At 57.5% G+C, this 134,891-nt stretch overlaps 9 protein-coding genes across 29 annotated transcripts in view; 5 read left to right on the top strand and 4 right to left on the bottom strand.

Moving 5' to 3' along the window:
• The window catches only part of DEDD2 (death effector domain containing 2), a 16,285-nt gene extending 11,727 nt beyond the window's left edge, over positions 1-4,558 (bottom strand). Inside the window, exons 1-3 of the mRNA XM_082608127.1 lie at positions 4,453-4,558; positions 3,474-3,840; positions 1,755-1,877 (exon numbers count right to left, since the gene is read on the bottom strand). Of these exons, the coding sequence (XP_082464253.1) occupies positions 1,755-1,877; positions 3,474-3,801 (451 nt within the window). The 5' untranslated portion in view covers positions 3,802-3,840; positions 4,453-4,558. The remainder of the gene's footprint in view (positions 1-1,754; positions 1,878-3,473; positions 3,841-4,452) is intronic.
• A 1,654-nt stretch (positions 4,559-6,212) lies between these two features.
• Positions 6,213-10,958, top strand: ZNF526 (zinc finger protein 526). Of its 2 annotated transcripts, none has more exons than XM_082608049.1 (3): positions 6,213-6,296; positions 8,093-8,193; positions 8,283-10,958. In XM_082608049.1, the coding sequence occupies exon 3, from the start codon at positions 8,300-8,302 to the stop codon at positions 10,328-10,330; it is 2,031 nt and encodes a 676-aa protein (XP_082464175.1). In that variant the 5' UTR covers positions 6,213-6,296; positions 8,093-8,193; positions 8,283-8,299; the 3' UTR covers positions 10,331-10,958. The 2 variants fall into 2 exon arrangements, with proteins under 2 accessions (XP_082464175.1, XP_082464176.1); XM_082608050.1 differs by lacking the exon at positions 6,213-6,296 and adding an exon at positions 6,407-7,534.
• A 2,398-nt stretch (positions 10,959-13,356) lies between these two features.
• GSK3A (glycogen synthase kinase 3 alpha) lies at positions 13,357-23,423 on the bottom strand. Its single transcript, XM_082607788.1, has 11 exons — positions 22,502-23,423; positions 20,533-20,720; positions 19,124-19,207; positions 18,844-18,954; positions 17,086-17,216; positions 16,881-16,987; positions 15,829-15,926; positions 15,655-15,750; positions 15,080-15,266; positions 14,643-14,735; positions 13,357-14,057 (listed from the first exon to the last, which is right to left on the bottom strand). Exons 1-11 carry the CDS (start codon positions 22,782-22,784, stop codon positions 13,984-13,986), a joined length of 1,452 nt encoding a protein of 483 aa, XP_082463914.1. The 5' UTR covers positions 22,785-23,423; the 3' UTR covers positions 13,357-13,983.
• A 3,857-nt stretch (positions 23,424-27,280) lies between these two features.
• ERF (ETS2 repressor factor) lies at positions 27,281-34,873 on the bottom strand. The gene is made up of 4 exons (XM_082606415.1): positions 34,715-34,873; positions 30,054-30,288; positions 29,562-29,677; positions 27,281-29,455 (listed from the first exon to the last, which is right to left on the bottom strand). The coding sequence occupies exons 1-4, from the start codon at positions 34,734-34,736 to the stop codon at positions 28,152-28,154; spliced, it is 1,677 nt and encodes a 558-aa protein (XP_082462541.1). The 5' UTR covers positions 34,737-34,873; the 3' UTR covers positions 27,281-28,151.
• Positions 34,874-44,165: 9,292 nt separating this feature from the next.
• CIC (capicua transcriptional repressor) lies at positions 44,166-71,007 on the top strand. 12 transcript variants are annotated; one of them, XM_082608039.1, is made up of 21 exons: positions 44,880-45,011; positions 47,378-50,173; positions 62,021-62,170; positions 62,258-62,492; positions 62,577-62,706; positions 62,802-62,984; positions 63,065-63,230; positions 64,050-64,252; positions 64,348-64,573; positions 65,031-65,134; positions 65,413-66,640; positions 66,731-66,918; positions 67,317-67,438; positions 67,536-67,702; positions 67,804-68,094; positions 68,191-68,513; positions 68,730-69,031; positions 69,130-69,281; positions 69,359-69,490; positions 69,789-69,920; positions 70,008-71,007. In XM_082608039.1, the coding sequence occupies exons 2-21, from the start codon at positions 47,389-47,391 to the stop codon at positions 70,373-70,375; spliced, it is 7,587 nt and encodes a 2,528-aa protein (XP_082464165.1). In that variant the 5' UTR covers positions 44,880-45,011; positions 47,378-47,388; the 3' UTR covers positions 70,376-71,007. The 12 variants fall into 12 exon arrangements, with proteins under 12 accessions (XP_082464166.1, XP_082464165.1, XP_082464168.1 ...); XM_082608042.1 differs by having other exon boundaries at positions 69,127-69,281; XM_082608046.1 differs by having other exon boundaries at positions 68,188-68,513; positions 68,778-69,031.
• An 853-nt stretch (positions 71,008-71,860) lies between these two features.
• On the bottom strand, positions 71,861-74,457 carry PAFAH1B3 (platelet activating factor acetylhydrolase 1b catalytic subunit 3). Of its 2 annotated transcripts, XM_082607120.1 has the most exons (5): positions 73,951-74,451; positions 73,660-73,749; positions 72,860-72,976; positions 72,659-72,781; positions 71,861-72,195 (listed from the first exon to the last, which is right to left on the bottom strand). In XM_082607120.1, the coding sequence occupies exons 1-5, from the start codon at positions 74,026-74,028 to the stop codon at positions 71,905-71,907; spliced, it is 699 nt and encodes a 232-aa protein (XP_082463246.1). In that variant the 5' UTR covers positions 74,029-74,451; the 3' UTR covers positions 71,861-71,904. The 2 variants fall into 2 exon arrangements, with proteins under 2 accessions (XP_082463246.1, XP_082463247.1); XM_082607121.1 differs by lacking the exon at positions 72,659-72,781 and having other exon boundaries at positions 73,951-74,457.
• Positions 74,458-77,090: 2,633 nt separating this feature from the next.
• Positions 77,091-78,268, top strand: PRR19 (proline rich 19; the record flags this gene model as incomplete). Its single annotated transcript, XM_082606764.1, has 2 exons — positions 77,091-77,709; positions 77,796-78,268. The coding sequence occupies 2 exons, from the start codon at positions 77,091-77,093 to the stop codon at positions 78,266-78,268; spliced, it is 1,092 nt and encodes a 363-aa protein (XP_082462890.1).
• Positions 78,269-80,376: 2,108 nt separating this feature from the next.
• Positions 80,377-88,759, top strand: TMEM145 (transmembrane protein 145). Of its 6 annotated transcripts, none has more exons than XM_082606741.1 (15): positions 80,377-80,550; positions 81,317-81,391; positions 81,517-81,594; positions 81,677-81,763; positions 81,856-81,957; positions 82,060-82,144; positions 82,251-82,322; positions 82,437-82,505; positions 82,833-82,913; positions 83,000-83,078; positions 83,228-83,321; positions 84,071-84,088; positions 85,116-85,236; positions 87,289-87,495; positions 87,969-88,759. In XM_082606741.1, exons 1-15 carry the CDS (start codon positions 80,428-80,430, stop codon positions 88,349-88,351), a joined length of 1,674 nt encoding a protein of 557 aa, XP_082462867.1. In that variant the 5' UTR covers positions 80,377-80,427; the 3' UTR covers positions 88,352-88,759. The 6 variants fall into 6 exon arrangements, with proteins under 6 accessions (XP_082462867.1, XP_082462869.1, XP_082462866.1 ...); XM_082606743.1 differs by having other exon boundaries at positions 84,071-84,243; positions 88,440-88,759; XM_082606740.1 differs by having other exon boundaries at positions 84,071-84,243; positions 87,969-88,347.
• A 450-nt stretch (positions 88,760-89,209) lies between these two features.
• Positions 89,210-131,077, top strand: MEGF8 (multiple EGF like domains 8). 3 transcript variants are annotated; one of them, XM_082607085.1, is made up of 41 exons: positions 89,210-90,107; positions 95,260-95,423; positions 95,665-95,781; positions 96,715-96,895; positions 96,977-97,065; positions 97,667-98,082; positions 98,544-98,689; positions 98,818-98,940; positions 101,051-101,205; positions 101,542-101,661; positions 102,023-102,167; positions 102,250-102,413; positions 105,797-105,997; positions 106,387-106,587; positions 107,031-107,267; positions 108,124-108,242; positions 108,332-108,463; positions 108,553-108,666; positions 109,170-109,418; positions 109,919-110,118; positions 110,441-110,651; positions 110,749-110,998; positions 111,510-111,642; positions 113,129-113,376; positions 113,467-113,577; positions 113,736-113,854; positions 114,228-114,435; positions 114,967-115,147; positions 115,709-115,872; positions 116,631-116,775; positions 117,792-118,023; positions 119,187-119,310; positions 119,452-119,665; positions 119,820-120,034; positions 124,746-124,953; positions 125,148-125,307; positions 125,716-125,908; positions 126,369-126,539; positions 126,708-126,838; positions 127,338-127,470; positions 129,688-131,077. In XM_082607085.1, exons 1-41 carry the CDS (start codon positions 89,921-89,923, stop codon positions 130,954-130,956), a joined length of 8,280 nt encoding a protein of 2,759 aa, XP_082463211.1. In that variant the 5' UTR covers positions 89,210-89,920; the 3' UTR covers positions 130,957-131,077. The 3 variants fall into 3 exon arrangements, with proteins under 3 accessions (XP_082463211.1, XP_082463210.1, XP_082463212.1); XM_082607084.1 differs by having other exon boundaries at positions 95,665-95,871; XM_082607086.1 differs by lacking the exons at positions 110,441-110,651; positions 110,749-110,998; positions 111,510-111,642 and having other exon boundaries at positions 95,665-95,871.
• The last annotated feature ends 3,814 nt before the right edge of the window (positions 131,078-134,891 follow it).

Raw genomic sequence — 134,891 nt, 5'->3', positions numbered from 1 at the left:
AGTGAATCTAGGACATCTTGCAGTCCATCTTGCAGTCCTACAAAGCAGGAAGCACCCAAAGAATGATGGAGACACATCAAAAGGACACAGGACCTAGCCAATTTGAACGTCAGGAAGAATAACTAATTGATTATAACAGTAAATAAATAAGAATACATGAGTCTATGGTGACACCCCTCACTAAGTAAAAAGAGAGAAGGAGGGATGGAGGGAAAGAGAAAAGTAAAACTCCTCTTGAGAAAATGCCAGCTAATAGACATAGGAAAGAATTAGAAAACCACCATTTCATGAACACCAATATAATAACTGGTTCAGACAGAGATCACCAATGGCTGCTAAACCCACCGGGGATGCTGTTGGGGAACACGACGTGCCAAAGTGTCATCCCATAGATTATTTACTAACCACAAGGGGAAAAAATATCTCTGTACGAAGGACAAATACAACAGACACCACCTTAACCAAGTGATCAAACTTGCTCACTCACAACAGGAAAACCAGGCCTCCTGATGTGCTCTAATGTGAAGACACGGCATCAACCAAGCATTCCAGCCAAAAACACGTAACCTGAATCTAACCAACTCTCCAAACCCGATTCCCAAACTACAGGGGACAGATGGATAAGTTAAATGATACCATCAGGAAATTATCAGACATATCTGGAAACAATCAGGACACTGTACAAAACAAGTGGCCTGGTCAATGTCACGGGGGAAAAAAGAAAAAGGTCCATACCACCCCATGGGGGTGGGGGTGGGGGTTCCATAGTAAGAGGTGAAGGAGACTAATAACTGAATGTACAGCAACACAACTGTGAGTGGATCCTGAAAGTGCAGACAATATTGAGAAGGTCTGAAAATGGACCATTAGGATATTAGAGAATCAGTACTTATGTCCTTTCTTAGGTAAGACAGTAGTCTTGAAGTGGTATCAGACAATCTTCTGATTCTCAGGAGATGCCTGCCATTTAGGGGTAAAGTGTCCTGATGCCTATAATTTACTTTCAAAGAGTTTAACAAAAAAAAAAACAGAATTAGGGACTTCCCTGGTGGTCCAGTGGTTGAGAATCCACCTTCCAATGCAGGGGACACAGGTCCGATCCCTGGTCGGGGAACTAAAATCTCACATGCCACGGGGCAATTGAGCCCGCAAGTGCCACAACTAGAGAGAAGCCTGCACACTGCAACAAAAAATCCCAAGTGCCGAAACTAAGACCCGACGCAGCCAAAAACAAACAAACAAATAAATATTAAAAAAAAAAAAGAATTACATATACGTGCACATAAAGCAAAACTGGCAAAATGTTAAAATTACTGAGTCTAGGTGGAAGATACAAACACATTCACTGTACTAATCTTTCAACTTCTCAGTATATTTGAAATACGTTTGAATGATTAAAAACTTGGGGGAGGGGAGGAGAGTGGATAAATTAATTGCCATGGCAATTAAACAAAACCAATTAGAAACCCAACATGAATAAATCTCAGAAACATGTCCAACAAAGACAGCCATGTGAAGAATGACACCCATGATGTGGTGCCATTTAAATGACATATAAAACCACAAGAAACAATTCCGTAAGTTGTTTCCGGACACGTGCTTTTGCAACAACACACACACGCACAAACACAAAGCAAAAATGAGACAGAATCACCCCACGGGCTCCTTCCTTGATGGGTCAGGATGGGGTAGGTTCATCAGGGTTCAGAAGGGAGAGAGAGAGACTGCTGGCATGCCCACAGGGTTGGGCTCACCTGTCTCCCACTGACCCTGCTCAGCATTTGAAGAACTCCTTGACTGCTGACTGCGACGGCAGCCGCCCTCCGTCCTCTTTGAAGAAGAGCTGGACGTGCCATAGCTGGAGCGTTCTGGAGACACTGTGGGGAGAGAAGAATGGAAAGAAGTATTCAAAGCCTGCGACTTCTCCCAGGCCCAGCCTCCAATTCCCACCCCCTCACCCCCACCCCAGAAGAAAGCCTGCCCCACAGGGTGCCTGAGTTCCCCAGAACTCAAAGCCCAGATACCCACTCCCTCTCAAACACCTGCAGCCCAGTAATTGTTCGGTGCCTCCTGGGGTAAAAGACTCATCACCTTCTGGGGCCACCCAATCCATGTCTACAGCAGCTCCAACTGTCAGTTATCCTGTAAGCTGAGTTATGGTCAGGATTCCTGCAATGCTGCCTGCCCCCATCCGTCAATTGCCCCCGGCTCTCCCTGAGGCCCCGAAGAGTAAGCAGGCCTCTGCAGGGTCCCCAAATCTTCTCTTCCACAGCCTGACCTCCAGACATATTTTTCCAAAAATGCTGTCAGTTCTGCACAAGGGATGCCTTTCTCCTGGTTACCCAAATCCCATGGGCTTACCCTGGGCAGGGAAGCTCACAAAACCCCTCCCTGAACTAGCCACAGCACCTCCAGTAATCCCGCCAAGCGCTCAAAAGCTCAAAGCCTATGCACACAAGGGGCTCTTCACCTTCTCAGGACTGCTGTCCTATAGGAGCACTTCCCTTACAAGGATTAAGGGCACCAACTCTGGAGACAAACCAGCAAGGTTTAAATCCTAGCTCCCACTTTCTAGCTGTGTTATCTGCAAGCTCCTATGCGACATGGTTTCTCACCTACCTCTCTGCCCTTACTCTGACCTCTGCTCCTGCCACACTGGCCTCTGATAATGCCAAACTCAGTCCTACCTCAGGACTTAAAAGCTTGTCTTCTCCTCTGCCTGGAATTTCCTACTCTGAGATCTATGCACCAGGGTGGCAGTGCAGCCTCAGTTCAAATGCCACCTTCTCAGAAAGGTCTTGACTGGTTATGGAATCTTAAGGGGGCCTCCTTTCACTCTGAAGCATTCCACTCCCTACTTTCTCTCTCTGCTCCATTACTCTGTTTCAGTCCTTCCATAACCACATCTAAAAGTAAATCGTTCAAATAAAGTCATCTTCATATACAGAATAAAAAAAAGTAAATCGTTCATCTGTCTTATAGTCTTGATACTCCTCTCAAATGTTTGTTCCTCATGGAACACTTCGTCAGTCCCATCAAGCTGTATCTCCTGTTCCCTATTCCCCAGGCACACAGGATTCAGCTGTTATATGTGGGCAATCTGCCTAACTTCTCCAACCTACTGCTTTCCCCGTACAGCGGGGACGGTGACAGGACTTCCTCTTAGGATTACCGGGAGGATATAGGGTGACAGTACATATGAAGAAGGGCTTACTGCTGTGCCCAGCAAGAAGTAAGCCCTCTGTAAACAAACGCTACAAACATCACTATTGATGTAGCCAAATTCCACAAGCTCACCCCTCCCAATGCCATGCCTCCTCCCTCTTGTGTTTCTCATTGATACCCTGGGAGGAGGAAAGAGTGAGATGGGACACGTACTGAGATGGCACTCTCCATATCAGACACCGTGGAGGCCCAGCGAAAGCAAGGCCCTCTCCCCACCGGAAGTCTGTCACCCTCCCATTCCACCATACCTGGCCAGCGCCTCTTGCGCGCCAGGTGTGGCAGCAAGTCGTGACGGGACAGCACGCGCAGGAGTTGCCCCAGCAGCCGCAAGTTGCTCTCGTCGCACTGCCCACGGCGCTCCAGCTCCAGCAGCAGCTCCAGGCCGCTGCGGGCGCGGGCCAGGCCGCCGGCGGCGCCGGGGGCCTCGTCCAGCAGGAAGGCTAGCAGCTCCAACTCGCACTCGGTCAGTTGCCCGCCCACCACCTCGAACATACGGTGAAGCGACAGCATCCCGTAGTAGTCCAGGCACTCATCCTCTTCCCAGCTCGGGGCCGGGGTCGACCCGGACAGCGCCATACCCGGGGGAGGGGGGCGGAATAAGCTCAGAACCAGGGCCTAGAACACACACAGCGGGGAGGGAGCAGTGGTCAGCGACGCGGAGACCCGGACCTCACCCCCGCCAGTGCCTCTCCCGCTCCGCGTGCCGCCGGGCAGGGCCACCCTCACGTCCCAGCCGTTTTAGCCTCCCCCTTCTCCCTCAAGAGAATGGTATCGCCCGAGGTCCCCTAGTAACAGGTCCAGACGCCAGACCCCGCTTGTCCTCCGACCAGTCGGGCAGGCCCAGCCCGAATGCCCCTCCCCAGGTGGTATGTTCCGAACAAGCCTCCCACCCGACTCAGTGACTCGGTCCGAACAAGCCTGGGGGCCCAACGCGGGGCACCCCGCCAATTGCCCTTTGACTATGGGTACTACTGTCCAGACATGTTCCTTGGCTGCGTCCAGTGGTACTGTCCGATCAGCCCCACAGCTCTACCTAAGTGGTACAGTCCGAAAGTGACCCTCTGCCCCCTACAATGGGACCGACCAAAGCAGCCCTTCGCTCCACACAGGTGGCGCTGTGCAAATCCGACCCCCTCGCCCTGTAAGGGTGGTACCGCCCTCTCCCCAGCACCCAGCTGGTCCGGTCTACCCGCCACCAGTAGCTTGTAGGCCTCTCCACATCCTCACCGAATTCCGGCGCCTCACGACTCCTGGGCGACGGCCGCAGCCACTTGTTTTGTATCTTTCTGGCACCTTCTCTATTATTACGCCTGCGTCACCTCGCTCCTCCTCCTTCCCCCAACTCGCGCAGGTGCGACCGCCACGCCCCTTAGGCGCAAGCGCAGAGAGAGGCTTCCAAGCCCCTCCCTCCGGGCCCGCCCCCAACCGTAACGTCCGGCCGCCCTGTACTGCGCCTGCGCAGAGCGAGAGCGGTTCCGCGTCTGGGTTGGATCTGGTACCATTTTGCCGGGTCGCTTCTGCCGGTGACATAAGCTACAGGGTCTTTAGTGCCCTCACGACCTGTTGAAACTATTTATGTCACGGACTACAGCCCCCTCCTTATCACGACCTAGACGCCCACATTACCACTGCTCCCAGCTGCCCATGGCAAAGGACCACAATCACGACCGTACTGGCTCCGAGTAGCACCCAGGTCCCTTATGATCCGGACTTGGACTCCCCTCCGTTTGACTGCCCCTTACTTCTTTTGGCGACCTACATCCCATCTGTGCCATCTCATGATCTCGACTGCAATCCCTCCTCATCCAACAGAAATCCCCCATCTATAAGTTCCTTCCCCGATCAAGACCAAGACTCCCTCATCTCATCTTAGGAATCAATACCTCCTTCCTGATTACAATAGGCCCCTCCATCTCCACTGTGCACCTCCTGATGGCATCCATCAGGACTCCCCCATTACACTCAGACTCCCCCCTCAAGGAACTCTTAACGCCCCCCCCATAACCCCTTCCAATCTCTGCCCTCCAAGGTCACGGGGACTCCCAATAGCACCTCTTTAACCTGCACCTGCCAGTTTCACTCTGGCAAGAGCAGGTCTCTATCAGGAGATTTGGCATCGAGGCTGCATGTCTGAGCACCGCCACCCTGCCCCCACTTACGTGACTCAAGGTCAGGGCCCGCTCGTGCCTTGAGACAAGGCCCCTCCCCGGACCTGTTCCCACCCCCGGAATTACCACCCCTTGGGAAGCGGAAGGCCTGGGTCCTGCCTGGCACTTGCTCAGCACTAGCTCTGCTTGGGCTGAAGCAGTGACCTCCGAAGAGTCCCTTCCCCTCTCCCTGATAGCAGTTGTCACCTATTGAAACCCAATCCTGGGCCGGACACACAGTAGGCGCCCAATAAGTGAATATCATTAAATCAACCAAAGAGGGTGAGGGAAGGGAAAGCAATTTTACAAACAGGGAAGGACTATATATGTCCATGTTAGATGGGTTAAAGTGAGCATCCACGGTGTATCAGGCCCTGTGCTGACTGCTTTTACCTGTTTGATTTCATCCAATCCCCTCAACAGCCTTTGAGGTGGATGTGATTCAAGCCCATTTTACATAGGAGTAAAAGTGAGGACCAGAGAGGGGAAGTACCCCAAGTATGTTTGACTCCAAAGCTGTGCTCTCAGAGATGCTCTGTGTCTTTAGCTATGAAATGACAGTTCTGTCAAGGTCTCCCGCCACCCAGTCCACTCCATGATCCTTGCTTTCCAGGGATGTTCAGTTCTCTCCACTTAACTTTCAGACTTGGCGGAGGAGCGGCCCGGGAGAACTGCGCAGGCGCTTCTCCGAGCCCGGAGCCCCGCCCACAGGGCAGAGTTGTGTGCGTGGAGAAACTCGCCGAGCCCCGCCTAATCGTCCATACGCAGGCGCAGGAGCGCGTGCTCTCCGCTTTCGGCTCTGATTGGCCGCCGCAGGTAAGGGCAGCGCCCAATGGGAGGCGTGGATAGTGAGGGGGTCCCACACGCCTGGAGCAGAGGGTCTGTGTCAAGAGCGGCGGGGGCTGCAGGAGGCAAGAGAGACGGGTGAGGGCGCCGCGGGGCGGGCCGGGGAAGAGAGAGCTGGGCTTACGGAGAGGGCGGAGGGAGAACGAGGGGGACCCCGGGGGTCGAGGAGCTTTGGGGCCTGCGCTAGGGCGGGAGCGACGCGGAGTGGAAAGAGAGTGCTGTTTCCTCTGTGCCCTGGAGCGTTGATAGCGCGCCTGAGGTGTGCAGGTCCCTACGCTTGAGCTCGCCCGGCCCCCACCGTTTGCAGGGAACTCTCAGGTTGCGTAGTTGATAAGTCTGGTCAGAGAAAAGGGCTGTGTCTCAGGAAAGTTGAACTTCCAGGCCCCTGGTGGGCTCTTTCCTGGAAGGACTTCTGTTGGTCTGCTGTATAACAAAAACCCATCCTTCCCCCCACTAATTCACAGTCCAGGATTGGGAAATGGGGAATGCAGACTAGGAAAGTCCAAATATCAGGTCCTTCGGGCCAACTTCTAGACATTTACTGGGTGCCTACTTTGTGTAAGCCTCGCACCAGGCACTGGGCCTCGCTGGAGGGGAGTTCTCTGTTGGGAGTGGGGCTGTAAACGATGCAAAGCCGAACTGTCAGGCCCCTGGTTGACTGTTTGCAGGAAGGTCCGTTATTGAATGGCTTTTGTGTGGCAGGGCCCGAGCAACTCAAAAATTAGGGAGTTGGAAAGTTTAGCTCTTGGGCTTTTAGTGAATCATTTACTTAAGGAGCATTTACTGGAAAGCAGCTGATAGCCGGGCCCTGTGCTGGGCCTTGTTATTGTGGGAATTCACAGTCTAATAGGAGGGCTGGTCTGGTGGGGAAAGTGGAATGTGCACAAGGACAGTTAAACTCTCGGGGCCACACTTCCTGGAGGGAGCGTAATTCATTCACCAAATCTACTCAGTGCTTATTAGGGTGAGACCTCTCGGAGCTAAACATGAGCAACTTTTGTGTGCAGAGCTGTAAGCTGAACTCCACCTGCCCTCTGGCACTAACAGATGAGCTGAAGAAGAAATGGAGATGGTGGGGATTATATTTGGAAAATTACAGCTTAGGCCTGCATGGGTGGCAGTCATTTGCTGTAGGGACTCTGAGCCCCTGTTGTGTGAAGGGGCCTGTGCTGGGTTGAGCCCACACCTGTAGAGGGAGAGATGGGGCACGTAGAGGGAAGTTCACAAGTTAAAATCCCTGTCCTTGGTCAGTGGCTTTGTTGGTGACAGCGACCCCTACAATACATCGGACCTGCCCTGCTGGCAAGCTCAGTCTGGTGAGGGGCACAGACTCTATGCCAAGTTCATGATATCTGCTGTGATGGAGGTGGCACGGGATACCGTAAGAACCCCAAGGAGGAGGGAGTGGCCACCACCCTGTGGATGTAGAGTGTGCTAGAAAAGAAGAGAGAACTTCGTTGGCAGAAGGAATAGCAGCATCAAAGAAAGACTTAGGGTTCAAAAACAACGTTTCTGGAGAATTACAAGTAATGGTTCAATCTAAGCTTTACAAAGTACCAGGGACTTTGTGGTCAGTACTACTTTTAGTCCATTTCACAGATGAGAATGCAGTCTCTGAGAGATGAAGTAAGGGGTGGAGCTCAGATTCAAGCCAAGGGCAGTCTGGTCCAGAACCTATGCTCTTAAACACCTTGCTACACCTCTCTGTGTACAAGTAGGTAGAGGAAAGGTGCTGCACAGAGAGGAAACTGCACAGGCCAAGGCCAAGAGACCCCAAAAGACACATTCTGTTCTTGGAAAGGGTGTGACCAGCCCTCTGGGTAAGGAGGGTGGCATCAGAGGCCAGACTGAGAAGGGCTGTCTCTCTTCTGCAGATACCTGGCCGCCATGGGGTGCAGTTCAGCTGCAGGGTCACAGGCTCACTGAAGACTGAGATATAAATATTGGATCCAGACTTGCTGATGGTTAGAGGCTGGTGAGTGATGGGATGGGCAAGGGAACTCCTGAGACATCCCCCCTCCCCTTGAGTTCCTGGTCTCAATAGGCACCCCCTTCTTTCTCCAGGTACTGCCTTTCGCACAATGGCAGAGGTGGTGGCTGAGGCAGCTGAAGTGGCTGAGATGCCAACACGGATGTCACCAGGGGCGGTGGAGATGTCAACACCGACGTTAGGGGAGAAAATGGAGATGTTAACAGAGGTGACTGAGATGACACCTGGGGAGGCCCTTGCCTCATCCCTCTTCTTCCAGTTCATGTGCTCTGAATGTGGCAGCCTCTACAACACACTGGAAGAAGTCCTCTCACACCAGGAGCAGCATGTGCCCACTGTCACAGAGGAGGAGGCGCTGACCACCCAGGACACTGGCCTGGAGCCGGAGCTGGTGCCAGGCACTGAGGATGGGCCTTTCCAGTGCGGTGAGTGCAGCCAGCTCATCCTCTCCCCCAGTGAGCTCCTGGCCCACCAGGATGCCCACCTGCGGGAGTCTGCAAGCCAGATCCAGTACCAGTGTGGAGACTGCCAGGAGCTGTTTCCCTCGCCTGAGCTGTGGGTGGCTCATCGGAAGGCCCGGCACCTTTCTGCTGCTGCAGCAGCTAAACCTCCGGTGCCGCCGCCTCTGCCTCCCCTCCCCTCCCCACCTCCACCCCCGGCTCCACCCGAAGTCGAGATGGAGCCCTACGAGTGTCCTGAGTGCACTGCCCTGTGTACCACCCCCGAGGAGTTCTTGGAACACCAGGGCACCCACTTTGACTCCCTAGAGAAAGAAGAGCGCAACGGGCTGGAGGAGGAGGAGGAGGGTGAGGACGAAGAAGATGACGACGAAGAGACAGAGGCCGAGGAAGAGGCAGCAGCGGAGGTTGGTGGTGATGCTGAGGGAGCCGACAAGTCCGCAGCCGGCCGGGCCCAGGGCTGTGCGGATTGTCCTCAGCGCTGCACCTCAGCAGGGGCACGCCGGCGACACCGGCGGCCGTCCCGTGGCCCAGCGTCAGCGGCTCACCCCTTCCACTGCAGCCAGTGCCAGCGCAGCTTCAGCTCGGCAAACCGGCTTCTGGCGCACGGGCGGGCCCATGTTGGTGGCACGCACGAATGTACGACCTGCTCCAAGGTCTTCAAGAAAGCAGCCTCACTGGAGCAGCACCTGCGGCTGCACCGTGGCGAAGCCCGCTACCTCTGCGTGGACTGCGGCCGCGGCTTCAGCACAGAACTCACGTTGGTGGCCCACCGGCGGGCCCACACCGCCAACCCACTGCACCGCTGCCGCTGCGGCAAAACGTTCAGCAACATGACCAAGTTCCTCTACCACCGGCGCACTCACGCCGGCAAGAGCGGGGCACCTCCCGTGGCGGCGGCGGCGGTGGCGGCCGCCTCCCCGGCTCCTGCCGAGCCCACGCCCCCCCCGCCGCCCCCTGCCCCACCCGCCCAGCTGCCCTGCCCGCAGTGCTCCAAGTCCTTTGCCTCCGCCTCCCGGCTCTCCCGGCACCGGCGCGCGGTCCACGGGCCCCCTGAGCGGCGACACCGCTGTGGTGTCTGCGGCAAGGGCTTCAAGAAGCTGGTCCACGTGCGCAACCACCTGCGGACGCACACGGGCGAGAGGCCCTTCCAGTGCCATTCCTGTGGCAAGACTTTTGCTTCCCTGGCCAACCTCAGCCGCCACCAGCTGACCCACACGGGTGTGCGTCCCTACCAGTGCCTGGACTGTGGCAAGCGCTTCACGCAGAGCTCTAACCTGCAGCAGCACCGGAGGCTGCACCTGCGGCCAGTCGCCTTTGCCCGTGCGCCCCGCCTCCCCATCACCGGTCTCTACAACAAGAGCCCCTACTACTGCGGGACCTGCGGCCGCTGGTTCCGTGCCATGGCGGGCCTGCGACTGCATCAGCGGGTCCACGCCCAAGCTCGGACGATGACACTGCAGCCTCCCAGATCACCCCCTCCTGCCCCGCCCCCGCCCCCCGAGCCTCAGCAGACTATCATGTGCACCGAGCTCGGGGAGACCATTGCCATCATCGAGACGTCCCAGCCACTGGCACTTGTGGACACGCTGCAGCTGTGCCAGGCGGCACTGGGGGCCACTGAGGCGAGCGGGCTGTTGCAATTGGACACGGCCTTTGTGTGACACAGCTGAAGAGCAACAATAAAAGAGTTTGGTTGCAGAATCAAGTGTGGGCACCTCTGGGGAGAAAGGGGGCCACGCCCCGGCGAGCCACTCTGGCATCCACCGGGTGCCAGCATTCACCCTGGCCTCTTACCACTGACTCCTCAGAATGGCCCCACCAGGCGTCACCTTTCTCTGCCTGAGGGGACGCTGAAGGTCTGAGACACGATATGATGTGTCCCGGTCACCCCACTGCGTTGCAAAGCGGGGTTCTCCAAGGCTCTTTGCATCACCCTGGTGCCCAGCAACATCAGGTAACCTTTCCTGAGCCCCAACCGTGTGCCAGCTCTGTGCTGGGCCCTGTCGCATACCTCGTCACATCCTCTGCTTGTCCCCCCGGCCCTAGCCTTCTCTGGACTCTGGGCTCGCAGGATTTGGCTCTGCCTGGTGGAAGAAGGCACTTGACTTCTCTGGGCTTCCTTGATCTCACTTTTGACAACGTGGAGGGCAATCTATATGTACCCTGGTATTCAGCTGCAGGTGGGTGATGTTAGAAACCCAGGAATGAGTCAGACATGGGCTCTGCCCCAGGAGCCACGCAGTGTGGTAGGAGGAACACCCACAAATACAGATGGCCTTGCTCTCTGAATGTCTTGTTGAGTTATTCAGCCTGGGTGTCCTAAGGCCTCCCTCCCGTGTGCTGGGGGCCAGAGATAAATCAGGCCTCTGCCCTGCCCAGGTGGGGGCAGATGGATCTCAGCCCCAGGACCCTCAGGGCTGCAGCGGGGATGTGCAGGGACAGTAGGATCCCAGAGCAGAGAACAAACCTCCATGGAACAAACCTCCATGGTAGATCAGGAGTCAAGAGACTTCCTAGAGGAGTTAATCTTTGAAGAAAAAGTACAAATCTGCAAGTGGAAGACGAAGAAAATACTCCAGGCAGGCAGCACCGCAAGGAGGGTGAGTTCTCGGTATACTTGGAGGGCGTCCAGTTATTGACAGCTACAGTAACAGCAAACATTTGACGGCCCGGCCATGGCAGGCACTGCAGTTAGCATCGTACGTGTATAATGATCTCAGCAGGCCTGTGAGGTGATCTCAGTATTATCCCAAGTGAGAAGACAGGGACAGAGACTCGCCCAAGATCTCAGAGCTGGGCAGAGGTATTGGCCAAGATTTGAATCCATGTGGTCCTTTTAGCCCATATCTGTAACTGATACAGCTGTGGACTGACTGTGATCTGAAACCACTGCAGGGGGCACGGGCTCAGAGGAGGAGTCATGGTAACTGGAGGAAAAGTGAGCCATTGGGCTCCCCTGGTGGCGCAGTGGTTGGGAGTCCGCCTGCCGATGCAGGGGGCGCGGGTTCGTGCCCCGGTCCGGGAGGATCCCGCGTGCCGCGGAGCGGCTGGGCCCGTGAGCCACGGCCGCTGGGCCTGCGCGTCCAGAGCCTGTGCTCCGCGACGGGAGAGGCCGCGGCAGTGAGGGGCCCGCGTACCGCAAAAAAATAAACCAAAAACAAACAAACAAAACAGTGAGCCATTGTCACAGAGCAATTGGGGTTTAAGGAGCCTCAAAAGATAAAAAGTCTTGGCAACAGGAAGGAATCCCCAACCTTTTCAAAGGTTACCTGGGCTGACAATCCTTCCCTCTCCAAATGAAAGTAGATGATGTATGGCAGGTCCATCGGGAAGGCTTGTCTCAGGCCTCTGCAGACCAGGGTGTTCAGACAGGTGCAGCAGGACGTGGCTGCGGCTGAGCTGTCTGGGAGGGAGGCTGGGCAGAGGAGGGGCGACAAGCCAGGGAAGGAGGGAAGCCTAGACCTGGGAAGGCCTTGAAAGCCAGGCTAAGAAGTTGGGCAGTGTGGGGGATGCGATGGGGTGAGGGTCATAGGTGGGGTTAGGGCTCCCTGGCATCAGGGTGGGGCAGGGGAAACGAGGTGGTCCAGGAAGTAGAGGATGGGGCCAGACCTGGGCAGAAGCCATGGGGGTGGGAGGAGGGTGTAGGACACCCTCAGTGACCTCATGGCCCACTGGGTGTGAGCAGCCAGAAGGGGTCCCCAGGAGCCCGAGGTTAGCCCCTTGGTCCAGACCAGCCCTCCTTCTCTTACCCAGTCCACTTGCGCTGTGTGTTCATCTTACAAACAAGGTGACATCTGGATGGTGTTGAGCAGGGCGGGCCAGGGTTTGCTCTGGGCAGATGCCCCTGGGGCTTGCCTAAGCAGACAGCGGAGCCCAGATGCTACAGGAACAGTCCCTGAACACCCTCTGGGATATATTCAAAACTCTTCTCCCTTTTTCTTCACAAATGGAGTCCAGTGGAGGACACGTCAGTTGCTCCTGTCCAGGCTCCCTTTTACTTCTAGGGCCTCCTGCCCTTGCCTACCATTGGCACCATGTGGAGGAGATGCCATTTTCCTCTGCCCATGGCCCCACCACCTGGCCCCAGCATGTTTTCAAAGCAAGAGAAAAAGCCACACTCTGTGACAGCCTTCCCAGGGTTGTCACTTCCCAGCATCCCTAAAGAGGTGGGCCAGGTGGGGCCCTGCTTAAGACGGAAATGAAGGCCTGGGGAACTGCTAGGGTTTGGGGACAGCTCCTCTGCTGCCCCCATCCATGCCCACTAAGAGTCTCTACCAAGGTTGTCTTGGCCTGAGTGACCCACCCCCCTATCATCCTGTGTCCCCCTGAAGTGGCAGGTAGCTCAGGCTATGAGATAGGGAGCCCTTTGTTCAAACCTTGACTTGGCCACCTATACTCTGTGGCCTTGACCTATCTGATGGCCAGTTCTCTCACCAGTCACCTGGGAATGACAGTGCTTCCCTCCCTCAGTGGAAGCAGATGATGTGTGCTGCAGTGGATAAGCCAGAGCTAGCTCATCACATGTGCAGAGGAGGGCTGGAGCACAGGAAGCTTGGGCACCTGAGCCAGGGCCAGCCTGGGTTCATCCCACCCTGTTCCCCTGCCTGAGATGCAGCCCACTCCTGTCCCAGGAGAGCCCCCCAGGCACCTCCCTCACCTCTGTGAAAACAGGTGTCCAGACAGCAAGCAGGTTTTCATGCCAATAATTTATTGAACGGAGGTCTGTACACAGGCAAACCTTACTGTGGAAACTAAGACATCAGGAGCTCCCCCACTGCCCCTGCCCTCCAGGATGGGGAGAGGAGGGAGGAGGCCTTAGGGGCAGAGGACAGGAGCGGGGGACACAGCTGTTGGAGGGGAAAGGGCCAGTTTGGACGGTGCGAATCGACATTTTCTTTAAGAAAAAAATTATAACAATCTATTTACACCCGGGGGCCAGGGAAGGGAAGAGGAGGAGAAGGGCTGGTCTGGTTCTATTTACAAGGGATACAGGAGGGGAGGGGGGTTGGAGGAGGCGGAGACCTGGGGGGAGGGGAGGGAGCTGAGGGGGTAGGAGGTCCTCATGCCGCCCGCCCCCCTCCCCGCCAATCCCCGGTCCTTCCTTCTCTTCCCTCCCCACAACCAGTTAAAATCCTCTTAAAAAGCCCACCACAGGGGTGAGGCTGGTGAGGGAGGGACTGGAGGTGGGGATAGGGACTCATTTACCTCTGCCCTCTAGTCTAGGGGCCCGGTCAGGGCAGGAGCTTGACAGGCTATGGCCCCCCTTCCCAGCCCCACTGGGGGCTCCCAGATGGAAGGGTAGTTGGTGGCGCCCTCAGGAAGAGTTAGTGAGGGGAGCTGTGGCATCGGTCGACTGCCAGTCCGGGCCGGTCTGAGCCTCACTTAAAGCTGAGGGGGAAGGAAGGAGCAGACAGTTAGCCTTTGCCTTTTAGCCGCCCCCCACCCCCAAGAGCAGGAAGCTGGTGTGAGATGCTACATTAGAAATGGAAAGCTGTCACTTTAGGTCTAGGGTTGCAAACTCAAATGCCAAAGGGCCAGGTTGGTCATTGAGTGACTCACCAGAAAGCCAGGCCCCACAGAACAGGGGCAGCTGGAACTCAGCTCCAGCTGGTAATACTGCCCTGAGCAGAGGCAGGCCCACTGCTGCCCAGTCTTATTTTCTTCCCCAAGAGAAACAGGAAATCTGGATTTGCACATAAAATGGCCCCTGTTTTTTACTGTGAGCAACAAATTTAACTTTTTGTTTGTCTGTGCAGGCTAAACTTATGTCTTTGGTTTTCCAGTGTGCATTTAAACACAAATACAGGCAATAATGCCTCACAAAGGTGGCCATTCACATGTAAAATAGGCTTTCTGTCAGAATATCTACTATTTTGCAGGAAACGCAGGGATTGTGAGAACAGAGAACAGACCCATCCCCACCCCGGGCTGAGAAATGCAGCTTTAATGCTCAGAAGATGGCCCCCAACTTACCTTGTGAGGATGGGGTGAGGGAGGCAGTGCCCGCCGGGGACCTCAAGTGAGGAGGGATGAGAATGGCGTTGAGAGATGGTTGGATGGTGAGTTCTAGAGACAGGAATGGACATGCCTAGTCAGGGGACAGGGCACCTGGAGACCCAGTCGGGGTTAGAAAGGGGCACCAAACAGGGACCCAGCTCTGGGCAAGGCCAGTTGCCTGGGACACACGTAGCCACTGAACACTTTAAATGAAAAACTGGCAAGAGCCTAACACAGGAGATTGCAGAGCGCAGATGAAGTCGGTCTGGGTCTCCCGGAATCGGGGGCATTTCCTGAGCCCCAGGGGCTGCCTTGCAGCCCACCCTCAGCTCCCCACTCCTGTCTTCAACATCAAGCTCTTCACAATCTTTGGCTGCCCCTCCAACAACCCAGATCCCAGGCTGTGCCCTCACCGCCAGGACTGAAATTGAAGAGAGGGGGAAGCGGGCGGTTGTTGGGGAGCTGGGTTCCAGGACATCGCAGTTCATCAAAGAAGCTGTGGGCACAGGCTTCCAGCGGGGAGAGCCTCGAGGACGGTGTGTACTCCAGCAGGCTAGAGCAGAGTGCGATGGCCTCGGGTGGCGTTCGGGACTTGAACACCTTGTGGGGTGGAGGGGGCAGAGGTGACAAGGGTGAGACGCCCTGGGCCCTGGTATACTCCTGCCCACCTCCCACAAGCCCACTTTCCACATGAGGCAACTGAAGCCCGGCCTCTGAGGGGAGGTCAGTTTGTATCAGATGAGCGACCCGCTCAGGTCCCATGACTGTATGGGCCCTGCTGTGAGCGTGTTTCCCACCAGAAAAACGGGGCTCTTGCCTTTACTGTGGGTCCTCGACTCTTATTAGAGTATGGGAAATGCCATAAACTTTGAAATGTGATGAAAGTTACTGACCCACTACTGAGCCATGACTCTAGCCAGGTCCCCAGACCGGTTGGCCTCCAATGGGGACCTCAGCCACGCTGCCTGAGCCCCTAGCCCTGCCCCACCTTTGTCCAGGGGTGAGCTTTAATCTGGGGGAACTTGAACTCCGTGTAGTTGGGGTTCATCTCTCGAATCTGTTCCCGGGTTGGTGTTCCCAGCACCTGTAGGGAAAGGGAGGGGTCTGAGCCAAGGCCCTTAGTGCTTAGCCCAATCCCTGCCCACCCTGGCCCTGCCCTCACCTTGATGATCTCCACCAGCTGGTCTACCCCACTGTCCCCAGGGAAGATGGGCTGGCCCAGGAGGAGCTCGGCCAGTACGCAGCCAGCTGACCACACATCTGAAGAGGAACGGGGCAGGGTCAGAGCTACCATGCCCATCCCCTGGCATACATTTCTATCCTTCACGGTCATCCCGAGAGATGCCAGGAAGCCCCATTTTCTCGGCTCAGAGAGGAAGTGCCTTGCTCAAGGTCACACACAGCTCAGGAACATAGGAGCCTGACTTCGAACCTCCAAGTCTACCTGACTGCACTGTACTCTCCAACCTAGATGTTTCCATTGCCTCTCTCCACTCTGTGACCCCAATAAGCCTTTTCTCTGCCTCTAGCTTCAGAGGACAGATCAAGAGGCCAAGAGCAGGTACCTGTGTTCTTTGGGCCTCAGGAAGGTAAAGCATTAAGTGGGCTGCCTTACTCACTTCTGGCCTCTATCCTGCCCTTGGGAATAGCTATAGGCCGGTAGTCATCCCTCCCTGGTCTGAACCTTGACCGCCACAGCACAAGTTCACATCTAGGGACCGTGAAGTTTCCTCACACTGCTGATGACTGTTCTCTTCCAAACACTTTCACACCCTCTCCTGATGCCTGGAAGTCGGCGCTGTCATCCCCAACAACAGGGAAGGACACGGAGGCCCTGTGAGCAGGTCACACCCTCATGATGGCAAAGCCTTACCTCCCGGTTCCCCCAAGGTCACCGTCAGCCCCTCCCCCTGCCTGAGAAGAGAGGACTGACTGGGAGGTTCCAGAGCTGGTATGGACTCTGGAGTCAGGTCACCTTTCAAAGCCCAGCCCTGCTCAGTCCCAGCAGTGTGACTGCGGGCAGGTGGCCTCACCACTCTGAGCTTCAGACTGCTCCACTGTAACCTGCACAGACAACAGCGTCACCTTCCTAACGTGGAGGACTGGCTAAGGGAACAGACGTTAAGCTTTATCACCGAGCCCGGCAGACACACAGAAAGAACTCAAAAACCGCCATGACTGCTATTCCCACCCCCACCCTCCCTCAAATCTGACCGATGGATGAGGTGTAATCAGTGGCTCCGAAGATCAGCTCTGGGGCCCGGTAGTAGCGAGAACAGATGTAGGAGACGTTGGGCTCTCCTCGGACCAGCTGCTTTGCACTGTGGGAGGATATGCGTAGGCAGGAGTCAACACAAGCCAAGGGTCGGGATCCCTCCTCGCCCCTTCAGCCACCCAGCACAGCCCGGGTCAGGCCCACCTGCCAAAATCGCAGAGCTTGAGGACGGCGGTGTCGGGGTCCACCAGCAGGTTCTGGGGCTTGATGTCGCGGTGACACACACCCTGGGAGTGGATGTAGGCCAAGCTCCGGAAGAGCTGGTACATGTACACCTGGGGCAGGCAGGGGACAGCAGAACTCCAGCCCAGCTCTCCCCGCAGAGCACAGCCCTGCTCCACCATCTTGGCCTGAAAAGCCCTTCCACCCACTCTCCCTGACGTGAAAACAGTTTGCTGCCCCTTGGTTCTCAAACTTTAGCGAGCACCAGAATCACTTGGCGGCCTTGTTAAAACAGGGACTGCGGACTGCTGGGCCCCACTCTCAGAGTTTCTGATTCAGTAGTTCAGGATGAGGCATTTGCAACAAGCCCCCTAGTGCTGGTGCTGGTCCATACTTTGGAAACCATTGCTTCGAGCACACACTTCAGCAGAAGCCTGATGAATAAGACAGATACATCAGGAAGGCCTTCTTTCAAAGCAGGCTGGGGAGCCTCACCAGAACCACCGGCTACAGGAAAGGCTCAGCCTCCTCTGCCCACCAGTCACAAACACCCACGAGCCAGCCCCTCTCCAGCTGGATTTTCCTGCCACCCTCTTCCCTACTGACTAGGACGTAAGTGCCAAAAGAGCAGGGATCTTTGTGGTTCCATCCCTGCTGCGTCCCCCAGGGCCTAGACCAGTGCCTGGCACATAACATCTGCTCAGGGATGCTTCCCGGGCCCCCTCCTCCTCTGTTCCCAGTGCCCTCGGCCAGAGATGCCACTTCCTCGCCCTGTGCCTGGGCTCCTCCCAGAAGACTTCCTTGATCCTTCTCACTCCCTGAGCAGGCAGGGCCTCCTCTGTTCCCAGAATCCCCTGTGCTCCTTCCAGTATGGCAGTTGCTAGTGGTTTTACAGTTCTCTGTGATGACACCTGTCTACCCTGTTAAACTGAGAGCAAGGCCTGGGCCTCAGTCAGCTGGGCCTCTAGAACCGCTCAGTGCTGGCCCCGGAACACAGGCAGCCATTCAACAAACCACACCGCTGCCTCCCAGGAAGCGAGGTCCCACAGCTCCCACCACTGGGAGAGCCCCAGGGCTCACCTAGGCCTGAGGTACTTAAAGCCAGCGGGAGGAAAAACGGGGCGCCACGCAACCTCCGACAAACTTGCACCCAACCTCCGCCTCCCAATGCAGCTGGCTGCGCCAGCCTCGTTCTCCACAGCGTCCCTAGGCCCATTCACTCATCCATTCGTTCAAACACCTCCTTGCGGATAGTAACATACAGGGCACAGCGCCAAGCACTGGGGAATAAGCCTGCACAGGTGATGAATGAAGACTCATGCGTTCCTGGCTCTGTGGACACTAACCTTCCTGCAACCCTGCCTCCTTCCCATCACCCCTCTGCCAAGGCTCCAAAGGCCAAGACTCTGAGCTCATCATCTCCCCTCTGCATTCTAGGTCCCCAACTCGATTCTGAGCTCACTCCACCAACACTAACCGGTACCAATGGGCTCCCAGTATGGACCCAAGCAGCCTCCCCAGCCTGGTCAGCCTGCCTCCCTGATCGAGTCAGGCCTTGGGTTGGGCTGCCCTGCCTTTGGCGCGCTCCATCTCTGGGGGTATAGGGACAAGGGCAGGGAACGTGAGGCCTCCAGAGACCAATGTAAACTTGGAGATGAGGGAACCCACAGAGGCAGGAGTGTCTATCCGGAGCCCCTGGCTTTGTGGACCTGGGCCCCAGCAGCCTGCCTGCCTGCCTACCTTGACATAGATGATAGGGATGGTCAACTTGGCCTTGGTAAAATGGCGGGCCACCCGGTACACCGTCTCGGGCACATATTCCAGCACCAGATTTAGATAAAGCTCGTCTTTCTGCAGAGAGCAAAGGAGAGGTGTGGGGCATTGTGAGAAAAGAGCAAGGAACGGGGGGAGGGAAGGTTCGTGGGGAGTAACGGGGGAAGAGACCAGCAGTCATGAGGAAGGCAGGCAGGCAAACGGGTGGAGTCAAGGTGGAGGACCCCTCCACACGCTGAGGTCTCACCTTCTCCCCACTGGAGTAGAAGAAGTATCTCAGCCTCACGATGTTGCAGTGGTCCAGCTTGCGCATAATCTGCAGCTCTCGGTTCTCGGGGCAAAGGAAGGCAGCCTCAGAAAACCACCAGCTCTCCCTGCCTCCCCTCCCTAGCACCCCTCACCACAGCTCTACCCCCCCACTCCTGCCAACAGAGCCAAGCAGCTGCTCCCTGTGTCCCAGCTCCAAGGCCCCATGGCGCAGCCCCTAATTCCTCACCCCCAGCCCACTCCCCTCACACACAAGCTGTGGGCTAAACTCAGACCACTTCTATGTGCCTTCTGCAGCCTACTTTTTAAAGATGTTTGATTTTTTGCTGAGATTCACCAGTCAAATGACTTCACATATAATCTAAGTTTTCCAGCTTCTCTTTAAAAATCAGATGATGTGGCCACATGAGGCCCACCTCCCTGCCTGGCGCAAGCAACAACAGACAGGAAGTGGCCATCCAGTTCACCCTGGTCCCCACTCCTCCCCACTGCTTTCACTAGAGGCATCTGAGCCCTTGGACCCCGGCTTGGTTCCAGAGTCCCAGACTCCAGTCTTCCAACCCTTATCTTCCCAATGGGGATCCAGCCTCACCCTCTTCCCAGGAGACCCGGTCTCGGCATTCTTCTCTGTTCTCTATTCCCCTCAGGGCCTCAGAGCTCCCTATCCTCAGATCCCTCTCACTTCCGGGACTCAACTACAATCAAATTCTGAGCAGCACCCTGGAGCCTCCCCTGAGAGTCCTCACTGCCCGGGACCTAGGCTCTGACCTGGTTCCCTTCAGCCTAGTCTCAGTTCTCCTACATCCAGAGTAGCCTAGGATCCAAAGGGCCTGTACTAGCTCACAGGGCACCTCTGTATGAACGAAGAAAGGGTACTCCTTCCTCAGACAGGACAGAGCCCCAAAGCAAGGCACGTGCGGCACAGGCGGGACGTCTCCCTGCACCTGTCAGACCCTTAGGGCAGAGCTTGACCTTCGCAAACATACTCATTAGCCCCACCAGCTTCCTTTCTCCTCTGGGCAGGGGTGTAACTTAATGGTTACGGTGAAGGGCTTGGGAATCAGATTCTAGTCTTGACCTTGGGCAATTCTCTCATCTGAGTCTGTTTCCAGTTTCTGCTTACTTAGAATGGGAATAACAACAGTACCTACCCTCAGAGAATCTTTCCATAAGTTAAACTCACCTATAAAGCACTCACAGCAAAAGCCCAATAAAAGTCAGCCCTGGGCTCTCCTGGAATCCACATTCCCATCTTCCACACACCTCACTCCCTTCTCCTCTGGCCCAGGCTCAGACCCCCCGCGGAAGCCCAAGCCCAGCACTCTTGCTGGAGTTCTCTCACCAGTCACGTGCAGTCAAACCTCCCTGTCCCCGTTCCCCCCAGGCTACCTTGAACCTCTTGTCCTGGAGAACCTTCTTGATGGCCACCAGTTCCCTCGTGTCTGCCAGCCGTGCCTGGTACACGACCCCAAACGAGCCACTGCCAATCACTTTGATGTCTGTGTAAGCCACCTCCTGGGAGCGCTCTGGGCCTTGGCCTAGAGTGGCTACCACTGTGGTCACCTTCCCACTGTCACCTGGGGAGCAAAGGGAACACAAGATCTACTGACCTTTCCCCTCTGGCCACCACCCCATCGTGGGGCTGTGAGAGGGAGGGGAGTCACTATAGGAAGCTCATTGCGGGGGTTCTTTGTCCCTTCCCCAATCTTCAAAGATGGCTACTGGATGCCTCCCAGTGCCCTTTCCGCCCCTCTACCCTTCATGGAACCCCAAATCCTGACTCCTCCCATAGGGGAGGATACTGACACATAAAACCTCTTGCTGTTCAAGGGTTGGTGACCCCTAATTTCCGCTTCTAGTAAGCAGCAAGTCACTGGTCCCTCCTGATCTGAGGAGGCAGCAACCCTGCCAGATGTTGAATTCATCCACTATGAGCTAACTGCCTTCTGGTCTCTCCTCACTGGGGAAAGCCTGACCTAACCTCCTCTGCTTGAGAGCGGTAACCCTGAGCTAGTTCTACTGTAGGAAAGCACTAACCGTTCTCACAGCTCAGGGTATAGTGATCTCTTAAGTCCTCCCTAAGTGGAACTGGTAACTTCACCACTGGTTTCTGGTGACAGAAATGAATGACTCCTCCAGTAAGTGCTAGTGCCCTGACTCTCACGTTGGGGGGACAATTAGCTCTTACCCAAATACTTTGGGGCTAGAAAAAAGCACTGGCCTGACCTCATCTGTGAGGTCCAGAGCCCCAGACCCCATCCTGTGTGTAACTGGTCCCTAATGGACAAGCACTTAATAGTGAGCATGGTGAACCTGATCTCTATCATCAGGCGGCTATCCCAGCCTCAATGCTTTCAAGGAAAGCTATAATTCCCAACTCCATTCTATAAATGGCAACAAAATTTGGCGGCATTCTTGGGGGATAGTGATCCCTCTTCTTTGGGTAACTGATGAAAGGTTCCTCAAAGAAAAGGGGTCAGTGATGAATCAAATCCATTCTGAGGGGCCAGTGACACCATCTTTTGGAGGGAGATGATCCTACATAGCTATTTTTCCAGAGCCAGTGACATCATTCCTCAGAATAATGAAATAGGTATAACTTCACATCCCTATTCTATGGGGTGGAACTGGGACCCTCCCCTGCTCTCATTCCATTTCTGTGAAAGGAGACCCACTGACCCATCTTTTTTGAATACTGACTATGGACTTGGTCTGAAAACTATGCTGACTTCCAATCTATCCTCAAGAGGCAGCAATCATTAATTTCTACCATGGGGGTAACAATTCTACATATTACGGACAGGTAATGATAGTAGACGTAGTCTTTTAAAACGGAAGGTGACTATGTACCAGGTTTGGAAAGCTCTGCCCCTGTTCTTTGGGGACACAGCAAACCCAAATCGCTGCTTCTAAGTGATATTCACTCCAAATCCCCATGCTCTGAAGGGGAGCACGTTCAGATCCCTCCTTCTGGATGGTGATGATCTTATTCTTGTTCTCTTCGGAAACAATAACCCTTAAGCCCCATTTGCAAGCGACAATGACCCCTGATCCTGTTCTCGAATGATTGGCAACATCGGATCCCTGTTTTTAAGGCTCACGGACCCAAGACTTCGATACTGGAAGAACAGGAACCTGTGACCCCTGTCTCTTAGAGGATTACTAAATCTAATTCTAAACTCCAAGTGATGGTAACCCCCCGAAACCCCTTTCTTTGGGATGGGGGAGAGCTCAGATCCCAGTTTGGGGAGGCACAGTGACCTCGAGTTCCTCTCTAAGCATAAAGAAAAACCTGGTCGACGTCTAAGTGACTTCAGGGATCCGATCTCCACCCGCCACGGGCGACGCTAGTACTCACGGCCCAGCTTCACTCCGGGCGGCGGGAAGCTGGTGCCCGCACCGGGGCCGCCGCTGCCTCCTCCGCCGCTGCCGCTGGGACCACCCCCGGAGCTCGAGGCCCCCACGCCCCCGCCCATGGCTCCGACTGTCGTCTTCCCGCCGCCGCTGCCGCCTGGGCCAGAGGCCGAACCCCCGGGGCCGCCACCGCCGCCGCCGCCGCCGCCGCCTGGCTCCGCGAATGAGCTGGTCCGCGCCCGGCCCGAGCCCCCAGGGCCGCCCCCCGAAGGCGCGCCACCGCTCATGGCGCCGAGCGCAGGCCCAGGCCGCGGGGCTCGGGCTGCCCGGGTTGCCCCCGCCGCTGCCGCTGCTGCCGCCTCCCCCGGGCTCCGGCCTCTTCCAGGCCGCGCCGCTCGGGCTCCGGCTCCGGCTCCGGCCCAGCGCCCGCCGCGCGGCACGCCGGGAGATGCAGTCCGCCGGCTCTGCGCGCCGCCGTCGCCGCTGTCGGCCCTCACAGAGAGCCGCGCGGCACGCCGGGAAATGGAGTCCGAAAAGACCTCAGAGTGGACCGCGGGGTTGATAGGTCGCTCTGCACCTCGGGGAACACAGTCCTGGGCAGTAAGTTGGCCGACTGTGCCCACAGCGGACCCTGAAGCACTTTCGGAAGTAGGATCAGAGTCGCACACTCACTCCATTGCGGCAACCGCGCGTCCCTAGGTGTGGCTCAGAAATGTAGTACTCCTTCAATGAGCTGTGTAGACGTGATGCAATCCGGGAAACGCAGTCCAGTCGCTCACTTAGTATATTGGCTGTATGCCGACCAGCGCCAGGTGCACTCTGGGAAATTGAGTCGGAGGCCGCGGACCCGCCGCAATCGGGCCGTGAGGCAAGCCGGGAAATGGAGTCATCGCCACGCCCTCACCGCATTGCAGGTGTGAAGCTACTCCCAAAGCACGCCGGGAAATGGAGTCCCATGTGATCCCTAAGCCCCAAGTGGATACTGCAGTTCCGGAGATAGGCTAGGAAATGGAATAGCATTCCTCCTCCCTCGTTCGCTAGGCCGCAGTCCCCGCTGGAAAATGTAGTCAACACCGAGGCTTCAGAGCAGTTGCTACAGCGAGCCCTTGTGTCTTCTGGGAAATGGAGTTCAAGGCAGCCTTCCCACTGACTGAAGGGGAGGGATCTACCATGATCCTGAAGCATGCTGGGGAATGGTCCAGACCGGATCCCGACCCTTTGTGAGACGAGACTGCAGAGGCTTGCCGGGAAGTGTAGTCTAATAGGTACCTTCAGGAGAGCGTGGGCGAAAGGTGAAAGACAGTAGTAGCCTAGGGGAGACTGAAGAAAGTTTCAACGCGTCCTGCCCCGCCGCAAGGTCCCAAGAAACAGCCGAAGTCTATCAGGGGCTGCTGGAAAATGGAGTGCAAACACTCCAAGTTCCAAGTTTCCACAAATCCGGAAGGAAAACCCTCCCCGCAAACGATTTAGGAAACAAAGTTTCCGGTGGTTTCTCAGGACAATACAGTCTTCGGATACTGTCTAGCTTTTTCTAGCAATGTAGGTTGCACCAGCAGGCTGAGCCGAAGTTTGAAAGTAATGAAAACAGAATTTTTCTTGGACCCCCATTAAGCTTTTTTCATCCTCACGCTTCCTAAACAGAATTTTTCTTGGACCCCCATTAAGCTTTTTTCATCCTCACGCTTCCTAAATCACAGGATCCTGAAAGGCCCAAAAGAAGGAAGCCGGCTGCTAGGAGTAGCCTTGGGTTTTGTGCACGCATTATATCGCCCCAGTTATCCATTCATACCCGGAAGGACAGTAGCCCCAAAGCGCGCTGGGAAAGAGTTCGTGTGTAAGTGTGTGTGTGTGTGTGTGTGTGTGTGTGTGAGAGAGAGAGAGAGAGAGAGTGTGTGTGTGTGTCTGTGTGTGTCTGTGTGTCTGTGTCTGTGTCCCGGAAGTACTTGGAAGTAGAATGAAATCACCCTCCGCCCCTCCTGCCTTGTTGAATGATGGGAAATGGAGTCTCTAGACTTCACTTTAATCAGATCCTGTGATCACACTAATTGTCCTCTCCTTTCTGAAGCCTGAAGAAAGTCTCATCCACTCGGTCTGTAGCCGACCGCAATTCCCAGCTGACACAAACCCCTGGGGTAGGACAGACGGTAGCGCTAAAGCCTTTTCAAACTGCATTAACCAGAAGGCAAAGCGCAGTCAGACTTCCGCTCTCTTCTCAATGAATGAGGCTGCATCACGCACAGCCCAGAGCGGGCGCTTCTGGGAATTGTAGTAGTTTCTCAGTCAAACAGTGTCTGCTGCCCTCTGGCGGCGGCTCGGAGTCCACAAGCAAAAATCCGAGTCAAGCCCCAAAGCCTGGGGAATCCTAAACTGGACCAAGAAGGTCTGCAAGGGCAGAAGAGCAGGGCGGAATAGCGGCGGTTACTTAATGGCCAGAACCCGTGGGACATGCGCAGTGGGCCGCGCGTGGGCAACCGCCAGAGGGGATTGGGGTCCATCAGAGTCTGAGGGCGTCAGTCTGAGGGAATCTTACCCGAATGTCTGTATGAGATGAGAACGTTTGTTGAGGGGTGCTAGAGCGGGTTGTAAGTGGTTACGAGGGGCCTATGGGTGTCTGGAGGTGCTCAGGGGAGTCTTTGAAGAGGTGAACTGATCTTCCTGGAGACCAGTGAAGTCAGAGAGGACTTGGGGTGTCTGTATAAGGTCTGTGGGAAACTGAGAAACTACTGGTGACTGAGGGGATTTCTGAGGGATGGTTGAGAAGCATGAGGAAGGACCTTTGGGGGACAGTGGGAGTACTGGAGATTATCGGTAAGAAGCAGGTCTCTCATGGGGTTAATTAATTGATAAAGTGTCTTGAGATCTATAAAGGGCTTTATACTTGGTTATCAGAGATCCCAGAGGATGTGGAAGGGAGCAAGGGTATGGTCTTGCAGAAACTGTGAATAGATTTAGGTGGGTCATTAAAGATTAGAGGAGCCGCTGGAATTTTCAAGACTGGATGCCACCTGTGACATCCCACTCAGCCAGAATTTGGGGCAGGAAGTCTGCTTGGGCTGTGGAATAACCTGGTGAGCAGTTCTGGAGCTGAGTGCTTTTAAATCCACGATAGACCCGGTTCAGAGGTGCTTTGAAGGCACTAGAATCAGGTGCTGAGACTACTAGTCAGGGTCCTCCCTCCTCCCTCCAATGATGACATCCCTCTTTCTCCATCACACCACCACCACCAACTCAGCTGCATCTATGTTGCCAGGAGACAGGCCTCATCCCAACTTCCAGAAATAGCCCAGCGGCCCCCACCCTAAGGGAGTGACTTACATCACCCAGGAGAGGGAGCAGTTGCCCATAGGCCGCCAGGGGAGCCTCAGTTTCCTGCCAGTACCCCAACCCTGGATTGTCTCTTCACTGCCAGCGGGCATCATTTGGGACCACCCACCCTGGGCTGGCATGAAATGAGGATGAAAGGAGAGTGGGTAGGAGTTTCCAGTTCCTTCCCCCTCAGAGTTACACAGGGTGATGTTTCACGATGAAGCCAGTCCACAACAGGCCCTGAGCCCTCAATTCTCACTCTTCTCTCTTAGCAGCTGCGTGGCCTTGGGGAACTCCTTCCCCTCTCTGGGCCTCCAGCACCTCACCTGCACTGAACGGGTTGTGCTGTCTCTCAGGGCACCTCTAGCTTGGATTCCTCCTCCTGATTCTTTCATCTCTGATTCAAGCTCTCCAACTCGGGCTTCTAGCCTTATGAGCTCACCTCTCAGATCCTATGATCTTGAGATCCTGGTCTAGATCCAACGATCCTGGCTTTAGGAGGAGAACTCGGTTGTTGAAAGAACATAGGCTTCAGAGACAGACTTCATTTAAAGTCCTAGCTGGGCTTAAGGTCTTGGGCAAGTGATTTAAGTGAGCCGCTTGCCCCTACCTTGCTGGATGTTGGAGATAAAGCACTGCAGCTCCCAACTAGGTACCTGGCACACAGTAGGTAAATCAATAGCAACTACGATGAAGCCAGTCCCTTCTTTTTTTTTTTTTTTTTTGCGGTACACAGGCCTCTCACCGTTGTGGCCTCTCCTGTTGCGGAGCACAGGCTATGGACGCACAGGCTCAGTGGCCATGGCTCACGGGCCCAGCTGCTCCACGGCATGTGGGATCTTCCCGGAACGGGGCACGAACCCGTGTCCCCTGCATCGGCAGGCGGACTCTCAACCACTGCGCCACCAGGGAAGCTCTAGCAAGTCCCTCCTTAACTTGCTGGCAAAGAGTGTTTCCATGGTTTGATGAGATCACTAAGGTACCTTGCAAGGTCTACATTTCAAGAGACCCTGCAAGCCTGTTGCCAAAGGACTCCCAGATTAATTCATAAGCGCCTCTAAGGAGAGTGGTGTGTGGGAGAACACCAGATGTAGCGCAAAAGGAGCTCCATGGAGGCATGACTAGGAATTCACAGAGAGGAAAGGCATTGTAGGCAGGAGAGCAAGGGCCATGGTGTGGTGTTGAAGAGCCTAAGGGGCTCCCAAGGATGAGCAGATCCCCCATGGAAGAGGGGAGCAGTCAGAGGGCCAGAGCATGCCCAAGACTTTCGTCATCAGGCCCAGGGGTTAAGTGCCGCCCCAGGTCAGGAGTTCATTTCCCAGGCCTGAATTTGCCCCATTCAGATGGGGTTAGGCCCTCTGGCCATAGGTCCATTTGGGGGTCCAGTCTAGGTCCCTGTCCTTAAGAACCAAGCAAAGCCTGTTGCCCTGCAGTGGCTGCACCCAGCACCCAGCACCCAGGACAGATCACTGCATCCAAAGGTCCAAAGTTTTATTGTTTTGAATACATTCTCCAGCAGCCCCCAACTTTCCCTCCCCCCAACCCTCCGTCCCCAATACAGAATAAGGCTTGACCACAGACCCCCAGCCCAGGGGCCCCAGCTGGGAGGCAGAGGGGGCTTCCAGTTTGGTTTCAGGGCACCCCCTTCCCACCTGCCTGCCTATGGGCTAGTCCTAGGAGCAGCTGGGGGTGAAGGGGTTGGACTGGCGCTGGGGTGGGGAGGAGAGGGATAGCAGGCACTTGTAGAGATTTGTGGCCTATGGGCGGCACCCCTCACCCTCCTCCACCCCCAACCCCCCCCCACAGAATTTTTGGTTCATCATACATGTTCCTCCCTCCTCTGCTGCAACCCTGTGGGGGGGTATGAGAAACCCAGGCACTCATGGCCCCTGGAGGGGCAGGGAAGGCAGGATCGGGGCTGAGGATGGCTGGGGGTGGAAAGGGAGAGAGGTACAGGAGGCAGAGAACGGGGAGGGAGACAAGGCTTTACTTCCTAAGCGATTGTAATAAAAAAGTTCCTGGGCTTTGAGGCCAGAGCCTCAGTTCAAATATAAATTCCCCAGAATGGAGGTGGCCCCCTTAACTCCCCCCTCCCCCCTACCACTCTGCCCGGAGCTTAGAAACCCACAGAGACAGGGGACAGCCCCCAGCCCTGGGCACCCACCCACCCTCACAGTTAAAAAAAAAAACGAAATTAAAAGTTTTATACAAAACATGGGGGAGGGGAAAGGGAGGAGGCAGGGAAGAGACGAGAAAGCTGCCCTCACCTCCAGGGAATGGGGGGGGGTTAAGGCAGCAAAAGAGGCATGGGGGGGGTGGAGGGAACGGGGGTCCCCTGCCCACAGCCCTCAGGAATCTCGATGCTCCAGAGAGAGCTGGGCTGTAGCGTGCTGGAGGTCAGAACTCACCCGCCTTGGGGTGAGGGGCCCCCCAGCCTCCCCAGGCCCCTCCCCACGCACCTTCTTGTCCTCTCCCTCATCCTCAAGGCCCCCAGTGGGGCCCCCACCCCCCTCCAGGCGACAGTCTTCACTCCAGCGCCGTTTAAAGCGCAACTTGAGGGGCATGCACTGGGCTGCCCCGGGTGCCTCGCCGGGGTCGGGCTTTGGGGGTGCAGGGGGGGCACGAGGCGTCTTGAACACTTCCCCGTCTTCCTCATCCTCGTCGCTGATGTCAGTCACCTCCACCTCCTCTGACTCGCCTTCCGAGATAGGCTCCACCTTGATCTGGGGTGGGAGGGGCGGGGGGGCGGGGGGGGCCAGCGCCCCGGCCCCCTCGGCCAGCCCGCCTGCGCTGCCACCACCACCGAGGGCACCGCCACTGCCCTTGTCAGCGCCCGCCAGAGCCTTCTCCCCAGCCGCCCGCTGCCGGCGTCCCAGTGGGGGCGGCTGGAGCTTAAACTTGAATGGAGAGGAGGAGGAAGAAGAGGAGGACGAAGCTGAGGAGGGGACTGGTGGGGTCTCAGGTGCCATGGGCGGCAGCGGGCACTTGTCAGCGCGCTGGGGCTGCGGCACCACCAGCCCGGGGTAGTGCAGGAAGGCGCGGGGGCTGAGGTGGTAGTTGTAGACGCTTTGGGTGTGGGCCTGCAGGTACCGTTTCATGTCCTCAGGGCTGAAGGAAAAGTGGGAGCCTCCCCCCGAGCCGCTGGGGCCCCCGCCACCACTGGGGTACATAGGGCTCAGCGTGGGTGAGGGCGTGTAGGCCAGGTGCGTGGGTGTCATGGGCAGAGCCGGTGAGAGCTGAGGGGGCAGCAGGGAGCCAGGCCCGGCTAGAGGCGACACGGGGAAAGGGCTGAGCGGCTCAGGGCCACCCCGGGGCCGGGGGTAGACACGGAAGACACCCGGGTCGTGGGGCAGGCGGGCCAGCGGGGGCCCGCGGAAGGCACCCAGCTCCGGGGGGCCAGGCGGTCGGGCCCGGGGGTCCTCTCCCAGTGGCTCTTCCAGCTCTGACGTGCCATCGCTACAGTCACTGACAGAGCCTCGGCCCAGGCGTCGGGCCACCACAGCCGAGAAGAGGGAGGATGAGGATGAAGAGCAGGCCGGTGGTGAGCGGGGGTCCTCGGTGGGAGACAGCACCTCGGAGGGCGTTGAGGGAGGGAAGCGGAAGTGGCTGCCGCCTGTCGGCACTGGCGGGGCGCTCTGGGGCACCGCACCCCCTGGCGGGAGAGGGGAGACACGATGTCAAGGCCCCCAGCCCCGCCTGGACATTCAGACAGACCCTGGCGTCCCTCTGAGGCCATGCTTACCAGCCCTTGTACTCACCAGCCAACCCCACATCGATGAAAGGGTAATTAACCAGCACCAGTTTGTTGAAGTTGAACTTGTAGGTGAACCGTTTCCCCTTAGTCTTATGCAGAATACGTTTGTTGTAATAATAGCTGTGGATGTAGAAACACCATCGGACAGTCAGTCACACGGGACCCAAGTCCAGACCCCGTACCTTGACACGTGTGAGTGCTGCTCGCAAAGGGTGACCGAGAAACATGGGCCACCCGAGAGAAATCAAGGTCCAGAGGGTGGAGACCAGCTCTCCCCTCAGTTCTGGGGCCAGACTGGAGGCCACGTCCCTGGCTGTATTCTCTCCTCAGGACACCTCGGTGTGACAAATGGTCTCAGAGAGGGGCTGGGACTTGCCCAAGGTCACGCAGCTGTGATTTGGACCCGGAAGGCAAACCCAAAGCCTATTCCCATGCAGGGGCTCCCAACCAGTGGGGGGGCTGTCCACATCTGCCCAGGGGCCTCTGCCCTCCTCACCGCAGGGCCCGGCTCAGCTTGTCATAATTCATCTGGGGCTTGCACTTGCGGACACCCCAGAGCCGAGCCACCTCGTCGGGGTCCTTGATGACGAACTCCCCGTAGTCCCCCTGCCAGGCGATGACACCCTGGTACTCCTCCTTCCGCAGCAGCTCCAGGATAAAGTGCCACAGCTGGATCTGCCTCGAGCCGGGGGATGACTCCGGCTTGTAGGCCCAATCCGGGAAGGCAAACCCTGGGGACAGGAGGCAGGGGTGCGGCCCCGGGTCAGGGCACCAAGTCTGGGGCCCTGGGGCCCATCCCAGGGTCCACCCCCTACCCCACCCTTAACGTGGGGAAATCCGTCTCCCCCTGCCAAGCCAGGACCTGGGTAGAGGGAGACAGTGTGTGTCTGTCTGTGTGTGAGGGGGGCTAGACAGGAGCTGGGGGGAGGGGAAGCTGGAGCCTGCTCCAGCGACACCGGGAGAAACAGGAAACCGTCGGCGGCGGGTCCCGGGGCCAGTGCCAGGGGGCCAGGCACCAAGCCAGGCCGGCGGGCAAGGCTGCCAGTGGGGGAGGGGCAGGAAGGGGCACACGTGGCCAGACGGGTTGGGGCTAGCCCCCCCACCCAGCCCACCCGCACTCCCGTTCAGGGTCAGTCACTATCACGCCGGCCCCCCCCACCGCCACACGACCTTCTCTGTTCCCCTCCTAGGAACATACACAGTCTCCCTCCCAAGACCTACCGGAGCCCTTACTCCCACCCTAGGCCCCGAAAGGAGGATTTTTTTTTTTTCTTAAAAGGACCAGGAGGGGTGGGGTGGCTGCTTGACGATGAGGTCAGCGCTTGCACACACAGAGGCTTCTGTCTTCCCTGGAGAGTGAAACCCAGACTGTCTGAGAGAGCGCCCCCCCGCCCCCCCATCAAGCCCTGGACCCTCTGTGCTGCACTGCCCTACCCAGACCCGGGCGCACGGACCCAACCTGGCTGGAGGGCCTCAAGACTGCACAGGCACGGCTAGCTGTAGCCTGCTCCCCCTCCTGCCTTCTCATCCTCAGCTTCTTCCCTGCCCACCTACCTACCCGCCCCCAGCATTAACCTTGGGTAGAGGTTGGTGGTGGGCTGGCTGGTCCCTAGAGGTGGTGGGCAGCCTGGGGGGGGAGAGTTGGGGGGGCTGCGGTTGTTGTCATTTCCCAAACCCCCGGGTAATCAGGGGTCATCAATAATTCAGCACTAGGCAGCCGGTAATGGAGGGGCGGGAGGAGGGAAAGGGAGGAAGAGAAGGGGGGAGGCAAGACAGAAGCCCTGGTGCCACTAGAGGGAGAAGGCCAAGGTGGACAGCTAAGGATGGGCGGGGTCCCAAGTCCCAATCAGGCTGCAAGGGTCAGCCTCCCTCCCCTGGCCCTGGCTCACACCCCAGCTCAAGCAGGTACCAACCAGGCCTGGGGCAACATGGAACCTCCCCCAAAGACTCCACCCAAGTCTGGAATCCAACAGGGGATCCTTCCCCATGGGGACACAGGGGATCAGCAGTCCCTATTCCCACAGGGGCCACTCCCTCTAAATCAGAGCCGACTCTAACCTCTACTGGCACCCAGCTCCCTGAGCCCTGGCCTTGGGTAGACTGGGATGGCCAGCATTCCCCACCTGGTCCCTGCCTCATTCAGAAATTCCAGCCTCAAACCAGCCCCTCAGGGCTCCAGGGATATGACCATATGACCTCCAGCTGGTCACAGACCCAGGGTACTATATGTACCAGCAGCCCCTGCTCCATTCAGAAGTGACAGCCCCTGACAACACCTTCCATGGACCCCCAGCATCCACAGCCCCATCCCTCTCTTGGGAATCCAGATGTTCACCCCTTTATGCTCACCCTGCTAGAGAACCCAGGTCCGAGGGTCTTGTTCAGGGCCCAGAGGTCCTTGGGAACCCAAGAGTCCGCCCGCTCCATGTACCCTCCAACCTCCTCCAAACTCCTATCTCCCTTCAGGGCACCAAGCTTCGCGCTCCCCCCCACCTAAACCCCAATCTGGCTCTCCGACTCGGGGTGGGGGCCGAAGCCCCTGAGACATCAGTCTAGAGCTGGGGTGTGTACTGATTTCCACCCTCCCCCCAAAATTAAAGCCACCCTTCCCAGCCCACCAGCCCCAGCCTCCTTGTCCCGGTAACCAGGCAACGTGTGTGCAGCGACAGTCCTGGGAGCGGGGGAGCAGGAGGCTAAAAATAAACTTTGCAGAAGAGAAGGAGTGAGAGAGACTACATGCAACACAAAGGGAAGGGAGGTGGGGGGCTCTGGAAAGGCCTCAAGCTGCATTCCCGGGACTGACCCAGGCCCCCTAGTTAAGCCCCCTCCCTGAACAAACCCCCTCCCGGGCCAGAACCCTGGCTCCCACTCGTGGCAAGGGCCCTCCCTATTCCCAGGCCCACCCCATAGCCAGCTTTCCTCATCGGACATGGCATACATGAGGGCCTGTTCCCAGCTTTGGGGGGAGAAGGAAGATGAGGGGTGACGTCAGGGTGTCTCAATGGGGCTCTGTTCCCCAGGCTTTGGAGCCAGGAGCCAGGCACGGGCAAGGGGAGCATGTGTGAGTGTGTGTTGTGTATGGGTCCACGTGCTTAAAACAGGGAACCACCTGGCCCGCACCAAGAAAGCTTGGGGGTGCAGGACCTCTGGAGCATGAGGGGACAGCAAGGCAGAAACAGAGCAGCTGACACGGAGAGAAGAGCTGAGGACATTGCCAGACAGGGTGGAGAAGAAGCAGCAGACAGGAAGGGCTGGGATGGCGGGGTCCCAGAAGGCACACCTGGGTCCCACGGAGGCGGGGTAGGGAATCTCCCAGACAGACTGTGGAAACCTGGGAGGGGGGTCTGCAGAATTCTTGGGCACCCCTCAAATTCACATAACTGCCCCAACTTTTTTTAAAAGGACTCTGGGGGTCGGAAGGGAGGGGTAGTGGTAGAGGAAGAACACGCCGGCCTCCTGGGGGGCCCCGCCACCTCCCCCAGTCCAGGCAGCCTTCGGTGGCGCCAGAGCCGGGAAGAAAACAGGAAGTGGGAAACAGCCGCGGCAGAGGAGAGAGGGGCCGGGATGGAGGATCGGATGGAGGGGCGCGCAGCGGCCAGCCAGGAGGCAGATGGACCCATGGACCGACTGGGAGACCAGTACAGGCCCCCGCCCCTTCCCCCAGCCAGAGAACACACACGGCGCGGCCCCAAGACTGGGTTGGGGGAGCGGCCCAGCCGGTCCCACCAGGCGAAGGCCCGTAGCAGGGAGGGAAGACGAGGCGGGGTTGTCTGGGTGCCTCGGCCCCCTCCTCCGGCGAGGGGAGGCTCCTGCTGCCCCCAAGGCCCAGCGGCCCTGGAGCCTTTGGGAGCCAGAGAGTATGTGGGACGCACGTGACTGACCCTACAGCACTCCGAACCCCTGCCCCACGCCCAGCCCCCTCCTCGGCCCCAATCCCCAGGCGCCGGAGCCCGGCTCGGAGCCCTTTAAGAGCCGCCCCCACCCGCCGAGCGACGGGGGGGCAGGGTGGGTGGGCCGGTCGGGGCACACACCCTCACACAGGAGCCCTAGCCGCGGCCGCCGCCGGGGGAAGGAAACAAGTTTGAACAGCGGCGCCTGGCCCCCTTCCCCCTCCCCCGTCCCCGCCCCGGGCCGGATTCCGACGGGGTAGACGGGCAGGGGGCGGCTGGGACCCCTCCCCCAGCGCGCTCGGGCGCAAAGTCCAGCCAGCGAGAGCCCGGGGGCGGCGGGGGAGGGGAAGGGGGAAAGTCCGGGGGGGGGTTAATCCTGCTGCCCCCCGCCCGCCGACCGGGGGGGGGGAGGGGAACCTTGGCCCCTTAAGGAGGAGCAAGTTGGCGGGGAAGAGGGGGGCGGAGGGAAGAGACGGCCGGTTGAAAGAGAAGAGCTGGATGAGGGAGGGGGTCGAGGGGGGGAAGCCTCCGCGTCCACCCCCACCTTCCCCACCCTCCCCAACCCCGAGTCCCCGGAGGCTAGGGAGGAGGGTTCCCAGGTCTCTCCCGAGCGACCTTAAAGCCGCGCGTTCTAAGGTCGGAAACAAAAAGTTCCTTTTTCGAACGTTCGGGCTGCGCTTTGGAACTTTGCGACTCGGCGCGGGCGGGGGAGCGAGGAGCCGGCGGAGACGGGCGGGGGAGGGGCGGTGCAGCCCGGTCCCCGAGTCCCGGGCTCCCCACTCACGCCCTCCTCCTAGAGGCCATCCTGTATCCCCCTCTAAGCCGGTGCGGGGCACGCATCGCGGTGAAGGTCACGGGCCGGACCGCGCAGCGCGGAACCTGGGATAGCGGGCCCTGTGGACAGCCCCCCCGCACACACACACCCCGCACACGTCCCGGCCCCCAGAGTGCAACGTGACAGAGCGGCGGGGAGGAACCCAGCCACCCCCGTGATCCCGGGAGTGAGGGAGAGCCCAGCTTTCGGGGTCCAGGCAAGGAGAGAACCAGGACTCGCAGCACCCATACCACTGCACCCAGAGCCAGGAATTGGGGGTCCGGTGCACACCCCCGCTCGCGCCGCAAGAAGCAACAGGTCTGGAGTGCTTGGGGGTCCCCAGGAACTGGGGATCACTCGGGCTCCCCCAGAACCCTTCAGCCCCCCCAAAGTTTCTCCGCCTGGTTTCCCGGGGCAACAAGTCTCCCCCACACGTGCTGCCCCCGCCCCCACCTGTGTCCGCCGGGGTCTTCATGCTGGGGGGCCCGGGGCGAGGCGCCCCGACTCCGGGCCGCAGCTCCCGGCGCCCGCGCTGCCCCGTCCCGTCCCGAGCCCGTCGGGCCGCCCTCGCCGATTCACCCGGCCTCGCCTCTCAGAGCCTCTCCCCTCCCCGCCGCCGCCTCCCGGGTTAATATCGCACTCCGGGGCCGGGACGCCCACGCCCCCCGGCCGGCGACGTCACCGCCGCGTCGCCATGGAGACACTGCGCCCGCCCCCTCCCCGCGCACTCGCACACACACACGCGCGCGCACGCACACACACACGCACACACACACACACACACACACACACTCGTCGGCGCGCAGCCACTGAGGACCGGCCGGCTCTAGGCTTAAAGGGGCCGCGCGACGGGGGAGGAGGGAAGGAGGGGGTTGGGGTGGGATGGGGTCCGGGGGGTCATGACCCTTCTCTGAGGCTCCAAGTCTGAAGATAACTTAAGTCCTCAGGACTCGCGACCTGCCGCCCCTCCTCCTCTCCTGCCCACTGCGGGGTCCAGATTTTCTTTGGAAGCCTGTAAGAGGGGTTGGGGGGTACCTTCTGATGAGTGTCAGAAACTTTTGTGAGGAGGAGTATGGACCTTTTGGGAGGAGGCAGAATTTTCTCTGCAGGGGGGCCGGGTCAGGACCTTGGAGGATGATCCAGACCACAGCATTTCCCAGGCTGGGCTCACCATGTCCCCCCACCAACAATCCTGAGCCTGAATGGGGGCAGCTGTCCAGGGGTGGGGTGGAATGGGAGGTAAGCATTTCCCAGCATCGGAAATAGGGAGGCGGCTGTGCCCTCCGTTCCTCCAGGGATGGGGTCTTGGCCTTCCAGATAGCCCCAGTCCCAACTGGGGAGGAAGTGACCAGAGAGAATGCACGCGGTAGCCCGCCCCCCCATCCCCAGACTGCAGCTGTCCTGGGGACACGGCTGGCGCCGGAGGTACCCACACCTCCACCTCCAGGGCAGGGGGTTCCGGGGATGGGGTCAGGATGCGAGGGGGTGAGCAAAGTCGGAACAAATGTGCTCCCAAGGGGCACTGGGGGGTCGCCAGGAGAGAGGAAGGCAGGGCTTAAGGATGAAGGCCAGCGCGTAGGGCAGTGTTAAGTCTGTTCTCTGCAGCTGGGAGGAATGGATGGAGCCTGAGGCTTTGGGAAACAGGAAATCAGCAATGATCAGATGGCCAACAGTAGAGGGCAAATAGAAGCTATATTCACAGGCTGATCCTGGAAACAGTCTCAGAAAAGACTCTGAGGTACCAAAGGAAACGAAGCGGGGAGGGCGGGGGGAGATGCTCAGAGAGAGTGAAATCAAGAAGACAGAGATGACCAGGCCATAGAGAGGGAAGGCCTGAAGGGTCAGGCTCTGGGTGCTTAGGGCTTCAAGCCCAGCCTCTGTTGCTGGGTTCCTAGCGGTGTTAGAGCAGAACCTCACCAGTGCCTCAGAAGTCTCAGGCCTCTTCCTCAGGGAGACCAAGGCCTCCCGGGAAGCATCACCTCCCTGGGGAATTATGTCACCTTGCCTACGGACAGTGCAGCTCCCCCATGGATATTGTAACCCTCTGGGAGCAGTGTGGTCCAGCAATGATAATCATCATCATTGTTATTATAACAGCGCCCTCCCGAATTGCTGAATTGCTCTCGCTCATGATGTGCCAGGCACTGGGCCAAGCATTGTCGGGACATCTTCTCATTCAATCCTCACAAAACCCCAAAGAAGGGAATTACTATTGTTAGCCCCATTTACAGATTAAGAAAATGAGGTTCAGGAAGTGTTGGAGCCAGGATTCAAACCCAACCTATCCAATTCAAAGTCACCACCCTTAACCACTATATTTTACCACCTCTTTTACTGCCCCCTTCCCTCAGAAAAAGACGATGCAAAGTTTAAAAGATAAATAGGTCTACAACAGCCTCAGTGACCTCCATACTCCCACCAGCAAGACAGAGGTTGGGGTGGCAACCCAAACTCTGCTATTTCCTGTACGTGACATAGAGCAAGTGAATTTATCTCTTTGAGCCTCAGCTTCCTCATCTGTAAAATGGAGATGTTAATAGGCCCTACATGATTAGGTTGTTGTGAGAAATCAGAGATTTGAGGTAAGTACACAATAAATACTGGTAATAATCATTAGCAGAGTGAACGATATACCCCGTGGATGAGGTGAGCGCCCCCCACCCTACAGACTCCAACTGCTGGCAATAAACACACAGCACTGACAGCGACATGTCCTGTTTAATGGCACAACCCTACCCTGACCCAGCTGGATAATTCAATCCCACAGTTTCTGTGAAACACAATCACAGATGGTGGGTATGCCTCATGGGAGACTCTCAGCCATCCACAGAGAATGGGAGTGCCTGGTGAAAATGGCGTGTCCACAGATATTATAACCCCTCAGGGGTCTGTGTGGCTCCACCATAGAAGTGTGGACTGTCTTGGATACTTCAGTTGTCTTGTGAACACTGAAAACCACCCCCAGGGATGGTGAACCCCACCATTCCTATGTGAAACACCTAGATGTTGTGAACTTGTGATGGAAACTATCCATCACCACTGGTCATTCCTTGAACATACACCATCCAACCAAGGCCATGTGAACTCCAATGAGCAAGTTCACTATGGAAAGCCTCCACAAATGCCCCTGGGGCTGGTAAAAAGCACAGCCTCTCACAGACCTAGGATGTGCCTGGGATGAATAGCGTAACACTCCATGGAGAAAACAACTCTGTCTGGACAGTGAGGACACCCCGACTCCCATGGACCTAGTAGTTGTTGTTCCAGTTTACTGTCCTGACACAGATAACATTTATCCTATTGTTGTCAGGCAAAGGCATGGATAGAACGTATCCCCACAGAAGTCACAACTCTTCACAGACTTCACGCCTAGAAAGGAAACTGTGGACGACACAAATCAAAATTGCAACCCACCCATTACCCATATAAGCAATAACGAACCACTACTACTCTATTGTCATTCCCTTAGAAATAGTGGGACCCACCCACACTGTTTAGAGAGCAGAGGCACCTAAACAGTGTAACCATTGCCAAACAGAAAATGTAACCCCTTTATAGTATCACCCTTCCTCATCTCCCTGACTTGAAAAGCTGAAGGGCCCCAGAGCTCAGTCCCAGGTCCTCTTCTCTTCTCCATCTACACCTATTCCTTTGACAATCTCCACCAGGACCACGGTTTCATATACCGTCTCTATGCTGATTACACCCAAATTTCTATCTCCATCTCAGGACTCTACCCTGAACTCCAATCTCACATGTTGAACTGCCTCATCAGTGTTTCCATTTGGATTTCTCGAGTTTTCCAAGTCATAATGGTCTTCTGGATCTCCCCCGAACTGTCCCCCCACCTCCAGTCCTCCCCATCTCAGGGAAATGCAGCTCCATTTTGCTGGTTGCTCAGGCTGAATACCTTGGAATCATCCTGAATTCCTTTCTCTCGTCCTACATCCAATCTGAAGGGAACTCCCATCCGCTAGCTCTTCCTTCAGCTGTTTCAGAATCAGCCACCCTCCCCTGCCACCACCATCCTGGTCTAGGGGCTCCTCACTGGTCTCCCTGCTGCCACTGGTCCCTATAGTTTGTGCTCTATCAGCAGCCAGAATGGTTTTAGTCAACCACATGACATCCCTTTGCTGCCCCAAACCCTCCAATAGCCCCTCTGCTCACTGGAAGTAAAAGCCAACGTCTTGCTTTTACAGCTCCTTGCCTGCAAGGCCCTTCCTTCCTGACCTCACTTCCCACCTTTCCCCTTCATTTCTTTTCCAACTACGCTCCAGCCTCTTTGCTGTTTCTAGAATATGCCAGGCATATTCCTCCCTCAGGGATTTTGCCCATGCTATTCCATCTGCCTTGAAGACTTTTCCCCCAGAGGTCTGCCTAGCTCTGTCCCTCATCCCTTTCAGGTTTTTATTTAAAAATCACCTTCACAGGAATTCCCTGGTGGTCCAGTGGTTAGGACTCCGTGCTTTCACTGCTGAGGGCACGTTGGGGAACTGTGATCCTGCAAGCAACGCAGTGTGTGGCCAAAAATTAAAAAATAAAATAAACAAACCTCCTTCCCAATAAATTGGACTATGACCGCTATACATACATATACATATATATATATATATATATATATATATATTTTGCCACACCACGTGGCATGTGGGAATCTCAGTTCCCTGACAAGTGATCAAACCCCTGCCCCCTGCAGTGGAAATGTGGCATCTCAACCGCTGGACCACCATGGAAGTCCCTGACCACTACATTTTATTTTATTTTATTTTATTTTTTATTTATTTATTTTTTGCGGTACGCGGGCCTCTCACTGTTGTGGTCTCTCCTGTTGTGGAGCACAGGCTACGGACGCGCAGGCTCAGCGGCCATGGCTCACGGGCCCAGCCGCTCCGCGGCATGTGGGATCTTCCCGGACCCGGGCACGAAGCCGCGTCCCCTGCATCGGCAGGCGGACTCTCAACCACTGCGCCACCAGGGAAGCCCCACTATATTTTAAATTGGAGCCCCCTTCCTAGATCCCTGTGTCCCTTGTATGCACTATTTTTCTCCATAGCGCTTAGCATCATCTGACATAATGTATTTGCTTGTCATTTGAATCCTTCCTCCATAATATCAGCTCTAAGAGGGCACGGATTTTTGTCTGTTTTGTTGCCTATAGTATCCCCAGAGCATGGCAATCAATAATGAATGGATAAGCTCATCTTTGGACAGTGAACTCCCTTATGCCCAATGTAATACCAATAAAATGTAGCTCCGTACACACAGAGAAACCCTCCTGGACAGTCGATGCCAGTGCAACCCCCTAAAGAGTATGAATCCCGATGTGAATCTCATAAACAGGGAAACCTCCATAAAAGATGAACTTGTCCTACTCAATGTCAGTTCCACAAAGACAGGGACTTGATCCGTATTCTTCACATTCTTCATTGCTTTATCACCAGTGCCTAGACCAGGGTCTGTCATAGCGTAGGCTGGTGATATGTATTTGCTGAAGTGAACTGAGTCTGCATACAGCTGGTATAACCCCACAACCAGATCTCATACAGACAGTGTCCGTAACTGATGTAAACCCCATATACAGTGTGACTCTCACACGGACAGTGTAAACCCCCACTAGACAGTGTAATGCTTAAAAACAGTGTGAACCCCAACATAGGCAGCGTGACTCTCATAAACCTTGTCCAGATAGGCTAGCTCTCATAAATGATCTGAGCCTCATCCAAAAGTACTTCATAAACCGTGTGGACCCATATAACAGGGCAACCCACATAAACGGTGTAAACCCCACATAGGCAGTGTAACCCTCAAAAACAGTGTGAGCCTCATATAGATGGTGAGAAAGCAAATGAACGACGTGCACCCCCCCATACAAATGGCTTGTCCCCTCCTTTTTTTTTTTTTTTTTGGCGGTATGTGGGCCTCTCACTGTTGTGGCCTCTCCCGCTGCGGAGCACAGGCTCCAAACGCGCAGGCTCAGCGGCCATGGCTCACGGGCCCAGCCGCTCCGCGGCATGTGGGATCCTCCCGGACCAGGGCATGAACCCGTGTCCCCTGCATCGGCAGGCGGACTCTCAACCACTGTGCCACCAGGGAAGCCCCTCCTTTTTTTAAAATAATTTTTTTTACTTTTGGATGCATTGGGTCTTCGTTGCTACACGCAGTCTTTCTCTAGTCATGGTGAGCAGGGGCTACTCTTCGTTGCTGTGCATGGGTTTCTCATTGCGGTGGCTTCTCTTGTTGCGGAGCACGGGCTCTAGGTATGCAGGCTTCAGTAGTTGTGGCTTGTGGGCTCAGTAGTTGTGGCTTGCAGGCTCAGTAGTTGTGGCTCACGGGCTCTAGAGCACAGACTCAGTAATTGTGGTGCACGGGCTTAGTTGCTCCGCGGCATGTGGGATCTTCCCAGACCAGGGCTCGAACCCGTGTCCTCTGCATTGGCAGGCGGATTCTTAACCACTGCGCCACCAGGGAAGCCCTTGTCCCCTCCTTAGTGTGTGCTACCACAGAGGAGGCATAACTTGTTTAACGCTGTGTTGTGTGAATTCCTCTAGCAGTAGGGTCAATTCCCACAACCGGGTAAAGCTCACATGCATAGTGTAGTGCATATAAACAGGATTACCTCAATAAGCAGTGTGAGCCTTCATGGGAATAATGTAGCCCCAGAGTCAGCATGGCCTCATGCAGGACATTGTGCCCCTGCGTGGATAGTGCCACCTGCCTGGGTGGACCACTCTGTGAATAGTGTAGACTCAACCAATGGGTGTAATAAACCCCAATGTCACTGTCAGTTTTATTAAGTCATGGATAATGTAGCCCTTTCCCGTAGACAGGAAGAAATTCCCTGTTCCAGTTAAACCCTCTAGGCTCAAACTGAGGTGGCCAAATACCACACCTGGCAAATAAGATGTAAGAAGTACGGACTGAGTGGGGCTTCCACGGAAGCTTCCAAAAGGTAAAAGATTCAAAGTGTCAAACGCTTATGTCCCATATCCCTTCTTGGAACTTGGAGCGGATGGCAAGAGCTCCAGCAGCCACTGAGGCAGAGGAGCTAAGTATGACTGAAAAGACCAGAAGGTGATTCAGTCTCTTCAGAGGTAAGAGAAAAGTACATCTCTATTTTATTTAAGCCACTGTTGTTTGGATTTCTATTACTTGTGTCTGAAGTGAAATCTAACTGATAATAGTTATAAAAAATTCACTAAAGTTGAAAGACTGTTAACATTAAAAAAAAAAAAACAACCCTCTGGGCTTTTGTAATTTTCATACAATTATACTAATCCCCCCCAACCCGGAAAGTCTTAACTCTCCAATAAAAAGTTACCCAACTCCCCTTCAACACACACACGTATTAGGATAGTATGACTCCCTGAAGGGTGGTGTAACCCATCATCGACACTAGGCCCCAAATAAAGGCCAAGAAATGGTGACTTCTTGAATGGCAGGGATTTCCCAGAGTCCAGTGCAGGATAGGGCATATAAAACTCACCGCTCCCATTTATTGAGCACTTACTATGTGCAAGGCCCTAGATTCAGCATCTCATTTCATCCTTACCACAACTTTATGAGCTAGATATTCTAATGATCCCCATTTTTCAGATGAGGAGAGTGAGAATGAGAGAGGGTACAGGCCCAAGGCTACACAGCTAAAAACTGTTACAGCTGAGACATCAAGCAGTAGACCATCATGCCTCCTGATGGATTGATACATGCCCCACAGACATGCTGAACCCTGGAATCCTTTCAAAAAGCACCACTACAACACATACGAATTACACGGCCAGGTTACCAGTAAGGTCGTGACGGCATAGACTCCTCAGGCAGTGATGCGCGCCTCCTGAATAATAAGAATCACAGCAAGAGCTAACAGTTTTGAGGATTGACCCTGCTAGAGACACAGACCTAAATGCTTTGCACATCTTAACTCATTACATCTTCACAACAACCCTATGCCATAGGATTAAACAAAATTCATCCCATTACAGGTGTAGAAATTGAGGCATAGAGGGATTAAGTGATTTGCCCAAGGTCACACAACTGGGAAGAAGCCCAGCTCAGTTTGACCCTGAGCAACCTGGCTAAGCCTGTGTTATTCTTCTTCCTGAAACATCAGCCCCCACTCCACATGAAAGTGTAATTTCAATGAACTGTGTAAGTTAACTACATTTTATGTAATTCTTCCAGGGACAGGTGAAATAGGCCTGGGACAGTGTGGACTCCCACAGATGGGTCTCCTTTATGCATGGTGTAACTCGAATAGGCAGTGGGGCTTCCTCTGTGGACATTAAAAACACACCATGGCCAGAGACAATCCTGAACAGACAGTAGAGACCCTCTTTTACCCCCTGTGCTTCCTAGGCAGGGTGAATTCCTTCATGGAGAGTACAGATCTCCCCATTGAGCCTAATTCGCCCTCACACCTGACGTGAACTGACTGTGGAACACGAAACACCATCCCAATCAATGGAAATCCTCCCCCCCCCGACACAATGTAAGTTGTCAGGGCAATGTGAACTTTCACGCAGTATGAGTCTCCCCATGGCCAGTATAATTAATCTCTTTCATATCTGTGACAATGTTAACATGGACAGTGAACATCTCCACGCATGGGGAACTTTCTGTGGCTGCTGTGAACCCCTTGTGGGACAGCACGAACCATTCTCCAAGGGTCTACCTAAGTGGGCTGCAGGAACTCTCTGACGAACATAAACTTTGTTCACACCCAACCCCTACCCAATGGGCACAGTATAAACAGCCCTCTAAAATTTCCCTCAACTCAGGGCCCACTCAACATGGAAGTGCAAACTCTCCTTTAGAATGATATTAAAACAGTAGTTATGACAGTGTAAGATAATATGTCATAACATAATAGCATAAGTAACAGTGTAAGAGTCCTCTCCAGTGTGAACTTGTAGACAGTGAAATTCCCCCCTCTCAAGGCAAACCTTCTGTGGACAGTGCATAATGTGAATCTCGTGGATAACGTGAATCTCCTTCATACTCAGTGAATCCCATTGGACAACTGATACTTCCCTCTAGCCCAGAGTGAACTGGCCACGTCACAGTATACTCTCTCACCGGTAGTGCGAATGTTACAGGCATTAAGAATCTGCAATAGGCTGGTGGCATTCTCCTCACACCTGGTGTGAATCCCTTGTGGATACTGCGAACCCATCAGACGCAGCAGGTGACTACGGCCCATTACCGGCTAGCCAGGGCAAATGCAATGTGCAGAGTACGGATGCACTGCCAACAGGTTCACAGCTGGTGTGAATCCCGTACCTGGCCAGGAGGAATCTACTACTGACAGGACATATTCCTCTCCTCCCAACCCCCAGTGTGATCACCCCACCTTAAAAAAAAAAGAAAAAAACCTTGCTCCCGCCAGGTGTGAACACCTACAAAGCGTAGCTCTTCAGGGAATGCAGTGTGACGCCCCATGAAGCGCTGTACTTCCCCATCTCGTGCCTCCCCTCACCCCATGTCTAGGGGGGCTGTCAGAAAACTGCGCCGCCCTAAATGTCAAAGTCTTGGAGGAGGTGGCCTGTCCCCAAGGCCACCAAGCCCCAGGCCACGCGCGTAGACTACTCTGCAGCGCGCGCCACCCCTCAAGTGCTCGTTCTCTCCCCTCCCGGTGGCAACAGGGCTTTCCGCGGGGCCGCGCCAGACTTTCCGAGACTGTTGATTGGTTGTAGTCCCGGCCACCCGGCAGCCAATCAAGCGGGGGAAAGGTGACATCACTTATTCTCCTCCCCTCCCCCCCAACTTCCCTACTCCCGGCTACCGGCAGCAACAACCACGTGGGGGAGGGGTAAGAGAGTAGAACCCGGTGAGGTCATTGCGCCGCCCCGACCGCTGCTGATTGGCTGCGGGCCTCACGGGTGGCGGTTGGCTGCTCCTCGCACCTCCCCCTTGTGCCGCTACCGCCGCCACTGAGAGGAGCCAGCAGCGACGCCAGAGCCGGGAATCCGGGTGAGTCGGGGCCCTGGGTCTAAGATGCTCCTGGCGCCCAGTGAGACTCATGAGGAACTGCCCTTTCGACTTTTTCTCCTAGCACGGGTTCTTCGGAGCTCCAGGCACTCTGTCACATGGGAGTTGTAGTCTGCCATGTACTGTCGACTATGGGTCGGAGACGTAAGAAGACTACCATTCCCAGCAGGAATTGCGACTAGCCGGTCAACAAACGCTGAGGCCACGCCTTCTGAGCTTGCTCATTGGAGAGCCTGTCCCTTAGCCCCTCCTCCTTGCATTTCATTGGCTACTGTCCCTCGCAGAGGCTGGGTTCCGGCCTAGAGTGCAAGACGACTGGGTACTGTATTCGTCATTCTGCACTAAAGCGGACTGCGATTGGTCAATGCTGGTGTCCATTACTTATTGTAGGGCAGGACCCTAGGCTGATCAGGCGGTCGTAGGCTCAGGTTGGTGTCGGTCCCAGAGGGAGGCCGATCTTGGACTTTGGCCCCACCCCCTAGCGCTGCCGGGTGGGCGCGATTGGTTGTGGCAAGCGTCGCTCGTCGTTGAGAGGCGGAGCCGACTAGGCTCCGAATATCTATTGGTCTAGGACGGCGCCGGTCAGCGGGGTTGTGGCCGCTGATTGGCTGGCTGCTCCAGCTGTTGCAGGTCCATTCACCATTTTGTGTGTTGGAGTAAAAAAAAAGGGAGAAACGAGAGGGAGAGCCGGAGGGGGGCGGGGAGGGACCGGACCGGACCGAGCCGGGGCCACGGCCCCCCGCCCCGTAACCCCGCTGAGCCCGAGGTGAGGGGCGGGGCCAGGGTTGACACGGGCAGGGGGGATTTGGGGTGCTGGGGGCCGAGAGGGGACAGGTGGCAGGGACGGGGAGGGGGTACAGGGGAAACGGGGTGAGCGGGGTGGTGGGAAGGGGGGACAGAGTGGAGGAAGTGGTGGGGAGGAGGAGTGACAGAAAAAGGGTGACAAGGAGGGGGTGGTGGGCAGAGAATGGGTAACAGGAATGGAGGGGTGACAGGACTAGATCAGGGTGACAGGGAGAGGGAGGGGACAGAGTTGGAGGGGGTGACAAGGAGAGGTGATGGGGAGAGAAGGTGACAGGTCCAGAGATGGCTGACATGAGTGACTGGGAGGAGGAGGTGACAGAGATAGATGAGGGTGACAAGGAGGGGGTGACTGAGGAGGGGGCCTAGGGCCTGTGAAGAGAGAGCTAGAGCTAGAGATGGTGACAGGATGGGAGAGAGAGTGGCAGAGAAGCTGGTGCCAGGAGGCCTGTTGGGAACAGAGGACATGAGACCCTGAAAAGCCTGGGCCAGCCTGGGCTTCAGGAGTTTCTGCTCAGATCCTGAGGGAGGTGAGGGCCCACAGGGCCTTGGGTGGGAGTTATCCAAAGAGGTGTGGACAGGAAGAGAGTAGGCCCCAGGGGAAAGAAAGCGGCTTGGCTTCTGGTGTGAAGAGGCTGGGCCAGGCAGCGGGGCCCAGGGGTGCCAGGCAGTGTGGTTGTAGGCCCTGGGTGGGGTATGCTCAGGATGGTGGCCCAGCAGGTCAGTGGGGAGAAGATGGTGGCGGCTGCCCAACTCCCGGGTACTTGGGTGCCTGCCCCAGTGTGAGAAGCCCCGGGCCCTCCAGCTTCTGCCTATGAGGACCCCAGGATTGGCTCAGAGAAGGGGCATCCTGGGACTGCAGGATCCTAAGGAGCAGCAGGCCCCAAGTGGGAGAGGTTACTCTCTCATGAGGTCAGGGGTACTATGGGAGCCTGAAGACTGAGTCGGGGTGCCTCTGATTGTGTTTGGCTTATGGTCCTGGATCCCCCAACCCTCCCAGAGGCCCTTTTTTTGTCCTCTCAGGTTCTCTTAGTCACTTCAGAGTAAAGTTTTTTCCCTTCTCTTAGGGCAGCTTGAAAGGGGGCGGGCAGTAATGACTGTTCAGGAAGTGGGTGAGGTTGGCCCGCTGGGCTTGTCCTGCTTTCTTTGACCTTCTCCCACTTACCCCACCTGGAGTCCGAGGGCATATTTGGGGGCCAGGGGGGCCCAGTCGGCTCAGCCACCCTGTCAGAGCCAGCCCAGTCAGGGCGGGGATGCAAGCAGACCAGAAGCGGGGTGGCTGGGCTGTTGGGTATCATGCTGGGTGCTGTGGGGGGAGGGGCAGGCTCCCATCCAGTGGGACAGTGAAACCCTGCGGTGTAGCTCTGTGCCCCACTGTGTGATGACGTGTTGTGTGTGCCGTGTGTGTGCGTGCGTGTGTGTGTGTGTGTGTGCGTGTGTGCTTATGCACGGCCCTGTCGTAGCACTGGGTATGAGCTATTGCCCCAGACGTGCCCCTGCCTGTTCCCTGCTGGGATCTGGGGAGATGGCTATACCTGGCAGGCCAGGGGCGCAGAGCAGAGTGGGCAGCTGTCCGCTGGGACTCTTAGCTGCCCACTCCTTCCCACAATGCCTGGCCATGCCAGGCTGCCCGGGCAGGGGTGGGGGGTGGCAGAGAGAGGCTCACATCACAGCCCGGTCACCTCCCTTTCTGTGACTGTGTGCCTGTGCATGTGTGTGTGTGTGAGTGTGTGTGCTCTCTGGACAGTGACAGTGCAAGGATCATGTGACAGGCGGCACACTGAAATGGTTAGGAGCACAGACTCTGGAGCCAGATTGCCTGGGTTCAGATCTTAGCTCTGCCATTTCCTAGCTGGATGAATTTGGACAAGTTGCTTGATCTCTCCGTGCCCCAGTTTCCTCAAGTGTAAATGGGACTGATAGTAGCATCTGCGTCTTAGGGCTGTTGTGAGGATGACATGGGTTAATAAAGGCAAGTTTAGCCCAGGGCTCGGCTCCAAGTGAGTGCTCCATAGACGTGAACCGTTAGTGCTTCTCGCGTCCCCTTGGGGCAGTCAGAGTGTGTGCATGCACCTACTGTCCTCTGCAGAGGAAGCAGATCATGTGAGGGTCCCCAAGGAACCAGAGTGTATAGCTCAGGGGACATGAGTGCCAGTCTGTGTCTGGGTGCTGGCCAGGGGCCTACGTGAGTTGAAGACAGCCAGGAAGGAGAGCTTGGGGACCGTGGCGCTGAGACAGTGACCTCAGCAAGTAGGAAGTCTTGGGGGCAGTGGGTCTGGAGGTGTTCCTGAGTCACTCCCAGTGACCCTTGTCTGTCCTCTCACCCTGCAGGTGGACGAAAGATGAAACCAATGAAGAAGGCGTGCGCCGGCCTCCCAGGTTCTGGCAGCGGTGGCAGGTCCCCACCAGCCACCAGGGCCAAGGCCCTGAGGCGGCGAGGGGCTGGGGAGGGTGACAAGCCAGAGGAGGAAGATGATGAGGCGCAGCAGCAGCAGCCGCCGGGGCCAGAAGAGGCTGAGGAGGGTGAGGAGGAGGAGGCCGAGCAGGGCACTGGGGCTGAAGGGCTGCCCCCAGAGCTGCACCCCGACGACCCGGCCCCAGGCCCAGCCGAGGAACCCAAGGTGGAGGGGGAGGCAGGCCGCTGGGAGCCCTCACTCAGCCGAAAGACGGCCACGTTCAAGTCAAGAGCGCCCAAGAAGAAGTATGTGGAGGAGCATGGGGCTGGTAGTGGCAGCAGTGGGGCGGCTGGTGCCCCTGAAGAGCGGGCACGGACCCCCGAGGAGGCGGGCACCCCGGGGGTGCCTCCGCAGCCACCCACCTCTGCCCGCTCCTCCTCCACCGACACAGCCAGCGAGCACTCGGCCGACCTGGAAGATGAGCCGGCCGAAGCTGGTGGTTTAGGCCCCTGGCCCCCTGGCAGCACCAGCGGTGGCTATGACCTGCGGCAGCTGCGGTCCCAGCGGGTGCTGGCTCGGCGTGGGGACGGTCTCTTCCTGCCGGCTGTGGTGCGCCAGGTGCGCCGAAGCCAGGACCTGGGTGTGCAATTCCCTGGGGACCGGGCCCTGACTTTCTACGAGGGGGCACCTGGCAGTGGTGTGGATGTGGTTTTGGATGCCACGCCACCGCCGGCTGCGCTGGTGGTGGGCACAGCGGTCTGTACCTGTGTGGAGCCCGGTGTGGCTGCCTACCGTGCGGGGGTGGTGGTGGAGGTGGCCGCCAAGCCAGCTGCCTACAAGGTCCGCTTCAGCCCTGGCCCCAACTCCCAGCCGGGCCCGGCGGCCACCCCGCCGCAGCCGCCGCAGCGTGAGCCCGAGGACGCGGTGTGGGTGGCCCGCTCCAGCCTGCGCCTGCTGCGGCCCCCGTGGGAGCCCGAAGCCCTGCCGAGGAAGCCCCCGGCGGGTCCCGAGGAGGGGCAGGTCGAGCCGGGGGCCGCCCTTCCCCCCTGCCCTGCTGCCCTGGACCTCAAGCAGCCCGAGGATGCCGAGGTCTCCAAGATCAGCTTTGGTGGCCACCTGGGGGCTTGCGAGGAGGGTGAGGAGAAGCACCCGCCAGCCCTGGGCACCCCGGCCCTGCTCCCACTGCCCCCGCCCCAGCTCCTGTCACCGCCACCCAAGTCCCCAGCCTTCGCTGGCCCAGGCCGCCCTGGCGAGCAGCCCTCGCCCTGCCAGGAGGGGAGCCAGGGCGGCAGCCGCAGCAGCAGTGTGGCCTCCCTGGAGAAGGGGGCTGCACCGGCCGCCCGGGCCCGCACGCCACTGACAGCGGCCCAGCAGAAATACAAGAAGGGCGACGTGGTCTGCACACCCAATGGAATTCGAAAGAAATTCAACGGCAAGCAGTGGCGACGGCTGTGCTCGAGAGATGGCTGCATGAAGGAGTCCCAGCGGCGGGGCTACTGCTCCCGCCACCTGTCCATGCGCACCAAGGAGATGGAGGGCCTGGCGGACAGCGGCCCAGGTGGGGCTGGGCGGCCAGCTGGTGTGGCGGCCCGTGAGGGCAGCACTGAGTTCGACTGGGGTGATGAGACGTCTCGGGACAGTGAGGCCAGCAGCGTGGCAGCCCGGGGAGACTCACGCCCACGCCTGGTGGCCCCCGCTGACCTGTCACGCTTTGAGTTCGATGAGTGTGAAGCAGCTGTGATGCTGGTGTCACTGGGCAGCTCTCGCTCGGGCACACCCTCCTTCTCCCCCGTCTCTACGCAGTCACCTTTCTCGCCAGCCCCGTCACCCTCACCCTCACCACTCTTCGGCTTCCGCCCTGCCAACTTCAGCCCCATCAACGCCTCGCCAGTCATCCAACGCACTGCTGTTCGCAGTCGCCACCTGAGCGCCAGCACCCCTAAGGCAGGCGTGCTGACGCCACCGGACCTGGGCCCTCACCCACCCCCACCTGCCCCCCGAGAGCGCCATTCCTCTGGCATCCTACCCACCTTCCAGACCAACCTGACCTTTACTGTGCCCATCAGCCCTGGGCGACGGAAGACAGAGCTGCTGCCCCACCCAGGGGCGTTGGGGGCCCCTGGTGCAGCAGGCGGAGGAGCCGCCCCAGACTTCCCCAAGAGCGACAGCTTAGACTCTGGTGTGGATTCGGTGTCCCACACACCTACACCCTCCACACCGGCTGGCTTCCGTGCTGTGTCGCCCGCCGTGCCCTTCTCCCGCTCCCGCCAGCCCTCGCCGTTGCTGCTGTTGCCCCCACCTGCCGGCCTCACCTCGGATCCTGGGCCTTCCGTGCGCAGGGTGCCTGCCGTGCAGCGGGACTCACCCGTCATCGTCCGCAACCCCGACGTGCCGCTGCCCTCCAAATTCCCTGGGGAGGTGGGCACTGGCAGTGAGGCACGGGCTGGGGGACCTGGGCGGGGCTGCCGAGAGACTCCGGTGCCGCCCGGGATGGCCAGTGGGAAGCCTGGCCTGCCTCCACCTCTGCCGGCCCCCGTGCCCATCACTGTGCCTCCAGCTGCGCCGACGGCCGTGGCCCAGCCGATGCCCACCTTTGGCCTGGCTTCCTCGCCCTTCCAGCCGGTGGCCTTCCACCCCTCACCTGCTGCCCTGTTGCCTGTCCTGGTACCCAGCAGCTATACCAGCCATCCTGCCCCCAAAAAGGAAGTCATCATGGGCCGGCCTGGGACAGGTAAGAGGTTCAGGTGGATGGGCTGGGCGAGGGCTCATTTTGCACAGGGCCCCTTGCAAACTGGCTCTCAAGAGAGGTGAGCTCCCCACCTTGGGTGGGATTCAAGGGGAGGCTGGCCTCCTCTCTGCACAGATGTTCGGTGGGAATTCACGTGTCAGGCAAGGGCATGGAGTTTTTCTTTTTTTTTTTTTCCAGCCGCACCGTGCGGCAAGTAGGATCTTAGTTCCCCGATCAGGGATCGAACCCATGTCCTCTGCAGTGGAAGCGTGGATTCTTAACCACTGGACTGCCAGGGAAGTCCCCGGGCGTGGACTTTGAAGGCTCAGTGCAGTGTTTCCAGAAGCCTCCTGTTGGGAATGTACTCTGAAGGGGTCCATCAGTCAGCAAACCTTTCCTGAGTGCAGGCTCAAAGCCAGGCCCCCCCAGAGCTGATGGGGTAACAGAGATGATAATCATGATGACAGCTCCCACGTCTGGAGGACTGGCAGGGGTATCACCACGATAAGCACTGCAAGTGGGTTATCGCACCTAACCCTCACACCCACCCCTTATCGTAGCACTCAGCATACTGGACCCTGCTGTGATTATGCTCATTTAGAGGAAATCGGGAATTTCCTGGTGGTCCAGTGGTTGGGACTCCGTACTTCCACTGCAGGGATCTGGGTTCGATGCCTGTTTGGGGAACTAAGATCCCACAAGCCGTGCAGTGCGGCCAAAAAAAAAAAAAAAAAAAAATTAGAGGAAACCGAGGCCAGGTTAGTAACTTGCCCGGGGTCACATGGCTAGTAAATCCTGGAGCCAGCCTTCAAACCCAGGCAGGTTAGCTTGTGACCAACCTGCCTGGGTTACTGATGGGAAGACTGAGGCTCCAACAGGTCCTTCTGCCAGGCGGTAGCAGGACCAGGACTGGAGCCCTCGTCGTCACCGCTGCACCTGGTAAATAGCACAGGTGTGGTCAGTGCCATGGCGGGGAGCTGGGCGTGTGCTGGGCATGCTTCCCGATGTGAACCTAGTCTGGCTGCCCTCAGGAAAGGGCGTGTAAGCTGAGAGTTGAAGGATGAGTTGGAACCAGCAAGCGTGGGACAGGGGAACCTCCTAGGAGGCCGTTGGGAAGGCTCCGAGGCCAGGAGCACTGCTGAGCACAGCCAGAGTGGCTAGAGGGCTGAGGCCAGAGGTGGGGGGACAGGCATTTCTGAGATGGTGCTGGAGAGCCAGCTGGCCTGGGCCTTGTCAGAGCAACTTTCATGGAGGGTGACGGACCCGTCACCAGCCCCTTCCCTAGCATCTTTTTCTTATTTACTTATTAAGTCACTGTTGACTGAGGCCCCCTCTCTGTGCCTGGCCCTATGCTGGCTGATGCTAAGGACACAGCCCTGTCCTCACAGGGCTCATGGTCCCTGGAGTAAGACAGACCTGTCCCCAGATAGTAGCTGTCCAGAGTGGTCAGGGCTGGGGTGGAGGAAGCCCAGGAGGCCATGTGAAGTCAGGGAGGGCTTCTTGGGGAAGGGGCCAGTGAGACCTACAGGGTCTAAAGTGAGACCTGAAGGGTGTGCAGAAGGGAGCCTGGCAAGGCCGGCAGGAGGACCTTCAGGCAGAGGGAAGAGTGTGCAAAGGCCTTGAGGCAAAAGCAAGAATTTGAAGGAAGTTGAATCTGCAAAGTCAGGGGCTCTAGACAGTGGGTGAGCTTTGGGATGTGTGGCTGTGTTGGCGAGCAATACATCAAGGGTCATATCATAGAGGGTCCTTCTAAGACTTGGGAACTTTATCCTGAGAGCCATGGAAGGTTTTGAGCCGACGCAACCACGGCTATACCATGAAGGGTGAGTTCCAGCCCCTGAGACCAGAGGCAGGGAGACCAGGGAGAAAAGAGTCTGGGCTGTGGATCTGGGTAGGAGCCGCTGTGTCTTGGGCTGGTGCAAAGACCAATATAGGAAGGGGCCCAGACCCTGCCCTCACTGAGTTCCAGCCCAGACCCGGGCAGAGGGACACAAAGACTACGCTTGCCCCTCATGCTCATATACTGAGGTTGTGAGCTGTGTTTTTTGCTCCACCCCCACCATTTTTTACATTTGTCATCGTAGTTGATATGAGCAAAATTCCACAAAGTGGGCACAGCGGGGATTCCTATCCTTAGGCAGATGAAGAAACTGAAGCAGAAGGACTCCTACCATCCCCCTCAGCCCCCACCCCCGCATGCCTACAGCCCCCGACATTGCCCTTATACATAGCCTCGGTCAGTCATGACCCTCACTGCTGCCTTGTGGGGAGGGATGGCACGATGCAGGTGACCTGAGACCTACCAGGGTGGTCCGGGGTGGGGGGGGTTCCTGCCACCATTTTCCAGATGAGGAAAATGAGGCCCTGATAGAAAAAGAGTCCTGATTAAGGTCACCCAGCCAGGGAGGAGCAGGACTGGGCCTTGAACCAGGTCTCTCGATCTCTAGATCACAGGACTCTTCCTACTAGAAGTAACAGTAATAATAATTTATTGAGTACCACCCATGCATGTGCTTGGCACACTGCTCAGTAAGCGCTGACTGAGCCTTTACTCACTGAATCCTCACAACAACCCAGGAGATCAGCACGATTATTGGTTCCAGTAGACAGAGGAGGAAACTGTAGCCTGAGAGGCAAAGTGACTTGCCCAAGGTCACCCAGCTAGGAAGAGGGAGAGCCAGAGTGTGAATCCAGGCTGTCTGGCTCCAGAGCCCAGGCTCTTAAGCACTCTCAACTAGAATAATGAAAACAATAATAGTAGCCCACTTTATTGAGCATTTACCATGTGCCCAGCCTCAGGCGTGGGGCCATCTCATCGAAACCTCCTGATGCTATGAAACAGGGATTACCAGCCCTGGTGTCAGGGGGAGGGGGGGAACTGAGGTTCAGGGAGGGGAGGCCCCTTGCTGGAAGCCACCTGGTCGTCAGAACTTGTCCAGTGCCTGTCCTGGCGGTTCTGAGCAGCGCCTCCCTGACTACACCCATGCTGAGGTATCCAGGCTGCCCTCAGGTTCCCAGCCAGCAGGCCCTTTTGTTCTTCTCTCAGAGGCCTCCCTAAACCCTTGGGAGGTAGGCACCTTGGGGCCTTCTCCCTCTGAGGCCCAGATAGGGCAGACTATGCCCAGTGGAAGAGTGAGGCTATAATCCTGGCCCCTTCTGCCCGCCCATGCCAGGGCCTGACCCTCAGTCAGGGCAGCAGGTGTGAGGGGGTGGCCCGGGGCAGCCTGCCTGCTTCTGCCCCCCGCCAGGCATTTGCTTCCGCTGGGGGACTTGCCGGAGCAGGCGGGCCGGCATTCTCTACATTCTGTGCATGGCCGGGCCAGCCAGCTGCCATTGCCACCTCCCTCTGACTCTTCCCGCCTGCTCCCCAGGAGAGGAAGCCGCCCCAGGGCCTGCAGCCCTGGCCCAGGAGGCCAGATGTCTCAGCCCTGTTTCTGGCATGGCCTCCCTTCCAGCTCCCACCTTCCGCCTGGTTTCGCCATATTGACAGGCAGTGCCCCTTCTCCTGGGCTTGTCTGCCCATCTGCCTATTTGAGCCACTGTATGTCTATCTGTCTCTCTCTTGGGTTCCTATGTCTGTCTCTGTCTAGGTGTGTTTCTGGCCCCGAGTCTCTCTCTCTCTGGACTTCTGTCTGACTTTCTCTGAGTCTGGCTCTCTATGCCTTTCCAGGTTTGTACCTCCTTAGACATCAGTTCTGGTCTGAGGCTTCATTCCACCTTCTTTCTGTTTTGATTCCCCCATCTTGGAATCCTGTCTCTGGTCCAGCCTTGGCCTCTCCTCTGGCCCTCCTTCTCCCATTCTTTAGACGGACATGTTTCCCCCATCCTAGCCCCCACCCCCACTCTGTGCACATCAGGCACTCTGTTCCTTTAAGTCAGTGGATAGTTGCTAAGCACCAGATCTCCTGCTCCTTGGCGAACAGGTGGGAGAATGGGGAGTGTTGGGAGAATGTCTAGGCCTGGGAGCCCCCGCTTGTCCCTTGACAAATTAAATGCCCACTAATGTCCCTGAAACCTGCTGAGAGGTGTTGGGACCCATCCTGCAGACCCATTAACACCCAAGCACCTGTTCCCAAGACAGGCAGGAAGGCGGGGGCTTTTTGGGCCAAGCTAGGAGATCCGGCTGTGGGGGAGAAGCAGGAAAGCAGCTCCTGTGCCCACCCACCTGCTCGAGGGCATGACCCAGATCACCCCTAACACCACCACCCCCATCGCCTTTCAGGAGACACTTTGGTGCCAGCTCCATTTAATTGAGTCCCACGTGTAGTCCACCCCAACCAGTAGGACCTCAGAGGCCAGGCAGCATCCACCAACTATGCTTGGGTGCGTCGGGAAAATGAGGCCCAAAGAGGAGCCAAGGGTGTCCTGACTCCCCAGATCCAGATCCAGATTCTGCCCACCAGAATTTGTTTTGTCTCAAACAGTGAACCCCTTCTCTCCCACCAGAAGTCACTCCTCATCCCTCTACCAGGTCCAGGCTGAGCAGCCCTGGGATAAGTGGGTGGGGAAGGCAGATGTGGATGCAGGCACCGGCAAGGATGAGCAGAGGGAGATACAGAGCCTGGGGAGGCCCGAGGAGAGAGAAAACTCCGTGGCTTCATGCGAGGTGATGAGGAAGGTTCAGGTAGGCTTCTCACTGGAGGTGACATTTGAGCTGAAGCAGGAATGAGTGGATTTCAGGGTAGTGAAAGAAAGGGAAGGGCCATCCAGGCTTAGGCAGCCACAGGAGCAAAGGCCAGGAGGGGTGAAAGTGCATGACCTCTGAGTGGCCAGTTGAGGCTGGAGTTGACATGAGCCTAGTCTTGGCAGAAGGGTGCCAAGGAGGACAGGTCCAGCCAGGCCATGCTTGAATGTCAGCCTGTGAAGATCCGAGAAAGGGTTTAGAGCAGAGGGCAAGGGTTGGATCAGGGTGTCAAAGATCCCTGGAAAGGAAGGAGACCTAGGCTGGGAAGAAGAGGATGATTTGCGGGAGAGAGAAGGGGCTTTTTTGAGGTAGCAGGAGTGAGTCTTGGAAGAGCCCCCAGCGCCAGGCACTGCAAGGGGTCAGGCTGCCTCCTGCTGGCGGCGGGTGGCGGGGCTGCTGGCGCGCGCATGCGCAGCGACGGGGTGGTGTGTGTGGCCCGCAGCCCCCGGCGCCCGGCATTAATGGCTCCATTAGTGGCCGAGAGGGAGGCGCGTTAGCGGCGACGACGGCGTCTGGCTCCCATTACCACCGGCGGCAGCGGCTGCACCGCAGGCGGCTGGACCCTAGCCTGCCGCGCCGCCGCCTCCGCCCGCACCCCGTCCCCTGCCTGTTCCCGCTCCGCTTGGGGGCCTGGGACTGGGAACCCCCGTCTCCCCATTTCGGTGGAAAAGCTGACTTGTGAAGCCAGGCAGACCTGGGCTCGAATCTTGACCGTGCCACCTCCTGACTGCGAGATCCTACGCCCTTCTGAGCCTTTTTTTTGCGAAGCAGCCCGGGAAACGGTGTACCGGGGGCTTTGTGGATCCAGACGGGCACCCAGTGAGGGCCGCGCCCATTCCCGCGCCCCAGGGGGTAGGCCCGGGGCGTCGGGCCTCCGGCCTTCCCATTGGCCGCTGTCGCGCCCGCCGACGCCGATTGGCCGAGACTTGCTACCCTGGCCCCTGCGTCATTAACCCTTGCGCGGCCGCGTCCTCGGGCAGGGTGGGGGGACCCCACCCCCCCCGCAGCAGACAGTTCGGGTGCCAGCTGACCCGCGCACTGCCGCTGCCCGCGTGGGTGTCAGGCCGGCCGGGTGCCCGCCCGCCTTCCCAGCACAAAGCGGCTTTGTGGGGCCCGACGGGGGCTGGCTGGGGGCCAGGCGGCGAGTGGAAAATCTCGTGAGCTCGGGGCTGGGGAGGAGAACGCAGGGCGGCGCCCCCTCCTCCGCCCAGGCAGTGGCCCCTCCCTCAGCCCGCGGGGACCAGCCCTCGCAGCCCCGGCGCCTGTGCACTCTCCCTCAACCCCCTCTCCTACCCCCAAATCCGTATCCCGCCCTCCATCCTATCCCGCCCATCTTCCAATCCCTGGGGAGCCTCCCCCGCACCTCTCGCTTGCCTCTCTTTCCCTTCTGGTCCCCCTGCCTACCCCAGCCCCACTCACTGACTCACCCCGGCGCTATTTTTAGGCCCCCATCCCTCCCGAGCAGCACCAGTCCAATCCTGGGCTCGTTCCCCAGGCAACCCTGGCCGTCTCCGACGCCGCCCGGGGTGGGTGGGTGGGTGTGTATGTGGAGAGCGGGTGAGGGGAGCTGGGGACACTGGGGTGGTGAGCCGAGGCGGGGACCCGGGCCTGGAGAACAGGGTGGGGAGCCGCAGGCGGCAGGGCGCGGTGCCTCTCGGGCTCAGTAAACGGGGGCCCGTGAGTTCAGAGCATGCCTGCCTGTCCCTCAGCCTGTCAGCATCCTTGGCTGTGCGCCCCAGGCCTTTGGGCAGGCCTCAGCCTGTGCCACCCTGGGTGGCACTTGCCGTCTCCATCTGGGCTCCCTGTCCCCAGGCTAGGGTGGGGTGGTGCTGTGCGGGCTGTCTGGGGCCAAACCTTTTGTGGAGCTGGCTATAGGGTAGTGCAGGGGGTGGCTGCACCGTAGTTCTGCCTAGTACCTGCTCTGAGTGAAGGATGGTGATGCACCCCCTCTCTGATGGGGCTGGGGCCCTGGTTTGGGGAACCCCCTCAGACTTTTCCAACTAGGGAGGCCCCAGTTAGGGTTGGGGATGGCTAGAGATATGGAGCTGTCTGGGGACAGGACCTGTTCCCTCTTCTCCACTCCTCATCACCCCCACTCAGGGTTCCTCCATTCCAAACAATGGAAGCTAAGTATAGGGCTGGCCCAGTGCCCAGGGCAGGGGGGCCCTTCCCGCCCAGATTCCGGCCCCTCCCTGCTAGGCTTGGCCCCCACTTGGCTGTACCCTGCCCTGTAAGGGGCCTCTTCCCATCCCTCCTATGTGGGCACTGTCTTCTACCAGATGTGCAACCCTCCCAGATGTCTGGGGCCCTCTTTCCCTACTGTGCCAGGCTTAGCTCTTTTTCTCACCCAACAGAAGTGGGGGGGCTGGCAGCAGGGTTCCTCTGAGCTCAGTCCCTGGGCTTCATTGCAGTGGGGAAGGGGTTAACTTGCCAGTAGGTGACTCACCGGTGGGGAGAGTGGGGAGAGGAGGGGGCAGCGGTAGGGAGATAGAGCAGGCCACATTGATTTCAACCTTGATTTCTGCTTCACATTGCAGTCCCTGGGGCAGTGAGGTAATGGAGGGTCTGAGTCTGGGGCTGCATAGGGAGGAGGGGGCAGTCACCTAATAGTCCCTCTGTTGGTCTCTCCAGGCTCACAGCCAAGTGTCTGGCCCTGTAGTCTCTGGAGGTCAGAGGGCTACAGACCTTCCCCTTCCCTCTGGGCCCAGGTTACCCGGGTTTTGCCCCCTCTCCATGCCTTCATCTCTGTCTGTAGCTGCAGAAGGCTGGGAAAAGGGTTTGTCTGTGCCTATCACTGGTCCCACCTGTGTAGGACCCCAGTCTTGGTGCATCTGAGCCTGTGCAATCTTTACCTGCCCAGGTATGACCCCAGGCCTCTGCCTTTACTGGATGTGGCCTCAGGGCCCCTCTTGGGTGATCCAAGGCCTCTGCCTCTCTGCCTGGTGGGCCCCAGACCTTGCCTGTGTCTCCGTGTGTACCCTCTGACCTTTCTATAGTTCACCAGTCTCTCTGATATCATTGTCTGAACATATTCCCAGGCCTCTGTTGAGAGTCTCTGCCTGTGTCCACCCTGAGGTGAAATTTTCAGTAGTGGAAAGAGCACTTGAGTTGGAGTGCTGGGCTCTTATGTCCTGGCTGCATGATCTTGCACAATTTATTCAATTTCCCTGAGCCTCGTTTTCTCATCTGAACAACAGGCATAATAAAAGTGTACTTCCCTAGTGGCTGTGAGGATTCAATGCACAGGGTTATACATACAAGCTCCCAGCATGTAGCAGCCCCAGTGTTAGTTTCCTTTCTTCCTCTTTTGGAAAGGGTGGCTCCCAGCCCAGAGTGGTGGCCCCCTGCCTTACACTGTGAGGTAGAGGGTCCCAGGTGGCTGCTAAGTGTCAGGCAGGGTAGCTGAATCAATGGGAATGGCCATGGCACTTTGTATACCTCCTGAACCAGGGTACTGAAGTAGCTAGTGCTCACCAGGGTAAGTTTACATAGTGTTTGGGGTCAGTATGATGGCATTTGTGAGAGTTACCTGTGTTGGGGTTGGGGGTTGCCAGGAAGGCCATATGAGTGTGTGGTTGTGTTGGAGGGATGTAGGGTGTGTGCTGTGGACAAGCAGTGGCTGTGATGAGGTGTATGAGATAATTCTGCCTGTTTGATATGTTGTGTGTTTGTATGAGTCACATGGGCTGGTGGATGTGTATGAGGATATGCTTGATGAAGCACATATGACGGCATGTATGAAATGGGTGATGTGAAGAAGATGGGTGAGAACAAGTGTGTGTGATGGTGGGTGGGGAGTGATGGACGTTTAGTGTGGGAGGTAGTACATTTGTGTGAGGTGTTCCGGGTGTGTGACTTCTGACTTCGTGTGTAAGACCGAGGGTACATGTGACCCTGGATTGTGTATGAGATAATGGGTGTGGTAGGAAAGTCTGTCTATGAGGAGTGTGTGTGTATGTGTGTGTGTGTGTGACTGCTGTTGTGAGAGTTGGTGAGGGCTCAGGGGTGGCTCGCCCAGCCCTACACGCAGTTTGTCTGCCCTGCGGGGCAGCGCGCGCCCAGGTGGGCGTGAGGGAGGTGGGCCGAGCCGCGCGTGAGCGTGTTCCTCGCGCGGACTGGACACACAAGCACCACCCACAGCCCCGGGCCTCTGCAGCGCGGCACCCCGAACCGCCCCCCTGGCTCAGTGCCTTTACTGCAGTGCGCCCTCCCTGCCGCCCTCCTCCCACGGTCCCGCCCCGGGCCGGCTTGGGTCCAACCGGAGCCCGCCCCGCCCTGCCCTTATTTGCATATGACTGACGTTCCCCCGGGGCGGCCAATGGGGGCGGGCGCGGCGGGGCCTGACCCGCGCGCGGCGGCGGCAGCCAATGGGCTCGCGCGCGGTGGGCCGGGCTTGCGCGGAAGGCCGCGGGGGAAGCGGGGAAGGGGCGGGGGGAGGTGCGGCGGGGGGAGGGGAGCGCGTAGTAGTGGCGGGGCGGGGAGGCGGCGGCGGTTCGGCGCGGGGCTCGCTCGGAGCGCACGGACGCACGCACGCTCGTCCGTCTGCCCGCCCGGGGCCGGAGGCCGACCCGGCGCTGAGCCGCGGGCCCCAGGCCCGGAAAGGCGGGGCGCGGCGCCGGCAACCGGGGCGCTCGGGGCCAGAGCCGTTACCCGCCAGAGCTGCGAGGGAGGGAGGGAGCGAGCCAGCGAACGGGGAAGGGAGGGGGCCGCCCCCGCGCACGCGCGCCGCGCCCCGCCCCACCTGCCCCGCCCGCCCGGCTCCGCACGGGAGGAGGGAGAAGGAGGGGGCGGCGCCGATGGCCTGGGTGCCGCGCGCCCCGTGACGGCCCCCGCGCGCGCCGGGGGGCGGGGCGGGGCCGGCGCGCTCTGACCTCCCCCCGCCCCCCGGGCGGCGGGAGGCAGGCGGCGTTGTGCGCAGGCGCGCCCGGCTGAGACCCCCCGCGTGGGGCGGCCGGAGGGGGGGCGGTGGGGGGGGCATGCGGCGACGGCCTCCAGCTCCCCCCGGGCCCGAGCGGTGGCGGCCGAGGAGCCGGCGGCGGGCGGAACGGCGGCGGCCGCTGAGGAGGCGCGAGCCCCGGCCGGGCCACCCCGTGCCGGACCATGTACTCAGCCCACAGGCCCCTGGTGCCCGCGTCCGGCGCGGCCTCCCGTGGCCTCGGCATGTTCGGTCAGTAGCGCCTGGGCCCTGGGACTGCAGGGGTCAAGGTGTCGGGGTGCTGAGTGCGAAGTAATGGTGATGGGGTTATAGTAAGAGAACGGTGGAGGCAGAGTAGAGGGGAAAGTTATAGAGCTCGGCTGGGCTGAGTGGTTAGTGACGGCAGGTGGGAGTGTAGTGGAGGGATGGGAGTGCAGACTGGGGAGTAGCTGAGGACAGCTGTGGTGTTTAGGTGTGGGGTGGAAGAGGTATGTTGTCATGGGAGGTGAGGAGGGGTGCGAAGCATGGATTAGAATAGGAGCAGCGTGAGACCTGCTGGTGCCAGGTGTGGAATAGAGGGAGAAGGGACTAGGGGCTGTGATTGAGTAGTGGGGCTAAGGACAGGTCTTGGGAAGGGAGTGAGGCACTGTTTGCTCAGAACAGAGTGACGTGTTGGTGGTTTGCTTTTCAGAGAGAGGAAGAGACCCGGGAACCTGGAGGGTAGTGCACTAGGGAGGAGTTCAGGAGGGACAGGACCAAAGGACTGTTCTCCCATTGTATACTGGGCCCCTTCTTTCCCACCCAGCAGAAGATGAGGGGGCCTGATGGGAATGATCCTTGTGAAAAGAGGGACAGGTCCGGGTCTCTGAGGCTGTCATGGGTTTGGAGGGCCCAGCAGGCTTTTGGGGCTCCAGTGCCCCCGTGGTAGTGGATGGGATCTTCATAGTGTTTTGAGTCCTTTTCCAATGTGGGCTTCTTTGTTCGTCTCCTGTTGCCTTGATATCTACTTTTTTGTTTTGTCAGCACCTCACAGAATCAGGTCTTGAGGCCAGTGCCTCACATAGGGGCTCCCCTAGGCCAGCCTTGTGAAGACATTGGCGGAGGGATCAGCCTAGGTCAGATTGATCGAGATCAGGGGGAGCCTGGAATGATGGGGACCAGGGCTAGGGCGTTTCCCTCTTCTCTTCTTGGTCTTCCCCTAGCAGGGGCCTCCTCTGCTGCTTACACTTCCCCCAGGGAGCTGGCAGTGAGTAGCCCACTCCCAGCCTGGGCCAGCCCCAGGAGTCCAGCCAGGGGTGGGACTCAGCTGTAAGGGGTGGGCTGGCTCCCTTACCACCCAGCTCCTGGAGCAGAAGGTTGGACCTCTAGGACCAGCGCCCTGGTGAGGGAAGTACCTTCCTGTGCGTAGCCTTAAGGAAACACCTGGCCCCTTTGCCTTGCCTGGGCAGAGCCTTGTAATAATTCTCTCATCTGTCCCATTGTCTGTGCCTTTTTGTCTGAAGAGTTTACCACACCCTCCCATCTTTTTGGGCAAGGGGGCTGGACACTACACTAGAGATAAGCTCAGGGGTATAGAGTGAGGGAGGCTGGGAGGTCTCTTCATGGGCAGTAGATTCTCTTTGAGGAGGAAAGAGATGCTGGAGCCACCTGTGCCCAGCCTGGGAAAGGCAGGTCTGGCTCCCTGGGGTCTGTGGTAGGGGGAGGGAGGCAAGGAGAAAGGCCTGAGACCCCATGCCCTGTGAGTAGTGGGGAGGGGAGGAGAGGGTGGGGGGACTGGGCCATCTGCCTCAGGAAAAGAGAAAGGGAGTATGAGGCCAAGGTGAGGGGCTCTGTCAGACGGCAACACGGTGATGGGAGTTGACTGAGGGAGGGTCTGCAGCCTTGCTAAGGTCTAGGGGCCTTGAGAGAGTGAGTTGGCAAGCAAACATGGCCTGGTTGGCGACAGGAGCCAGTTGTTTCTCTGGCCTGGTCCCTGGTGGCAAGGCTGGTGGAGGTGGGGGTGGAGGTGGGGGAGGGAGTGGGGTGTGAGGGCCGTTTCCCTGCTTCTGTTTTCTTTCTTAAAAATCTAGAAATCTTTCAGGGAGGAGTTTTTCCTTAGTGATGTCGCATGCACGAGCCCAGGGGGCTCTGGGATTGAGGAAGGGGGTGTAAAGAAGGGGTGGAGCCACCTTGTCCAGGGTGGAGAAGAGTTTGAGTTGGGGGTCAAGGCCAAGCTCTCCTGCCACACAGCTCAGCTGACTCCTTCCCACAGTGTGGACGAACGTGGAACCTCGCTCTGTGGCCGTGTTCCCCTGGCATTCCTTAGTCCCCTTCCTGGCCCCCAGCCAGCCTGACCCCTCCGTGCAGCCAAGTGAGGCCCAGCAACCTGCTAGCCACCTAGTGGCCTCCAACCAGAGCAAAGGTGAGGGCTGGGAGGCTGTGGGAAGGCATGGGGATAGGGTCGAGATGGCCCAGGAGCCCTCTGATCTGCCTGCCGCTCTGCCCCCAGAACCTGCTGAGTCGGCAGCTGTTGCTCACGAGCAGCCAGCAGGCGGGACGGGGAATGCTGACCCTGGGCGGCCCCCTGGAGCTACGTGCCCTGAGAGCCCAGGACCTGGACCCCCCCACTCTTTGGGGGGGGTGGAACCTGGAAAGGGGCCCCTTCCCACGACGGAGGAGGAGGCCCCTGGTCCTCCAGGAGAGCCCCGGCTGGACAGTGAGACAGAGAGTGACCACGACGATGCGTGAGTGCCCTGAGGCTTGGGACTGGGGAGGAGGGTGGAGGGGCCAGAGACATGGCTCTCACTGCCCTGCCGCTCCCGCCACAGCTTCCTCTCCATCATGTCTCCTGAGATCCAGTTGCCTCTGCCGCCTGGGAAACGCCGGACGCAGTCCCTCAGTGCCCTGCCCAAGGAACGAGACTCCTCTTCAGAGAAGGATGGACGCAGCCCCAACAAGGTGCCTCATCTCCACCTGTCCCGAGCTCACCCTGTGGCCGCCCAAGCCCGTCTCCCCAGTCCTAACCTTCCTGCTCGGGCCTGTGTCTACTGCAGAGGGAGAAGGACCATATCCGGCGGCCCATGAACGCCTTCATGATCTTCAGCAAGCGGCACCGGGCCCTGGTCCACCAGCGTCACCCCAACCAGGACAACCGGACCGTCAGTAAGATCCTGGGCGAGTGGTGGTACGCTCTGGGGCCCAAGGAGAAGCAGAAGTACCACGACCTGGCCTTCCAGGTAACTCCGTCTCCTCTCGGCTGCTCGGCTTCCTCCGGCAGGGTGGGTGAGTGAAGGGTCTCCCTGCCCTCTCCTGCCAGGTGAAAGAGGCCCACTTTAAGGCCCACCCAGATTGGAAGTGGTGCAACAAGGACCGGAAGAAGTCCAGCTCAGAGGCCAAGCCTACAAGCCTGGGGCTGGCGGGAGGGCACAAGGAGCCAAGGGAGCGGAGCATGTCGGAGACGGGCACCGCTGCCGCCCCGGGAGGTGGGTGAGCCCCTCGGCTCTTCTGCTCTGACACCGGCCTCCCCTTTGCTTGCTCACCCACTTCCCCGGAAGCTCCTCTCAGCTTTATCTGTTTTATCTGAGGACCCTTACTCACAAAGGAGTTGGTACTTATCTCTTGTGAAGGGGTCAGGGAGGTCCAAATAGATGAGGTTTCTGAGCAGAAGTCTTACTGTCAAGTGCCATTTGCTGAGCATTTACTCTGACAGGCGTCAAGAAGAGCATAGTCTTTAGTATTCAGAAGCGTACCTGCTTTTGCAGATGTGAGGAAACGGCTTAGAGAGACAAAAGCACTTGCTTGAAGTCACTGACAAACTAGTAAGTAGCAAAGGTTGAATTTAAACCCCAGCTCATCTGGCTCTCGAGACCACAGTTGGAAGCCCCTCGTTGGCTGCTTCTACTGCCTGGCACCATTCTGAGGTGCTTCTCTGGAGTCATCCTGTGGGTTTGGGCCCACGACTCTGTGGGGGAGGAGACATTCCTTCTTTGAGATGAGGAAGTAGAGACTCCGATAGTCCAGTGGGTATTGGCTAGGCGATGCCACACACACCTGTCTCCAGGCTCTCTTGCTCTCAGAAAGGCTGCCTCCCAGGGAGCAGTGGGCTTGCTCCTCTCAACCCAAAAGGGCAGGAGCCAGGGGGAATGCTGGCCTGGTAGGTGGTATCTCTTTTCTGCCAGGTGGCCCAGGAAGTCCAACCTGGCTTCTGCCTGGTATCTAGAAATATCTGTGGATGGCTTGGCCAGCCTGGGCACTGGGAGGAGGCTTCCTGACTGCGACACTTTTTTCTTTCCACCCTACAGTGTCCTCGGAGCTCCTGTCTGTCACAGCCCAGACGCTCTTGAGCTCGGACACCAAGGCCCCGGGGAGCAGCTCCTGTGGAGCAGAACGTCTGCACACAGTCGGCGGACCTGGCTCAGCCCGGCCCCGAGCCTTCTCCCACAGCGGGGTCCACAGCCTGGATGGCGGGGAAGTAGACAGCCAGGCACTACAGGAACTGACTCAGGTCTGGAGCACAGGCCATGGGGGTAGGGGCGATGTGCAGGGAGGGCTGCCCACGGTGACAGCACTGGCTGAACTCTCTCTGCACTTCTCCTGCAGATGGTGTCTGGCCCTGCATCCTACTCTGGCCCAAAGCCTTCCACCCAGTATGGGGCTCCAGGCCCCTTTGCGGCCCCCGGTGAGGGAGGCACTCTGGCAGCCAGTGGGCGGCCCCCACTGCTGCCCACCCGGGCCTCCCGTTCCCAGCGTGCAGCCAGTGAGGACATGACCAGTGACGAGGAACGCATGGTCATCTGTGAGGAGGAAGGGGATGATGATGTCATTGGTAAGCAGTTGCAGGGCCCAGAATCCTATCCAGGGAGCAGCTGGCTAAGGTTTGGAGGGTGGGCGAAGATTTGGTCCAGGCCCTTAGGCCCCTTCTTTTTCTTCCCTTCCACGTTCGTTTGTGATTGCGGGCATGTTCAGTTCAGGCCCTACTGAGTAAGCCCAGCTCTGCCCTCAAGAAGCCCCAAGCCAGACAGGAAGCTGGGAGGACACGGGCATGGCCGGGCCATTGGACACAGTATTAGGTGCTGTTACCAGTGTGCTCTTAGGGTCTGCTGGCGGGCAGGTGGGCAGAGCATTCCTGGACAACACTTGTTCCTGGTGAGGAACAGCATTCCTGGACGGCACTTAACTGCTAACCCGGGGCCGAGCCGAGGCCAGAGCCAGGCTCCACGCTGTTCCTCCTGGGCAGCCCTGCACCCAGCCCTTTACCAGCACTGTTCCCTCTGCTCTCTCAGCTGATGATGGCTTCAGCACCACTGACATTGACCTCAAGTGCAAGGAGCGGGTGACCGACAGCGAGAGCGGAGACAGCTCTGGGGAGGACCCAGAGGGCAGCAAGGTGAGGGCTTGGGACTTGCTGCTGTCTGGTCTCATGCATCCTGGGAAGGGGTGGGGGGGAATGTTAACTTCTCTGTACCTTGACAGAGGGGGAGATTAAGGCGCAGAGAGGGTGAGCTACTTTCTCCATGGGGAACTGGGTCTCAGCCTGGATGAGTGGAGGCCTATGGCTAGCCTGGTTGCCAGGCGGGACGGGGAAGTTGGGATGGGCGGGACGGGCAGGGTGTGGGTATCCAGGCTCCCCTGACATGCTCGTGTCTCCCTTCTCCTGCCACTCAGGGATTTGGTCGGAAGGTGTTCTCGCCTGTGATCCGTTCCTCCTTTACTCACTGCCGTCCATCGCTGGACCCTGAGCCCCCAGGGCCCCCAGATCCACCTGCCGGCTTCGGCAAAGGCTACGGGCCCACCCCATCCTCCTCATCCTCGCCTGCCTCCTCCTCAGCCTCCGCAGCCACCTCCTTCCCGCTGGGCTCAGGGACCTTCAAGGCCCAGGAGTCAGGTCAGGGCAGCACAACAGGTCCCCTACGGCCCCCACCCCCTGGAACTGGGGGCCCAGCAACACCTAAGGCCACCCGGTTTCTCCCCACGGATCCTGCCACTTTCCGGCGCAAGAGACCTGAAAGCGTGGGGGGCCTGGAGCCACCAGGCCCCTCAGTCATTGCGGCACCTCCCAGCGGGGGAGGAAGTGTTCTGCAGACACTGGTCCTGCCCTCAAACAAGGAGGAACGGGAGGGCAGCGGAGCTCGCATGCCCTCGGCCCCAGCCCCGTCGCTGGCCTATGGGGCCCCAGCAGCCCCCCTGTCCCGCCCGGCCGCCACCATGGTCACCAATGTGGTGCGGCCTGTCAGCAGCACTCCTGTGCCCATCGCCTCTAAGCCTTTCCCCACTTCTGGCCGGGCAGAAGCGTCTCCAAATGACACGGCTGGTGCCAGGACTGAGACAGTCGCTGGGTCCCGGGCACCTGGGGGCTCCCCACTGGGCGTCAGCTTAGTGTATTCGGACAAGAAGTCAGGAGCAGCCACCTCAACAGCCCCACATCTGGTGGCTGGGCCCCTACTGGGCACTGTGGGGAAGGCGCCTGCCACTGTCACCAACCTGCTGGTGGGCGCCCCGGGCTATGGGGCCCCAGCACCCCCCGCTGTCCAGTTCATTGCCCAGGGGGGCCCTGGCAGCGGGACGGCTGCAGGCTCAGGAGCAGGTGCTGGGAGTGGGCCCAATGGGCCAATGCCCCTGGGCATCCTGCAGCCAGGTCCCCTGGGCAAGGCTGGGGGAATCACCCAGGTGCAGTATATTCTGCCCACGCTGCCCCAGCAACTTCAAGTGGCGCCTGCCCCAGCACCAGCCCCTGGGACCAAGGCAGCGGCTCCCAGCGGCCCTGCACCTACCACCAGCATCCGTTTCACCCTCCCGCCGGGCACCTCCACCAACGGCAAAGTCCTGGCTGCCACCGCACCCACTCCTGGCATCCCCATCCTGCAGTCCGTACCCTCCGCCCCACCCCCGAAAGGTGAGGCCTGGGCTGGGCAGCATACGGAGAGGGATCACAGGCTTATTAACTCCTTTGTAATCACCTGCTCCCTTATCTCTCAACTTGCAGCCCAGTCAGTTTCTCCTGTGCAGGCCCCGCCCCCAGGTGGCTCAGCCCAGCTGCTACCTGGGAAGGTACTAGTGCCCTTGGCCACCCCTAGCATGTCGGTGCGGGGAGGAGGGACCGGCCAGCCGCTGCCCCTGGTGAGCCCACCCTTCTCAGTACCTGTGCAGAACGGTGCTCAGCCACCCAGCAAGGTAAGGGCACCTCGGTGGTGGCCCGCCTGTTTCTTATTCTTCTCTTCCCGGGTGTTAGCCTCTATGTCCCACGGTTTCTGTGTCTGTTTTTTTGTATGTCCCACGGTTTCTGTGTCTGTTTTTCGTTCAGTCTTCTCCTTTTCTCCCTTTTTGTCTCTTGGCCCCCGTCTTGCTCGACATCTGTGCGTATCTTGATTCTGCCCTCCGTGTTTGTACCTTGTTCCTTCTCTGTGTCTCCTATCTCTCGCTGTCTTCTTTGCTTTTGTTTCTCCTTTCCCGTCCCCATCCCAATTCTCTGTCCTGTGTCTCTGCTGAGGTCCAGCCTCCGAGGTCTTGGTCCTCCCCTGCCCCACTCTGGGTCCCCAGCTCACCTCAGCCTGTGGTGCCCTTGCCCACAGATCATCCAGCTGACTCCGGTGCCTGTGAGCACACCCAGCGGCCTGGTGCCGCCCCTCAGCCCGGCCACGCTCCCTGGACCCGCCTCTCAGCCTCAGAAGGTTCTGCTGCCCTCCTCCACCAGGTAATGGCATTTGAGCCCTCATCTGGAGGTGAGTGCAGGGAAGGCGTTAGGTGGGGCCAGCTCGCCTACACCTTCCTCCTTCCTCTCCCTGCGGCAGGATCACCTACGTGCAGTCAGCAGGCGGGCATGCGCTGCCCCTGGGTACCAGTCCTGCATCCAGTCAGGCTGGAACAGTCACCTCGTACGGACCCACGAGCTCAGTAGCCCTAGGCTTCACCTCGCTGGGGCCCAGCGGCCCCGCCTTCGTGCAGCCCCTGCTTTCAGGTGAGGGGTGGCCTGGCAGGCATCTGGGGACCAAGGGTGGGGCTGAGGCAGCTACGGCCCTAACTCGATCTCCTGCCTCTTCTCTGGCTTTCTCTCTGCAGGCCAAGCCCCATTGCTGGCTCCTGGCCAGGTGGGCGTGTCACCCGTGCCCAGCCCCCAGCTGCCTCCCACCTGCGCAGCCCCCAGCGGTCCCGTCATCACAGCGTTTTACCCTGGCAGCCCCGTACCCACCTCCTCAGCACCCCTGGCCCAGCCATCCCAGGCTCCCCCAGGCCTGGTCTACACCGTGGCCACCAACACCACCCCACCTGCTGCCACCATCCTGCCCAAGGGCCCACCGGCCCCCGCCACTGCCACCCCAGCCCCTACCAGCCCTTTTCCTAGTGCCACAGGTGGGTGCCGGGCCAACCGAGGGTGGGGTGAGTGGGGAGACCCAGGGGATGGGCTCCAGCCAGGCCTGGCTCAGCAAATACTCTCTTTACCAGCAGGCTCCATGACCTACAGTTTAGTGGCCCCCAAGGCCCAGCGGGCCACCCCCAAGGCCCCCCAGAAAGTGAAGGCGGCCATCGCCAGCATTCCCGTGGGCTCCTTTGAGGCAGGTGCCCCTGGGCGGCCAGGCCCTGCGTCCCGGCAGCCGTTGGAGCCTGGCCCAGCTCGTGAGCCCCCTGCATCCGAGTCAGAGCTTGAGGGGCGGCCAACAACACCAGCCCCTCCACTGCCCCCAGAGACCTGGGCTCCCCCAGCCCGGAGCAGTCCCCCGCCGCCCCCACCTGCTGAGGAGCGGACCAGTGCCAAGGGCCCTGAGACCATGGTGAGTGCCCAGCAGGCCTGGGGGTTCCCTGCTGCTGGGCTCGGCCCCTCAGTCCCCTGCCTGCCCTTCTGTTCCACCCCTCTTCCATCCCTGTCTGAACTGTGCCCTTGTGGGTCCTCCTCTGTCCTGCCTGTCTGTCTGCATGACTGGGTCTTCCCCATGGCTCTGTGTCTTGGCCGTCAGCATTCATCTTTTGTATTTCTGGGTCTTGCCCAGGTGAGTCTGAACCCAGTGTCCTCCATCTCCCTGCCATCCTCACCCCAGGCCAGCAAATTCCCCAGCTCATCTTCAGACTGGCGTGTCCCTGGGCTGGGCCTGGAGAGCCGAGGGGAGCCTCCCACCCCTCCCAGCCCGGCCCCAGCTCCAGCCCCAGCCCCTGGTAGCAGCGGCAGCAGCAGTGAGGGCAGCAGTGGGAGGGCAGCTGGGGACACCCCCGAGCGCAAGGAGGCGGCTAGTGCCGGCAAGAAGGTCAAGGTGCGGCCCCCGCCCCTGAAGAAGACCTTTGACTCTGTGGACAAGTGAGCATGGGCTGGGGGACTTGGAGTGTGTGGGTTGGTGGCAGAGGGGGCAGTTGCAGGCTGGGGCAGAGGAGGTGACCCTGCCCGCTCTCCAGCAGGGTCCTGTCAGAGGTGGACTTCGAAGAGCGCTTTGCTGAGCTGCCTGAGTTTCGGCCTGAGGAGGTGTTGCCCTCGCCCACCCTGCAGTCTCTGGCCACCTCACCCCGGGCCATCCTGGGCTCCTACCGCAAGAAGAGGAAGAACTCCACTGGTAGGCGAGCGCAAGGCACCCAGGGTAGGTGGGACAGACTGGGGCCATCTCCACTGAGCCTGCTTCTGTTTGACCAGACCTAGACTCAGCCCCCGAGGACCCCACCTCGCCCAAGCGTAAGATGAGGAGACGCTCCAGTTGCAGCTCGGAGCCCAACACCCCCAAGAGTGCCAAGTGCGAGGGGGACATCTTCACTTTTGACCGTACAGGTGCCGGTGTGGTGGCAGGCAGGGCTACGGGGGTCCTAGGGCCTCCAAGAGGGGTGGGGGTCCCAGGAACGGGGTTAAAGATGGGAGAGGTGGGGTGGGTGTTGCCGAGAGGGACAGCAGGTAAAGGGTGGGTTCTGATATTCAACAGGCCTCTAAGTTGGTACGTGACCTTGGGTGGGTTCCACCTCTAAACCCCACTGTGAAATAGAATTCAGTGAGGGCGGAATGGCCCCCTCGGACAGTGGTGGAGGGCCAGGCTGCTGCGGAGGCTCGACTGTTCTCCCTGCGCTGCTCCCAGGTACAGAAGCTGAGGATGTGCTCGGGGAGCTGGAATACGAGAAGGTGCCGTACTCGTCGCTGCGGCGCACCCTGGACCAGCGCCGGGCCCTTGTCATGCAGCTCTTCCAGGACCATGGCTTCTTCCCATCAGGTAAGCAGGTGTGGAGTCTTGGGGGGCACTTGGAGGGGGCCTACCCACTCATCTCACCCTGCCCTCCCCACCACCCTCTGTCCACAGCCCAGGCCACAGCAGCCTTCCAGGCCCGCTACGCAGACATCTTCCCCTCTAAGGTCTGTCTGCAGCTGAAGATCCGTGAGGTGCGCCAGAAGATCATGCAGGCGGCCACTCCCACGGAGCAGCCCCCAGGAGCCGAGGCCCCCCTCCCTGGACCGCCCCCCACTGTCACTGCTGCTGCCCCTGTCCCCACTCCCAGCCCTGCTGGGGGCCCTGACCCCACCTCACCTGGCTCGGACTCTGGCACGGCCCCGGCTGCCCCGCCATTGCCTCCACCCCCAGAGCCGGGGCCTGGACAGCCTGGCTGGGAGGGGCCCCCCCAACCCTCACCACCCCCCTCTGGTCCCTCCACAGCTGCCACAGGCAGGTGAGGGGCTCCTGAGAAGACCCCAGACCCACAGTACTCCCCTCAGGACACGGACAGTATGTAGGTGGCAGGAGTGGGGGGGCAGGATGGTTACCTCCTCCCCAGCAAAGCCATTGCGTCCTTTCCAGTTTGGGACGGAATGAGGCCTGCTCCTCTTGTCTATCCCCCTCCCCCCACAGCTCCCTCCCTGTGATGGGGGGCGGCTGAGGGGAAGCAGGGGGCACAGTCTCCCTCCACCGAGCCCCTGTACATAACCTGGAGTGTGTTACCTTCAGACCTTTTCACTTGTACTTTATGCAAAATGGCTCGTGTGAGGGCTGCAAGCTGGAGGGTAGTGTGGGCCTCGGGCCACAGGGAGGCGCCTGTGGAGTAGGGGGAGTTCATGTACCCCTTTTTTCCCCAGAGGGGCTGGACTCAGGTTAGTTTGGGGGTGGGGGCTCCTGCACTTTGCCACAGGCACGGGGAGGGTTCTCTCTCCCCACCCCCTCTGCCCTCCCAGCTTGGGTTGTACTTTCTAAGAAGGTGATTCCCCCACCCTGTCCCCATCCCCAGAACAAAACATGTTGATCATGTGCAATATTTCTTACTGTGCTGAGAAGCCGCGACGACCGAGATTAAAGCTGTTTAACACACCTGTGTGGCTGCCTGCTCGTAAGGGAGAAGGGACGTTGGTCGTACCAGTCCGACCCCGAGCTGGCCGTGGAGCTGGACTTCCCCTAACCACCGACCGTGAGGTGGGGGGTGCGATTCCAGGACCGTCCCTTCCCTACATCAGGGGGACCTGGTGGGCAGAGTCAAGATGCCCGTTCCGCCGTCCAACACACGCACGAGTTAGGGAAGGCGTGTGATGTGGTACTGCAAGAAGGACAGTTCACCTTGGACGTTCCAGCTGAACGAGAGAGGTCTGAGCCAGGGGTAGCACTGCGTGGGGAGGCCAGTCAGCCCAGAGTACTACGCTGTCCCCAGTGACCCCTGCTGCCCTTGTGTGGCCTGAGCCAGCACTGCAGCCAGGCCAGAAGGAACCTCTCCTGGTTTATGCCTCTGTCACAGCCTGTGGACAGTGCTTCTCTGGAGAGAAAAATACCCATACGCTGTGTGGAGGGATGACTGCTAGGGGTGGGAAGGTCAGGAAGCTTCCACAGGAAGTCACACTTAAGCTAGGACCAGAGCACCAGAAGTTCCAGTCAGGGGGAAGAGCATGTGCAGATTGGAGGGCAGCTTTGGGTGGGCTCTTGACTGTTGGGTCACCCAGAATTCTTGCTTGACCGTGATCCTGTAGGGCCACGTTAGCAAGCCAGTTTCACTTCGTGTTTTACTGATTGGTCGTCCCTGCCTGGAGCACCACTGTGATGACTGAAATCTGCCTGACTTTACAAGAGCCAGAGTATCTTGATGGATTGGTGCGGCCTGCCTTGGGCAGAGATGCAGGGTCACAGACACTGGAGTTGAGATTCAGGTACCCACACGGGCTTGGCCATAAAGCAGAGAATGGGAGACAAGAATGAAAATTTAATGTTGCAGGAAGGCAGATGCTTAGGGAGTGGGTTCTGGTAGGGGAGCACCACCCTGTCCCTGGTCTTGGGCGAGCAGACGCAGAAGCAGGGAGTGCAGGGTCCGGCAAACAGGTGTGTACCCCAGCCGGCTGAGATGCAGGTAATCATACATGTCATGGTGGCTTATGGTACCATCTGAGTGCACAAAGCCAGGGTCTGCGTCCAGGAAGTGTGCCCGTGGGTGGCCAGCCAGTGCTGCCCGTACCAGCTCATTCACCTGTCGGTTTTTCTCACGAAGTGGGTTGGGGTGCTGGCCCCGAGGAAGCAGGCCCTGAGGAAGACAAGAAGAGTTGTGAGGAGGCATCCTACCAGCCTCTGGGTATCCTGTTCCCTGTGCCAAACTGTCCTCCACCCCCCACCAGTAAGTCCCCAGCTGCAGAATACACTAGGGATGGGAAGATGATGGTCTGAGACCTTATTCTAGAAGTGAGACCTTCTAGAAGTGATGGAGGCAAGATTAACCCTGGGAATGCCTGACAACTTTTGGCTATTTAAGTGTCTTGAATTTCTCAACACCCCAAGAATCTCTAGCAGTCTCTTGGGCAAAAGGGGCTAACTGGTCCCTGAACATGTCCTTAACCACAGCCCCTCTGATGGGTGTAGCAAGCTTCAACATGAGGTTCTGCCTTCAGCCACTGCTCTGTGCTAAGCTGCCCAGAACTGTGCAGCTGTGGCTACACCTGAAGGGGTCCCAGAACACTGCCGTTCTTCCTTTCCCACCCTCCCACTCTCACCAGCACCACGACCCGGGCCTGGGGCTGCCGCTGGTTCACCAGTTGCACGATGGCCTTGATGCCTCCAGCCACCTGCTCTGCGGTGTGCCCGTGGTTATTGGTACCCACCCAGACCACCACAATCTGTGGAAAGAGAGGCATGAAGCAGTGGTGAGGGGGCAGGCTAAGGGTGCTCTAGCTGCCCATTCAACTGCTGCTCACCTTGGGCCGGATGTGTTCCAGCTCCCCGTTCTCCAGACGCCACAGCACGTGCTGCGTGTTGTCACCGCCAATGCCAAAGTTAAGTGCATGAAGAGGGGAAAAGAGCTCCCGCCAGATCTGTGGGCAAGAAGTGGTGTGGGCACGTGGGGCACTGTCAGCATGGACCACCACTCTCTATCCAAAGGTTAACCAAATACCATCATGGAAGAGCCTTGCTTTACGGAAGCAGTCTGGTTAAATCGCACCTTGAGCAAACCCCAATATGGTCAAACCTCACTTTATGCAAACCCATTACAGTCTCACTTTCACAAAACCCCATGGAAGCAGGACTCCCTTCACGGAAGCCTGTTCTACTTGAGCCAGGCATCGAACCAACAGCATTCCAGTAGAACCTCACTTTGAGGAAAGCCATGGTTTAACGTCGCTTAATGGAAAGATATAATTGAGCCCCCTTAGTAGAGACCTATTACCGTTGACCTTCACTTTGTGGAAATAACTATAGCTTTGTGGAAATCCATTAGGGCTGGGCACTAGTTTAAGCAAACAAAGAGCCTCATCCTAGGCAATCTTGCACGAAGCCTCATTTTAAGTCTCACTATACACAAACCCAGTATGACAAAGCCAGGACACACACTTCCTTCTCAGTAGAATGTGGCACATTATACTGAGATTCTGGGTGCCCGGCGCTACCTGAGGCTATTTCGGGTACCCCATACACCGCCTGGCCTGGGCTCTGGTCCAGGTCTGTCAGTGAGGGCACAGACCTGGGTGGGGCAGGAAGAGAGAGGGACGGGCCTCACCTCGCATTGGTGCATTAGCTGGACTAAGGAGTCCCCGATGAAGACGACTTCGGGTTCTTTATCTTTGCTGTCGGCTACGAACCGATGGTGCTTTGGGGACGTAAAGGGGAGTCAATGGCACGCGCGCTGCTGGGCCCGCCCCGCCCCGCTTCCTTAGGCGGCACCACGCCAACTGCCCTCAGTTTTCCAATCTCGTAATGAGAGCGGCGCAAACCAGCTACTCTCTCAGAGCCTCCCCCCACCCCCGCCCCCAGCCCCGGACTCCGGAGTATCGCGGGCGGGGTCGCTCACCAGGGACATCCAGCGCCCGTCGCCCTGCACGTCCTGCACCGGCGTGGGCTTGCTGGCTGGGTTCTCTTCTCCACTCATCTTGGCGCCGCGGCTCCAGCAGGATGAGCGAGCGCGGTCAGCCCGGGAGTGTTCCCGGAGGAGGCGGCGCCGCCACGCCCACCCCTACCCCTCAGGCAACAATGGACTGTCCCGAAGCCCGCACTCTAGCGGAGGGCGCGGCCGATCCCGGGCACCGCCTCCTCTCCGGGGCGGAAACCTTCACTTAGAGGAATTGGCCTTGCTTCCCCCAAGGCGGCCGCGCAGTGGGCTCGTCCGGCGCTTCCTGCCCGGGCCGCTCACTCTCCGGCAGCGGCGGCGGCACGGGGCGTGGGGGGAGGCGAGACCATCCAGCACCCGTGGAGGGGAGGAGGGAGAAACCACCCTACCGTGAAAGCAGAGTCTGGGAAATCTAGCGCCCTTCCTCGTGGGAAGAAACCATTTGCTGTAGGGCGAGAAATGTGGGGAAGGAACCACCTACTGTGTGTGGGGGTGTGTGTCTGTGTCCGTGTCTCATTCACGTGGTGGTAGGGGAGTGAGTGGACGAGTCCATGCTTGGATCCTTGAGGGGGTGGCTCAAACGCACCTGGCCAGGAAGGGACGCTCCCATTTTCTTCTGACGTGGGGGACAGAAAAGGAGGATGGAAATGTGAAAATTAGAGGCTCAGCTGTAAGGAGACACTCACGCCAAGGCAGTGCCAGGACTTTAGTGAGCCTATCTGCTCATGGGCCTCCCCTGCTCAAATTATGCCAGTTTTTGTGGCATAATTTCTAAACTATATGTCTTTGCATTACAGACATTACCCTGCAAAGAGGATAGTAGAAGATGCAGAAAGATAAAGGAAATTAGAGATGCTGCAAGGCCCAGGTCCAGCCTGGAGCCCCTCCCGCGCAGCTCATCTTACAGATCTGTGGCCTCTGCGCCCCTCCCTAAACCTAGGGCTGACCAACAGCTTCAGTTGGGTGTGTCTGAGCTCCAAAACCTACATCCACAGCCCAGGCCACCTAAGGTCCGCTGCCCCCCACCTCCTGCCCCAATTTTATCTCAGTCCTCAAGTCTTCCCAGATCTCCCTGTTCTGGGGGACCAGGTGGGGGTCCCACACCACCCTCAAAGTCCTGGTCATATTCCTGTAGCTCCACTCCCAGATGGGATCTTCCTATCTATTCATTCCTTCTAGGTAGGTTGATACTGAGATATAGAGATGAATCTTATTTATTGTGTTTGTGTTTTGCCTCAATCCACTTGTCTGGAACAGGGCCTGACTCACAGTATTAATACCAAGTACTATCTATGGCTGTTCACAAGTACTTGCTGAACGAGTATTAAAGGAATGGGTCAGATCCTGGCCTTGTCCCAGCGTGTTGGGGGGGGCAGATCCAGACACAAAGCTGAGGGAGGGATCAAGATTGTGATTAAGGAATGCACAGGGGACCTCTGTGGGAGAAGAAAGAGAAGGACTCAGGGTGAGGGATTTCCTAGAAGGAGTAGTATCTAAGGAGTTCGGCTTTGAAAGATAGTGAAGGTTGGGCAAGCAACATTACCAGGTAATACAGAATATAGCTTTTTACGGTATGGGGAATACCCTGGCATACCGTGATTTGAAACTCTGAGGGGGGAGTTCACTGGTGGCCTAGTGGTTAGGATTCTGGGCTTTCACTGATGTGGGCTGGGGTCCAATCCCTGGTCAGGAAACTGAGATCCCGCAAATCACGCGGCCAAAAAAAAAAAAAAAAAACAGTCCGAGGGGACAAGTGTAGTGAGAAACAAAATTTACAGGCATCCATTCACCAAGCGCTGTTTTCAAATTGTATGTTGGCTCATTTCATACTTACAGCAGTTATAAGAAGCAGAAGATACCAACTCCATTTTACAGATTAGGAAACTGAAGCTCTGAGCAGTTACATACTTTTCCGAGGTCACAGAGCTCAAATGTGCCTGGGCATTTGAACTTAGGTAGTGTAGCTCTGGAGCCTAGCTCTAAATGACGACACTATACTGACTCTCTAGGGATAAAGCCTGTGACTGCTTGGAGACTGGCTGTGTGTAGGGCTACCGTAGCCCTTCTCCCCCTTGGCTTCGCCTACACCTCGGCGCTCCAGAGAGAAAGTCCGCGATAGATGTCTAAACCAATCAGCATTGAGGAAGGGGGCGGGCCTAGTGGACCTCACAGCCAATTGGTGGATAGGAGGTGCCTAAGGACAAATGAAAGAGGTTTCCGAATGTGAGGTCGGGAGGGGCGCGGGGCTATAACCTGCACTCTGGGCAGCTGGCACGTGCCCCTGGGCCTGTGCCTCTTGGGGTGGGGGTGGGGAGCCAAAGGGCGTGGGAGGGGCACGCGCATGCGTGCTTGCACCGAGGCCTTGTGTGAGGCCCGGAAGAACATCAGGCGCGTCAAGAGCTAGGGTCACCGCGGAAAAGAAGCCATTGTACCCCACAGCCACGTGGAGTGGGCGTGGGGGTCGGGGTTCGTTGGGGGCAGGAGAAGGTGAAGTGCCCTTCCCCTTCCCTGCCCCCACCAACTGTACTCCCTTCCCTACCTCATCTGCCCCACGAAGCCTTGTTTCCTACCCCCTTCTATGACCAGGCCCCAGTCCCTGATAGCTTCTCTGTTGCCCTTTCTGTCCTACCGAGTTATTCTCTGTTTCTCCAACTTCCATTCTCTTTCCTGCCTTTGTCTCTCTACCATCTCTCTCTGCTTTCTGTATTCTCCAGTACCTCCTCTACCCCTGGATTTCTCCTCTGTTCAAAGTCCCCTTCTGGTTCACCAGATCCCTCCAATATCATGATCCCTTTCCCATCTCCCATTTTATAGCTATTTCTTCATATCCCTGTTCTCTCTAACCCTTTCTCTATCCCCTGATAAATCTTCCCGTTCAGCATGACTCCCTTGACCTCATCCTACTCCTATGACCCTGCCTTTTTTTCTGACCTTACCCTGACCAAGCCTTTTCCAGTTGCTCTCCACCAATCCCTTTGTCTCATCTTGTGTCTCTAAATAGTACTCCCAGCTCACCCCAAACCATCTCTTCTCACTACTCACTTCTAGGTCTTTGACTTATCTGCATGCTGATGACCACCCTGTCTTTTATCTTCCAGGGCACCATGGACCCCAGGGGGCCAGCCCCCAAGCCTTTCCAGCGGCCTGAGAAACCTGGTCGTGTCCGCCGTCGGAAGACCAGGCGGGAGCTTAACGAGGCCCTGGTGGGCAGTCGCCGGTCATTGGCCCATCAGGATCCTGCTGTGGCCAGTCGGGATCCACATGTGGTCCTCCGGAATTCTGTGGCGCCTGCTGACCCCAAGCACGTGGTCATAACCCAGGGGCGCCTGAGCCGGGAGCACCGGGGTCTCTTCAACCACGAAGTGAAATCTCTGGACGTGGCACGGCTGCTTAGCAGTGGGTCCCTAGAGTCAGGCACCCCTGCACTTCCCACCAAGTCTTCCCCAAGCCCAGGCAGGGCCCAAGAACCAGCCCCACCGTCAAGGGGCAAGGAAAACCAAGTGCCTGGAGCCTCGGGCCCAGTCCCCCCCAGCCCCCCCCAGCCCCCTGGCTTGGGGCAGCTGCTGGGGGAGCTGCAATGCCAGCTGATTCTGCCACAGGCCTTCCCCAGGAGGAACCTAGTACAAGAGTCCAGGGATGCCATTGTGGGCACTTTACAGGCCTGCCATGGCTGCGTGCCTGACCTTACCCTGGTGCTCCGGGGCTGCCAGCCACACTTGCCAGGTGAGCTCACCTCCTGCCCCCTGAGCTTCCTTTTCTTTTGTCTGCTCTATCTCAGCTGTGCCCCATGCTTCTTTCCTCTGTGCCAGGGACCAAGCCTAGGGGCCCTACGAGACAAAGGATGACACCCTCCTGGATCAACAGCCCTGAGGAGGCCCCAGGGGAGGGGAGGCAGAGGAGGCGAGAGGGGACAAAGGAGCTCACCTTCGCAGTGCCTCACACCTCCAGCCCTCCTGCTGTGTACCCGGTGAAACTGGCACCACCTAAAGATCCCTGGCCACCCCCATTGTCCTCGTTGCCTTCACCATCTGGGGCACCCTGCGGCCCCCCAACAGCCTTTGATCTGCTGAAAAGCATCTGGCTGGTAGGCACACCTCCCCCTCCCCGGCCTTGGGGGTTTGGCCCACCACAACCCCTGCCTCAGCCACCATCACCCTTGTTGTCCCGAACCTCTGCCCTGGACTGGAGCCCCAGCCCCCCTGCCCCACTTCCCAGCCTCTCCTGGGTGGTGGCCCGGAGCAGCCCAGAGGCCTGGTGCTTTCCACCCATGAGACTGTACTGAGCAGGCTGAGGCTGGGTTGGGGGAAGGAATCCCACACTCTGATCACTTCAATAAAGTACCTTCCTCCTGATCCTCTTGGTTTTTAGTGAGTGGCTGGCCCAGGAGAGCAGCTTTTCCTAGCTCTGAGTTCTGGGTCCAGGGTGGAGGGGAAGGTACTGTCACTTGTCGCCTTCCTAGGGCCCAGGGGCCTTCAGTCAGTCTAACACATCCACCCAGTGAGGCCAACTATGTGTTCAACTCTGAGCTCTGATAATGCTGGGGCTCCAGAGAGTGAGACTGAGGCTGTATCCCCAGGGGACTCCCAGTACAGTGGTGAACACAGACAGTTTCAGCCCTAGTGGTTGCATCTGGGAGAGAGAGAGGTGCAGGGGCTGAGGGAGTCCAAGGAGGGAGTCATGACTCTGCCCTGCTGATGAGGGAGTTGACATAAGACCCTTGTATTTTTTAAGTTTGGTAGACACTTGCTAGTAGAGAAGGAAAAGAATATTTCAGGCAATCTAGAAATGCTCTTCTGTGGAACAGCATGTGCAAGGCCTGGAGGAAGGCAAATAGGGGATGTGGGACCATTTTCATTCAGCCTATATCCCTAGGCCATGCTGGGATCTAGAGTGAGTCACGTCTGGGCTTTGCCTATGAGAGGCTTCTGGTCTGGTGGGCACAGGAACAGTGTGTGTGCAGCATCCGGGCAGGAATGGCACATGAGGCCTGGATATGGCGACAGACTTTTTTCTTTGGGCTACAGTACATTTAACATTTTAGAATCAGTTATCTACTGTTACAAACCAGTGCGCTTGATTTGAAAAAAAAAAAATTTTGGCTTCTCTCTCAAAAGAAAAAAAGAAAGAAAGAAAAGAGAGAAAGAAACGAAGGAGAGAAGGAAGGAAGGAGGGAGGGGAGGGAGGGAGGGAAGGGAGGAGAGGGAGGGAGGGAGGGAGGGAGAGGAGAGGGAGGGAGGGAGGGGGGAGGAGAGGGAGGGAGGGAGGGAGGGGAGGAGAGGGGGGGAGGAGAGGGAGGGAGGGGAGGAGAGGGAGGGAGGGGAGGGGAGGAGAGGGAGGGAGGGAGGAAGGAAAGAAACCTGGCAGCAGACCCACTATCCCTCCTGTTAACAACTGGCTGAAGCCAAGTAGCAGAGGCTCCTTTTTTGTGGGGTCCACACTCTCCTTTGAAAGCATTTCACACACTTACGTTTCCTGCTTGGCCTCCTGACTTAGAAAGTTTTTTAAAATGATATTTTGAGGAGCAGCAGATTTTCTGCAGTGGAGGGGGAGGGATGAAGCTGGAAATGTGTTGGAATCTGATCAGGAAAATGAAGCTGAGGGGCTTGGACTGTTCTCTGTAAAGCTTTTCCAGGGCTCCCCATTGCCCAGAGGGAAACCATAAAGTCAGTACCAGGGTGTAGGGGACTGGACTGGGAGGTCACACAGCTGTGACTTGGCTGAGGTTTTATGGGAAGGAAGTGGCAATGCTGGGATTTGAGCCCAAGCAATTGATTTCAGAGTCTGCTTGTGGGTTTCTCACAGTACCACCTCTTCTGCCTCACAGCAGCTGGTTTCAGACCCTGGTAAGCAGTGACAGGGCAGGGTCAGGCAGCAGGGTGTAGTGGTTGTGGCTGAGGGCTCTCTGCCCCATCGGAGCTGTGTGACCCAGAACAAGTGGTTTGCCTACTCTGTGCCTCTGTGTCTCTGTAGGCACTTCACAGAGTGCATGGGGTTTGTGGTGGTCACAGATGGTGATGGCTGTTATGGGGGCGGGGATGGGCAGTCAAAGAGCAGTCTGGGGACTAAACTGGGGGGAGGTCAGGACAGAACTGGGGCCTGGGGGTTGTGGGCCATCCTGGGATGGCAGTCTGGAGGAGGATACTGGGCTTGGGGGAATGTGAGTTCACTTTAGGACACGGGGAGCTGGAGGTGCCAAGGAGATTCCCAGAGGGGAGGACTGAGGCTGCGGAGGCGTGGAGAGGATGGGAAAGGGGCGTCCCCTCCCCACGGGGATTGGGAAGGGTCCAGGCTGGGTCATCCTGGAGGAGGGGGCAGGGAACGCGGCTCCCGGCGGCCCCTTTAATCGGGGGCGCGCGCCAGCCGGCCCGCGCGCTCTCGCCGCCGTCGCCGGGCCGGAGTGGGAGCCGAAGCGGAGCCCGAGCTGGGGCCGGAGCGGGTGGAATGGAGCCCCCGCGCGCGCCCGCTCTGCGCCGCCTGCTGCTGCCGCCGCTGCTACTCCTGCTGCTGCTACTGCCCCCCCGCGCCCGGGCCAAGTATGTGAGGGGCAACCTCAGCTCCAAGGAGGTGAGCGCGCCGGGCCCTCCCTTGCCACCCGCCGGGCCCCCGAGGGACGAGAGGGAGGGGAGGGGCAGGTCCCGCCCCGCCCCCTGCCGTCTCTCCCGGGCGGTCCCTGAGTGCTGCGCGGGGGGTGGGGTGGGGGGTGGGCAGGCACATTGCGGGACTGGGTCTGGGTTGAGGCTGAGGGGGGCCATTGGGTCGAGAGGAGACTCGGGGATTGTAGGAGGGACATTGAGGTCAGAGTTGGGCGAGGAGGGGGGCCGGGTTGGGAGAGTCGGAGTTTGGGGTGGGGGTGGGGGACGCCGAGGTGGTGCTGAAGGGACAGCACTTTTCACTGCGCATTGAGCCTGAGTTCACACTCCTGTTCAGGACCAGGAGAGGGCCGTTTGGGATACTCCCCAGCACCTAATGGTCTCTGGGACCACCGTGAGGGCGTGTGTGGATAATTAGGGGAAAGCCAGTGGGATGGTATCCCTGATGCAAGGTGTCCAGGATGGGGATCTGGCCCTCCAGGGTCTTTCTCAGGCGCCTGGCAAATGGGAGAAGTGTTTGAAAGGAGGGGAAGAAACTTGGGGGAGGGGGCATCTGAAGGAGGAATCCTGGAACCAAGGTGAAAGGATCACAGAAGAATTTTGGAGGTGACTTGGTCCCCTTATGCTTTCTGGGAAATCAGGTATTCCAGGGTAGGGAAGAAAAGTTGGAGGGGTGTCTTTGGAGTCGAGGAGAGTTCTCAAGGGACTCAGAAGAGGGTCTGAGTGGGCCCCTTTTCCAGGACTGGGTGTTCCTGACGAGATTTTGCTTCCTCTCGGATTACGGCCGACTGGACTTCCGTTTCCGATACCCTGAGGTGAGCCTTCCCCAAGCACTCACCATTGCTAAGGCTGGATGCTCCCTTGGCTTCCCAAGGCAAGGGTTACCCCAGCTCCCTATGCTCCCCCAACCCCCCAAATCCCCAAATCTTTGGGTCTGCAGGCCAAGTGCTGTCAGAACATCCTCCTCTATTTCGACGACCCATCCCAGTGGCCAGCCGTGTACAAGGCAGGGGACAAGGTGAAGTCTGTGAGGAGGGTGTAGGGGAGGAGGGATAAGGTCGAAGCTAGCCAAGGAGTGACCATGGCCCTGCCTCCCCTAGGACTGCCTGGCCAAGGAGTCAGTGATCAGGCCAGAGAACAACCAGGTCATCAACCTCACCACCCAGTATGCCTGGTCAGGCTGTCAGGTATGGGCCCAGCCTGGGGGAATGGGCAGGTGCTGGAGGTCAAGGGCCAGGGGGAGGTACAGGGAGGCTTCAGCCTTCTTGCTCCTCCCCAGGTGGTGTCAGAGGAGGGAATGCGCTACCTGAGCTGCTCTAGCGGCCGAAGCTTCCGCTCAGTGCGTGAAAGGTGGTGGTACATTGCACTCAGCAAGTGTGGGGTAAGGGGCTGGGCCGGCCACCGGGGCCTGCCTTCTCCTCCTTGCCTTCCTGCCGACCCCTCCCTGCCCAGGGCCCCTCTTAGGCCTCCACACTCCCCACAGGGAGATGGGCTGCAGCTGGAGTATGAGATGGTCCTCACCAATGGCAAGTCCTTCTGGACACGGCATTTCTCTGCTGATGAGTTTGGTGAGCATATGGGGACCCAGGATCTTTTGTGGGAACCCAGAGCTGGGAGCCTGTTGAGGGACACCCATCCTGACTGCACGGTTTCCTCCTCCCACCAAATTGGCAGGGATCCTGGAGACAGATGTGACTTTCTTTCTCATCTTCATCCTCATCTTCTTCCTCTCCTGTTACTTTGGATGTGAGTCCGGCACGTGGGGTGGGGGGGAGAGATGGGGGAGGGGAAACCAGGTCGGAGGAGATGATCTGCTCTTGCTTCCTGTCTGTGTACAGCCTTCCCCTACCCTCCTTCCAGATTTGCTGAAAGGTCGTCAGTTGCTGCACACGACTTATAAAATGTTCATGGCTGCAGCAGGAGTGGAGGGTGAGGTTTAGAGTATTCCAACTTTTGAGTTCTGTGGGAGGAGGGCCTTAGGGCTCACATACCTGGGCCTAAGCAAGGAGGGGCTGGGGACCTGGACTCCTGGGTCTTGGGAGAGGAGGGGCTGGAGGCCTGGACTCCTGGGTCAGAGGGAGGAGGGGTCTGGGGCCTGGACTCCAGAGTTTCCTCGGAGGTCAGTGAGAGTAAAGGGTCTAGAATCCTGATGGGGATGAAGAAAGGGTTTTGGTCATCTGGATCATAGTGTTAGGGAACAGTGATGCCCTAAAGCTGCTTTCTGTCCTTTCCTCTCTCTGCCCATCCTGCCCTCAGTCCTGAGCCTCCTGTTCTTCTGCATCTACTGGGGCCAATATGCCACTGATGGCATTGGCAATGAGAGTCTGAAGATCTTGGGTGAGAATGAAGTGGGCCCGGGAGGGTGCTGGGGCTCCTCTCCAGTTTGAGCCTGTGTCTGAGCTGCCCTCCCCTCCCCGCACCAGCCAAGCTGCTCTTCTCGTCCAGCTTCCTCATCTTCCTGCTGATGCTCATCCTTCTGGGGAAGGGATTCACGGTGACACGGTGCCCAGGCTGGGGCGGGAGGGACCACTGTCGGGGGTGGGGGGTGGCTGGGCTAGGGAGCAGGGCAGAGATTGGGCTGGGGGGGTGGCTGCCCCCTCCTCTCTTGACGGCCCCCACCCCTGCTGTCCCCCCTCACGGCCTGCCGCCAGGGGCCGCATCAGCCACTCGGGCTCGGTGAAGTTGTCTGTCTACATGACCCTGTACACCCTCACCCACGTGGTGCTGCTCATCTACGAGGTCGAGGTGAGTCCTGCCTGCCACTGCTCAGGCTCTGCCCCATCCTGCTCGCCCTTCAAAGCTTTTGGTGGCCTCTTCCACCTGTCTGCTAGCCCTTCCCCACATCGCGCTCTTCCTGGCTCTCTCTCTCCCACTCTGTGGTTTTCCGCCTTCCCATCTGTCTAAGTGCGTTCCTCCCCTCTTCACCATCTCGGAGTAGCTCTCTTCCTCCTCCCTCTGTCTCTCACTGTCTGTCACATTTAATGCTTAGTGTCGTGATTAGGTTCAGGAGTCACACAGACCTGGATTCCGCTCTGGTTCTCCCACTTCCCAGCTGGCTAACCTTGGCTGATGGCCCTTCTCTCTGGGCCTGTTTCCTCTTCTGTAAAATTAGGAGGATCTTACCTACCCCAGGGGACTTCTCTAAGGCTTTATATCACCTTGACTTTGGCCGACAGTCTTCCTGCTTAGCCTCCGTTTCCCCTTCTGTGAAGTGGGGTGAAAATAAGACCTACTTCATCAAGTTGATGCAAATGGAAAAGCTTACACATGGTGCTGTTTAGCCCCCTGTGTTGGGCCCATGGTAGCAGATATATTCTCTATCTTTTCACCCTCTCTCTCTACTTCTATATGCTTTCATCTCTCTCTCTCATTCTCCTGCTGCTTCTGTCCTGACCAAGTACCTCTGCACCTTGGGTACCTGAGGGTGGGGTCTGGGGTCCCTGTGTGGAGGGTTGGAGGCCAGGGCTATGACCAGCCTTCTCCCTTGGGTCCAGTTCTTTGACCCGGGCCAGGTACTGTACACGTATGAGTCGCCAGCGGGCTACGGGCTCATCGGGCTACAGGTGGCAGCTTACGTGTGGTTCTGCTATGCCGTGCTCATCTCCTTGCGCCACTTCCCAGAGAAGCAGCCCTTTTATGTGCCCTTCTTTGCTGCCTACACCCTCTGGTGAGACGTGCTGGGGCCCCAACCTGTCCCTGCCTTCCCCGGCTTCTCAAAAATGGCTGTTCCCAACTCAAACCCTCCTCTTAGAGGCAGACGGGCTTTCAAGTTAGGCAGCTGTCACCAGAGTCTGCCACTCACTCACTTTGTAACCTGCAAAGAATTACTTTCCCAAAGTGAAAAAAAGAGTGCCTCAGGTTACTTACCCATAAAGAAAGGTTGTCAGGGGTATCTCCTGTAAAGGGTTAACTTGAGCATGCATAGGGCAACAGATGAGGGCTTCGGGTCTGGCATACAGTAAATGTCCAATAAAAGCTAGTTGTGATATTCTTTATTCAACATAACACAGCAGTAAAGTAGATGGATTCTAAGCCAGATTGCCTGGGTTTAGACCCAGTTCTAAAGCTTGTAAACTGTGTGACCTTATACAAGTCAATTAAATTCTCTCTGCCTCGGTTTCCTCACCTGTTTAATGGGGATGGAAGTTGTACCTGCCTCATAGAGTCACTGTGAGAGTTAGATGAGCGTATATATGTGAAATGCTTAGAAACAGGTCTGGCATGCAGTAAGTCCTTAATTGTTTTAATCATATGTTAATTCATTCATCAAACATCTATAGATTTCCTATCAGGTGCCAGGATTGGGGTGGGATAGAACTGAGTTAAATTCAACCTACTCCTTGCCCCCCCCTCCCCAATTTCCCATGCCAGTGGGATTCCTGTCTCCTTTTAACCTCTGGCTTCTGAAGGTCACACTGGCTTCCCTCCAGTTTGGGACCCACTTGGGACCTATGTGTGTGCATAGCAGGGTATTTGGGGCCATGGGGTGGGGTGGAAGGCAGGGACAGTGCCTCTACAGACCCAATACCTCCCCTTCAGGTTCTTTGCAGTTCCGGTCATGGCCCTAATCGCCAACTTTGGGATCCCCAAGTGGGCCCGGGAGAAGATTGTCAATGGCATCCAGCTGGGGATCCATTTGTATGCCCACGGCGTGTTCCTGGTGAGGCTGGGCATCCAGTTGGGGATGGGAAACCAATGGGTGGAGGATGCATGAGGCTCTCCATGCCTGAGCTGCCTGAACCTTCTGTTCTGAGCTCTTGATCCATTTCCTTCACTTCATCCCTTTAGTCATTCAATAGACACTTATTGAGAGCCTGCTGGCTTCTGGCAGGCTATTCCACTGTATCCCCCAGAGTCCACCCTCTTCTATTCCTCTCTCCCACTTTTGTGTCCTGGCCTCTTCCCCCAGCCCCACCCTCTTTCTTTGCCCCCCTCCCCATTTCCATCCTGACCGTGGGTCCCTAGACTCTCACTCTTCCCTTCTGTATTCCCACTGCCTTCCCTAAGCACCTTGGTCTCTCCTCCCCCCACCCCACCCCCATTCTTCCATCTCTGCTGCTCTATCACAGGAAGAAGCAACTGGGGTGGGTCAGGCTGGGGCTTCAGGGGGCCTAAATCTGAATGGCAGCAGAGGGTTTGAGCACCAAACCTCTTCTTTGCCTTGGTTTACATCCTATCTGCCCTTCTGGCTGACAGTTCTTCTGTTCATCCATCCATCCATCCATCCATCCACCCACCCACCCATCCACCATTCAATGGACACCTGTCTCGAACCAGCCTCTGTTTCATGTTGGGAACACTCACGTGCATTTATTTCGTCCTCTTGTTTAATTGGCAGAGCAACCCCAGACAGGATGGATAACCATCACTGAACCCACTAAACAGAGAGGGGAAGCTAAAGCCCAGAGAAGGGAGGTGACCTGCCAGGCTCCATGGCCTTTGGTGGTGGGGGGCAGGGGGACTTTGAACCCCATCCTTCTCCAGCAGACCACAAGATCTGGCATAAGAAGGAATCACACAGGGAAATAGGCATTGCTGAAGACCCCGGCTCCTGACTCAAGGGGTCCACCATGTATTCTTTGCAGGGAATATACTGAGCCACTGAGGGGGCCAGGTCCCGCATGTTCTACCCTAGAACCTTAGGTACAGACTCACTTTCCCGGGACAGTCCCTCTTGAGGCTCTGTTCCAGGAAGTCACAAAGAGACAGAGAGAGGAGAAATGCTGAGAACCCACCATGTGCCAGGCTCTGCACCAGTGGTTTTCATTTCCACCCTCTCTTCATCTTTCCAAGTAGGCACTGTAACCCCTTTTCTGCAGTGAGGCTCTGGGAGTTTAATCAATGTGCCCCAGATCCCACATTCAGTGAGCTGTGGGGCTGGGAGGTGGGATGCCCGTTCTGTTATACTTAACCTTCAACCAGTTTCCTTCCTAAAAATGCTCATGTTAGCTCAGCACAGCTCCACCTCTGGCACTCTACTGTTCTTCGGTTTCAGCTCCTTGTTCACTTATTCAGCAACTACCTTAGAGGGACTGTGCTGGCCTCCCGTGTTGCAGTGCTAGGGTCACACCCGGTCCCTGCCCTCATGGCCTGCCAGCTAATTCAGGAGACATCTCTGCATTCAACCAATATTTATTGAGAGCTTGTATGTGTCAGGCACTGTTCTAAAGGTGCTGGGGATTCAGCAGGGAAGAGAACAGTCAAGTACCTGCCCTCATGGAGCTAACATTCTAGAGTCTGTCAGTTGCTGTCCAATTGAACTTTCTGTGTTTATGAAAATATTCTACAATCTGTGCCGTCCCATACAATAGCTACTAACCACATGTGGCTATTGAGCACTTAAATGTGGCTAGTGTGACTGAGAAATGAAAGTTTTAGTTTAATTTTGATTAATTTAAATTTAAATAGCCACATATAGCTAGTAGCTATCATACTAGACAGAGTAGGATGCTGAAGCTTAACCATTCAGTGATAACTGGCTGATCAGGGCTCTGATGGAGGAAGCATCGGCAGAGTAGTAAGAGTTGTGATGGACGGGAAAGGTTAGAGGCCAGGGCACTGCGGGGGGGTTAGAGGAGGCGCCTAACCCAGTTGAAGGGTTTCAGGGAAGCAGGGATGTCAAGTGAAGGGGAATCCTCAGGGCCTCATGTTTATGGAGGCAGCCTGAGGCCTGGACAGTCCTTCTCCAACCTGCACCCCACCTTCGCCCCAGATCATGACACGCCCTTCGGCGGCCAACAAGAACTTCCCGTACCACGTGCGCACGTCGCAGATCGCCTCGGCCGGAGCCCCAGGCCCCGGAGGAAGCCAATCCGGAGACAAGGCCTTCCCGGAACACGTCTATGGGAACGTGACGTTCATCAGCGACTCGGTGCCCAACTTCACGGAGCTCTTCTCCATCCCCCCGCCCACCTCCTGCGTAAGCCCCGCGGCCCCGGCGCCGGAGGAGCTGCTGGCGCCGCCCCTGGAGTACTTGACCCCGCTCCCGGCCCCTCCACCGCCCTCCACGTCCAGGCGCCTGAGCCCACCCCCTGCCTTTCGCACCCCCAGAGCCCCAACGCCGCGCCGCGACCGTCCCCCGGCGCCCGCGCCCACCTTGCCGGACTGGGTCCTGGCGCTGTTGCGTACGCCCCCTCAGACACCCCGCGCGGTCCCCCCGCCGCCGGCGGCCTTCCGCGGTTCTCCCCCGCCTCCCCGGCCGCCGCCGGAGTTTGCCCGGCGCACCCCGACGCCGCCCCTTGAGTACCTGGCTCCACTGTCCAGGCGCCCCTGACTGACACCTGCGCCCACACCTCGGGAGGGGGGATCATCGGGGGAAGAGGGACGGGCCTTCGGGGCCGCATCTGCCCCCCGTGGGTCCTGGACGGCCTCTGACCCTGACCCCCCTCCCAGGCCGGGAAGCAGGTGGAGGAGACAGCGGTGGCGGCGGCGGTGGCCCCGAGGGGCCGCGTGGTGACCATGGCCGAGCCGGGCGCGGCCTCCCCGCCCCCTTCCTCTCGGTTCCCCAAGGCGGCCGACCCGAGCTGGGATGGCCCGACGCCGCCCTACCAGCCGCTCGTGCCCCAGACAGCGGCGCCGCACACCGGCTTCACCGAATACTTCAGCATGCACACGGCCGGGGGCACCGCACCCCCGGTCTGAGCACCCCTGCCCGCGCCTGCCCCATGGGCCGCGCGCCGGGCCCCGGCCGGGCTCCGGATCCCCGCTCTATCCCGGCCCCAGGGCTCTGCCAACCCCGGCCTTCCCAAACCTCCCCACCCCGCGCGCCCAGGTAGGGGTGCGTAGTGTCCCGCTCCCGACCCTTCCCCCGACTCCTGTGCCAAACGGTCCCGCGGGAGCCGCTCTCCCCGTCCCCTCCCTCAGCCCCTGCCCCGAGCGGCACCGGATTCTGGGCTCCCGCTGTTCCGTGACCTTCGGCCCCCTGGCCCCCTCCGAGACCTCTGACCCCGCCGGACCCCGGACACCAGTGACGATCGCCGGGACCCTGCCTGTGACTCTCCAGGACTCCGCGACCCCGAGCCACCGCTCCCGGGACGGATGTTGTGAAGCTTGTCTCGACTCATACCTTCCCTTGGGATCTCTGTGACCTAGGACCCGTACTCTGTCCACCCTATCTCCATCCCTCAGGTCCTTGGCAGAAAGACTCTTTTCCCCTTCTTGCCAAAATAAAGAGGATTCGTTGAGTTTTTATCTTTAAGATGGGCTCTTTTACATCTTGACAGTGCTCAGACACGGGGCTGAGCAAGAACCGTTCCAGGCTCGGGACCACAGTGCGCCCAACTGTGAAATGGTATCTTGGAAGGGGCCTGCATAACCTGACCTTTTGTTGACCCAGAATCTGGGAGCCCTGAAAATATGAATCATCATCTAGCAGAGTCCTCTTATTGTACGGCTTCTTTATTTTTACCTTCTCTTCCCCAGTTAGAGGTAGAGGCGCCCTCCAGTGGCCGACGCTTCGCTCAGCCACCTGCGCCGGGAGTTCGGGTTACGATTTTAGCCCTGCGCATGTGTGATTCTCACTTCGCTAGCCAAGGAGGTCACTGCTGCGCATGCGTTTAGGAACAAATGGGCGGGGAAGTTTCCGGAAGTCTCCCTCTGTGGAGGGGTGGGATTGGGTGCTCCGCAATCATCCCAGGGCCGCTCTGACCTGCGTCTCTGCGACTCTCGCCTCCTCTCCGTCCTGCCTCCCATCGCGGCCACTCGGACCCCGCCCTCTCGCCCTCCAAGCGGGTCTTCCCGGGGCCGCTCTGGCCCGAGCGTCCCTTCATCTTTCTGATCTGGCTCATCCGGCTCGGAAGGGAGGCGCGGGTGGGTGAGCAAGGGAGTTCGTCTGTGGTGTCCAGGCCTGAGCCCCTGAAGACTGACTCTGCCCTGGGCACCCGCTCGCGCCCCTCCCCTGGCTGGAGGAGCGTCTCTGCCGGAGGACCTTCCGCCCGGCCCGCACTCTATGTAGGCCCCCGCCGAGCTGTAGAGCCCCTTCGCCCACTGGGGACCCAGTGGTGTATAAGGTCCATTTCGGCCTGCAGCGGCCCGTTTATGGGGTCAGCCAGCGTATGGGGGCCCATGTCTATAAGGGACTCCCGTGGCCCCTAGGGGTCTGCCCCGTACGTAACGACCCCATTTACAGGGTTTTCCATGGGTCTATAAGGGCCCACCCCTCGGTTTCCAGAACCCATCCACAGCGGCGGTTCCCTTCGCGGGGACAGCGACTCCTGGACCTCCCTGGTCTACAAGGCCATGTCCCATCTATAGAGGTCGCATTTGCAGGTCTTCAAACCGGGTGGAGGGGCTTCTCCGGGTCTTTAGGACCCGTCCCTCTGTAAGGGTCAGCGCTGGAGGCAGCGATGGCCCTGGGCCGGGCTCTGGCTGCGGCGCTGGCTCTATCTTTGGCCGTGCTGGGGCCACTGTCCCCTGGGGCCCGGGCAGGGGACTGCAAGGGACAGCGGCAAGTGCTGCGGGAGGCGCCAGGCTTCGTGACAGATGGTGCGGGCAACTACAGCGTCAATGGCAATTGCGAGTGGCTCATCGAGGGTGAGTGGGGCCGTGTGGGTCACACACTGGCTGGTGTGCTAATTCATTCATTTGTGCAGTCTTGCATCCACTCACCATGTTCCCAGAACCGGTTCTGGTGCAGGCCCTTTGCTCTAAAGTGCAGCCAGCCTAGGCCTTGCCTTGGAAGGCCTTGAAGTCTGATGGGGGAGTTGCACCCGGACTCAGATGGACAATTACAAGCCAGAAGCATCAGTGAGAGGTATTCTGAGTAACCGCTAGAAACTCAGGTTCTGAGCCCAACCACCTGGCTTCAAATTTGGGTTCCATTTCTTACTAGCTTTGTGAATTTGGGCAGGTGGCTTCCTTCCTCTGAGGTTCGGCTTTCCCTCCCTGCAAGTGTGGATAGTAATAGTACTCCCCTCATAGGGCTGTTGGACTTGAATGAGAACAGGTATTTACTGTGCCTGGCACATAATAAATGCCCAGTAAATGGTCTTAGGATTATTAATGTTGTCCTTTTTTAAGTACTTCAATAAAAGCATTTTTTTCAGTCATTCATGTGCCAGACATTGTCTTTGCCTCTGGGACATAGCAGAGACCTCCACAGCCCCAGCAATCCCCGATGACTTGGGGCTTGGAATCCAGTGGGGGAGGCAAACATGTTAACAGACAGTCCAGTCCAGAGTGGTAGGGGCTGTGATGGAGGAACCCTACGGGCCTGGGGAGCCCAGAGGAGGTGCCTGACCTGTTGGGTAGGAGAGAGCAGAGAAGGCTTCCTGGAGGAGGTGTCTGAGCTGAGACCTAAAGGACCAATAGGAATCAGCCAGGAGGAGGAGAAAGTCATTCCAGGAAGCGGGAACAGCCTGTGCAAAGGCCCCATCTCTACCCTCCTGGGCTTCCAGTCTAGTGGAGGAAACAAACCCACCCCCAGGGAGTGGGAATCCCAGAGATGACATCTGACTTAGCCTGGGCTATACCTGAGACCAGAGGCGTGTGCAGGAGAGAGTAAAAGGGCATTCCAGGTAAGAAGAAGAGCCTGTGCAAAGGCCTGGAAACAGGAGGATATGATGCTTTTGAGGAGCTAGAAATCTGTATGCTAGGACACAGAATCCAAGAAGACAAACAATGAGCCAGAGGCTGGAAGGTTGGGAGGAAGCAGGTGGTGTAGGACCTTGTGATTTTTTTTTTTTTTCGGTATGCGGGCCTCTCACTATTGTGGCTTCTCCCGTTTCGGAGCACAGGCTCCGGATGCACAGGCTCAGCGGCCATGGCTCACGGGCCTAGCCGCTCCACGGCATGTGGGATCTTCCCGGACCGGGGCACGAACCCGTGTCCCCTGCATCGGCAGGCGGACTCTCAACCACTGCGCCACCAGGGAAGCCCTGACCTTGTGATATTTGAGCTGTGTCCTGAGGGCAATAGGGAGGTGAAAGAGAAATCCAAGGCAGTGGCTGGAGAAGTCCAGGAAGGCTCCCTTGGCAGTGGATGAGGAGCTGGCCTCCAGGGAGAGGTGGGAGTCCCCTAGAGGAGGTCCTGGGCAAAGGCCAGAGGTGTGACAGGGTCTGGATCGTGCAGGGCCTCCTTTTGCAGCCTTTGGAGCTTGGTCTTTGCCTGGGGACACTGGGCATCTATGGAAGGTTTTGAGCAGGGGAAAGACATGATTTAATTTACGTTTTAGAAGATCTCTATGGCTGTTGTGTGGGGTATGGATGAAGCATGTTTTGGGGGGATGAGTGTGTTTGTCCCCATCTTGGGCGCCATTCCTGTCTAGGGGGTGAGAAGAGGATGGGAAGTGTGTGTGTGTGTTAGAGGTATAAATCATTCTCCGGCCTTTAAGAGCTCCAGCCTGGTTGGGGATGGACACAGACATTCAGCCCCCGGTGTGCTCAGGGCTGAGACCGAAGGAGGTGCAGGGTTGGGTAGTCAGGCCTAGAGGAGTGAGAAGACTCTGCTGGGGGTCACAGAGGAGGAGCCACCAGAGCAGTGTTCTGAAACATACATAGGAGTTTACCGGGTGAGAAAAGGGAACAGCCTCTAGGAAGACAAAAGAGGGGCTGGTGGGTCTCCGAGCCATGTCTAGGCTTGTCTGGTCTGGCTAAACTGTTGGCTGGGAGGAGCGGAGGGCACCAGAAGGAGGGGAAGAAGGGCCTTGAATGTCATGCTGAGCAGCTTGACTTTTCTCTTGGGATTGATGGGGAGCCAAAGGGGGATTTTGAGCAGGAGTGAGGCATCGCTCTCAGGCTGGGTGGGGGGTGGACTGGAGACTTGGTGTGCTAGTCTTGTGGGAGAGGATGAGTTCTGAACTGGGGCAGGAACTAAGGGGGTGGAGAGGCACGGAAAACACTGAGAGATTTGTGAAGTTTCACCAATGAGACATGGGGGACCAATTGGCTGGATGTTGGGGTAAGAAGGAGGAGTCCAGGAGACTTCTGGACCCCCCTTGAGCTCCCATCCTTCCCAATGTCCATCACCTCTAAGAACCAACATGCTCCCCCATCTATTAAAAAATAAGCAACTGACCCACTTACTTTTGTACCGTGTTCACACTTCATTGTGCCCAGTCCTCATAACATCCTCGTGAATAAGAGGCATATGCCTTTGAAAAGCAGGGGCATTTAGGTCAGATCTCTGTCCAGGATGGCTTGGGGGTTAGGCCCATGTTGGGCAGAAACAGGAGGACTTGAACTTCAGGTGGAACTTGGGGAAGGCAGATGGTGAGCCGGCCCCTGGTGGGCACTTGTTGTGATTCTAGGAACAGAGCTTTATAGTTTGGTTGAGGCTGGTAAGATTCTGGGAGGTCTGGTTGCCTGGCCTGGCTGAATTGTTCTTCTGCGTTCTCCAGACCACAGCTCGGGGTCTGTGTGTGATGTTCTTGGGGGCTCTGGCCAGAGCCTGAGGGAGAGCTGCCAACTTCAGTATTCTGTCTTGTGCATCTCTTCCTTCCTTCATCCAGTATTTCCTGAGCCCTTGCTCAATACCAGGCCCTGTGCTGGGCAGTGTCGGGGAGGGATCCCCAAGACGAGTAGGCCCAGGCCCTGTCCTGTGGGCCTCCTAGGCTGCAGCGGAGACACACCTGGACACAGGTGGTCCTGGCCCAGAGGAATGAAGGTCGTATTGGAAAGTGAGAACCTAGAGGGGCACCTAACCCAGCCAGGGGGCATCAGGGAAGGCTTCTTGGAGAAGGTGGGGAAGTTTGCTGGCAGGAAGGGAGAATGTGCTCTAGACAGAGAGAGGAACTTCTGCACAGGCCCAGCTCCTGATAGAGCTGTAAGCCGTGGGGTGATGTGAGACAAGTTGAGACTCCAAACACCAGGTTAGGGAGCTGGACTTTCACCTGGAGATGGTGGGGAGCCATGGAGGGCTTTTGAGCAGGGGAGGGTAAGGGCCAGATGTCGAGCTGGGGAGATCCCTCAGGGACCCATGTCAGCACAGGCCAGGAGGCCAGGAAGGAGGCTGGATCAGTGGTCCTGGTGAGGGAGGACAAGGCCTGGGCTGGCGTGTTAGAATCACCATGTGGGATCTTCATACCAGCCTTGGTGGCTGAGGAGAATTATCCCCATTTTACATCAAGGAAACTGAGGCCCAGAGAGGCCATGGAACTGGCGCAAGATCACACAGCTCGGGGATAGTGGACGAGCATCTCCAGTATGCAGATGAGTGTACTGAGGAGCATGGGTAAAGGGGCTGGCCTAGGGTCAGGAGCACAGCTGAAACCCAGGTCTCCTAGTCTCCCTAGCCCACAAGCCTTCCCTGAGCCCCTAGTGGGAGACGTGGGATGAGAGAACCTCCTGCAAGCAGGACCTGGCAGAGAGCAAGAAGAGCGACAGTGCTAGGAGTAGGAGCATTACGGGGTGCTAGGCCCTGTCATAGGTACTTTAGGTGCATTATCCATTATGGCCTCCCATGTGGTCGCAGTCAGACCAGGGGGAACTGCAGTCCTCTGAACACTCACCTGGGCCGGGCATCCAAGAAAGCTCCCTCACAGGGCTGGCAGTTGATGCCGGCTGTCAGCTGGAAGCTCAGCTGGGGATGACAGCTGGGACGCCTACACATGGCCCCTCCAGGTGACTTTGGCTTTTCATAGCATGACAGCTGGGTTCTGAGGAGTATTCTACGAGGCCCAGGTAAAAATTGCAGGCTTCCTCTGATCTAGCCTCGGAAGTCCCAGAGCATCACTTCTGGTGTGTATTGGCCAAGCTAGTCTCTGAGGCTCTTCCCAGATACAAGGGGCCGGGAGTCAGTCATCATCTCTTGATGGGATTAGTGGCCAAGAAGTTTGAATCGATCAGAGTGATTATATCCCCATTTTATGGATGAAGAAACAGATCCAGAGAGGTTAGCTGACTTGCCCAAGGTCACACAGCTAGTGGCTAGTAAGTGGCAGAGCCAAGATTGGAGCCCAGGCAGTCTGGCTCCAGAGTCTGTGCCCTTAGCTATTATTCAATACAATAAACAGAGAGAAGAGACCCTGGGTGGGGGCAGAGAGGAGCTGTGGTGCTCCAAGTTTCAATCTTTGGCCAGGGGGAAGAAAGGGACCTCTTCCCTGAGAGCTCTGTTGAGCCTGGAACAGGGGACCCTCACAGAGGCCCTTTTCCATCTGGGAGTATGCCTCTCTGCTCATGCCTGGACTGACCCTCAGGCTTGGACATGTCTGAGGCTCAAGAATAAATGGGGGGCTTCCCTGGTGGCGCAGTGGTTGAGAGTCAGCCTGCCGATGCAGGGGACACGGGTTCGTGCCCCGGTCCGGGAAGATCCCACATGCCGCGGAGCGGCTGGGCCCGTGAGCCATGGCCGCTGAGCCTGCGCGTCCGGAGCCTGTGCTCCGCAATGGGAGAGGCCACAACAGTGAGAGGCCCGCGTACAGCCAAAAAAAAAAAAAAAAAAGAAGGAAGTTCTGTGTGACCACTGGGATGGGGTTCCTCTCTCTGCACTTCAGTTTCCCCATCTGAATAGTAGGCGGTGTTCAGCTGTAATTTCTTCTTTGAGCTTCTGTCCCTCTTGCTGTCGCAGCTCTGACCCCCCTGGGCTGTGAGCCTGGGAGCCCCTTGAAGGCAAGGCCCAGGTCCGACTCATCTTTGGGCCCCCATCCCAGCGTTACGAGGAGCAGGGCTTGGTGTTTGTGGGGGCGCTGCATGGAGGCATGGGGAGAGGGTCCGCATCTGAGCCTGGCTCACCTGTTCTCACCGCTCAGCCCCGAGCTCCCAGTACCGGATCCTGCTGGACTTCCTTTTCCTGGACACAGAATGCACGTATGACTACCTGTTCGTGTATGATGGTGACTCCCCCCGCGGGCCCCTGCTTGCCAGCCTGAGTGGGAGCACCCGGCCTCCGCCCATTGAGGCTTCCTCAGGCAAGGTTGGTGGGGCCCGGCTGCGGGGCTGTGGCTGGAGGATCTGAGTGGAGTGTGCAGGACAGGGGGGCAGATACACAGAGGGAAACAAAAGGCGGGGGGACTTGACATCAGTCAGAAGGATACAGGGACAAAGAAAGGTGGAGGGAGACAAAGAAAGCAGATGGGGACCCCAGGGTGGGGTGGGGGCAGGAGTGGAGCCCCTCCCAGTCCAGCCCCAGAGCCCTTCCCACCTTGTGCCTGCAGATGCTGCTGCACCTCTTCAGCGATGCCAACTACAACCTGCTGGGCTTCAATGCCTCATTCCGCTTCTCCTTGTGCCCGGGGGACTGCTACAGCCATGGGCAGTGCCAGCCCTCAGGGGTGTGTGTCTGTGAGCCGGGCTGGGGGGGCCCTGACTGCGGCCTGCAGGAGTGCCCAGCCTACTGTGGCAGCCATGGCACCTGCGCCTCGGTGAGCCTGCCCCCAGCTGTGTCCCCCTGGGGCCCTGCCCTGTGATCACAGCCACCACTCCCATGTCCTAGACCTGACTCTGCCCCTGCCTGAAACAACCCCTGCCATCCTATCCTCCCCCATGACGCTGACCCCGCCAGGGACCCTGCCTCCTCCTACAGTTCTCCCTCTCCTTCCAGATCCCACTCCCCCCACCTGTCACTCCACTTCCACTCCACCTTCACTGGGGGCCCCTCCTCTGCCTGAGCTCACTCCCGACCTCACCTGTAGCCCACTTCTCACCTGTGAACCTGCCTGCCTTCCTCGTGCCAGGCCTGACTCCACCCTCCCACCCAGCCGCTCTGTCTGGCCTTGGGTCCCCAGCCATGACTTCTGACTTTTGACCACTGACCTTGGGCCTGAACCCTGCATATCCAGCTTTGGGACTGGGTCACGCCTTGAGCCCTCTCTGCCTTGACCTCCCTGGATCTGAGCTCTTCCAGCCCAGGCCGACGTTGACTTCATCAGTTTTTTTTTCTCCAACCTGTCTTTCTATCTTGTCCTCATTTTCCTTTCTGGGTCTTTTTCTTTTTCCTTTCCCTTTTTCTGTTGGTCTGTCTTCGTTTCTCCTCTTCTCTGCCTCCCTCTGATTGTGTCTGTGTGTCCATCTCTGCCTCTGTCTGTTGGCCTGTCTCCTTCCTGTCTCTTTCTTTGTCTCTCTATCTTTATTTTTCCATCCTCTCCTTTCCTGTTCATCTCTCTCCTCCGTTTTGCTCCATCTGTCTCACTCTGGCTCTCTCTCTGCTCCCTGTCTGTTTCTTTCTCTCTCTCTCTGTCCCTGTCTTTGTGCCCCATTCCCCCCAGCCCCTGGGACCGTGCCGCTGTGAGCCTGGTTTCCTGGGACGCGCCTGTGACCTGCATCTGTGGGAGAACCAGGGGGCTGGCTGGTGGCACAATGTGAGTGCCGGGGACCCCGCCTTCTCCGCCCGTATCGGGGCGGCTGGTGCCTTCCTGTCCCCACCGGGGCTGCTGGCTGTTTTCGGAGGTGAGCAGATGGGATATGAGTCTGGGGTCTAGAGGCCTGGCAGCCTGTGGCCAGGGCCTGAGACTGTCCACCTCTCCACAGGCCAGGACCTCAACAGCGCCCTGGGTGACCTCGTCCTGTACAACTTCTCTGCCAACACCTGGGAGCGCTGGGACCTGAGTCCTGCCCCGGTATGGACCCCACCTCTGCCCTGCCTGGAGGTGCCTGTCCCATCACCCTGCACACCCAGCCAGGGCGCCCCAGAGCGACCCCATCACCCTGCACACCCCCAACTCCCGCAGTGTGGTACATGACCACTACACCTCCCGCTTCTGCTTTTCTGTCTTTGATTTTCTTTCTTCTTCGTTTATCTTCCTTTCTGCATCTTACCTTTCTGTGTGTCTCCTGTCTCTCTTGGTCCGTCTTTCGGTTTTTGTTTCTGACTCTTGGTCGTCTGCTCTCTCTCGGTCTCTGTGTCTCCTTCTCTCCGGGTTATACCTCTTACTCTCTCTACTGGTCTCTGTCATTTCTCCCTGACTCCGCCTTCTCTTATTGTGTTTCTCTGTCACACCTGTCTTTTTATTCGCATGTGTCTGTCTTTCTGGGTCCGTCTCTCTTCTTTTCTCTCTTTGCATGTCTCTGTCTTTATCTCTGCCCCTCTCTCACCTTCTCTTTCTCTGTATCTCTGTCTCTCCATCTTGCCCTGTCTCTGCATCTCTCTTTGTCTTTCTCTTTCTCTGTGTCACCATCTGTTTCCCTCTCCATCTCTGTCTCCTGGTCTCTTCCTCACAGGCTGCCCGTCACTCCCACGTGGCTGTGGCTTGGGCCGGCTCCCTGGTGCTGATGGGTGGTGAGTTGGCTGACGGCTCCCTCACCAGTGACGTTTGGGCCTTTAGCCCACTGGGCGGTGGCCACTGGGAGCTTCTGGCACCAGCTGCTTCCAGTTCCTCAGGGCCGCCAGGCCTGGCAGGTCATGCAGCAGCCCTAGTGGACAGCATCTGGCTCTATGTGTCTGGTGGCCGCACCCAGCACGACCTCTTCTCCTCTGGCCTCTTCCGTTTCCGCCTCGACAGCACCAGTGGGGGCTACTGGGAGCAGGTGATTCCGGCAGGTGGGCGGCCCCCTGCCGCCACTGGCCATTCCATGGTGTTCCATGCCCCGTCGCGTGCCCTGCTGGTTTACGGTGGACACCGGCCCTCCACTGCCCGGTGAGTCACCTGCCCCACAACCCATGCCTTGCAGGGCCAGGCCTGGCCTAACACCCTGGGCCTTTATGCTTTAATGGTCTTTGCCCACTGATAGACCCCTGCAGTCATTCAGTCACCCCGTCTGTCATTCATTCACTCATTTGTTTATTCACTCGTTTACTCCCCGACTCACACATTCTCTAGTCTGTCATTCAATCTCTTGGTCACTTGCTTCCCCACGCACTCCCACTCATCCAGTCATTTAACCAACCCCTGCTTGGTGTCTAGCCCTGGCTAGATTATGCAGGGAACCCAGAGATCAATCAAACCTGGGTCCTGCCCATGAGGGGCTTCTAGTTCTGAGGGGATATAAATCCAGTAAAGCCAGTCTCAGCTATGGGTGATCACCCAACTCGTAAGAGCCCAGAGGCGGGAGAGAGCCCCTTCCTGCCTCAAGCTCCTCCTCCACCCCTCCCCTGCAGGTTCTCTGTGCGGGTGAACTCCACTGACCTCTTCCACGTGGATCGGCGCGTGTGGACCACCCTGAAGGGCCGGGATGGGCTTCAGGGCCCACGGGAGCGGGCCTTTCACACAGCCAGTGTCCTGGGCAACTACATGGTGGTCTATGGTGAGGAGGCTCCCCGATCCCACCTACCTGCCTGCCTGCCAGAGGCCCAAGGCTGAGCTGAGGCTCCCTGCAGGGGTGTCCTCACCTCCCCCAGGCTTGCCAGCTGTGCCCCTTTCCTCCTTTCCCAGGGGGCAACGTGCACACCCATTACCAGGAGGAAAAGTGCTATGAAGATAGCATCTTCTTCTACCACCTTGGCTGCCATCAGTGGGTGTCGGGGGCCGAGCTTGCCCCTCCAGGAACTCCTGAGGGTGAGTGGCGCCTCTGTTTCCATGAGGGGCTCCTGAGGGTCACGCCTGCTCCCACAGTGATACTGGGCTTTGGGAAGGAGCCACCCCAGTCCTTTTTGGGGTGAGCCCAATATCCTACTGGAGCTGGCCTCAGGAGGCACACCTGCGCTAGAGATAGGACCAGGGCATTGTTGCTATGGAGATGGGAGACATTTTCAGAAGCATCAGATCTAGGTTCCAATCCAGGTTTTGCCAATTATCAGCTGTCCCAGGGGACTGCCTACACAGAAGCAACTTTTTCAAGGTCACTCAGTGGGCAAGTGGCAGAATCAGGATGGCCATTCCTAAACAACCTTTTGTACAAAAACCATCATTTAATCTCTCTGCACCTCAACTTCCCCCTCTGTAAAATGTAATAACACTTAAACCACTGGGCTGTTGTGAGAATAAATTGAGTAAAATGAAATGAAGAAAGAAGACAGTCCAGTGAAGGGCCCAACACATTGTCCTAATGGTGCAAGGCCAGAGGGCTCACCTGGAGGGGGTGTGGAGAAGCCTTTCAAGCTCATTAGATCAGAGACTGCTTTGTGAATGGGAAGAAAATCACAGGCCTTCTCCTCAGAAAGACACTGTGCACAAACTGGGCATATCCTTTCATGGGACTGTGGACTTCCCAGAGGCCCATCTGTTCTCCCCACCCTTCTGAACAGAAGAGTGAGAACAAAGGACAAACATAAAACAAGGGACAGTAACATTTAAGGGGTGGGCAAGAGGAAGGGTCCCCAAGGAATCCTGTTTGACCATCAGGAATGGGACTTCCCTGGTGGCGCAGTGGTTAAGACTCCGCGCTCCCAATGCAGGGGGCCCGGGTTTGATCCCTGGTCAGAGAACTAGATCCCACATGCATGCTGCAACTAGGAGTTTGCATGCCACAACTAAGGAGCTGGCGAGCCGCAACTAAGGAACCGGTGAGCCGCAACTAAGGAGCCCGCCTGCTGCAACTGAGACCCAGCACAACCAAATAAATAAATATATAAATATTTAAAAAAATAAAAGGGAATAAAGCCTTAGCCTAGCATTGGAGGCCTCCAATCCAGGGCTCCACTGCTTCTCCTGTCCCTCCTTCAGGCCCCTTCACTGGGTAGGCCAGAGTGTGAGGTTTCTGGAGGCCTTCTCCTTCTTTGTAGATTTTGATCCCCTGGGCCAAGTCCCATACACTTACAGAGCATACAGGTCAGTAAGAGTGTGAGGGAGTCACCAATCTGTGACCGCTTACCCGTTAGTCAGGACTCTTGGTCGTAAGTGACAGAAACCCCACCCAACCAGCTTAAGCAAAAAGAAGAATTTCTTGACTCACTTGAGTGAAAACTGGCTGCAGGCTGGCCTGGATCCAGGTGCTCACATAATGGCATGAGCCATTTCTCTCCCCAGTTCTCAGCTGGATTTCCTTCAGTCTGTAGCAGGTTTGCCTTTTGTAGATGGTCACCAGCAGCTCTGGGATTATATCTTACCCGCTTTAAAATGCCCAGACGGAAGACAGTACCTTTTTCCCAAGAATTGTAGCAATTGGGTCCCCTCCCTGAACTAGTCACTGACTCTGATAGGCCTGGGCTCAAGCCCTGCTGCTGCTAGAGGCAGGGACAGCTCGACTTGAGCCTTGTGGACTGTGGGTGGGAGGGGTGGTTGTCCAGAGGACAGTCAGAGGCTGTCACCAGAAGGGAGGCTGGTGTCAGACAGACAACAACAGGTGGGAGCCAGGCGGCCTACCTCACCGCTCCCCGAGGGCAAGGTTCCATGCGCGGAGGAGGAAACCAAGACTCAGAGAAATCAGGTCTCCTGCCCAAGGCCACACAGCTAGTCAGTAGTTGATCCATGATTTGAAACCAAGGAAATGGTAGATCCAGGATTTGACCCGAAAGATCATGCTCTGTCTGGAAGGTGACTTGGGCAGCAGTGTGGGAGCTCCAGGAGGTGAGAGAACTAGGACTAGAGCAGGGCCAGGCAGGCTGGGAGGGTTTCCTTGGGCAAGTGGGGTTGAGGCATAGGAGAGTCAGGGGTGGTCCTCAAGGTGGGAGCCACGAAGCGGGGATGGGGGGGGTCACATGTCCTCGGGGGGTCTGTATTCTCCTAGGCCGAGCAGCACCTCCCAGTGGTCGGTACTCACATGTGGCGGCTGTGCTTGGTGGCAGCGTTCTATTGGTGGCAGGGGGGTACAGTGGCCGGCCCCGTGGGGACTTGATGGCCTACAAGGTGCCTCCCTTTGTGTTCCAGGCGCCTGCTCCAGACGTGAGCACTGGGGTGATAGGGAGAGGGTGGCTGGGGAGGAGGTAGCATGTTTCCCATGGTTAAGGGAGGAAGTTGGGGGGTGTCCCTGGGAGAAGGAGGGGAGGTCCCTAGGGCCATGAGAGGAGGGAGGTCAGTCTCCAGGTCCAAGGGAGGAGGAATGGTGGTCCCCGGAGCTGAGGGCAGAGGGGCAGTGGTCCCTGGGGCTGGGGGAGAAGTGGACAGGGGTCCTCAAGGTTCTGAGCAGTTGGGGTTCCCTGGGCTCATCAAAGTGAGCGAGGACGTGGGAGCAGGCCCCAGGTCTGAGGCGCCCCCTCCTCCCTGCCCATCTCTCTGCAGTACCACCTGGACTATTGCTCCATGTACACGGACCACAGCGTCTGCTCCCGAGACCCTGAATGCAGTTGGTGTCAGGGAGCCTGCCAAGCTGCACCGCCTCCTGGGACTCCCTCTGGGGCCGTGAGTGACTGTCCTAGTACTCTGCCCCTTAGCACGGAGACCTGGTCCTCAGTGTCTTCTTCTGCCCAGACCTGCGCTTGGGAGGACTTTCCTGCGCTTGGGGGACTCGTTTTCACACCTAAGATGGGCATTCCTGACTACTGACCCTTGAACCTTTGACCCTCTTCCCGATCCTTTTGAACTTACGTCTCTGTCCCTGGATCCCCCACCCCTGTCCTCTTGATCTTTCTTGTTCCAACCCGGCTTTCAATCCCTTCTCCAATCCCCTGACCTTTCCGCCCCAAGCCTCCTGAATCCACAGCTTTTCCCAGGTCCCTTAAGCCCCAGTGGATAGTGACACCTGTCTTTCCCCTCTCTGCAGTGTCCGGCTGCCAGCTGCCTGGGCCTGGGCCGCCTCCTGGGTGACTGCCAGGCCTGCCTGGCGTTCAGCGGCACCGCCGCTCCTCCCCGGGGGCCTGGCGCCCTGGGCTGGTGCGTACACAATGAGAGCTGCCTCCCTCGGCCTGGTGAGTGTCCAGTGGCTGTGTGGGAGGGGGCAGCATAGCACCCCACACCAACCCCCATCTCCCGACCCTCCTGTCCTCACAGAGCAGGCCCGCTGCCGAGGGGAGCAGATCTCAGGCACCGTGGGCTGGTGGGGGCCTGTACCTGTCTTCGTTACCTCCCTGGAGGCCTGTGTCACCCAGAGCTTCCTGCCTGGCCTGCACCTGCTCACCTTCCAACAGCCGCCCAATGCCTCCCAGCCTGACAAGGTGGGGAGCCAGGGGATGGGGCCCAGTGTGGAGTGTTGAAGGGCTTGGTCTTAGAGTTTTCATTTTTCAAATGGGTCTTTATCACTCTTGCGTTTACCCCTTAAGTCTTTACATGCAAGGGTCTGATTTTCCTTATTGGCCTAAGAAAGGTTTTAACTGTGGTGAAATGCACATAACATAAAACTTACCATTAGTGACATTTATCACCTTCACAATACTGTGTAACTATCACCGCTCTCTAGTTCAAGAACTTTTTTTTTTTTTTGGCCGCACCGTGCGGCATTCAGGATCCTAGTTCCTCAACCAGGGATGGGACCCGCGCCCCTGTGGTGGAAGCGCGGAGCCCTAACCACTAGACCACCAGGAAGTCCCCAGAACTTTTTTTTTTTTTTTCTTAAGCTGCTCCAGGTCTTAATTGCGACCCACGGGATCTTCGTTGAGGCATGTTTTTGTTTGTTTGTTTTGTTTTAAGTTTATTTATTTTATTTTTATTTTTCAACATTTTTTTGGCTGCGTTGGGTCTTTGTTGCTGTGCCTGGGCTTTCTCTAGTTGTGGCGAGCAGGGGCTACTCTTTGTTGCGGTGTTCGGGCTTCTCACTGCGGCGGCTTCTGTTGTTGCGGAGCATGGGCTGTAGGAGCGCAGGCTTCAGTAGTTGTGGCAGGCAGGCTCAGTATTTGTGGCTTGCAGGCTCTAGAGCACAGGCTCAGTAGTTGTGGCGCACGGGCTTATTTGCTCTGTGGCATGTGGGACCTTCCCGGACCAGGGCTTGAACCCATGTCCCCTGCATTGGCAGGCAGATTCTTAACCACTGCACCACCAGGGAAGCCCTGTTTTTTTTTGTTTTTTTGTTTTTAGTTGCGAAATGTGAACTCTTAGTTGTGGCATGCATGTGGGATCTAGTTCCCCGACCAGGGATTGAACCCGGGCCCCCTGCACTGGGACCATGGAGTCTTACTCACCAGACCACTGGGGATGTGCCCCCCCAGAACATTTTTATAACACCAAAAGGAGACCCCATATCCATTAAGTAATCACTCTCCATTCCCCTCTCCCCTTGGCCCCTGGCAACCACTAACATTTTTCTCTTTCTGTATCTGGATTTGTTTACTCTGGATAGGTCATATAAATGGAATCATATAATATGTAGCCTTTTGTGTGTGACTCCATTCACTCAGCATAATGTTTTCAAGGTTCATCCGTGTCGTGGCATGTGTCAGAACTTTGTTCATTTTTTAAAAATTAATTAATTAATTAATTTAGCTGTGTCAGGTCTTAGTTGTGGCAGATGGGATCTTTAGTTGCAGCATGAGGGATCTTTAGTTGCAGCATGCAAACTCTTAGTTGTGACCTGTGGGATCTAGTTCCCTGACCAGGAGTTGAACCCGGGCTCCCTCCATTGGGAGCACAGAGTCTTAGCTACTGGACCACCAGGGAAGTCCCAGAACTTCGTTCCTTTTTATGGCTGAATAACATGCCATTGTATGGCCATGCCATGTCCATTCGTCAGCTGATAACATTTGGGTTGTTTACACCTGTTGGCAAGTTTTTCCTTTTTTAAAAAATATTTTATTTATTTATTTATTGGCTCTTGTCGGGTCTTAGTTGTGGCACATGGAATCTTTTGTAGTGGCGCGGGGGCTCTTTGTTGCGGTGTGCGGGCTTCTCTCTAGTTGTGGCGTACAGGCTCCATAGCACGTGGGCTCTATAGCCCACGGCTTGTGGCATGAGGGCTCTCTAGTTGTGGCGCACGGGATTAATTACCCTGCGGCATGTGGGATCTTAGTTCCCCAGCCAGGGATTGAACTGGTGTCGCCTGCATTGCAAGACGGATTCTTAACCACTGGACCACCAGGGAAGTCCCTCTTTTTTTTTTTTTTTTTTTTTTTAATTGAGGTATAATTGACAAACAACCTTATATTAGTTTTAAGTGTACAACATAACGAATTGATATTTGCAAATATTGCAGTGAAAACCTATTTTCAGTATGAGTGGAATTGCTGGGGGAATCCTATGGTTAACTTATTGAGGAATCACCAAAGTGTTTTCCACAGTGGTTCCTTATTAATTTTAAAAATAGGTATTATAGTCACGTGGTTCAAAAACCATAACAACGGAGACTTCCCTGGCATCCAGTGGTTAAGACTCTGAGCTTCCAATTCATGGGACAAGCGTTCGACCCCTGGTCAGGGAGCTAAGATCCCACATGCCGTGCAGTGTGGCTAAGAAAAATAAAATAAAATAGAATAAATGAATCCTAGATAGTTAAAAACAAAAACAACAACACAAAACCCCCCCACAACAGCGTAAAAAGTTGTTGAGTGAAAAGTCTCTTCCATCTACCCAGTCCTCACCCCTCAGTGTGGGAAGCTGGCCTCAGCATCCCCTTAACTCAAGACCACCCTAACTCTCCCCAGAAGATCTATTTGGATTTCTTATGTATCCTTCTGCTGTTTACCTATTCAGATACAGGTAAATGTGACATTTAATTATTTTTCTTTCTTGCACCAAAAGTAATATATTGTCTACACCGTACTACCACTTCCCTTTTTTTCTTTTTTCTTTTTTTTTTGTCTTTTTGTGTTGTTGTTTTCTCATTCTCCTTTTGTTTCTTAATGTATCCCGGCAAGCGTCCCATAACAGAACTTAGGAAACACCCTCTTATTTTTTTTAACAGCTTCATAATGTTCCATTTACGTTCTGACGCCGTAGTGTTACAGTTTATTTAAACAGTCTCCCATGATGAACACTTGGGTTGTTCCACTCGTTTACAATTACAAGAACACGTACTAGCAGTAAGTCACGTAGTATGTGCGTCACTTCAAACGTTGGATTTGGATCTGGACTCTTTTTTTTTTAAACATATATACTGCCATTAAAAAACCCCACAAAAAAACATATATACTGGTTCATTATATAACGAAGAACATGGTACATAGGATGAGGTCCAGAAGGGGCCTGAGCTTCCGTCCCTGTGGAGTTGGGGTGTGACACCCTCCTGGCACATGAATGTGTTTACTAACCTGGAAGTTCTCCAAACCCCCTAGTTAAGGGATCTGGACTCTTAAGGGCTTAGGTGGAAAGATGGGGTGTTGAGGAAGAAGATGCTGAAAGGTCCAGGGTCTTGGAGTTTAATGAGAGGTGGAGATGAGCAGGGGCTGGGACCCTGTTGTCTGCTGTCTGAGTCGGAGTCCCAACTCTTCTCCCAGAGTGACCGTGGGCGAGCTATCCCCCCTGCTTCTGGCCTCAGTCTCCCATTTAGTAAACTGGGGAAGGAGATTGGGTTGCCTGGTCTTTTCTAGTTCTGATGTGGCTGGAGAGGTGTGAGGACCATGGGGCGATGCAGAGAGGTCCTCATGCACGCCTCCCTCCTTGGCTGGCACAGGTCTTGATTGTCCGCAGTACGACCATCACCCTGACACCTAGCTCAGAGACTGACGTGTCCTTGGTCTACCGTGGCTTCATCCACCCACTGCTGCCAGGAGGTCCTGGAGGACCAGGGGCTGAGGACGTGGCCGTGTGGGCCCGGGCCCAGCGTCTGCACGTACTGGCCCGGATGTCCCGTGGCCCTGACACAGAAAACATGGTGAGGGTGCCTGGGGCATGCAGGGGGCTGTTTATGGTAAATATGGGGGCTTGGATGCGTGGTGGGGAGGAGGAATGGGGAGAAATCAGAGGCATGGGATCTATCCTTAGTGGTGGGAGGGCCCTGGGGTTTTCAGATGTGAACAGAACTGGGTGAGGGGGGATTTTGAAGAAAGGGGAAGGTCTGAGTTACCAAGTCAGACTCCCCTGAGGAGGAGGTGGGTTGCTGGGAGGTTTAGGGGCGCTTGGAGGTTTTGGGGGTCTAAGAAACTCGGAGGCCCTCCTGGGAAGAGGGGTGGTGCTAGGTGGGTTTGGGGCTCTTGGGGGTTTCAGGGGTCAGTGTGGGTGGAAAGTTCTGAGGCCCCTGTCTGCCCCTCACCCCTGCTTCAGGAGGAGGTAGGGCGCTGGGTGGCTCAGCAGGAGAAGGAGACGAGGCGCCTGCAGCGTCCGGGGTCCGCTCGCCTCTTCCCACTGCCTGGCCGGGACCACAAGTACGCGGTAGAGATCCGGGGCCAGCTCAACGGCTCAGCGGGCCCTGGACACAGCGAGCTCACCCTGCTGTGGGACCGGACTGGCGTGCCAGGTGGCAGCGTGAGTACCCAGGTCCCCAGCTCTGACCCTGCCCCAGCCCCTGGCCTCAGATGCCCTGGGCCACAAACTAACTCCCTTGACCCTGACCTCTTACTCTTTGACTCTTGAACTCTGGGCCTCACCTTGAACACTCCCTAGACCCCAACATCTGACCCCCAGAGTCTGACCTGATCTCATATTCTGACCCCTGCCCACGTCTCCGACTCCTGCCCTGATCTTGCTGACCCTGACTTCTGCCCTCCATACTTTGACCTCTCATCTCTGGATTTTCTCAAACCCTGATCCCCTTTTGTCTGCTGATGTCCTAAATCCTGACTTGCTACAGGCCCGAGTTCTCAACCTTGTCTCCAGACACTTAAGTCTTTAGCTCCAAACTCTAATCCCTATCCCAAACCTTGACTTGGAGCATGGAGCCCCGACCCTCATGTGACCCCCGCCCCCAGGAGATCTCCTTCTTCTTCCTGGAGCCGTACCGCTCGTCGGCCTGCGCCTCCTACTCCTCCTGCCTGGGCTGCTTGGCAGACCAGGGCTGCGGCTGGTGCCTGGCCAGCGCGACCTGCCACCTGCGCCAGAGCGGGGCCCACTGCGGGGACCGTGGGGCCGGCGGGTCCCTGCTGGTGCTGGTGCCTGCCCTCTGCCCACTCTGTGAGGAGCATCGAGACTGCCACGCCTGCACCCAGGTGCCCACCAGGCCACAGTGGGGAGGGCTCGGCATGGAGTCAGCCAAAGCAGGCGACTGAGCAAGGGGGTGGGCCCCCCAGAGCTGGCACGGGCAGCCGAGGGGCCCTGTGGGCGGCGGTGGGGTAGACAGCCGGGGCCCTTGTCGTTTGTGAGCTGTGGAGAGGGGCTGGAGAGTCAGCTCCTGGCAGGCATGACTCTGCATGCTGCAGGGGTCAGAAAACCCAGCTCAGCACCTCTGCAGCAGAGGGGCATTTACCCGCTTAGACACCAGAGTCCAAGAGTAGGTCTTTAGGCCTGCTCGCTCCAGAGGTTCAAACCGTGTAGTCAGCTGTTCACCTCCCTCCATTCCACGTTCTTGTTTTCCCTGGAGGTTCATTCCTTGGGAGTGGCAAGGGAGCCTCAGCGGCTCCAGACTTTTATCCCCCAACCCAGCCACTGGAGCCCCAAGGGGAAGGAGAGCACCTTTCTGTCCCCACCTCACTCTCACCCCTCAGTTCAACAGAAGTCTCAGAAGTGCCTTTCATTTGCTCTAGTTGGGGCTTGTGCCAGCTCCTGGACCAGTCAGTGAGGCCGGGAGGAAGGAGAGTGTCCCGCTGCCCACCTCTGGACCCCAGGGATTGAATCAGCGCCACCTGGACCACATAAAGTGGTGCTACTGCCCAAAAAGGGAGTGGGTGCTGGTCAGACAGAACCCACGGATGTCAGTGGCTGGAGGAAGGAGCTGGGCTTGGAACAGGGCTCTGTGGGCCCTGGCAGGCAAGGGAGGCAGCTGCCTGTTGAACTGGTGCTGGGAGACTGGCGCTGGGAGCCCCAGGGAGAAGGCTAAGCTGGGCTCTTATTCCTCCAACCTCCCAGGACCCCTTCTGCGAGTGGCATCAGAGCACCAGCCGCAAGGGGGATGCAGCGTGCAGCCGGCGGGGCCGGGGTCGGGGTGCCCTGAAGAGCCTGCAAGAGTGTCCCCCACTTTGCAGCCAGTGAGCCCAGCTGGGCCCAGGGAGAGGGTGTGTGAGGGTGTGTGGGGGCCAGGCTGTGGGGTGACCCTGTCGCTGCTTCCCGCCCCCAGGCGCCTGAGCTGTGACGACTGCCTGGCCAACTCAAGCCAGTGTGCCTGGTGCCAGTCCACCCACACCTGCTTCATGTTCGCCGCCTACCTGGCCCGGTACCCACACGGGGGCTGCCGAGGCTGGGACGACAGGTGCGGTCCGGGTGGCAGGGTTCCAGGAGGGGAGGGCGGAGACCAGGGTAGGGGGTGGCTCTGACAGCCCCACACCCGTCACCCTGCAGCGTGCACTCAGAGCCGCGGTGCCGGAGCTGTGACCGCTTCCTGACCTGCCACGAATGTCTGCAGAGCCACGAGTGTGGCTGGTGTGGCAATGAGGACAACCCCACGCTGGGACGGTGAGGCAGGGGCCTGGGGGGCGGGGCCGGGGGCGGGGCCGGGGCGGCGCTCCGCCCACCCTAATTCTAACGGCCTCTTTGTTTCTCTGCCCCTTTGCCTTTTTCTTACCATCATCTCTGTTTTTCTCCCCCCTCTTCTCCTTCTCTGTTTCTCTCTCTCTTTTCTCCCTGCCAACTCCCTGTCTCTGTGACTTGTTTTCTCTCATCTTTCCTTCTGTTTTCTTTCTTCTTGTCTGTTTCTGTTTCTCTTCTGTCTCCCTTTCACTGTATCCCTCTCTCCTGTCTTTTAACATCTTTTTGTTGTCTGGCTTCTCTGGGTTTTTCTCTGCCTCTTTTCCATTCCTCTTTCTGTCTTTCTCCGTATTCATATTTCTTTCTCTCTCTCTGATTGATCTCCCCTCTCCCTGTTACTGTTTTCCTGTCTCTGTCTCTTGTTTCTTTATCATCCCCCCCCGCCCCCGCCCCGACCCAACCACCTTCTTCAACCTCGCCCCCCTCCCCAGTTGCCTCCAGGGGGACTTCTCTGGGCCTCTGGGTGGGGGTAACTGCTCCCTGTGGGTCGGGGAGGGCCTGGGGCTGTCTGTGGCCCTCCCTGCCCGCTGGGCGTATGCCCGCTGTCCGGATGTGGATGAGTGTCGCTTGGGCCTGGCACGGTGTCACCTGCGGGCGACCTGCCTGAACACACCCCTCAGCTATGAGTGTCACTGCCAGAGGGGCTACCAGGGTGATGGCATCACATATTGCAACCGCACGTGAGTAGGGCATGGGTTTCCATGGAGATGTCGCCCCAGGGCTGGTGCATGCAGAGATGTTGGGAGGAAGTGATCACGGTGCTGGGCTGCCTCCCATGGAGCCAGCCTCTCCAGTGAGCCTTGGGTTTTTACCTTGCAGAGCAGGCCCTCATTAGAGTGATAGGGTCCTCATCGTAACACTAGTTAACTGTGGAGACAGGTTGCCCATGGACTGCAGGCCACAGGCTTCAGCGTTGCCATAGAGATGGAGGAGGATCAAGTTGAAAGGGGTTTTCACAGGGACCAGTGGTGATATTTGGTTACTATAGAGACAGGAGTTACTACATGTGATGGGGTTGCCTTGGAGACACGGCCACCCATGGAGTCCAGGATCTGTGGAACAGGCAGTAGCTTATGATGGTGTTGCCATGGAGATAATTGGGTGGAGTGGGGTGAGGGGGGATACCTTGGGGGCTCCAGGCCTACCCAGTCCTTCCCCCACCCCTGCCACGCCCCCTCAGGTGCCTGGAGGACTGTGGCCATGGCGTGTGCAGTGGCCCCCCAGACTTCACCTGCGTGTGTGACCTGGGCTGGACATCGGACCTGCCCCCTCCCACGCCTGCCCCCGGACCCCCCGCCCCCCGCTGTTCCCGGGACTGTGGCTGCAACTTCCACAGCCACTGCCATAAGCGGGGGCCTGGCTTCTGCGACGAGTGCCAGGGTGAGCAGCCTTCATCCTGAGCTCCTGGGGACTGGCCTCAAGGGAGCCTCCTTGGGGCTTCTGTTTTCTTTTGTCTGCGTGGGGTTCTGCGTCCCCTCACCCAGCTCTGAGTCCCTCTGTCCCATTGCTTCTTCCTCACCGCAAGCAGGTTTCAGTGCCACCCACCTCTCTGGCGGGCCTCAGTACTCCCTCTTGGGATTTGCAGTTGCTCCCCAGTCGGGGTTCCAGTTACCCTCCTTTGAGCCAGGTGGGGTTGGGGAGGGTTGGGCTCCTTCTCACCCTTGCCCCTGACTCTGCATCCTGGCTGCTGGGGCCTCCACAGACTGGACGTGGGGGGAACACTGCGAGCGGTGCCGGCCGGGCAGCTTTGGTAACGCCACAGGCTCAGGCGGCTGCCGCCCCTGCCAGTGCAACGGGCATGGGGACCCACGCCGAGGCCACTGCGACAACCTCAGCGGGCTCTGCTTCTGCCAGGACCACACTGAGGGCGCCCACTGCCAGCTCTGCTCTCCTGGCTACTATGGGGACCCCCGGTGAGCCAGGGGCCAGCCAGGCGGGGCAGGGTGGGGTTAGGGACATGGTGGGATAGGGCAGGACTGGTCTGACGCTGGCTCTCCTCCATCTCCCCAGGGCTGGTGGCTCCTGCTTCCGGGAGTGTGGGGGTCGTGCCCTCCTCACCAACGTGTCCTCCGTGGCACTGGGCTCACGCCGGGTTGGGGGGCTACTGCCTCCAGGTGGTGGGGCAGCGAGAGCTGGGCCAGACCTGTCCTATTGTGTGTGGGTTGTCTCAGCCACCGAGGTGCTACAGCCCTGTGCCCCTGGGACCCTCTGTCCCCCACTTACCCTCACCTTCTCCCCCGACAGCAGCACCCCCTGCACGGTGAGCACCAAGGGCACTGATTACAGGCCCACGTCCCCCCGACCCAGTCTGAATCTTCAGACGGACCCTGGCCCCCATGTCCGTGTTTTTTCATCCATCAAACTCCCAGATCTATTCCTCAGACCCCATTTGTTCCTAAGCCCACAGACCCTCCCATTTCCCAGATTGCCTCCTGTTTCCTGGACTCCAGTTTCCCTTCCCCAGTCCAGGTATGGTAAATATTGGTACCTTGTGTGCCAACTCTGATCGATTGGTAGTGGCTGCCAGGATCTGTGTGTTGAGAAAGAGGCTCCATGCACGAGTGCCTGGTTGATTAACCATGTCTGTTATGAACACAGGAGTGGGAATGGTGGCCTCCATGCCACAGTTTGACAATCTGCCCAGGTGGTTCAAGCAGCCTTTTCCCCAGTCTCAGATTGCCCTCTCTTCTTGAGCTGCACCTCCTCCCAGACCCCGAGCATTCCTCTTTCTCATCCTCATCATCCCCTGATCCTACTCTACACCTCTCCAGCTGAGCTATGTCCTGGCCTTTGATGGATTCCCACGCTTCCTGGACACTGGTGTCGTCCAGTCGGACCGTAGCCTCATTGCTGCCTTCTGCGGCCAGCGGCGGGACAGGCCCCTCACTGTGCAGGCCCTGTCTGGTATGGGGACTGGGGGAAGTGGGACCTCTGTCCTGGGCTGTCCTTTATCCCTGTACCTTGCTACCTGAGATGGGCTCAAAGCCCAGTCTGACTCTGCCAGCTGACTTGCTGGGAGACTTGCTGGCAGTCCCTTGCCACCTCTGGGTCTCAGTTTCTTCAGCTGAGAGGCAAATAGAGAGGATTGTACTGGCTGGGTTGTGTCTCTGGAAAGAAGGTCCACGTGGGACATGTTTTTGGGACACACAGAATGTAGCTGGTGCAAGGGCCCCTGAGCATCTATCTCCTCAGACCGCTGGTTCTCAACCAGGAGTGACTTTGCCCCTTGGGTCATTTGGCTATGTCTGGAGACATTCTGATTGTCATGATTGGGGCTGCTACTGGCATCTCGTGGGTGGAGGCCAGAGATGCTACTCTGCATCCTGCAGTGCACAGGCTGTAGCCCCCACAACCAAGAATTACCAGGCCCCATTACGTCAGCTGTGCTTAGCTGATGGAGATGCACTAGAAATAATTTGTTACCCATGGCAGTTAAAGGGCCTAGGTTTGGAAATGCTTCTCTTCATATTGTAAATCAGAGTAGCTCCAAGGCTGTGAGAGAGAGGGCAGAGTTGTAGTTGGCCTGACGGCGATTGCATACAAGCCCAGACCCTTCACAGTGAGCAACTAGAGCTGAGGGGCCCTCAATTTCATTTCACTCAGCAAATGTTTACCTGCAGTAAGCTGGGCCTGAGCTAAATTCTGGGCATGTAGCAGTGAACAAGGGTCACAGGCACTGCCTTCACGGACTCACAGCAGAGGTGGGGAGTGACAAACAGCAGGGAACAAATTGTCAGAATAGTGACACTTTCGGTAAGGGACAGGAGGAAATGGAAAGGAGTGGGGAGCCTGGCTTGTCTGGGGAGTTGGGGAGGGAGTCTTTGCAGAAGGGAGATTTCACGGTGTGGGCAAGGGGCAACTAGTTCAGGTGGAGGAATAGCAGATGCCCAGGCTCTGAGAACAGGAAGCGGGTCAGTGGTGCTGGAGCGAAGAGGGCCGGGAGAGTGGGAGGTGATGAGGTCAGAGGGCCTGCAGGCCACCCCTCTCTTTTTTTTTAAATAATTTTTTTAATTTTAATTTTTATTTATTTTTGGCTGCATTGGGTCTTTGTTGCTGCACGTGGGCTTTCCCTAGTTGCGGCGAGCGGGGGCCGTTCTTCGTTGCGGTGCGCAGGCTTCTCACTGCAGTGGTTTCTCTTGTTGCGGAGCCTGGGTTCTAGGCGCGTGGGCTTCAGTAGTTGTGGTTCGCGGCTCTAGAGCACAGGCTCAGTAGTTGTGGTGCATGGGCTTGTTTGCGGCACGTGGGACCTTCCTGGACCAGGGCTCGAACCCGTGTCCCCTGCATTGGCAGGTGGATCCTTAACCATTGTGCCACCGGGGAAGCCCCCCCCCCCTTTTTAAATATCACTTTACTGAGGCCTTGTGACAAGCCTCTGGACTCTCTCCAACAGGGCTGCTGGTGCTGCACTGGGAGGCCAACGGCTCCTCATCCTGGGGCTTCAATGCTTCTGTGGGCTCTGCCCGCTGTGGGTCAGGGGGCCCCGGGAGTTGCCCTGTCCCCCAGGAGTGTGTGCCCCAGGACGGGGCCGCAGATGCTGGACTCTGCCGATGTCCCCAGGGCTGGGCAGGCCCACACTGCCGCATGGCTCTGTGTCCTGAGAACTGTAATGCCCACAACGGGGCAGGGACCTGTAACCAGGTACAGGTGAAAGAGGGCAAGCTGGGCGGGACAGGGAGCTGGGTGGGGGTAATTAGGGCTCCCCCTGAGCTTCCTTCTGCTGTTCCCCAGAGCCTGGGCGTGTGCATCTGTGCTGAGGGCTTCGGGGGCCCTGACTGTGCCACAAAGCTGGACGGTGGGCAGCTGGTCTGGGAGACCCTCATGGACAGCCGCCTCTCAGCCGTGAGTTGTGGATGCCACTCTCCGGGGAGGTGCCACGCAGCCTGCTTCCTGGATCGTTCTCCCCATTCCACTCCCAAGACTACCCCCTAGACCCTAGACCCAGCCTGACACTCTGTAATGACCTTACCTGAGCCCTCATGTCTGCACCCCACACACAGGACACCGCTAGCCGCTTCCTGCACCGCCTGGGGCACACTATGGTGGAGGGACCTGAGGCCACCTTGTGGATGTTTGGGGGCCTGGGTCTGCCCCAGGGGCTGCTGGGAAACCTGTACAGGTGAGGACTGCCCTGGGGAGGTAGGATACCTGAATGCAAAAAGGTTACCTCAGGGGACACTGAGATGTCTCTCACATAAGAGTCCCCTCGGGGGGGTGCAGGAAAACGTCTACAGGTGAAGGATACCCCAAAGGATGCTGGGACATTTGTTGCAGGAGGCTGACCTCAGGGACCGGGATACTTATTTGGGTGGTGCTACCCCAGGGGATGGTAAGGTGATTGTAATAGGAGGGTCACCTTAGGGGTTTTGGGATACCTGCCAAGTGGGGGGGTGATCCCAGGGGATGCTGGGATACCAGTGTGTAGGGGGGTCACCCAAGGGCATGCTGGTCTGACTGTATAGTGAGGCTGCTTTTTTGCATCTTGGCCCCAGGTACTCAGTGAGCGAGAGGCGGTGGACACAGATGTTGGCAGGAGCTGAAGATGGGGGCCCAGGCCCCTCACCCCGCTCCTTCCATGCAGCTGCCTATGTGCCTGCTGGCCGTGGTGCCATGTACCTGTTGGGGGGCCTCACGGCTGGGGGCGTCGCCCGGGATTTCTGGGTCCTCAACCTCACCACCCTGCAGTGGCGGCAGGAGAAGGTGAGCATCTCTCCCCTCTGCTAGTCCCCACAACCAGGCTTTAGCAAAGATGACCAGAGCAGCTCCTGCCAGCTTTGCCCCCAGAGGAAGAGGCTTCCTCCCAGGGCTCCAGCACAAGTCCCAGAATTGAATTTCATTGGCCATTCTGGGTCACATTTAATTCCTGAGTCAATCCCTAGCCAAGGGGACGTGAGGCTCTGGTCTCCAGGCTGGGGCACAGCCCACTGTGGAGCCGGTACAGTCAGCCCCATGCAGCCAGAGAGCAGGGGAGCAAGGGCTTCGCAAAGGGTCCCCAGGCTACTCCTACCTGAAGAAGTGACACTGAGCAGGCAGAGACAGCAAGAGGTCTGCTGCTCACCTGCCGGGACCACGGCTGGCAGGGAGGCCTGGGGTCTGACCCGCCCCAGGCAGCTCACGACCTCCTTAGTGGTTCAAGGGGAGTTCGGGGAGCTCTGAGCCTTGCTTCTACCCACAGAATGACCCCTGACCTCTGCCCCCCCAACCCCGTGACCTCCACCCTTCATCCCCAAGGCCCCGCAGACCGTGGAGCTGCCAGCAGTTGCTGGTCACACTCTTACTGCCCGCCGAGGCCTGTCTCTGCTCCTGGTGGGTGGTTACTCCCCTGAAAATGGCTTCAACCAGCAGCTGCTTGAGTACCAGCTGGCAACCGGCACCTGGGTGTCTGGAGCCCAGAGCGGGACACCTCCCACAGGTGGGCCTGGGGACGGGGCGTGGCGGGGAGGGGGCGCTGCGCTTTTGACTCCCAGCCATCCTCTCTGTCCACTCCTGTAGTCTGTGGTCACTGCCCCCCATACCTGTTGTCTCCCTGTCTACCCCCATCACCCACCCACATTCTCAGGATACCGCCTTTTGAGAAGTTCAGTTTCTCTATATACCCCTCCCAGACTTCATGAGAAGCTGCCTACCTCCTGCCCAGTGGCAGTGGGTCCCTGTTTCCCTCTTCCAGCTCCTAGATCAGTGCCCCTCAGGTATTTTCCTTTCTCTCTCTCTCCTTCTACATTCTTTGATCACCGTCCGCAAGGTCATTCTGGTCACCCTGTGTCCCTCTCTTCTCTTTCCCAGAGTCTCTTTAATGGTTGTCCTTTAGAACCGAAGGGAGAAGGAGGGGTTGAGAAAGGCTTCCAGGTCTCTGGCATCAGGGCCTGCTAGAGTGGTGTTGTGGTCATGAGAGGGGGAGCCCAGGAAGATGGGGAGCGTTCCTGATCACCAGCCCTTCCCCCAGCCTCTGTGCTCACTCCTCCTCCGCCCCCAGGTCTGTATGGTCACTCCGCTGTTTATCACGAGGCCACTGACTCCCTCTACGTGTTTGGGGGCTTCCGCTTCCACGTGGAGCTGGCGGCCCCGTCCCCTGAGGTCTATTCCCTGCGCTGTCCTGACCGCACCTGGAGCCTGCTGGCCCCTTCTCAGGGGGCAAAGGTCAGGAGAAAAGGTCCAGACACATGAGTGTAGGGGGCAGGAGGGAGGGCCCCCCCTTTCCCAGTGCCCCAGGGACTGGCTTAACCTTGGATTCCTACTCTGCCTCCTTCCCGGTACCCCAAGTCTCCCCTTCTTCTCTCTGTGACTTGGAGGAAAGAATCGTAGACCAGGAGGTCAGAGGCCTGGGTTCTGCCCCAGCTCTGCCACACTCTGGGCGTGGCCGTGACAGGTCCCTCCCCTTCCTGGCCTCTCCAGCTGTGCAACGGGACACTGAGGCTCCTTGTGCTTCTGCCTTCAAGGCCAAAGGCGACAGTGTGTGGGAAAGCATGAAACCCTGGGTGTGCTGATTAGAGACAATTGCATTTGCCATCCACAAACACGTTCCCAAGCCCTTCTTGGGGCTGGACCGCAAGGGAGATGGAAGTAAGGGCCCCAGCAGGATACGCCCCAGCCCAGCTGGCGAGGTCATCCAAGAAATGTGGGGCTCATCTCAAGCATCTGAGGCTGGGTTCCTGAGGAACAGCATGGGGTTTGGGGGTTCTGGGAGTTCAGGGAAAGGAGATGGCTGTGGAGACAGCTCTGAGGAATGAGGGAGGCTTCCCGGAGGGAGGAGGTGAGATTTGAGGAAGGTTAGGATTGGGTGGGCTGGTAGGGGCTGGGGCGTGGGGAGGTTTGGAGTGGCGGGTGGGCTGAGAGGGAGCACGAAGAGCGGGTGACCGTGGGCTCTGACAGCCCTTCCTGTCGTGTCTCGCCATCAGCCCCGCCCCCGACTTTTCCACGCCTCAGCCTTGCTAGGGGACACCATGGTGGTCCTCGGGGGGCGCTCGGACCCTGACGAGTTCAGCAGCGATGTTCTGCTCTACCAGGTCAACTGCAACACCTGGCTCCTGCCTGACCTCATCCGTAAGTCCACCACTCTCCCTGGGAGGCCCCGGGACAACCAGGGGGAGCGCTGGCCCTGTCCTGCGACTCTCACTCACTAGGGGTCATTTGGGCCCCTTCAGGCCCCCAAGCGAAGCTCCTGTCCTCTCCACATTATCTAAGCACCCACAGAGACACGCTCCTTCTTTTTTTGTCTTAGAAAAGTTTTAAATTCTGTTTATGAAGTAATGATAGTCATTGTAGATAATTTGTAAAATAGAAAGGAAAAAATCCCCCATAATCCCATTCTCTAGAGGCAATGACTGTCATATGTGAGGGTGCTTCCTTCCAGTTCATAGGCTGGAAAGGGATTGTATCTTGCCTTTTTATTTCATTTGACAGTCATTGTAAATGACTGTGTGCGTGTGTCTCTGGGCCTGTCTCCTTTGCTTTTTGTTTCTTTCTCTGACCCTCTGTCTCTAACTCTCTTTCGCTCTTAATCTACTTTTTCCACTATTCTGTGACTCTTTTTTTTTTTTTTGAGGATTTAAAAAAATTTAGGTGAAATTCACATAACAAAATTAGTCATTGTAAAATGAACAATTCAGCGGCATTTAGTACCTTCACAGTGTGGTTCAACCACCACCTTGGTCTTGTTCCACAACATTTTTTTTTTTTGGCTGTGCCACGTGGCATGTAGGATCTTAGTTCCCCGACCAGGGATTGAACCCGTGCCCCCTGCTGTGGAAGCGCAGAGTCTTAACCACTGGACCGCCAGGGAAGTCCCCGGGTTCCACAACATTTGTCTCTGTTCTTATTCCACTCTTTTCTGTTCCTTTTTTCTGTTTATGTCTCTCTCTCTCTCTCTTTTGTCTTGCTGTCTGTGTCTGATGCTCTTGTCCTATTTGGCCTTATCTGTCTTCTCTCTGTCTTTTGTTGTCTGTCTCTGCTCTCCTTAGACTGTCTCTCCTCTCAGCATCCCTCTCTGACTGGTACCTTTGTGTGAATCTCTTCCTCGAGTCTCCTGCTCTCTATCTCTGAACTTTGTCTTTCCCCAGGCCCAGCCTCTGTGGGACCACCAATGGAGGAGTCTGTGGCCCATGCTGTGGCGGCAGTAGGGAGTCGCCTGTATATCTCCGGAGGCTTTGGGGGAGTGGCCCTGGGCCGCCTGCTGGCCCTGACCCTGCCCCCTGACCCCTGCCACCTGCTGCCCTCGCCCGAAGCTTGTAACCAGTCTGGGGCCTGTACCTGGTGCCATGGGGCCTGCCTGTCCGGGGACCAGGCCCATAGGTAACCATGGAGACTGACAGCACGTGGGTGGGTGGGTGGTACTGGTGCCCTCCGAAGTGGGTTCTGTGCCAGGCCAGGCTTGTGGGGGGAGGCCTCAGCAGGGTATGGTCTGGTTAGGAGACCAGCTCACATGGCAAAATGGGCAGCTTATCACAGGCAGGGGCAGGCTCGGGGACCTCACCGAGTGGGGAGCCCTGTTTGTGGGCTGGGGTTAGCTGAGTCTGAACTGGGCCCTAAATGACCAGTCAAGTTTAGACCATGAGGGTTCAGAAGTGGGGCTGTATCTGGTTATTTTAGAAACCATCTGAGTTGGGGAAGAATGAGATTGGACAGGTGGGTGGGTCGGCTCAGAAAGGGCTTCCAGTGCCTGGCTGAACTGCGCTCCGTCCAGCTCCAGAGACTCCTTTTCTGGAGTTTGAGAATCCAAACATATCAGGAGGCTGAAGGCGCTGTCCTAGGTTTAGCACAAACTAACTTGACTGCGCAGTTATCCTGCACTGGTATGAGGCTACTAATGTGGTATGAGGCTACTAACGGGCTTTATTTTGTCCCATTAAATGTGTCACCATGTTTACTGCAGAATATTAAAGGGTTTGATTTTTAGGGTGCTCCCCCAGACTCTGCTAGGGGTATTATGTAACAGCGGGTACACCCACTGCTTTCCTGAAACCTGGAAAGTTCTGAAACAGGTGTGCCTTCAAGGGTTTTGAGTAAGGGATTATGGCCCTCCACTGTGGGTGATGGGGAGCCACAGAAGGTTTAAGCAGGAGAGGGCAGGGGCAGGCTTGTGAAGGAAGGGGTGGTGAGGGGAGGCTGCAGGTGGAGGCCTGGAAGGGGGAGGCTTGAACTGGGCGGGGGGCTGCAGGGGTGGAGGAGGAGGGGATGGTCAGAGAAGAATTCAGGAGGCAGAGGCCTCGATGGCTGGAGGGCCAAGAGGACATGGGATATCGCCCAGTGTCTCTGGCCTGGGCGATAGGTGGACGTGGGACCATCACAAAGTGAGCTGGGGAGGAGCAGGTTTGGGAGGCCTGTGCTGAGAGCAGTTTGGGGTGCGTATGTGGGGCCTGCAGGACGGTGTCCCCGGGGCAGCAGGAAGAGGCGAGGGTGAGGAGGAAGGGTGGGGCCTGGCTGAATGTGGTGAGCCAGACCTCATGCCTCCCCAGGCTGGGCTGTGGTGGTCCCCCCTGCTCTCCAATGCCCCACTCCCCCGAGGAATGTCGACGTCTGCGGACCTGCAGTGAGTGCCTGGCCCGCCATCCCCGGACCCTGCAGCCTGGAGATGGAGAGGTGAATGATGGGGGTGGGGGTGGGAAGGGGGCGTGGCTCAGGCGCCACTGAGCTCTTCAGCTGGGATTGGGTGGCAAGAGCTGAGGCTGGAGGGAGGCTGGGGGCCCTGGCCTCCCCGCTGAGCCCGTATCCCCCCGCCAGGCATCTGCCCCCCGCTGTAAGTGGTGTACCAACTGCCCTGAGGGTGCCTGCATCGGGCGCAATGGGTCCTGCACCTCGGAGAATGACTGTCGCATCAACCAGCGAGAGGTCTTCTGGGCTGGGAACTGCTCGGAGGCCGTGTGTGGGGCGGCCGATTGCAAGCAGTGCACAAGGGAGGGCAAGTGCATGTGGACGCGGCAGTTCAAGAGGACTGGTGAGCGCTGAGGCTTGCTCCCCGAGAGGAGAGTTTGGGGGCCTGGATTCCTGCACCAAGGACGCAAGGGGCTCAGGGACCTGGTTTGAGGGAGGAGGAGGGGAGGAGGCTGGGGGCCCGGACCTGCTTCTAATCCGTGTGCCCCCAACCCCAGGGGAGACCCGCCGCATCCTCTCGGTGCAGCCCACCTATGACTGGACGTGCTTCAGCCACTCTCTGCTGAACGTGTCCCCGATGCCGGTGGAATCATCGCCCCCGCTGCCCTGCCCCACGCCCTGTCACCTCCTGCCCAACTGCACCTCCTGCCTGGACTCCAAGGGTGCAGACGGGGGCTGGCAGCACTGTGTCTGGAGCAGCAGCCTCCAACAGGTACTGACTGCCCCCAGCGGGGTCTGCGGTGGCCCTCCTCCCTGCTGCACACTGACCTTTCTCCAACCCCGCTGCCGCTGTCCTACGTCCGCCTCCATTTCCTTAGGGCTGGTCCCACCATCACACTTTCTCCTTCTTCCCACTTTCTCTTCTCTCGCCCCTTCCAACATCTCTTTCTTCCCCCTTTGCCTTGTTCTTGTTGGGTTTTTTTTGTTTTTGTTTTTTTGGCCACGTCGCACGGCTTGGGGGATCTTAGTTCCCTGACCAGAGATCGAACCCGTGCCCCCAGTGGAAGCGTGGAGTCTTAACCACTGGACCACCAGGGAAGTCCCTCTCCTTGCCTTGTGCGTCTCCCCATCATGTCCCAGCGCCCCCTTCCCGACTCCTCAGCCCTGGTGTCTCTCCAACTCTCAGTTAAGCTCTCCTCGCCCCATCCTTCCCATGACTCAATACCATCTCCCTTCTCCCTCCCACACCTTTCCACTTTCCTCCTCCATCTCTTTCTCTCTCTACTTTTAGAAGTTTTGGTTGTAAGAAACAGAAACCCACTCGAGCTGCTGTTATTATAAGGAACCGGGGGTATTTGATGTTGCCTGAAGGGAGGAAGCACTGTTGCTTCGTCCTTCTCGGGCCGCCTGGTCTCTGATCTCAGCCGTTTTCTGCGCGTCTCCATCCTCTGGTTTCTCTCGGCTTGATCATCAACACACACTGCCTCAACTGGCAGACCTTGACCCTCAGTCTATGTGACTTCCTTTTTAAAAAAAATATTTATTTATTTACTTGGCTGCGTTGGGTCTTAGTTGCGGCCTGCGGGCTCTTTGTTGCGGCGCGCAGGCTTCTCTGTACTTGTGGCACACGGGCTCAGTAATTGCAGCACACAGGTTTAGTTGCCCCACGGCATGTGGGATCTTAGTTCCCCGACCAGGGGTCGAACCCACATCCCCTGCGTTGGAAGGCGGATTCTTAACCACTGGACCACCAGGGGAGTCTCTATGTGACTTTCTAATTCCAGAGACCACAGTCATCTCTGTGTTCTTCTGTTAGTTCACGTTCTCAGGGAAGACTTCAGCTCAGCTCACTAGTTAGATGTCCAGCCGTGGTCCAGTGAGACGTGGCCAGGGAAGGGAAGGAGCGCTGCTTCCGACACAGCCATTCAGACCCACCCCTCATCTATGGCTGTGGTCTAGAGAGATGATTCTTTTTTTTTTTTTTTTTTTTTTTTTTTTTTCTTTTTGCTGTATGCGGGCCTCTCACCGTTGTGGCCTCTCCCGTTGCGGAGCACAGGCTCCGGATGCGCAGGCCCAGCGGCCATGGCTCACGGGCCCAGCCGCTCCGCGGCACATGGGATCCTCCCAGACCGGGGCACGAACCCGTATCCCCTGCATCGGCAGGCGGACTCTCAACCACTGCGCCACCAGGGAGGCCCCGAGAGATGATTCTTGAACATGGGCATGGTCTGGGGAGGTACAGTCCACCCCTTGGCTGCCCAGTGTGTACTGTCTCATAAAGTCCATTCCAGAGATGCCTCTGGGGGGAATTCCCTGGTGGTCCAGTGGTTAGGACTCCACACTTTCACTGCCAAGGGCCCGGGTTCAATTCCTGGTCAGGGAACTAAGATCCCACAAGCCGTGTGAACTAAGATCCCACAAGCCGTGTGGTACGGCTGAAAAACAAAACAAAACAAAACAACCAAAGATACCTCTGCCTGGCATGGTTTAGCTGTCCAAGTGGCAGACACAGGAGTCAACCCCAGCCCCACCCCAGCAGGAGATGAGAAAGCTTCAGCTACTGCTGTCATGTCCAGAAACAGTGTCACTGGGCCAGAGCTGTGGGTCTGTCTACTCCTCATTCATCTTGATTGGGCGAGATTGTGCAAGACCCAACTGAGGCGTGATTACTCACCATCTCACCACCCAAGAGCCTGCACGAGTCTTTGGTAAAATAGGAGTGCTATCAACAGACCCTGTCTGGGGTGTTTTCCAACACCAACAACCAGTTCTCCAGTTCTCTGGATGCCAACTGTGTGTTCAACAATTCAGTTAATTTCTGACACTATCTACCTGTAATCAGAGTCAGGTCCCACAGGCTAAAGTGTTCAGTTCCACAAGAGTGCTCCCACTTCAGATGCCAGCCACAAATCCAGGCTAACTGGCTGTAAATTGGGGGTTCCTACCACCCCCTCTGCAGGTTTGATAATTTGCTAGAATGGCTCACAGAACTCAGAGAAACATTTACTTACTAACACTGGTTTATTATAAAGGATACAACTCAGGAAGAGCCGAACAGAAGAGGTGAATAGGGCAAGGCCTGCAGTGTCCATGCCTTCACTGGACATGCCACCCTCCCAGAAGATGCATTCATCAACCTGGAAGCTCTCTGAATCTCGTTGTTGTTCTTTTTGTTTTGGCCATGCCGCACGGCTTACGGGGTCTTAGTTCCCCAACCAGGGATTGAACCCCAGCCCACAGCAGTGAAAGCACAGAGTCCTAACCACCGGACCGCCAGGGAAGTCCCCTGAATCTCATTGTTCAAGTGTTTTTATAGAGCTCAGTCTCTCCCCTGACCCCCGGTGGGTGAGTGGGGCTCTAATCACTTGGTTTTTCTGCTGACTCCCCTAAGTCACCCCGTTAGCATAAACTCAGGTGTAAAAGGGGTTCCTTATGAACAGCAAAAGACATCCCCACCGCTCAGGAACCCCTATGTGTTTTAGTAGCTCAGTACCAGGAACCGGGGACAAAGACCAGATACATTTTTGTATCATACCACACCGTCCCATAGGAAGGTCGTCCAAATTAGATGGGAGAATGTATGTAGAGCGTGGAGCCCGGCCTGCTATTCAGTAAAAACTCAGTAACATCCCCACGTTCCACCCACTGGGAGGATTGCCAGTCTCCGCTGTCTGGGACACACCAAGAGGGTCAGTGCAGCGGCTGGGAGTGGGGGGTGCTCCCCGTGGGGCTCTCAGCGTGGCTGCAAGGGCAGAGGTCCCCTGCGGTGGCACCTCTAACAAGCAGAGACCTCTCGTCCTCAAGCCGGGGGGCCTTCCGGTGATACAGGTCCTCCCTAAATATTATTGAGATTTCCATTATTTGTCTTTATTGGGATCCCAAGGACTGGAAGGCAACACCAGAGAGCCTGCAGGCAGCTCAGGAGGTGTGAGGCCGGAGGGAGTGGTGGGGCGGCTGAATGGAGAGCGCGGCGGAGCTGATGCTGCATGGGCATGTCAGAGGGCTGCTGCCAGATCTTCTGATTTCTGGGAAAATCAGTTGAAACTGTTGGCTCAGGTGTTTTAAAAACACAGATCAATCGTAACAGGTGCGCAGACCAGACCTGTTGTGATTTCGCTCAAGGGCAGCCTTATTTTAACAGTCAGGCATTGTTCTTCTGAATGCCTTTGGCCTCAGAGCCTGGGGCAGACAACAAGGTGCTCTCTTCCCTGGCTGGCTGGCTGGCTGGCTGGCTTCTTCCCTCCTTCCCTTTGTCCTTTTACCAAATTCTTCATTGAGCACCTTCCTTGTGCCGGGCACTTTGCTAAGCTGTGGGCATATGTCAGCAGATGAGCTAGGATCCTGCATCTCTTCCAGGAACACAGGAAATGCAGTTTGTGGTATTGGGCAGCATCACATTTGGCCACTAGGGGGGTCCCAGCAGAAGGTGCTGAACAGACTGGAGCCTCGGGCTTCTCTTGGCCCCCTTCCAGATTGCCCCTCTGTTTGTCAAGGGGTGCACTAAATTCAGATCTGGAAGCCTAAGCAAATTCTCTGGAGGAGAATTTGGCTCTGGCAGTTCAGCCAGGCTCGGCTCATCCCCGGCGTAACCCGTAGGGACTCTGAGCTCCGGCCACAGCTATCAGGGTTTTCTATTTCAGGACTGCATGGTTGCTTTGTTTCTTCCTAAGTGCTTCCAGACAGCCAGCCTAGACTAATCTCTTTCCTCTTATACTTCACTTAAGGCCCAAGCCGTAAATAAAATGCTCTCATACACTGAGGTAAGTTCCCAGGAGTGTGAACCTTGTTGAGCACCGTGTCTGGGTCCCAGGACACGATGAGTGATGGTGTGTGAGCTGCTGCACAGCCCCTGACCACGGACTCCTCAACTTCCCAGCCAAGGGCGGCAGGATCCTGTTGCCCCAGCAGCTGGGTCCATGTCCTAAAAGGCTGTGGCTGGCAACCCCCGTCCTGATGCTTGTTTCTTTTTCCACCTGGGATCATTGCCTTTCTTTGATTGTAAGAAACAGCTGCATCCCAAGCCAGGTGGGTAAAGGGGCTCATGGTACCAACACACTGGTGCCTCTTGTAACCCAGGTGGAAAGTGCAGCCAGGCCCTACCAGGGACTGGAGGTGGAGCCTGGAAAGCTGCCTGTCTCCCTGTCTTTGGGGTGTGTGATTCTCATCTCTGCTTCCTTCTGTCTCTGCTCTTTTCTTGCCTCTCTCTGTTCTCTTCATTTGCTGACATTTGTTCATCCAAACGGCCCAGCCAGCCCTAGTCCACACAATCTAGTTTCAAGGATGTCCCTAGCCTGACTTCTGGTCTTAACTTCTAGTTACAAATGCCGAGGAGGGAGAATGTGATGACCCCAGCTGATGTCCATTTTGGTCCACCCGGTTGTGGCCAGCAGGGGTGAGATCTCTGAGAAGAGGGTGCAATCCAGGAAGATACCCAGGAGGTGTTTGTTTGATCTTCTTTCTCTGCCACTTCCCCTCCCCTATAGTGTCTGAGCCCCTCCTACCTGCCCCTGCGATGTATGGCTGGAGGCTGCGGGCGGCTGCTCCGAGGGCCCGAGAGCTGCTCCCTGGGCTGTGCTCAGGCAACCCAGTGCGCCCTGTGCCTGCGGCGGCCCCACTGCGGCTGGTGTGCCTGGGGGGGCCAGGATGGGGGTGGCCGCTGCCTGGAGGGTGGACTCAGCGGCCCCCGCGATGGTGAGACGGGTTTTCGGATGGGGTGAGTGGGGCTGGCTCCTGTCTGCGTTCTGACGTGGGGTTTGGCGCAGAGAACGTGGAGGGGCGCTGGGGGCTCTCACAGGTGGCGCTCAGGGGAAGGGGGAGCAAGGGCCCGGGTGGCTAGGCGAGTGGTTCAGAGGCCTCCATGGTGAAGCCCTGTATCCTTGTGCTAGGGCTGACATGTGGGCGACCTGGGGCCTCCTGGGCCTTCCTGTCCTGCCCCCCTGAGGACGAGTGTGCAAACGGGCACCACGACTGCAACGAAACACAGAACTGCCATGACCGGCCCCACGGTTACGAGTGCAGCTGCAAGACGGGCTACACCATGGACAAGTGAGCCTACAGGCCAGACGGGGGGGCTTGGGTGGGGTTGAGGGGAGCGGGGCCAGGCAGACCGTGGGGTGGGAGAGTCTGTGGGGAGCGGTAGAGGACGGGGCATGGATCAAAGTGGGACATAAGAAAACATAGTCCAAGGTGTGGAGGAGGGTGTGAGGGCGGGGGCTAGGTCGTCGAGGGCAAGGTTGGTCAGTTAGTTTAACAGGGTACCCTGGGAAGGGGGTCATCGCCCCTGGAGGAGGCGCTGGGATGGACCCGGGGCAGGGGAGTGATGCAGCGGACCGGGGGGTGGACTAGTTGCGAAGAGGGTGGGCTGGCCGGTGGTGGCCTCAGAGGCGCAGCTGGGTGTGCCTTTGGGAGGGAGCAGCCCGCTGCCCTGCGCTGACTCCTGCCCCACCCCTGCAGCGTGACGGGGCTGTGCCGCCCCGTGTGCGCCCAGGGCTGCGTGAACGGCTCATGCGTGGAGCCCGACCACTGCCGCTGCCACTTCGGCTTTGTCGGCCACAACTGCTCCACAGAGTGTCGCTGCAACCGCCACAGCGAGTGCGCCGGTGTGGGGGCCCGCGACCACTGCCTGCTCTGCCACAATCACACCAAGGTGTCCGTCCGGGACCTCAGGCCCTCGCCCCGGGCCTCTGTGCCTTCAGCCTACACTCAGGCATCTTGAGCCTCCTTCCAAGCCCCAGTGAGCTAGGCACAGGGCGGAGGGGGCCTAGCCCTATCCCAGGGGAGCACGAGAGGAACCTGGGGACACCGTCTGGGTCTGTATCACAGAGGGGCCGCCCTGGATAGCGGGACAGAATTAGTACTGGACCAGGGAGGGGGATCCTGTGGGGAAGGGCTTTCTGAGCTCAACCCTTGGGGCTGAAGGGGAGTGAAACCCCATCACTGGAGGTGTGCAAGTGAAGGCAGCGGGCTAAATGGCAGATGGGCTGGGACTGCCCAAGCCAAATGCCTGCGCTGTTGCTGCCCTCCCCTGGTGCTCCCAGAACCTTCCCCCACTCTCACACCCACTGTGACTCTTCACCCCCTCTGACCGACCTGTCCCTGGCTTCCAGGGCAGCCACTGTGAGCAGTGCCTCCCCCTGTTCGTGGGTTCAGCCGTGGGGGGCGGAACCTGCCGGCCCTGCCACGCCTTTTGTCGGGGCAACAGCCAGGTCTGCGTCTCCAGGAAGGAGCTTGAAATGGCCAGGAGGGAGCCGGAGAAGTACTCGTTGGATCCAGATGAGGTGAAAGAGGCTGGGGTCCTGAACTCCCGGGTCTGAGGGAGGAGGGGGCCGGGGGCTTGGACTCCTTGTCTGAGGGAGGAGGAGGCTGCTGGGGTCTGGACTCCTGGCTCTGAGGGAGGAGGGGCTGGTCCATGCCTTTTTGTGATCACCCTGTCCTTCCTTGGCCAGATCGAAAACTGGGTGACAGAGGGTCCTAGTGAAGACGAGGCCGTGTGTGTGAACTGCCAGAATAATAGCTATGGGGACAAATGTGAGAGCTGCCTCCATGGCTACTTCCTCCTCGATGGGAAGTGCACCAAGTAAGTGGAAGGGGGGCCAGGAACCCTTGTCCCACTCGGTAGGAATAGCTCTGGGAGCCAGGCTCCCCTCTCTCCAGTCCTCTGCCCTCAGTCAGGAAAGGATGAGATCCCCTGAGGCAGGGGTTGGGGGCAATGAACTAGACTCAGGTGGGAGACCCTCTCCCTCAGGCCAGTGCTGAAATGTAGGCTACCCAGCAGCCCTGGTGGAGACCCTTGGGCTAAAAGAGAGAGGGCCCTGAGGGAGAGGCCTCAAGACAGCCTCCCCATTCCACCCGCTTCCTTCTGAATGGTCAGTAAGCCCTGGAGTCCGTCCATCCTGGGTTCTAATCCTGACTCTGCCACTTAACAGCACTGTGGCCTTGGGGTAAACGGCTTGACCTCTGTGAGCCTCAGTTTCCTCTTCTGGCCTCATGGATTGGAGCTCACGTTTGCAGCATCCAGCCTGGGCTCCTGTAGGTCATGAGAGCTCTATAACCCCCGTCTTCTTCCTTCTCTTCAGATGTCAGTGTAATGGCCATGCGGACACATGTAACGAGCAGGATGGGACAGGCTGCCCATGTCAGAACAACACAGAGACGGGCACATGCCAGGGCAGCTCCCCCAGTGACCGCCGAGACTGCTACAAATACCAGGTGCGGCTGGAGAAGCAAGTTATGGGCCAATGGCCCCATGCCCAGAAGAGGTCAGAGCTGGGATGAGGTAGCCTGGCCCGGGCAGGACTGACAACGTGGTTCCGATATCTGTGGTCATGGGGATCAAGGTCAACTTGATAGACTGTTCCTGAGCCTTAGTCAGTTTCAGGACCCGGGCGGTGATGCTGGGATCCCAGAATTGAGCCTCTTGTGGGCGGTGGAGGTGAGGAGACGGACTCCATTACGGATAGTCACAACTTAAAGATTGCAGATGCCAGGAAAACTCATCTCGTAGTAGCTTAAGCAAAAAAGAAAATGTGTTGGCTCTCAAAACTGAGGTCTGGAGTCCACTTCAGGAATGGCCAGATCCGGGTGCTCACACAATGCAGTCAGGAGTCCTTCTTTCCCTGGATCTTGACTCTGCTATCCTCTGGGTTGGCTTCATTCTCAGGCAAGTTTTCGCTCAAGTGGCGGCCCTCACCTGATCACTTTAGGCCAGTAGGGGATCTCATATTATTACTAATACCCATATGCAAATTCCCCTTGAGTCCATATCCCCTTTCTTCAGCTGAGGGGCTCCTGGAGCCCCTGTACTGACTGCCTGGTTGGTTACTGTGTTGCAGGCTCACCTCCCACAGAGGGGATATTCCATATTCCTTCCTTGGAGTACAGCTCCTACCAGCCCACCCACCTACCTTCTCTCTAGTTCCAGAAGGAAGAGAGAATCCCTTGCTTGCCTCAGTCTCCCTACCCATCTATTGGCAAAGACGCGACTACACCCAAATGGTGACAGAGCTTCACAAGCCTTACTGACCCCTAACATTTCCATCATTTCCATCCAAGACCAGAATTTTTGCTTTTTCTTTTTTTTTTTTTTTTTTTTTCAGCCTTGCCGGGCAGCATGCGTGATCTTAGTTCCCCAACCGGGGATCGAACCCGTGCCCCCTGCATTGGGAGCTCAGAGTCTTAACCACTGGACTGCCAGGGAAGTCCCCAGAATTTTTGCTTGCTTGATGCATAATCAAAAGGCCCATTGGTCTTTGTCAAAACAGACAGCTTCAGAGCTTAATTCAGACCTCCTCCTCCAGCAGCTCTGTTGGTAGCTCTGAAACAGCAGTTTCTTTAGCTTCTAATGATAGCAGTAGTGGTTAGTATGTAAGGAGTGCCTGCCCTAGATACAGTAGAGACAGCACAGACATGGAAGGGTCCTGAAGGCTGTGCCAGGGCCTCGGTGAGCTGTGGGCATAAGAGCAAAAGGAGACTCAGAGACTTGTCCCAGGTCAGACAGCTGGCTGGGTTTGGAGCTTGGACTGACCCTGGTCAATCCCAGAGATTGAGTGGTTTCCACTGGACTACAGGAATCAAAATAGCTGTTATCCAGCCAACTCATTCACTCAACACCTATTTACTGAGCACCTAATATATGCCAGGCACTGTGCAAGGCACTGGGACACAGTAGGGAACAAAACAGGCAAAATGTTCTGACCTCAGGGAATTCATGGAGGAGTCCAGCAACCAACAAATGAATATGTCAGACATGCAGTGTGTTAGTGATGCACAGTAAGGAGGAAAATTAAGCAGAAACGAGGGCTAGGAAATGTTGGGAGCGGAAATGGTAGATACAGTGGCCAAGGAAGGCCTCAGTGAGAATGTGACACTTGAGTAAAGACATTCAAACATGGGGGGCGGGGGGCCGGGCAGGCAGGAGAGTGATCCAAGCAGAGGCTCAACCAGTGCAAAGGCCCTGAGGCAGGACCTACCCAATATAGTCCAGAAACAGCAAGGCTAGCAGGCAAGGCTGGCTCACCTCTGCTGGGCCTGTGATTTCAGTAGTGTTTGCTATCTGTGTACAGAGGAAGAATCTCCAGTTCAGCAAGGTTAAGTCACTGTTCCAAGGCCACACAGCTAGTGAGGAGGTGGAGCCAGGATTCAACAGAGCTCCTCATTGCTGTGCCTCAGAGTTCAGAGGCCTTGCCGTTAGGGCGCTGTGGTCACTGGGTTGGCACCAGGAGCAGCAGTGCTGGAGTGTAGGATGCTGTTAGTGTCCACACTGTGTCAGGGAAATCCAGGGGGGTCACAAGGAAGCCGCTGGGACACTGTGGAAACCCAGGGCGGGGGCTCCTTACCAGTAGGTACAAAATATCAGTCCTCCTTAGAGGAGGGCTGGACCCTGAGCTCGGCTCTGATGGCTGCTTCCACCCCCTGCCCTGCCCGCAGTGTGCCAAGTGCCGGGAGTCATTCCACGGGAGCCCGCTGGGTGGCCAGCAGTGCTACCGCCTTATCTCTGTGGAGCAGGAGTACTGCCTGGACCCCACGTCCCAGACCAACTGTTTCCACGAGCCAAAGCGCCGTGCTCTGGGCCCCGGGCGCACTGTCCTCTTTGGTGTGCAGCCCAAGTTCACCAATGTGGACATCCGCCTGACGCTGGACGTGACCTTTGGCGCCGTGGACCTCTACGTCTCCACCTCCTATGACACCTTCGTGGTCCGTGTGGCCCCCGACACTGGCGTCCACACCGTACACATCCAGCCACCACCGCCTCCCCCAGCCCCCCCACCCCCCGCTGACGGTGGGCCCCGGGGGGCTGGGGATCTGGGGGGACCCGGGGCCGGAGGTGGGCCGGCCACCCCAGCGGAGCCACGAGTGCGGGAGGTGTGGCCACGGGGCCTGATCACCTACGTGACGGTGACAGAGCCATCCGTGGTGCTGGTGGTCCGTGGCGTGCGGGACCGGCTGGTCATCACCTACCCGCACGAGCACCATACCCTCAAGTCCAGCCGTTTCTACCTGCTCCTGCTGGGCGTGGGAGACCCAAGTGGGCCCAGTGCTAACGGCTCGGCTGACTCGCAGGGCCTGCTCTTCTTCCGGCAGGACCAGGCCCACATCGACCTGTTTGTCTTCTTCTCCGTCTTCTTCTCCTGCTTCTTCCTCTTCCTCTCGCTCTGCGTGCTGCTCTGGAAGGCCAAGCAGGCCCTGGATCAGCGGCAGGAACAGCGCCGGCACCTGCAAGAAATGACCAAGATGGCCAGCCGCCCCTTCGCCAAGGTCACCGTCTGCTTCCCACCCGACCCTGCTGCCCCAGCCCCCGCCTGGAAGCCGGCCGGGCTCCCACCACCCGCCTTCCGCCGCTCTGAGCCCTTCTTGGCACCCTTGCTGCTGACGGGGGCCGGCGGGCCCTGGGGACCCGTGGGAGGGAGCTGCTGCCCACCAGCCATCCCTGCCACCACTGCCGGCCTGCGAGCCGGGCCTATCACCCTCGAGCCCACTGAAGATGGCATGGCCGGCGTAGCCACCCTGTTGCTCCAGCTGCCTGGGGGGCCCCACGCACCCAACGGCGCCTGCCTGGGGTCAGCCCTCGTCACTCTGCGGCACAGGCTGCATGAGTACTGTGGGGGGAGCGGGGGTGCTGGGGGCGGTGGGCACGGGGCTGGTGCAGGCCGGAAGGGACTGCTGAGCCAGGACAACCTCACCAGCATGTCTCTCTGACCCGTGGTGGGACCCTCAGCCACAGCAGTCGAGTCCCCTGAGGGGGCCGCCCTGGACCTGGGGCCCCTCCACCTGGGACACGGTGTCCTCAGAGACCTCTGGTTTCCTTCCCCTGGGCGGGGTGGGGTGGGGTGGGGTGGGGCGGTCCCCAGACAGGGCCTTCTTTGTTCTGCATTCAACAATTATTTATTGAATACCTACTATGTGCCAGGCACTGTTGAAGGCACTGGGCAGAGCGGGAAGCAAGACAGCCAAGGTTCCCTGATCTCGTGGGATTTAGGTTCTAGTGAAGGGAGCCCGTCGGCATGCATGCATGCGCACGTGCACACACGGACAGATGAGTCAGGCCATTGCGAATGGGACGAGTGCCGTGAGGTAGCAACGGGACGTGGCCGTGAGGAACCTTGGGGTAGTCAGTTGGTCACTGTGCGAAGCTAGACTTTAAGAAGGAAACTGGCTGTGGGAAGAGCTGTGGGAAGTGGGATCCAGGCAGAGGGAACTGCAAGGACAAAGGCCCTGAGGCGGGAACCAGCTTCTGTTATTGGAAGGATGGGAAAGCTGGCCAGTGTGACCCAGACCAAGTGTGAAGAGGAGATGAGGTCAGGGTCAGGCAGGGGGCGGATCACCCAGGGCCTGTGGGCCACACATAGGGTTTGGGGTTTTATTCTCAGGGCATTGGGCGGCCACTGGACAGTTTTAGGAGGGAGAATGACAGGATCCGATGTATTTAAGAGGTCACTCAGCTGTGTGGAGAGTGGACTGGAGACGGTGAGGGAGAGGCAGCAGGGGGACGAGATGGGCCTGATCAGGGAAGTGGCCGCGAGAAGAGGAGTCGGGAACAGATGCAGGCTGTGGGTGGAAGGATGTGACGATGGTGTGGACATCGGAGTGAGGGAGGCAAGGAGTCCAGGCTGACCCCAACTTTGTGGCCCAAACTGTGGGTGGAAGGTGGGCTTATAAAGACGGGGCAGACTGGAGCTGTGGGGGGGAGACCAGGAGTCCAGCTTTAGACCTAAGATCCCCTTTAGAGACATCTCTTCGGGTAGGTCCAAGCAGGGAAACAGAGTCACCCGGAGTATTTCAGCAAAGGGAGCTGAGTGCGGGGATTGGCTGTACTGGTGAGGGACGCTGCCGAGAAGAGATGGGACAGTGGGGCAGCCCAGGGGCGAGCCAGAGCAGGCTGCTGCTGCTGCCGCCGCTCGGCTGGAGGGATGAGGCTCAGGTGGTGTTACCTGACCCCAGGACCAGGGTCACTGTGCTCAGAGGGGGCATAAGGAGACAAAGCCCCTGCCTGAGATGCCGCCCCAGGTAGGGCAGGGTTGGGTGGGGGACACCAGGGTTGGGAACAGAAATGGCAGAGTTTTCAACATACAGCTCTCTTCCCAGACAACGCTGCCTTGAAGCAGCATCTGGCCTTTCCCCAGGGCCTACCCTCACCCCAGCCACCACCTTGGACTTCTGAGCCCTTCTGCCCCTTGAGGACTGCCTCTGCCCCCCACCCCATCCTAACCATCTTGAACGTGGGACTCCTCCTTCCCCAAGACTCCATCCCTCAGCTGTTTTTTTGGACCTTGGTGGGGCTGGGCCCTGTGTCTTCCTCTCCGTCTGAGGCCACGTGTGCCATCAGAGGCCGTCTGAAAGAGGGGGAGCGATTAAAGCGACAAATAGTGTGGGGAAGATCCAGTGTCCAAGTGCTGTCTGTGTGCAGCAGCTGGGCTGTCTTGGCTTTCTGACCCAGCACCTGAGAGCTGGTTAAATCAGATAAATGTCCTTATCTTGGTGCCCCCTCCAAGCCACGTGGCCTGAGCCTGGCTCTTCACTGTCTCTCCTGGCGGGGGTGGTGCCACTACAGAAGCTCTTGTTCCCCAGGAGGGATGAACTGAGGTGACATGAGGGCAGTGAGGCCTTTGACCCTTGCCCAGATCCCTCTGCTCGTCCCAGGAAGGAAAACAGACTGCCTTGGTCCCAGGTTTGGGTTTTATTCTGGCCCCTGACGTGAGAGAATTCAGGCAGCGCAAAGACTGAGGTGAGGCCCTGGCACGGTGAGCTTTCTCTAATTGAAGTAGATTCTCACAGCCCAAGCCAAAAGCATCATGGGAGCCTTTATCCGCCAGTCCCCCAACCAAGCAAGAGCCCTTTTGCGAGGGAAGGTGAGAGTGGGAGATCTCCATCCCGTCAGTGGGCCTCGCTCAGCGTGGGAGTCTTGCTGGGAGTGTTCCACAGTGTACTTACAATCCAGCCCCTAGGCACAGGCCGGCTGCTTCATCTGATACTGAGCCAAGGACATGACGATGTGTTGGATTTAGGGGGCCTGTGAATATCATGGTATTTTCAGACTTTATGAGCAATTTAAGGAGTTTTCAGGGATTACTCTGCCCGCACGTTTTGCCTTTATGAGCTGACAGTCATACCTAACCTCCAAGGCATGACTGTGAGCTTACATTGTACTGAGTACCAGTGCTAGATGGCTCGCTCTCAGGATCTGTCCAACAATCAAATCTGAGAGGTAGGTACCATGTAATCCCCATCTTGCAGATGAGAAGACAGAAGTTCATAGACATTATTTAGCTGTTGAGCGACAGCTGCCATTTGAACCCAGACCTGACTCTCACATCCATGTTCCTGACCACCAGGCTCTTCCACCTCCCAAGGAAGGACTGCTTTATTTAGCATAAGTTGACCTAGCTGTCTCAGCACAGAGTGGGCACTAGGAGTAGGTGTTCAAAATGGCCAATTTCTGCTCAGGATAAGGCAGAATTTCCCAACTGGGGAGCTAACTAGCAGTGGGACACGCTGCCTCAGGGAGTCCTGAGGCCAGTGGGGTCATCCCGCATAACCAGAAAGGAGTTAAGGTGGTTCTTCAAGACTCTTCCATGGGGGCTTCCCTGGTGGCGCAGTGGTTAGGAACCTGCCTGCCAATGCAGGAGACACGGGTTCAAGCCCCGGTCCGGGAGGATCCCACATGCCACAGAGCAACTAAGCCCGTGCACCACAACTACTGAGCCTGCGCTCTAGAGCACGTGGACCACAACTACTGAAGCCCACGCGCTTAGAGCCCGTGCTCCACAACAAGAGAAGCCACCACAATGAGAAGCCCGCGCACCACAACGAGGAATAGCCCATGCTCGCCGTAACTAGAGAAAGCCCGCATGCAGCAGCGAAGACCCAACACAGCCAAAAATAAATAAAAGTGCTGGCCCTCTGCCAGGTCCTGCTAAATGCTTAGGGAAAAAAAAAAAAAAAAGACTCCTCCATGTTGTGTTTGGACCCTTTGATAAGGTCTCTTATTAGCAGTCACCCTGTGACTTTGCCTTCCTGAGCAGCGCGTTTACACTCTGACTGGACTTTTCCTCTGGGGCACAGAGCCACCTTCCCTTCAGCTCCTGTCACTGCTATGCAGATGCCCTTGTACCAGTGCCCCACAGCATGTGTTCCTCCTTTTCCATGTCAGCCCCTCAGCAGTTGCCTCTCGCTGGTACCCACACACCCGAATGCAAGGGGCTTGTGGTGAAGTGAGAGAAAGCCTGGACACGGGATGATAGGGACCTGGATTCTAGCCCATGTGTGGCCACTGATGGCCTAGGGACTTCAGGAAAAGGGGAGAAATTTTACCAAGGGCCTATAGCACTCCCGCACTGTGCTGGGTGCTTGGCATGACTCTTTTAATCTTCCCAACATCACAGCTGGGAGGTATGGGCTTGTTCCCCCATTCTGCAGATTTGGAAATTAAGTCCCTTTCCTAAAACTCAGGGCAGATTAGTAGACGAGTCCAGATTCCGACACAAGCCTGTCTGACTTTCCATTGCCCCCACGTATTACCTCTAAAATCGCTTCCCTTTTCTAAGCCAACGTCTCCCACCTGTGATCACACATTGTCTCCAACTCCGCTGGGCTCTACACTGTTCTGGACATATAGCCGTCAACAAGGTCCCTGC

This window comes from Mesoplodon mirus (assembly GCF_964341445.2).
Source record: "Mesoplodon mirus genome assembly, chromosome: 19".
In the NCBI taxonomy this organism is placed as follows: domain Eukaryota; kingdom Metazoa; phylum Chordata; class Mammalia; order Artiodactyla; family Ziphiidae; genus Mesoplodon; species Mesoplodon mirus.
The sequence above is the reverse complement of the archived record's forward strand: the minus strand, read 5'-3'. Positions and strand labels throughout refer to the sequence as shown.

Excerpts from the sequence above, each read along its gene's own strand:
- GSK3A (XM_082607788.1), bottom strand. The coding sequence starts at position 22,784 with ATGAGCGGTGGCGCGCCTTCGGGGGGCGGCCCTGGGGGCTCGGGCCGG. Across the intron at positions 16,988-17,085 it reads AAGCTCTGCGATTTTGGCAG|TGCAAAGCAGCTGGTCCGAG; the intron begins GTGGGCCTGACC and ends ATCCTCCCACAG. Across the intron at positions 15,267-15,654 it reads AAGCTCACCCCTGGACAAAG|GTGTTCAAGTCCCGAACGCC; the intron begins GTGGGGCAGGGC and ends CCACCCCACAAG.
- ERF (XM_082606415.1), bottom strand. The coding sequence starts at position 34,736 with ATGAAGACCCCGGCGGACACAG. Across the intron at positions 30,289-34,714 it reads GAAGACCCCGGCGGACACAG|GGTTTGCCTTCCCGGATTGG; the intron begins GTGGGGGCGGGG and ends TCCTGTCCCCAG. Across the intron at positions 29,678-30,053 it reads AAGCTGAGCCGGGCCCTGCG|CTATTATTACAACAAACGTA; the intron begins GTGAGGAGGGCA and ends CTACATCCACAG.
- ZNF526 (XM_082608049.1), top strand. The coding sequence starts at position 8,300 with ATGGCAGAGGTGGTGGCTGAGGCAGCTGAAGTGGCTGAGATGCCAACA.
- PAFAH1B3 (XM_082607120.1), bottom strand. The coding sequence starts at position 74,028 with ATGAGTGGAGAAGAGAACCCAGCCAGCAAGCCCACGCCGGTGCAGGAC. Across the intron at positions 72,977-73,659 it reads AGCTAATGCACCAATGCGAG|ATCTGGCGGGAGCTCTTTTC; the intron begins GTGAGGCCCGTC and ends TCTTGCCCACAG. Across the intron at positions 72,782-72,859 it reads TGGAACACATCCGGCCCAAG|ATTGTGGTGGTCTGGGTGGG; the intron begins GTGAGCAGCAGT and ends CTCTTTCCACAG.
- MEGF8 (XM_082607084.1), top strand. The coding sequence starts at position 89,921 with ATGGCCCTGGGCCGGGCTCTGGCTGCGGCGCTGGCTCTATCTTTGGCC. Across the intron at positions 96,896-96,976 it reads GCTGCTGGCTGTTTTCGGAG|GCCAGGACCTCAACAGCGCC; the intron begins GTGAGCAGATGG and ends ACCTCTCCACAG. Across the intron at positions 115,873-116,630 it reads CCCCTTCTCAGGGGGCAAAG|CCCCGCCCCCGACTTTTCCA; the intron begins GTCAGGAGAAAA and ends TCTCGCCATCAG.
- CIC (XM_082608040.1), top strand. The coding sequence starts at position 47,389 with ATGAAACCAATGAAGAAGGCGTGCGCCGGCCTCCCAGGTTCTGGCAGC. Across the intron at positions 66,919-67,316 it reads GTGCTCAGCCACCCAGCAAG|ATCATCCAGCTGACTCCGGT; the intron begins GTAAGGGCACCT and ends CCTTGCCCACAG. Across the intron at positions 69,282-69,358 it reads GAAGAGGAAGAACTCCACTG|ACCTAGACTCAGCCCCCGAG; the intron begins GTAGGCGAGCGC and ends CTGTTTGACCAG.
- TMEM145 (XM_082606738.1), top strand. The coding sequence starts at position 80,428 with ATGGAGCCCCCGCGCGCGCCCGCTCTGCGCCGCCTGCTGCTGCCGCCG. Across the intron at positions 82,914-82,999 it reads TGAGAGTCTGAAGATCTTGG|CCAAGCTGCTCTTCTCGTCC; the intron begins GTGAGAATGAAG and ends TCCCCGCACCAG. Across the intron at positions 84,244-85,115 it reads TTTGCTGCCTACACCCTCTG|GTTCTTTGCAGTTCCGGTCA; the intron begins GTGAGACGTGCT and ends CCTCCCCTTCAG.